This window comes from Hoplias malabaricus, chromosome Y, assembly GCF_029633855.1.
Source record: "Hoplias malabaricus isolate fHopMal1 chromosome Y, fHopMal1.hap1, whole genome shotgun sequence".
Lineage (NCBI taxonomy): Eukaryota > Metazoa > Chordata > Actinopteri > Characiformes > Erythrinidae > Hoplias > Hoplias malabaricus.
In genome coordinates, this window is record NC_089820.1 from 55900038 (window position 1) to 56007995 (window position 107958).

At 41.7% G+C, this 107958-nt stretch overlaps 3 protein-coding genes across 3 annotated transcripts; 1 reads left to right on the forward strand and 2 right to left on the reverse strand.

The window, feature by feature from the left end:
- Positions 1-23659: 23659 nt before the first annotated feature.
- Positions 23660-63825, reverse strand: LOC136677673 (cadherin-16-like). The gene is made up of 17 exons (XM_066655267.1): positions 63790-63825; positions 63497-63595; positions 58514-58648; positions 57912-58041; positions 54488-54646; positions 52874-53070; positions 47536-47661; positions 46811-46961; positions 46325-46537; positions 45739-45815; positions 40845-41036; positions 38942-39183; positions 36695-36825; positions 33881-34120; positions 27500-27616; positions 24841-24957; positions 23660-23798 (listed from the first exon to the last, which is right to left on the reverse strand). The coding sequence occupies exons 1-17, from the start codon at positions 63823-63825 to the stop codon at positions 23698-23700; spliced, it is 2463 nt and encodes an 820-aa protein (XP_066511364.1). The 3' UTR covers positions 23660-23697.
- Positions 63826-67141: 3316 nt separating this feature from the next.
- On the reverse strand, positions 67142-71036 carry LOC136679195 (GTP-binding protein RAD-like). Its single transcript, XM_066657582.1, has 5 exons — positions 70940-71036; positions 69635-69979; positions 68732-68805; positions 68420-68624; positions 67142-68046 (listed from the first exon to the last, which is right to left on the reverse strand). Exons 2-5 carry the CDS (start codon positions 69966-69968, stop codon positions 67769-67771), a joined length of 891 nt encoding a protein of 296 aa, XP_066513679.1. The 5' UTR covers positions 69969-69979; positions 70940-71036; the 3' UTR covers positions 67142-67768.
- A 15037-nt stretch (positions 71037-86073) lies between these two features.
- LOC136677945 (B-cadherin-like) lies at positions 86074-97388 on the forward strand. The gene is made up of 16 exons (XM_066655667.1): positions 86074-86298; positions 86702-86816; positions 89154-89410; positions 90262-90402; positions 90795-90950; positions 91077-91218; positions 91309-91481; positions 91592-91720; positions 91848-92033; positions 92126-92370; positions 93028-93170; positions 93254-93478; positions 93739-93957; positions 94263-94393; positions 94487-94630; positions 95319-97388. The coding sequence occupies exons 1-16, from the start codon at positions 86248-86250 to the stop codon at positions 95520-95522; spliced, it is 2661 nt and encodes an 886-aa protein (XP_066511764.1). The 5' UTR covers positions 86074-86247; the 3' UTR covers positions 95523-97388.
- Positions 97389-107958: the final 10570 nt, after the last annotated feature.

The window sequence follows — 107958 nt, forward strand, 5'->3', positions numbered from 1 at the left end:
CACATACACACACATTCACGGACACTTTTGAGTCGCAAATCCACCTACCAACGTGTGTTTTTGGGAGGAAACCAGAGCACCTGGAGGAAACCCACGCAGACACAGAGATCACACCACACTCCTCACAGACAGTCACCCGGAGGAAACCCACGCAGACACAGAGAGATTACACCACACTCCTCACAGACAGTCACCCGGAGGAAACCCACACAGACACAGAGAGAACACATCACACTTCTCACAGACAGTCACCCGGAGCAGGAATCGAACCCACAGGCCCCTGGAGCTGTGTGATTGCGACACTACCTGCTGCGCCACCGTGCTGCATTCAATAATATTGCATCCTTCTAAAGTTGGAGATCTAAAGCTTCATCCTGGAGCAAATTAAACCCAATTTTCTAAAAATATTGTAATTTTGTGATCATTTGGTTTTTATTTATTTTGTGAGATGAGAAAGTGAATACTCTTCTGCTTATGAAGCCCACTGTGTGGAGGCCAGGCTCTTAACTGTTGCTTCATGCAAATCTAGCATTTGCTGCCACCTTGTGGTAAAGTGAGAATTTACGGAAAGTCCACAACTTGTAGCCTCCACAGACTCGTGCAACAATTTTAATAACCAGTTTCAAACTGCATGTTTGTCTAAGTGAAGTAATTCAACAGGTCTTGTAGTGGGAATTGATTGAAATTGATTCCAAGAAACTGAAACTCAAGTGAGGAGGGTGTTTGAATTTCAGAACTCAATGTAGTGTGTGAATAATGCTTTTTGAAAAAGCACTGAGGTGACATGGGTGACCCAAAATATGTGCTACAGCGGCATTAATATTACAATTTTAAAAAAGCCTATGTGTAATATTGATTAAAATTAATAAAACACACCTGTGGACTGACAGAAGCAGCAGTAAATGTCAGTGCTGTTACTCTGTAAACGCTCAGTGTCTTACTTGGTCAGAACAAATAGTTGTACGAACATTCCTTAAACATATTTTTCCCTACACTTCATGGCTCTGGGAAACACAAAAAGGTCATTTTCCCTAATCAAGCTCCTAGTTAAACTCATCAAGTAATTAACAAGCTCTTCACCTGCTGAATCAGACGTGTTTGAGTGCAGGGGAAAAAAGAAAAAATGATCACGACTCTGGAAACCTCCGCTCTTGATTAATTAATGTCCAGCTTTAGAGTTTTGTGACTATAACACCACTGTCTGAGGCCTTTTTATTTAGTCATGGCCTGTTTAAAGCATCATGGCAGTACATGGCTGAGCAAACAGTGACATCCCCTCACTTCCCCCCCATCTCAGATTCCTCATTAGCCCCAGTCCCAGTCAAATGAGCCTTGTCCTGATTATGCCATGGAACAAATCGCAGCCTGGGAATATTCCACTCGCTTAACTGCACTGCCTGAGGCGCTTGACTGCTCCGAGCAGGAAGATATGAATCAGGCTCTGACGAGGTTAAACATTCAGCCAGGGCCACTGGACGGTGAGCTCTCTAACCAGTGGCTAAACTCCAGTGCCTGTCACTTTCAAAGCGAGGCCCACAGGTATCACAGGGATAATTTCCACTCAAATGTAAATCAAAGTGTAATCAAACAGTTCTGACAGGTTAAACACTACCAGGTAAACATCATGTGATGTTGTGTAAATTGCATGCTCAAATCTAATGTGGTTTCGGGCCGCATGTGACATTTCCCCAGATGATTATTATTACCCTAAATTTTGTTTGTTTAATGTCAGTTTAGCAGCAGCAGGGTCCTCTAAGTTGGTGCAGATAATTGTACATGAGACAAATTAGCTCCCTGTGCTAACGTAGACCTACACAAAGTAGCAAGCTAGGGCGCAAGATGATATTTGTGTGTTGCTTGGCAAAATCCAGTCCCAGTCCTGTCATTAAACTTTGGGTGTGGGTGGGACAAGTTATTTATTAAATAAACAAAACGATCACAATAGATTGTGGCTTATTACTGTTCACAAATAAATAAATGAATGTAGAACTGTTGTTTAAAAGCAAAATCAAACTCAAGGCCGTACTGTTACTGAATATTACTCGTACTGTGCTGGTATTTTATAAACCAGCCCTCCATCTTGTGTGGTATTGCTTTATAATGATTCGATTTCAGGAATTGAAATTGTACTTTCAAGAAAGGTCATAAGGTCATTAAACAGTCTGACTGTCTGACCAAAAAGGAAAATTCATATATTTAATGTAAAGATGCCTGCTAGTACAGCAATGAAGCAAACATCACGTCTGAGTTTCTGAGTTTCAGTGATGATGCTAGCAGTCAGTGTGGTGTGGGATTCAGAAACACATTACCAGCAAATTCTGTGAAAGATGATGCACACACTGTTGAATATATACATTAGCAGGACGTCAAATATACAGAACTATTTCTTACATAATCTTAATTTCAGCCCAATGTCCTTTTAAAAATGTCAACAAAGGAGCTAATAATTATAAATTAGCAGCACAATTATCACAGGATAAACAGATTGCGTTTATTTTCTGTACTTCATTTTAATTTAGTTATTTAATGCTCTAAATGTCCACAAGGTGGCAGGATTGTCCACAGTGTAACTAATGTGAGGTCTGCGGCTTTATTTATTTATATGTTTATTTAAAATAGAAAACCTACCCCGATCTGAAAATTAATTTGAATAAATCACTGGAAAAATTATAAATCATTTTTAAAAATGTGCAAATAAATGACAATTTATGCATTTCTTTACGCAGCATGTCGTGTCATTGCTGAATTCAATGGCAGTGATTGATCTGAACTGACTGTTCCACTTATGTCTGAAACAGAGCAAAGATCAAGAAGAGTGTTCACTACATGAGAAATTTCTCCTCTTTTAGAGGATGGTGTTGGATTTAAAAAGATGCTGAATGTCCAGAGCTCATCGTCCAAGGTCGTGTGAGCTGACGGTGACGTGTGGGTGTTCGATTCTCCATCAGAAGTGATGAGGTCATGCTTTTTGAATATCCCCAAGGGGAACAGTATCAGGATTTCAGCTGTCTCCTTGCTGTCATCTGAGCTGGGTCTGATTCACATATATTTTCTGTTTGCAGCTTCATTAATTATGAATGAGCCTTGGTGGTTGGTGTATATTTAACATATTTGCAGAAGAGAGTTGCCAGGAATAGCCTCTCTGGCTCTGGATTGAGTCTGGAGGATACCTGAGCAAGCGGGAAAAATAGACTCATGGGCGCGATCAATGTGGCGTGTAATGTAAACTGCATTTGGGTCTCGTATAAATAGCCGCCGTCTGATATTTTTGGCATCAGTGTGGGGGGTGGTGGGGGGGATATATCGGTTATATCTCCTGACGTCTCACTCAGAGCGGCACTGGATGGAGCCTGGAGGGAAATGACCGAGCGCAGATCCAATTCCATAGTCAGCCTGCTTCACTTTCCCGTCCCCTTGAATAAATGACACATGACAAAAATGTAATAAAGTGCTGTGATTGAATGTGTGACTGACGTGGCTGTGTTATGTCTGCTCTTACTTCTTTTTAATTGAACCACGGCCTCCAGGCGTGCTCAAACCACCCAGAAATGGATCTCAGACAGGATCGGTCCCCGTGCTTTGTTTCTCTCTTTTATATCGGTCACTCGTTCTCCTTCCTTTTAGAAAAGTCTTACATTAAGAATGGGGTCAACTCACTTTTACAGGGCAGGTGTGTTATGTCTTTGACACAGTTATTATATCTGTGCAGGCCTACTTCTCCATTATGTGTCCCAAAATCTATAGACATGTAGTGTTCCTTCAATAATCGAAGACAGGGAGCTTGTCCCCCTTTGATGCAGCCTGTATTCTTGTAGGAAGGCTCTCTAAGTGCTTTGCATTCAGCCGCAAGAGCATTAATGAGGTCAGGTATTGATGTTGGAGGATTGGTTCTGATTCACAAACCCCACTCCAACTCTTTCCAAAGGTATTAGTGGAGCTCCATCACTACAGAGAACACAGATGCTTTGTTCCACAGACCAATAGTGCAGCGGTACACCCCTCTAGTTAACGTACCCTAAAGTGTAGCTGCTCCTGTTTTATTGATCAGTGCGTTTCTATGGAGGTTATACAAGCTGTGTGTGTACAACTGAAAGCCTGTGTCAGTGATGAATGCTATTCTTACTCAGTAAACCTTGTTCTTTAAGAAAATATGGGTCCCTTAAATAACCATCTCTGTAAGTATTAGTATTTTTACATTACATTTAATTAATTCATTGTAACTTTACAAACACTTTTTTTTCAGTGTAACAGGGTCACAGAGGAATCACTGGCCTCAAGGTAGGGACGCACCCTGAATGTGGCACCAGTCCATCACAGGACGACACATGTTCACTCGCTCATGCACACTTTAGAGTAGCCAATGGACTGTGGGAAGAAACCGAAGCATCCCACGAAGAAGATCACACCTGTTGTGTCACCATGCCGCTTTTACTTTAAAGTTACAGCTTCAAAATCATTGTGATCCTTCACTGAGCAAGAACAAAGGTAGATTAGAGCCTCTGCTCTTGTTATTCTTAGTTCAGCACTGCAGAAATTGTACTCTGTAACTTCAGGAGGAGGGTAGGAAGCCACCCTTTTCCTCTCTCTTGCTCTTGATTTCAGGACAGTGCTGTAAAAGTGAATTAGACTCTGCAACCCAAGGGGGAGCCCAAGAGCAAGAAAACCAAATCTGACGTAGTGTTTCTTTAAACATTAAAAAATCCTCAACAATGCAAAGGCTCTACATCAAAAGCTTATCCCAGGACCATACATCCAGCCAAGACTCGTTCAGGAGCCTTAGGTTTAATGAGACTATTATTTTGTGCATTATTTGAGCTTCCCATTTTTATTTCAGACGATAAATCAGTGCGTTCTGTAATAGTTTATTATTTATTATATTTGAGAGTAATAACTTGGCTGTTTTGACACCGGGCTCTCTCTAAGTGTTGTCGTCGTCCCTCACACTGACCGTGAGAAGCACAGGGCATACATGTTTTGCTGGAGAGAGCACTTGTCTGATTAAGTGCTCTTCTAATTTTATAAACACTGCATTGTTCTTGTGAGCGTCAGGCGGCTGTTCGGCTGCGTTTACGACTGTAGAGGGCAGGCAGAGAAGGCTGGGTCACTCACACACAATCTCTGCCTCATCATTTGCCGCCTGATGTTGCCATGGTTTCAAACAAACAGGCTGACTCCTCCATCCTATCTCTCCCTCTCTCTCTCTCCCTCTTCTTTGCTCTGAACAAGCGTTCTGTCGCTGTCACCCGTCAAAAGAAATCTAACAGATTGCAGTCCTAAAATATCCCTGTAATCCCCCCTTCCCTACATGCCTCCACTTACTGCCATTTACACTGCTTTAATGGTGCTTTAATACACGAGGCCTCATTTCATGTTCAAGGAGACTCTGTATGAAGCTCCGTCTCGACCTTCAGCTTCAGACATATAGGTGTCCTGTCAAAGCACAGCAACGTAATGAGGCACAGAGCACTGGCTATCACAGCTGGCAGCCTGTCAGCCCCCTCACGTCCCCCACTCAGAGCACCTCTGACTGACCCCTCACCTCAAGGCTAAACATCTGCGGTCTTACAATGGACTGATTTTGGGATCAATGTGATTCTTTAAGAAAATGGACTAGATTTATACTGAAGCCTGTAATTGTAACATTTATTTTAAACCCATGCTAAAGTATTTTAAAATTGCAACTGGAGGAACTGTTTACAAAGGTTGAATCTGTGTTGAGCTGCTAGAGAGAAATTAGGTGTGAATGCAACAGGAAAGTCTCCTTTGTTCTTAAGCTGTTCACACATCTCCACAAAGGTGAACCAGGAATCAGGCATCAATAAGTGAGTAGAGCCAAGCGGAGTAAGTACCATGCTGTGGAAAAGTGCCAACAGACTCAAAGGTTCAGATTCAAAGGTTTTCTGACATATGCACTGTACAAAGGTAGGAGATAGAGTTCAGTAAGGATGTTAAACGATGACCAGAGCTGTTACACCACTTGTTTATTTGGATCAATATATCATGACTCCTTTCAATGTATTTTAACACCCCTACCACACCAGGTCAAGGCTGGGTGTATTGACCACTCATAGAGGGTGATGGAGCGTGACTGACCATTTAGTATCCAAGATACTAAATGGGCTTCTATGGTCCCGTGTTGTTCTGCTATGTTGGCTGCATGTTGTGAAACCCCCACACACTTCCCTGTGATGTGAAGACCTCTCTATTTAAGTCACTCACTCTCAGGCCAGTCAGTATTTTGGCAGAGTTGGGTTACGTTATGGAGAGCTGAGAGCAGTGTGGCATGGCGGAGAGCTGCTAGCAGTCACTCGGGCGCTTCGCGACTGATTCAGTGATTCATTATGGCACGATTTTTGATTCATCCTCTTCATGGCAACCCTGCAGATCATAGCCAGTGACACATTATGACAGTAAGGGCAGTTGCTGGGGAGCCACTCAAACATCTCTGACAACGTCTGTGCTGGAAACAGGGGGTTAGCTATTACAGGCCATACAGGAATCCTTATGACATAGCACATATTGTATGGGATATGATGCACCTTGGGCTTTCCCCACCCGTAGGAAATTTAAAAACAGAAAAGATCTCCTTAGCATTTCTGTAGCTTCTATAGTATCTCTTGCATGTGCACATTCATTTGAGTACATGGAGTCTCTATCAACCCGCAAATCCTGGAACAAGACGACCAAGTCAGTTTTTTTGTGGGCTGCCTCAGTCAGAACATGGTGTAAAATGAGCCATCCTGATTTTGTGCTGCATCTTACATTGCGTGCCGCCTCCTCACGCGAGTCTCTCTGATCACACACTGCACCCTCATATATGGGAAAGCACAAAGATGACGTTAAATGGAATTAAACAAAAACATTGAACACAGAGAAACAAAAACATTCAATAAAAACGGAGAAAACAAGAACAGTAAAAAAGAGTACTGAGCAAAAACGGCTAAAAACCAAAGCTTCTGCTCCTCGCTCCTCACTGCTTTTCTGCTATTACTTAAAGGAAATGAGGCTGAAACAGGACTGTTTAGAAGGGGAGAACACTGCTGTGGTGTTTGATCCTTGTGGTATTTTGACCAAAGCAGATCACAGACCTACATTAAAACGTGTGGAATAATGATGAATTTGTAGCTTTAAATCTCCAAACGCTCAAACAAACTAATTAATGCTCCAAAGGCCATTAATTAAAAAGACTGGATTAGAACTTTTTCTTTACTCAAAGTGCAGCATCTCTGTCTTAAAGTCTTGTCTCCGGATTGTTGCAGTTATTCTGTAAACATAAACACTGGAAAAGGCTGACCTTTGGTGGACGGTCTGGCACACTGTCCTTTTTCTGCTCTCTGTCACAAGACAAAGCAATGCTCTTGAACATGCCATCCCTTTACCCTTTGACCCCGAGAGCAACACTCTTCCAATCGCCAGTTTCTAATTGGGAAAGTCACAAGTCTGTGCCAAGCCACATAGCAATCTGTTACACTGTGTTTCAGGAGGAGAAGTCACTCCCACTCAGCACTTCACATGGCGTGGATCCTGATGCTGATTCCCACACTTTGGGCTCAGTGTTTAGATGATAAATTACCAGTAAAGTGCTGGAAGACTTTTTACAGGTCACACCAGAGTTGCTGTGCTGGAGTAGTATTGCCTGTCGAATCAAAGCACACACTGTTTTGGCCTTGAGTATCACTCAGGCAATACAAAAACACTTTCCCAAAACTCCCATCACACTCAGGTCAGTATTTATACGGGAAGTAATTTGACCTGGGCTTTTCCCCACTCTTGCTTACTGTGATAGTAACATACAGTCCTCTTATTAACTACAGTACATAATATTCACATACAGAACTAACACTCACATATTTATACTTACAGTGTAGAGTTGTACAACTTTGATTTATTGCTAAGTAAAAGAAGAAAAATTCTCTTTTTTTAAGTTTAAATGGCCCATGTCATGCAAAATAGCCTTTGCTCTGATCTTGTCTTTGATATTATACTTCAAGAGTTGTGTTTGTTAGATCGAAGCACACACTCCTATAGCCTTGAGTGTTATTCCCAAAACACCAACCTACACATGAGCCAGAGGGGTCAGTCATGCACCTACTAGAAGTTTCCATCAGAAGACTGGTGTGGTCAAAACATAGCTCTTCATTGCCTGTAATGAAGCAAAGAAGTCCCATATATTGTTATTGTCTCCATAAGAAGTTAATTTATAGTTAAAGAAATACAGCAGAGCATTAAATATAGGTTATTTTAATATACGTTTATTCTCAGTAATTATCTGCCAGTTCCACCAGCCCATTCATTTAAAATGGTCAGGTTTTGTTCAGCATCTATGTGTGAGTGTTAAAGGCATGATTTAACTGGCTGTAATACATAATATCACCCACGTAACAAAACATGATCATCTGCCATAAACATAGATTTACTGTATACTTCAGTGGCAGCATTAGTTCTTAGCAGATCGTTACCAAAGGAGCATTCTGTTCACACGAAAAACTGAAGCACTACCTTGGCCTTGCACCACTCATGCTATACATTCCCCTACTGAGACCCCCTCATTACACTCAGACCAAAGGGGTCAGTCATGCAGTCGTTAGAAGTTTCCATCAGAAGACCAGCCTGGTCAAAAAATAGCCCCGCAATGCCTGTTATAAACCGAAGAGGTGCTATTAAAAGAGGACTAGTCAGTGGAGTTGTTGGTGTGACCCTATCTTTAGCTTTATTCAAGTCTCAGTGTTGACAGCAGCCCTCGCATGCTTTCCAGTCAGTGTCCAGCGAGGCCACGTGTCCCATGGTGCACTGTTGCTGGAAAGCTCTGCTTTGGAGAAAAGCCCAGACCACGTGTGTCCAGCGCTAATAACGCTAACAGCACTGCTATTACTCTAATGACAAAAAGTGGCTTCAATTCTCTCTGCTCAGTTGTTGTTTACATTAAAATACCTGTAATAAACAGCGGTGATTGCTGTAATCATCTGGGTCTTCTATTTATAACGTGGAGTTCAGGATTAAAATGTTCCTTTCACAAAGAGCCTTTAGCATTCCAAAATGAAAATGTGTACTTTGTTTTGTTCTGAAAACTTTGAAACAGTCTGCTCTGCTCTAAATAATACACTTAGACTTTCAGCCAAGATGCTGTGTGAAGAACAGAACTAGTTCAGAACGCAAATATAAACAGATCTATGAAACATTTGCCACTGTTAAGAATAAAATTTTGCAGTTTTGATTTTTAATCCTAGGAAAAATTCTTAATTGGTTTAGTACTTTAATGTCCTGTGGATCACAAAGCTCCAGGGGCCTGGAGGTTGTGGGTTCGATTCCCGCTCCGGGTGACTGTCTGTGAGGAGTGTGGTGTGTTCTCCCTGTGTCTGTGTGGGTTTCCTCCGGGTGACTGTCTGTGAGGAGTGTTCTCCTTGTGTCTGCGTGGGTTTCCTCCGGGTGCTCCGGTTTCCTCCCACAGTCCAAAAACACACGTTGGTAGGTGGATTGGCGACTCAAAAGTGTCCTTAGGTGCGAGTGTGTGAGTGAATGTGTTGCCCTGTGAAGGACTGGCGCCCCCTCCAGGGTGTATTCCTGCCTTGCGCCGAATGATTCCAGGTAGGCTCTGGACCCACCGTGACCCTGAATTGGATAAGCGGTTACAGATAATGAATGAATGAATGAATGAATGAATGAATGTCCTGTGGATCTTTTATTTTATTTATTTCTATTTATTTTTTTATGCAGGGTGTTGTTTGTATGCTACAAGATGTATCTTGAGTGTAATAAGCAGTCAACACCATGGCCAAACATTTCTAAAAACTACAGCATTCTAAAGACACAGATTCATGCAGTCAATGTTTCTTACATAATAAACCCTGTCAACTTGCAGAGCAGGGCTTTCAGGCTTCATAAAAGCCACAGAAAGGGACAAAGTGGATTAATGGCATATTCATAGATTTCTGAACAAAGCTGAATGCGTGGAGTTACATCTAAACCAACTTTAGGCAATAGGGGATTTGTTTTCATGGAAATAACTTCTAAATATGTCATAGTTAAATAAAGAGATGAGGTTTCAGTGGTTAAATCAATGAAAAGAGGGCAACTTCAAAACCCTTTATATAGAAACATCCACAGAAACAGGCATTGGTCAGTCAGGGGAATTACTACAAAAGATACAAGTCAAAGGTTTGGGCAGCTTCTTATTCAATGTTTTTTCTTTTTTTATTATTATTATTTTCTACACTGTAAATGAATACGGAAGACATTAAAACTATGAAGGAACACATATGGAATTATGTAGTAAACAAAAAAGTGTTAAACACACCAGAATATATTTTATATTTTAATTCTTACAATAAGCTATGGAATCACTTGCCGTAACATGCTGTTGATTCAATTAAGAAAGCTTTATGTATATATAATTATTTAGATGTCTATCAGTTTGCCCTGTGAAGGACTGGCGCCCCCTCCAGGGTGTGTTCCCACCTTGCGCCCAGTGATTCCGGGTAGGCTCCGGACCCACCGCGACCCTGAATTGGATAAGTGGATACAGACAATGAATGAATGAATGAATGTCTGTCAGTCATAATGAATGCTTTATGTAACTTTTTGTAGCAGCCCTTCATTAAATTATTAGCAAAAAACAAACAAGGAAACTCAATGATCTCCTTGCTTGGTAGATGAAGTATGTTAGGTAGGTGAAGTATTCTCAGAATCCACCCAGGCCCAGACTAAACGTTTGAAGGGCAAAGGGACCGAGGTACAGGTTTCTGTAAAAAGCTCCAGCTCAGCTCTCAGTGGACTTGTTATTGGAAATGTGAGCTGAATTCAAACGCGTGGCTTTTGGAAGGCACGGAGGGTTCACTGGAAACAGAAGCGCCCTCTTTCCATTTTCCTCTGCAGAAAAAAGCAGAGCTCACCAGCAAGCCCTGTCCTTCTCTCTCTCACCACTGTGTAATCCCTGTGTACATTTCCAGCAAAGAGCTTCAATAAAAAGCCCAGCTTATCCTGATCCAGTCGTTGGCAGTTCCACTGATGTGATAGAACAATACCTGCCAGCTCAGGACCGGCTATAACAGGGAAGGGGGTCAAATGGACAGTGATATTTCTGTTGATTTAAGAGACATGTGTGAGTTCACATAGGCCGGGTGGGCTAATGTAGATCAGCTAAAGCTAATCTGAGCTCCGCCTGGATGCGGGAGGCTGGTCAGGTGTAGAAACAGAAGTGGGACATTTGATAGTGATGAACTAATCACACAGTGGACAGACACAGTCCACATGCTAACTCAGGGATTTGCATCGGCCTAAGGACAGTTGCTTTAGTCGTACATTACATGGCATGAACTACATTTGTCACCGGTACAGAGTCTTAGTGGTGCCAATCCAGGGCATTGTCCTTGCTTTTCCACATTTTGGGGCCCTCCTGACTGTCATAAATGAAATACTGTGATTTATAGCTGTGAGTACAATCACAAGACCATCACAGACCAGGTACCATGTGGGTGCTTGGTCATTGTCAGCGCTGTGGTGACACATGACATGGTGGGAGTGTTTGTGGATCAGACACAGCACTGCTGCTGGATTCAAATAGTCCACCAACCAAGAATATCCATTCAACAGTGTCCTGTGGGTCTCTGATGAAGGACTAGTGGATGAATATACACAGTATGGACCAACAAGTAGGCATGCCTAATATAGTGGCCAGAGAGTGGGCTGTGTTTAAAAACTCCAGCAGCACTACTGTGTCTGATCCACTTGTACCAGCACAACACACACTAACACACTACCACTACATCAGAGTCACTGGTGCTCTCTTGTGGCCCTAATGGTTGAGTCCTGACCATTGAAAATCAGGGTGGTTAGAGGCAAACAAAGGACACAGAGCAACGTGGACTACAGTGTGTAATTTTAGAACTACAAGCTGATCCTGTATGGTCAGTAGAGCTGATAAATGGTCATTGAGTGAGTTTAGAAACAAGGAAGTCTTTTTTGTATGTCATGTTACGGTTGATGAGTATATATGCCCACTTATGCATAGTTATACTTGTGAATGTAAAATACCAGTCTAGTGGCTGATGCTGTGGAGGGCAATGACAACATTATAAATTTAATGCGGTCATATCAGGGCTGGCCGGCCTTCCTGAAAGAGCAGAGGGAGATAAAAACCCCTGATAGACCCCTCACAGTGGGAGGTCTAGTGGATAGCTGTATTAGAGATGCATTCTCTACTGTATTTCCCCTCTGCGAGAGTGGTCAGGAGTCAAACATTTAAAGTGAAGAGCCTTTGAAAGAGTAGTTCTTACTCCGCTATCAAAACACGTCAAATCCATTGAGGGACGAAGCAAATGGCAAATAAATGAGATGTGTAAAAATGTAGAAATCACATCACCTTTTTTAGGGTTAATGAAAGCATAAAATGACAGCGGTACGTTGAGTGAAGGCCCCATGGCACTAACGTTGTTGGTTCGAGGCCCATATGGAGCAATGACAAATGTTGACATTGGACAGAACGCTGGAGGACGTCTAGTTCTGATGCGTCCATAGTTTCTATTTCTTGCCACTGCTGTTGTGCAATTTCATGTCATAGCTTTATTATAACTGCCCTGTCTGACCCATATCATAGCGGATGTTAACCCTTGAATGCGAAGCAAGAGGTAAATAAATATGCTCTTAATTCTACTTTATTCCATGGATCAAACCCAGTTGAATTTAGCATATTTTTCCTCTGTGATATTTTTCTTGGTACAAAAGAGTGGTTAATGTAATATGAGGTGAAATATGATATTATTGGTAAATATATATATTTCTCCCCACACACCAGTCTAATGTGATGTGCTAAAAATCAAGGGACGATACAGTGGTGAGGCCAATGCCTCTACGTTTCTGTAGAAGGTTATGGGAAAGTTATACATCATTATGTTAGCACATATAAAGCTCCAACTGAATTGTTACTGTGGCCATAATAGGCATTCAGATAAACTCTGGGGACTGATTTTAATGAGCTGAAGTGGACAAAGGCAAAACTCCTTAATGGTTTGCCTAGGACACGTTAAGTAAAATAGGGTTAAAAAGAGCAGTGACAGCTCAAAAGGCCACAGTGAAAGGCTGAAGAATGGATTTCTGTCATCCTCCCACATCATTACTACAGCTTTAGTCACACAGACGGCACCTACATTATAGTAAAGGCTGAATCAATAGACTGCTGACATACAAAAAATATCAGAGATGTTGCATTTGGCCCACACACATTCAGAGCGGTGGATGGGGGCCCACTCTTCTGTGTGTGCTCGTGATCCTCAGTGTTCACACCACCCAGAACGAGGACTCAGACAGTGGGCAGAGTGAGGGGGTGGCTGGGCGAGTGTCAGAAGAGAGTCCTGAGAGAGAGAGAGAGAGAGGCTGGACATGGGGGAGGACCATTATGCTAGATGATGGTAAGAGCCTATTACTCTTCTGAAATCCAAACAAGAGAAAACTGTTATTAGACAAAGTTAATGGACACTACCTGGCCATTTTATCAGAAACACCTATCATATAGATGTACTGTATTTTGTAACTTTACAATTACTAACCATTCTGATCTTTACTGAACATTGTGCACATCAGACCCAGACGTATTTGTTGGGATGTTTAAAAAATGCTACTAGCCACAAAATTAGACACTGCTTGCTTTCTGGTAAACAATGACATACTGGGGATTTTTTAAACTGCATCCAACACATGAAATGATGAACAATGTATGACCTCAAACCTCTTTCATCTCAATACAAATGCATATCCACAATGTTGGAATGAACCTGCTCATCTGTAAATGTACAGATTGTAAAGACAAGGCCCAGCCAATGACACTCTGGTGCTCTGACATGTTATGTCTGCTAACCCTGAGCTCAGGTTCATGTTCGGTGTGAACTTCTGTGTTCAGAGAGCAGTGTGTGGACAGTTCTTACTGACAGCTGGACATTCCTGGAAGATTCTGGCTACTGTACACTGCACATTATAAATCTGACTAACTCAACACAAGAGAAAGCACTTTATGCACCTAGCTTTTTAAGTAAAAATCTTGAATGTGATTATTATAGTTTCAAATACAGGAAGCTAAGAGAGAAAGATGGGCTTGAGGATACCACACTAATGGAGCTATTATTGCTGAATGTCACACCTATTTTAAACCTATTTTTACACGTCTAAGGCACATGATGCGAGACTAAATAGAAGGACACTGGTGCACTATACATTAGAATATGAATCACCTTTAAGATTGTATCTAAGAGCCTCATGGGCTGCTGTGCTCCCTGCTGCCTTCACTGGCACTGTGTAAGTGATCATATTTATCAACATCAAAGTTTACAAAACAGCTTATTGAGTCACTCTAGATAATGATTAAATCAGTAATCTCACCTCCTGCTAGTGTTATTCAAGTCAAAATGGCAGGGAAGTGGAGTTTTTAAACAAGCAGAAGCTGAGAATTTAGCTAGCAAAACGGCTAGTTCAAACAAAAGCCTGCAAGCAGATTAGCAGGCTAATCTACAAATGAACTTGATCTAACAAAAGTACTACGTTCTTGACCCTGCCTTAAATCACCATGTTACAGGAGCAGGGCATATTAACTACTGTGTGTGCGTGAAGTTGAAGGACTGATGGAGCTGTTACTAAATTAGTGCCACATTTCGGAGAATTTTAAGCTAATTGCCTGAGTGTGTATTTGGAAGTGAGTCACAAGGTTGGTTCACATTTTAAAAAGTGTAAATTGATGTTGCCATTTGATGTAGACAGCCCACTATTGAGAGAGTGATGTTAGAGTGGTTTATTCATCATATATCCGCTACAGCATTCACTGTAATGATGAATAAGGCCATTGTTTATCTTTTTCTGGTGCTTCCTTCATTCAGTTTGGAAGTCAGTGAGTGCCACCATTTCGTCCAGGCCTGTAATTCATGTCTCGCTATGAGAACAAAGCCCATCCTAATGGCCACGCCGACAGTGGGAGCTTATGTCAGCAGCGCTGGAAGAAAAGAGGATGAATCATGTGCGCTTGGCATCAGAGTCGAACGTCACTCTAGGAAATTGAATATATAGAGACATATTGCAGAGGAATTGATTACGGTATTGGTTTCGTCACCCTCTGATGACCCGGTGAAGTGCAGCCCACCCAGTTATAGCCCCATAGTGGAAGTTGTGAGATGAGGTCATGGACACACACACACATATGCGGTAAATGAACCCTCACCTTTAAAAGACATTAGAATTGATCTTCTTCACTGTGTGATTTTAATCTGTCCTCCCAGCTGATTATGTACAGTGATTCACCCCTTCTTCCTCGTTCATTGTATCACTTCAGGACAATGGGTAGCCTCAGGGTATTCTACCTCCCACTCTCTTCACTATGTCACCATACTGCTGTCCTAAGCAGTTGTTAAGTGGTAATAGCTGTACATAAAAATAACTGCTGGAGGCATGACTGAATTTATTTGCATGTCATTGAAACATGCATCATTCATTCATTCATTATCTGTAACCCCTTATCCAGTTCAGGGTCGCGGTGGTTTCAGAGCCTACCTGGAATCATTGGGCGCAAGGCGGGAATACAGCCTGGAGGGGGCACCAGTCCTTCACAGGGCAACACAGACACATTCACACCTACAGACACTTTTGAGTCACCAATCCACCTACCAACGTGTGTTTTTGGACTGTGGGAGGAAACTACAGCGCCCGGAGGAAACCCACCGGACACAGGGAGAACACACCACACTCCTCACATACAGTCACCCGGAGTGGGAATCGAACCCTCAACCTCCAGGAACTGTTTGACTGCGACACTACCTGCTGCCGCCAACATGCATCATCTCAATTATTAATTCAAATAATTAACTCAGAAACCACTCATTTATTTGTATTTCAATTAAAGCAGTTGTTATATTAATGTTCATAATGAAAAAGCAAATAAATAATAATATAATATCATTTTTGTTTTGTAATTTCTGTAATGAATGTAAATTCATTTCTCTTCAGAGTCACCGTGTGTCCGAAGCCAACTCAGAATCATTGTGCACATGAAAAATCCACAAATCCACAAAACACAGGGCACAAATCTGTCACAGGGCATCACACAATCACACTTTCTTTTACACATTTGCTTAATTACACTATCCAATTTTTTGTTGTTTTTTCCAGTGCTGATATAATTCTGATATAATGTCATCTAATGTGTCCCTAATTAGTAATTACTACATACACATTTGTTATCACACACCAAATTCAGCTATAACCTGCCCCTCGGTTGTGTGATAACATTATATATTCATCGTCCTCGTTACTGTCCAGTTTGCGTAGCCAGACCCCATTCTCACTCAGATATGACTAACCCCTGTCTGAATACAATAACAGAAATCTCTATTGCATTAACCCTGGCTCCTTTCTTTCTTCCTTTCTTTTATTCAGACTGTGTCATTAGCTACAGGGGCCATTTTAAACAATTGGACATCTTTCTGAAAATAGATCACATCTCACGTGGTTATAGAGCTCGAAGGTAATCATTGTCATCACTGCCATTATCTTCATCATCCTCCTCCTATTTAGTAGTCTATTCTTTAGACTACTTATACAGTGGGAAGATATTCTTATATTCATATATATATAGGAGAGGGAGAGAAAATGCTCACAATAAAGCTCTCACAGTTACAGCTCTACTCTCTGGAGGGTTCTTAAGTATGAATTCAGGAATGGACTTCTCTTGGTGTTCAAGGACTGAGGCTGTTGCTTAGCAAATAATGCGTGAAGTGGGTCTGGAGAAGAGGCTGTAATGCAATAACAGCACTAACCCACATCTCACGTGTAGACCAGAACTAAAACAGTGATTTCGGCCTGTGGTAAGTGGCCAAAAAAGTTTCCTTCTGTGTCTGTGCCCCTTGTAAATGGCTGTATGCTCTCTCTCTCTCTCTCTCTCTCTCTCTCTCTCTCTCTCTCTCTCTCTCTCTCTCTCTCTCTCTCTCTCCCTCTCCTAACATGCACGTACAAAACGTTCCAGGGTGTTCCACAAGGCAATAAATTGCGTTAAAGCCATGTAGGCAATAACACTGCAGTACGCACCACTATTTCTCTTTAATGCCATTACTAGTGGCCACCCGCCAACAGAGTCTCACTGTCTTCGCTGCCCTGATTTTACACTGCACCTGGCATAGGGCTTGTGTAAACAGTAGGTCAGCACTCTTATATTCAGATTAGCATCACAGTTTTCTGGAAAAGCGTCTCGCCCCCATACTGACTGCTGTTACACTGGAACTGTTTGATTTTCTGACCGCCCCCATTTCTCCTGTCTTTTATACCACCCGTGTTCGACTTTCTGGAAGCCGCCTGATAGTGAACTGTTACCTACTGGGAATACATCACTCAAACAGTTGCTGAGCCTGAGGAGTCCATATGGCAACAGTTGCCATAGAAAAGGTGACAGTAATGTAGTGACAAAGTTTAAGGATCTTTCACTGTTTTATGTTAATACTTAATAATTATTGATGGATTAATTGGTGTGTGTGTGTGTGTGTATTAGTAAAATATTTTGCATCAACACAATTTTGTCTTTCAGCTTATTTGCTTCACACCTGTGGGCAAGTCCACATATTCACTCATACACTCACACATATCACACACTCACCAAGTCACTCACAAATTCACACCTAACCTCCTTGTGGGAGGAAGAGGAGCATCAACTGAATAAACAAAGAATAAACACCACTTCCACCTCCAAAACGTCTGCACACGACTATATTCCCATTCATGTGGAAATTGAGTCTATTCAGTGCATGCCTATTTTCAGAGTGGAAAGCTGAGCAACGGTTGAATACATTGATAAAATTAGCATAGTGTCTATTTTTATGAATCTGAACAGAGTTATAAATATGACCCAGATTTCTCTGGTGGATTCCCTGCATGTCTCTGAGCGTGTCTACCTCTGTGATGGCGAACCCCTGCCAGAAATCTCAGGCTGGATTATCAGCAGTGCTCAGGCAGGTGGGTAAATTTAGAACATGGCCTTGACATAGGTGCACAGGCCAAGAGTACGGAAACACTCAACACACCTCCAGTAATATGTCTCACAACAGCATGGCACATTATAGATGTGATAAATGTCGATCTGTAGACTCTTAATTACTGACTGGCTGAGAAATGGACACCGTGCTTTATTCCACCAATCTCTAAGCTCTGCTGTGACTGATTTTGCGTAACTGTGCTTGTAACGTTTGGACTGTTGCATAAATGTTCGGTTCTAGAATGGAAGTGATATTCCTGGGTGGATATTTCACACTGAATATTACATTTAATTTGCAAACACTACCTTAAAAGGCCCATGAGAGTGTCTGTTATGTCCGTATCCGGTTTACAAATGTGTGACAATAGTAGCCAGCTCTGGTGGAGTCACTTTCTCTTCCCTGCCAAGATTTATTTGCACCACATTTGGTTCCAGAATGAAGATTCCTTAGGGAACCCTTTCTGTAAAAGATGTCTGAGAATGACTGTATTAAGAATGTACACACTGTGAAGAGTTTTAGCTGAAGGAAATAAGATTAATATAAATATGGATGGCATGGTGTTGCAGCAGGTAATGTCAGTTTCCCACAGCTCCAGGGGTTGTGGATTAAAGCCCACCTGTGACGAGTCTGTGAGGAGTGTTCTCCACAGGTGTGTGCTCCTTGTGTCTTTGTGGATTTCATCTGGGTGCTGGGTTTCCTCCCACTACGGATACTGCAAGCCTGTGCTAGCAGGCTGAAGAGTGGGAGAAGAGGGTTGCATTGACAATCCAACACAATGGGCAGCGCTTTGAACACATTTTATAAATGGTCAGAAACTTGTAAATAACTCATGAAAGAATAAAGTTACGTTAAAACCAAGCACACCATTGTTTTTGTTGTGAAATTCCCAATAAGTTTGATGTGTCACATGACCCTCTTCCCATTGAAAAAACAGGTTGGAAAGGTTGGATCCAAAATGGCCGTCTTCAAAATGGCCACCATGGTCACCACCCATCTTGAAAAGTTTCCCCCCTCCAATATACTAATGTGCCACAAACAGGAAGTTAATATCACCAACCATTCCCACTTTATTAAGGTGTATCCATATAAATGGCCCACCCTGTATATAAATGTAATTCAGTAATAGACAACAGTCACAAATATAACAGGTTCGGTTACAGGAAGCCAAAAGATTGATGTGTATATGTGTGCAGGGTCTGAGCAGCGTGTCTACACTATTATTATTTAGAGTATATCACAGTACGGAAAAGAAAAGTGCTTAAACATAAATGCAGGTTCTGTTTGTAGAAACTGTACGAAGAACAGCAATTTATTTAAAGGAACATAGACCACCATCTAAAACTAGGTGCCTGATGGATTCAGGTTGCATGATTAAATTGAATTTCATGCTTGATCCTCTTCACAAGGAGCAGCTTGAGATTGCAGCCACCGATTTGAGGAGCGTGAATTTGCATTAGCGTACAGGTAATTGCAGGTTTCCTGGTAGAAGTAGGCTTCTGTGGCTAACCTTCACTCGACTCTTGCAGCTCTAAACGGACCCGCAGTGTGGAGGCGGGGAAGTGGCCCAGGCCCTATTAAATTAATCAGCCACTGAACGGTTGGCTCGTTTCGGACAGATTAAATGCTGCTATAAATAGAAGGCAACAGACTGGTGCTGATGTTAAATGATGTCCAAGTGAATGTGAGTGTGTTTGTGTGTATGTGTGTTTACATGTGTATGTGAGTAAAGCTGATGCTAAATATGGCCTCACCGAGGGCAGTTGCTCTTTCTGCTGGCCAGTTACGCTTTCTTGGCCCGAGCACACTTTCCTGCCACCGGCCTTTGCCCGGAGGCCGCAGGGGTAAATAACACTTGATAAGAAATGCTGGTGCGCTGTGAGCCTCTCCAATCTCATGCCACTTCAGAGCACTTAAGATCACAGCAGTGATGGTAAATGGGGAAAAGCCTGGGCTTCACGCTGGTGTAGCACAGAACTGTACAGACACCGTATGAACTGATAACGTACCTGGAAATTCAGGGTGAACAACTGACATGTGGCGTATATCTTAGAAATAAAGGAATATACAGTATGAGCTTATCTTTATCCTTCATTTCAGTGCCTCACATACCTTCACTGTCCAAAGAAAGGCATGTAACTCCAAAACGACGAAATGTTTTTAACCTTAAATGAAAGTCAATGTGAAAAAAAAGTATTCCAAGGAGTTTTGAACCACCAAAAATGGAGATACATGTTTTTCTATGGAAAGATACCATATGTTGCCTGTGGCTGGCATGTTGGTGCTACATCCTCACTGCCTGTGAGGATTTTGGTGTGTTCTCTCTGTGTCTGCATGGGTTTCTTCCAGGTGCTCCAGTTTTCTCTCACAGTTCACAACACATGGTGGTAGGTGTGTGAAGCTTTCTACAGATGTGAATGTGTATGTGAGTATGTGATGCCTTGTGATGGAAACAGTGCAATGACGAACAAAATGTAATGGTTACAGAAAAAGAATAAACAACTGACTGTACTACTACATCCAATGGTTTGACATAGTGTGTAGTGTGTGTTGTATATTTTGTAAATGTCAAATCCTGTGCAAATATTGTAGATATAAACTTGCGGAGACTTTCCTGAATGTTTGCTGTGATAAGAAATGTTCCCCTCTTCTCCGAAATGAACTCTGCACTGGATGTAAATGTTGTTACGTAAGGCTGCAGTTGAGGCAAAAAAGAAACTTGACTCCAAAGGCAGGACATTTGATGGCGGGGGACTGAATGGAAGGAAGTGACACATATTTTCCACAAACTTCTGAAAGTTAAAGAGGCTGCGTCACCAGCCGTTGGGTCAGCCTGAAGAATGTTTACAGACTGTAGGAGAGTGCACAGCTGTTCTCTCCTCTCCCGTCCATCCGGAAAAATCTACACCTACACGGGAGCGAGAACTTCCATAATCACTACCTTATACGCCGGGAGTCTGCTAGGAATACACTCCCACTCCGGAGAAACATCTGCCATTAATAATTTACAAGACAGCAGCTAGTGTCGCAGTCACACAGACAGTCCTCCGGGTGACTGTCTGTGAGGAGTGTGGTGTGTTCTCCCTGTGTCTGCGTGGGTTCCCTCCGGGTGACTGTGAGGAGTGTGGTGTGTTCTCCCTGTGTCACTGTCTGCGTGGGTTTCCTCCGGGTGACTGTCTGTGAGGAGTGTGGTGTGTTCTTCCTGTGTCTGCGTGGGTTCCCTCCGGGTGACTGTGAGGAGTGTGGTGTGTTCTCCCTGTGTCAGTGTGGGTTTCCTCCAGGTGACTGTCTGTGAGGAGTGTGGTTTTCCTCCGGGTGCTCCAGTTTACTCCCACGGTCCAAAAACACACATTGGTAGGTGGATTGGCGACTCAAAAGTGTCCGTAGGTGTGAGTGTGTGAGTGAATGTGTGAGTGTGTGTTGCCCTGTAAAGGACTGGCACCCCCTTCAGGGTGTATTCCTGCCTTGCGCCCAGTGATTCCTGGTAGGCTCCGGACCCACCGCGACCCGACAATAGATTTTGCCTGCATCAGGACTTGATTTAAACAAGATGTTGATTGTAGAAGTTCAGTGTTAATGAATATATAGTTCGGTTTATCCATCTGAGGAATCAGATTTTGAGTTTACCTGCAATCAGATTGGTTTTACATTCTCAAGAACTTAAGCCAATAGTAAGTTAAAATGTTGTTAGCACTTACTGCTGTTCATTTAAAGGAATCGTCCTAATTTTAAAGACAATGAGAATTAAATTCATAGCCTTGGTCCATAGTATACTTCACTATACTTTTGGATGAACTGAGATTAGGTGACATTAGCAGAAGTTAAAATAGGGCAGAACTGATTTGGGACTAACAGGAACAGGTCAGAGGGTACATGTGCGGTAAATCTCCTCTCTGCCCCTAGTGACCAAAGGTACGGTTAGGAACCTCTGTGTTGTCCAAGGCCTGTCCGCTAGCCAGCTGGACCATTTTGATCCTGAGAAGAAAAAAAAAAAAAAAACAAGGGCAGGGAGTTAAAAATAGCCTCTGCCTGCGTCTCAGTGGCACTAAGGCCTGACCCTGGGGCGGCTGGGGCCAGTTTGGAATATTCTAATGGGCTTTTTTTGCCTTTCAAAATTCACACACATACACAAACATTACAGGGCCTTGTGCTCTGTGCCCTGAGGCGGAGTCATATTGAGAGTGATGTGCCTGTGTGTGTATTTTGAGATCATGTTAGAGACAAATTTGTGCATTTCTATGTTGGGAAGTGCGCATGAACATAAATAATCAGCGTGTTATTTTTGGATGCCACACTCCTGTTTTTTCCACTCTGCACAGATGAAACATTTGAACGGATGACTTGGTTCGGATGTCCGATTCTTTTCTGCTTTGCCAGTCCACTGCTCGTGAATTCGATCCTCAGAGATTAAATGGGTGATCTACTAACTGGCACATGGACGATTACGAGGGATATGGCCTTTTCAAACCTCTGTCAAGCTGCGCTGATAAAGCTCAAGCATGACAAGTGAGTGAAAGAGAGGCCGCCAGGGCTGGGATAAGCTTCCCTAGGGGTGTGTGTGTGTATGTGTGTGTGTGAGAGAGAGCCTGATATGATAATTCATACCATATACCTGGAAGCAGACCCGCTTTATTTGAAATCAAAAGCCGCTGAGAGGCATCACGGCAGGGCTATTTATAGCGCAGGTTTATATATAGCTGCTTGTAAGGTCATTTAGGTCACGGGTTGCTGTTGTCATCCTATCGTAACTGGGGAATGCATGGCTAAAAGGAATCATGGGTAATCCTCCCAGCGCATTATCTGAAACTGTTTCAGAACTATTTCAATTTAGCTGTGTTTTTATCCTCTAAAACAAGGATGATTAATCTCTTTATTCAGGTTTATACAGGAACATGAATGTCTTTAAACATAAACCTGAATGAGGTTAATCTCTCTCTCTCTCTCTCTCTCTCTCTCTCTCTCTCTCTCTCTCTCTCAACTACAAACAAACAATAAAAAACACACCTCTCTATGTTTTTCAGGTTTTATTTCATACCAGCACCCAAGAGTTTAAGAAAGGGTTAAATTACATGTGAATATTAAAGAATGAATAATGAAGTAATTAGTCACAATTAACAAAATACACTCACCCCATCCTAAATGCAGTGAACCTACCCCTACTGCTCTACACTCCGAATTTAGAATTCTCTATATGATTTATATGAGTTTCTATATAATTTAAACTATTTAAAAAAGGGTTTAAAAGGTCACTACACAATGTATTATAATCCTAGAGCCTACAGCAGTGTGTCCCAACTCCGGTCAGGTATTCAATAAAAAATATCTGGGCTGTTAAGTTTAATGTGAATAAAAAATCATCTTATTTTCCTGACAGACCCTGAAGTTTTTCTAAGTAAACACAGTATCAGGAGTCTCTGGGCTGGCTGAGTTAAAGTCTGTGGGATGTGGAGGAGAAACATGGTTAACAAAGCATTGGCTTGTTTCTTTGTCCCCTCCCCCTGGCACAGGATGATGTAATACAATATCAGAAGATAGAGGCAGGAAGAATTTTCCCTTTTAAAATATGATACAAATCATTATAAAACAGGCTTAACATGAGCAGAGACATGAACTCACGTGATAAAAAAGGGCAGTTTGACTTTAAAACAACTTTTACTGAGTCAGTAGTACATAGTAAAAATGAGAAGAGCACAGAGTGACTCAGAGGCTACAGTGACATTTTGAGAGGTACTCTCTCCTGGTTGGTTTTCCCAGGTGGTGGAGGGTTCTGGTAGGAAAGTTTTACAAACACCACTATCAGAATGATCCCTGTGAAAAATAAGTGGACAATAAATGATAATAATTAAACAATTATAGTATTATTATTCTTATTATAGTAATTATACTAATATTATCAGAATTCTGATGGATAAAGAAAGAGTGAATGTACTGAATGTATTTACAGTAATCCCTCGCTACTTCGCGGTTCATCTTTCGCGGATTCGCTACTTTTATCGCGGATATTGAGGGAAAATCTAGGAAAACCGTGAAAGGTGAATAGCCAAAATATTTAATTAAATCCAGTAAAATTTTATAAAATTCTTTAATGTATCATTTAATGTATCATTTACAAGTATTTCTTACGTACAGTACATGTGTTGTTCATGTCCACATCCGAGTGAAATTTACTGACGCTAAATCACAGCTTAGGAATTACTCTATTAAAGAAACTGGTGGGATATCACATGTAGTTCCAGCTGAAAAACATTATAGAATCACCGTTTAATGCAAAGGGTGGGTTGTTAACAGCACAGCGAGGGTTTTAAAAGTCCAAATACTCGTTAAATACATTAAAAAATATATATCTTTCCTCTACTTTGTCGAAATTCGTTTTTCGCAGGAAGTCTTGGAACGCATCCCCTGCGAAAAACGAGGGATCACTATATTTGAAAGCTACTGTATGTTTCACAACACATTTAGGAATTACACTTTACCTTACACCTTATGTTTATGTTACATATCATCGCTGTCCAATGAAAAACATGTTTTTAATTTAATTGATTTTTAATCTCAATTTTCTCATTTAATCTCAATCTCAATTTACTACATCATTTACGACACAGCAGCTGTCCGTCGAATTGTATAAAAATTCATGACAAATGGACCAATAGGAATGCTGCATTATGTGAAATATATATATATATATATTACATTGGCTTCCACTGAAAGTTAAGGTTTTTTCTTTCTCCTGTAAAGTTACTACTATTTTGAAAATACATGTTTTTCTTTGGAGAGCAATGATATCGTACGCAAACCTGTGACATAGTGCCCTACGTAGCAAGCTATTTTGGACTCAGCTTGATAAACTTACCTATAAATCCCAGAGTCCCCAGTAGGACGCCGAGAGTGGACTGGATGGTGGGCATCCCCGCCAGCTGTTTAGCAGCTGTTCTGCAGTTCCCCCTCACATTACACGTGCACACCGTCACTAAAGAGAGAGAGAGCGACAGAGAGAGGAAGCATCAATGAGGTGGAAATTGGTGGGCAAGTGACATTTCGTGCTCATCAAGCTTCTGTACCTTCAGCCTAAAAGAGAGAGAACATCTGGGAAAACAGTCAATAGACTCACTATCCACACCTGTGGCTGAGAGAACACCACTATCAGCAAATATTCAACACACACACACACACACACACACACGGGCACTGTGTATTAAATTTACAGTTTGAAATTACAAAATATAATATCTCCAAAAAGAAGTAGGAAAAACCCTGTTATACTTTAAAAGAAGAGATTTGGAGTGTTCATATTGGTCTCTTCACCATGCAAATGAGCAGCTGGCATTTTGGCATTTTGGCAGAAGCTGACCATTAAATCAATAAATTAAAAATGATAGTGTGTTCCATGTGTATTTTCATGCAGAAAAATTAGTCACAAGATTAAACCCACTGAGAGGTGAAGGGAATAACAATGGTTATCTCAGTACAGAGGCACCTGTCAAGAGGTGGGAAATATTAGGCAGCGAGTGAACAGTCAGTTCTTGAAAGTAATATTGGAAGCAGGAAAAAGGGGCAAGCATATAGAGCTAAAATGTTTTGGCCTGTGCTAAATTGTGATGGTTATGTTAGTTTGCTCAGAGCATCACCAACATGGCAGGTCTGTGTGGGGTGTCACTGGTACGCAGTGTTTAGTGTCTATTAAAAGTGGTCAGAGAATCTGACACATCACACCTTGTTAACGTTCACCGGCTGCCTGATTTCTCCCACTGGAATGAAGGTAATCAATGATTTTCACGTCACCAGTCAGTGGTTGTAATCTTGTGGCTGATTGATGTACATGCAGGAAATGGTTTTGCTCTTTTAGTTGAAAAGTACAGACCATTTTCTTAGTCTAGACACAGACAGACAGACATATGCATGGACACACACACAAACTCTAATTGAGCAAGCAATTGCACGCACTACGATTATGCGATGTGATTATCATCAATTATTTCTGCTAATGTCTTTGTCCCCAACGGCCTCACTGCCTGAAGACTGAACCGATAAATATTAGCATTACATGAGTTTGAACCTGAGGCTCTGCTCCCAGAGTAAAGCTGACTGAGCTCTGAGGACATCAGGCTTAATGTGAGCCGAATGAGGTGAGAAGAGAACACCTGGTGCACCAAGCCACACGAGGCGTGCACATGATGTGCTTAAACTCTGAACATTTATAGAAGTATCTCAGTCAGGAACGCCAACGCTGAGCAAATATCCACTGGTGGTGGCTGCCTTGTGTTCATTTTGTTTCCAATAATCTTTGCTGAAGCTATTCCTTTTAAATATCATGTCTATATACAGCACCCTTCATAATTATTAGCACCCTCAGTTAAAATGTGTTAAAAGCCTTAAAATAGAGTATTTTAAGGGCATAAAGAGGCATAGTTTCACTCTGAAAGAATTTAGAACAAAGCAACTTACAACTCAAGTGGAAAAAACCGGACTAAGAAATAATTATTTCCCATAAAATGACCTGTTCCACAATTATTGGCACCCTTAACAATTTCTTGGAAATAAATGTATTTGAACTATTCATGTCATTTCTACTGTAGTGTATAAAGTGGATCAAAATATCTAGGAACCTCCCAGTAAACAATTAGCCATTGATTCAACGTTGAAATAATGTAATGACTGCCGTCCAATCAACGTTCTCTTAAGGTTGAAAATGAAAGTTGAAAAGACGTCCAAACACAGACATTGAAAAGACGACTATTAGACGTATTTTGGACGTCCATTGACGTTATTAATTGGTCCTGAAATAAATTACTTGTATAAAACACGTTTTGGACGTCCACTGACGTTATCGATTGGTCACCACTTAACTAACTTATTAAGATGGATTTTGCACGTCCATTGACGTTTAAAATATGTCCTTGACGGACAGACTACTTTTAGACCTATTTTGAACGTCCAGGGACGCTCCTTGTTTACTGGGCTTTAATTAGTAATTAATCACTTCCTGTTTCCCTGGGGTATAAATATGGCGTTACACAGAGGCCTATTTCTCTTACTCACTCTTAAACATGGGACAGACAAGAGAACACACTATTCAAGTAAAGCAGATGTGTGTCGACCTTCATAAATCAGTCAATGGCTACAAGAAAATAGCCACTCACCTGCAGATGCCCAGACTCCAGAAAATAAATGGAAGTTTATGTTATATCCTCTGAAACCAGGGAGACCAGACTCTCTCTCTCTCTCTCTCTCTCTCTCTCTCTCTCTCTCTCTCTCTCTTTCTCTGTGTGTGTGTGTAATATATCAAAAGGATGAAGCTGAGTGTTTAAAATAACATCACAAATGTTAAATAGGTGTGAATCATCCCCCACACATTAAGTAACCTGTGCAGAGAATGTCACAGCCTCCAATTACACTGCTACATTTACGTCATTCAGAGGAACAAACCTGCAGAAATTAACCCTTTATATATCTCCCACCGACTCCCTCCTTCCGCAGCAGAAGGTGCAGTGGTGCTCCTGGGAGTGTTTTACCTGGCAGGTTAATGAAGGTGCTTCTTGGTGGAGAGCTGCTGTCTGAGATGGTGAAGGGGACAGTGTAAACATCAGGGGCTAGATATGCGATATTCAAGGAGAGGTTGGTGTGAGTGTCTGTGGAGAGAAAGACCTTTTAAGTTATATAGAAACATTTTCAGACCACTGAAATAAGAAGTGAATCTAAATGTCGCCTATGGTTAACATTTGAAGAGATTAAACAACAGAGAAATTAGCTGTAAAACCGCTTATGTCTAATTGCCTATGACTAATGCAATGATTAACAAGTACTACACAGAAATTAGTCGTCGTATACAATCAAAGACTGTACATGACAGAAATAATCAATGAAAATGCCAGTTGTTAACAAGCTAATACCTTACAGACATCAACACTGAAAAAAGCATTGCATATTCAATAGCTATTGCTAATACCTCACAGAAATAAACAGTGAAAATTCATGTTGCCAATGGTTTAGAAGAGAAGACTTGTTAGTATCACACAGAAATTAGCAGAGAAACCACTGCCTATGTTTCCACTGGAGAAATCTAACTAGTACCATTTGGAAATAATGAAAATGCATTAAATGAAACTACATGTTTATTTAGACCAGGCTATTGAGTACCATACAGAAATTAGCAGTAAATGTAGCCTACATGCTGCTTACGGTTAACAGGCGACAAGCTAGTACCCCACATACAACAGTGAAACCATATGTTGCCTATGGTTAACAAAAGTATAACAAATAGTATCTCACATACATAAGAAGCTAAAATACATGTTGTCTCTTGGTGACAAGAGAGGTTTAGCTAGTACCTCACAGGAATAAGCATTGAATGTGTGTTGCATATTATTAACAAGACAAGCTTTTACCTCACATGAATACATGTTGCCTACAGTTAACAAGAGAGGCCTGTACCTTGCAGTTTTGCTAAAATAGCATACACTTACCCAGCTAAAGCTAAAATATGACTGTTTAGTAAGTAAGCTAGTTATTTTGTTTTGTGAAAAAAAAAAATTATACACGTTTTCTGTTGCTCAGCTGTGTGATGAGGAGGGTTTATGTCTAAAGTTTGTGGTGCTCCATCTGAAGGAGAAAACCCACAGCGAGAGAAGACCACAAGCTGTATCTAATCAGGCCTAAGCCCAGTGACGTTGAAGCAGGAGCTTGGTGCAGTAAAGAGGGGATGTTATCAGCCTCAGTTTACTCTTATCACTTCTCCTAAAAGCCCCCTACTGTCTTTTGACACCAGCGCTCTTTAATGTTCCACTGGGTTCGAGGGCTGAAGAGGCTGTGATGCCGCTGGAGAATCTCCTGCTCGTATCTCCGCTGTCAGAGGTGAGGTGTATGTTCCACATGGGCTGCACTTCAAAAGGTGGCCCGTGGTCTTAAAAATAAAGGCGACAAACAGGGTGCTTTGGATTGATGTCATGTAAGAACCTTTAAATGGGTGGTTCTTTAAAGAAGTATTTTTGTTGAATACGATTATCCACATAATGTAAAGGTTCAATAGCAGTTATGGCACGTTTCCACTGCATGATAACTATAATGATAATGTGCAATAATTTGTACAATGTACAACGAAATGTGTCTTCCACACAAACACACACTAGTGCACTTGGGTGTTTGGGTGTTCGGTGCCTTGCTGAAGAGCCGTGAATGTTTCTGCTGGTCCTGGGGGAACGAACCGGCAACCTTTGGTTTACACGTCATGTTTTAATCCCTGCTTGCAACCTTGAGGGGGCAGGTAGTAAAAAAGCACCCGTTCCATGGACCAGGTGCCAAATTTGCCAAAAAGAAAAGTAAAGACGTTGAGTAGAGTCAAGTGAAGCAGCGTAGGTACCATGCAGTGTAAAAGCACTATTAGAAGAACTGTACACCGAGACCCAATGAGGATATTTCGGGTGACAAACCTTCATTGCTTGATGGCTACATTAGGCTTGTAGCTCCATTTCTAAAGAAGATGCTGTAGTTATGATAATCTGGTGAAAGTTTTTTTCAGGATTATCCATTAGCTAGGGTTCCCCCAACATACTCAGTACCACAGGAGGGGAACTCTAGCTGTGCAGCTATGGTTCATCAGCTAATAAACACCCACACTGTCTAGCACTGGGCTTGTGTCATGGACAGAGAAAGCAGCCATCTTACCCATCCAAAGAGAGTGAGGGCAACTGAGCTCACTTGGATTCCTGACCTTGGACGGCTGAGGCATAACTCGAGAGTGAACTGATGAACTCCCAGTGATGGAGCCAGCAATAGAAACATGCTAAAATGAGTTAACCTCCATTCAAGGTCAGGGCTGTCTTTGTCTGCTCCTGTGTAGTTACCATTCTGAACATGAGGTTTTTGTCACAACAGAGACAACTTAGAAAATCTCGTTAAACTACACTGTTGTGGCTTCAGGTCTGATAACTAAACAACCTTGTGGACCCATCTTGCTGCCTTTATTTCTGAGAGGAATGAAGAGTTCTAGGTGAAAAGAACAGAGTCTTTTCTTTCACTTTCACACATGGACCCATTCATAATGTCCTCCGAGCACTGTGTGGCAGTTCTGCAGTGCAAAGACTTTGTAAAGCTTTGATACAAAGCACCATTGATTTCTTCTGGGATTCGAGGTCTGATATTGGTGATGGAGACAGAATATAATGGATAATATGCAATACATTAAATATTATAATACTGGATATTTATTTGGTGACACAGTAGCGCAGCAGGTAGTGTCACTGTCACACAGCTCCAGGGTCCTGGGGTTGTGGGTTCAACCCCAGCTCTTCTGAAGAGTTTGGTGTGTTCTCTCTGTTTCTGCGTGGGTTTCCTCCGGGTGACTGTCTGTGAGGAGTGTGGTGTGTTCTCTCTGTGTCCACGTGGGTTTCCTCCGGGTGACTGTCTGTGAGGAGTGTGGTGTGTTCTCTCTGTGTCCACATGGGTTTCCTCCGGGTGACTGTCTGTGAGGAGTGTGGTGTGTTCTCCCTGTGTCTGCGTGGGTTTCCTCCGGGTGCTCCGGTTTCCTCCCACGGGCCAAAAGTACACGTTGGTAGGTGGATTGGAGACTCAAAAGTGTCCATAGGTGTGAGTGTGTGAGTGAATGTGTGAGTGTGTGTCGCACTGAGAGACTGGTGCCCTCTCCAGGGCGTGTTCCTCCTTGCTCCATTCCAGGTAGGCTCCGGACCCACCATGATCTTGAATTGGATAAGCGGTTGCACACAATGAATGAATGAATGGATATTTATTTCAGTTTTAAAACATCAGAGAAATGAAGAGGGATATGTTGACTTTCTAGTTAATTCCTATTATAAAAATTTTATTGTTTGCATTATATGTAACCTCGTTAAGGGTTTTGTAAATCAGTTCTCCAATGTCTTGCTGATTTCAGAAATGACAAAGGTCATAAAACCCTCTCCCTCTTTATAACAAGCACATTCTCATACTTTTAAAGGAATCAATCCTCTTTTAACTTGCACTTTACTGTGGTTATAGCTGCCATTTGTGTGATGGCAGCTATTTTTTATATGTGCTATAGATTTATGTGTGTCAAAGACACACACTCTACAGGAAAGAGACACAGCGAAACATACATTCCCTTTTCAGAAGAGAGAGGGTATGAGAAGATGAGAGACACACTGTGGGAGTGAGACAGAGTGAGAACTCAGGGATGAAAGACAAACATGCTATAGGATATGAACAGCGAGAGAGCTTGGGGATGAGAGACGATCTACGAGAGTGAGAGCAAAAGCTCAGGGACAAGAGAGGAACACTCTACAGAAGGAACCAGAGACACACACACACCATGCAGGAGTGAGGAACAACGTCACACACCTGCCACAATGTAAGAGTGCCAGAGCGCTGGAGGCTGCAGGTTGTTTGTGGGAGGAATTATGCAAACAGAAATGGCAACAGCGCATAAAGCCTTTCAGCCAATAGAGTATCAGCTGTGACATCACAACCATTAAAGACAATACAGCCACTGCATGCCAAGACAAGAGGCCTGTCAGTCACTGAGGGCTAATGAGATAAAAACAGGGAAAGAACTGAAGGAAGGAAAGAAAGTATCAAGGAAGGACACAAAGATAAATGTTAAAATCAGAGAGAAAGAAAGAAAGAAAGGAGAGGGACACAGAGAAAAAGAAAGAAACAGAAATTGAAGGAAGGAATATAAAAGGAAGAAGGCAGGAGAAAAGAACCAAAGAAAGAAAAAAAACCCAAACAAAAACAAAAAAAAGAAAGAAGCAAATAAAAAATGAAGGAAGGGGGAAATAAATAGAGGAACGCAGAAAAGAAGAATGAAAAAGGGAGAAGAAAAAGCAAAAGAGAGAAACAGAAAAAAAAGATGGAGAAAGGGCTCGGAGACACAGACGTGAGTTTGACTCAGGGAATCGATATGAACGTCGTCATCTCGGCAGAGTCAACATGTTCTCCAGCATCAGCATCGTCACACTAGAGGAACAGGAACACAGCCACTGCACTTATTACCGCTCTGAGCAGTCTGAGGAACCGGGGGAGGGGAGGGCCAGGCAATTTCCTCCAGCCCACTGTCTTTCAACACTGTGCTGCCTGCACACGGCCAAGCCGGCAGGTGTCTGCATTAGACCTAATTCAGATGACGTCTTTCACTTACTGGATCGGCGCTTTGCCACTGAAAATGTTATTTTCTGAATCTCCATTTTTATCCGAGCCGACGTCAACAAAGCAAAGGGGTCGCTGTAACCTAGCGAGCGTCAGCAGAGCCGAGACGGCCTTCGGGTTTGAGAGCATGGTGGTAATTTCACTGATGGTCTATACACGTGCTCCAAAACACTTGAGTCTGTGAATTAGTTTCAGTCGCAGGTCAATGAGAGCAAAGTCACTGTGGTACAGCCACAATGTGCCACCTCCCGCTTCATAGAGACTAAACGGATAACGAGCAAATAGTCACCATTACACTACAGCCACAAGGTCAAGAATGAGGGAAGAATCCTTTAATCTGACATGCAAAACAACCAGAGAGGAGCCTTCAGGACTTTCTAACCCTGCAAAGACGGCCTAATGGTTTCTAGGAGGTCGACATCAGAGATCAGATTAGGTGATTTGTTTCTGGAATCTAGGTAGATACAGCCAAATGTGCTCAGCGTTTTTCAGACAAAAATAAATGAGGTCCAGTTGGTAAATTCCCTCCAAGTCCACTGATTAAAATCAATAATATTTCAATTATTTTTAAGAAGGTGTAGAGTCCGTTTTCAATGTTGGAGACTTGTAACATATACAGACTTATATTGGTAACATTTTTCTTTAGATTTTCTTACATTTTTACATATTTTAACTTACTTAAGAGCTTGTAACTTGTAAGTGCTTATCCTGTTCAGGGTCGCGGTGGGTCTGGAGCCTACATGCAATCACTGGGCGCAAGGCAGGAACACACCCCAGGAGGGTGCCAGTCTTTCAAAGGACAACACACACTCACACGTTCACTCACACACTCACTCAAACCCATGGACACGTTTTGAGTCGCCAATCCACCCACAAAAGTGTGTTTTTGGACTGTGGGAGGAAACCGGAGCACCCGGAGGAAACCCACGCAGGCACAGGGAGAACACACCATACTCATCACAGACAGTCACACGGAGGAAACCCACGCAGACACAGGGAGAACACACCACACTCCTCACAGACAGTCACCCGGAGGAAACCCACGCAGACACAGGGAGAACACACCACACTCGTCATAGACAGTCACTCGGAGGAAACCCACGCAGACACAGGGAGAACACACCACACTCCTCACAGACAGTCACCCGGAGCAAGACTCGCACTCACAACCCCAGGACCCTGTAGCTGTGTGACTGTGACACTACCTGCTGCACCACCATGATTTTAGAGCCAGTCATGTTTTAATCACTCTCAAATTCAAGAAGTTCTCTCTAGCAAATTGGCCACATGGTGTGTACAAGCTATTTGATTGGCTTAATTCAGTGAATCGATTGCTGTATTAACGGGATTAACTGGACACACTGTCTATTACGCAACCATGTGGAAACAAATAGTACTCCATGAACATTTGTTTATTATTTAATCTCATTCATTTATCAAAAATTGGTCATGGATCTGGATGGACTCTTCACTCTGTCCGCCATTTGGTGACGCGTGCCTTAGAGCCTCAGGACAGGGACTGAAGGCCTTACACCAAAAATGACAATGGAATCAACCCGTTCCAATCAAATATATCCCTCTGTGATTCTGGAAACAGACTCATGGAAATACTGAGAAATCCTTAAAAGGAAAATGACCAGGAAAAATTTGCAAGGAAACGTACTGAGGACTTTTGTCATGGTATACAGAGCAACTGGTAATTTGCTTTGACTCTGTGTGACGTATCAGAAGCAGAAAATAAGAGCTGGGTCACCCACCGTTGATGGGTGTGAGTCTCCAGTTGCGACGCACTATGGGGTCACTGCGGAGAGAGAAGTTGAGTCGACCACCATGCTGTGGGCCGTCACTGTCCCGGGAAGCCAGCACCAGTGCCTGGTCCTCCCAGCGAGGAGTACACAGGTACTTCCAGGAGTAATCACCCACCAGAACTGGACTGTTATCATTCACATCCAATATATGCACAGTGACCAGTGTGGAGGCAGACAGAGATGAGTTACCTAAAGAAAAAAACAACATTATACTGCTGACCACTATAAAATTATCCTTCTTCTATTTTGCTGATTTCATTTTCTTTACATGTATATGTATGTACTATGTAGACAAACACATATTTGAGGGTCAGATATGTCCATCAGTCACATGACTTACATGTCTCACAGACTCGTTCTGTATAAACAGGTACTTTACAGATTTACTGTTCTATGTCACTAGTCTGCAGGACAAAGCCCGTTTAAAAAGTGTCCCTCTATCAGCTTGAGCCCATTCTCAACTGCACTGGGTGGCCTTAAAGCAGGCATTAACCTCTGGCCTCTGATTGGCCACAGTGTGCATCAGCAGCTGTGTGGACTGGACTGAGATCTACAGCATGTACGGTTGGCCTCCAGCTGACCAGGACAGAAAGCATGGCATTATAGAGAATGGCTTAAAAGCAGATTTCCAATCCGTCTAAATTTATACACAGAGTAAACTCAATAAAGCTTCAGAGCCACCACTTAGCGTCTACTGCCTGTCAGGATCATTCAGGGTGAGTCTGTCTGAATCCCCTTTATAAAACACACAGCCACAGGGCACATATTTTATTATTTTATCTCTTTGTTTATGTAATTATTAACTATGGGGTGGTCAGTACAAGGTTCTTTGGTTTGTCTGTTTCTCAGTAAGGTCTTCTTCACAACTCCACATGTTTTCAGCACTGAGTCGTGCTCTCATAGCAGAACACTGATGGACACAAAAACTGCGGACGTGAAGGGAGAGTGCAGATTAATTTCCTCTCAAAACTTTACGTACTAGTGACCTGATAGGGACAGGTTTGGTGTGACAGCTCGGATATAGGTCCAACAGAAGAACATTAAGAAGAAACTAACTCATGACAGAGAGGATGATGGGAATTGTAGTTTGTTCTCGTTAGCAAGTCAAACCACCAATACGTTCTCAGTATTGTGGAGGATCAAGGGCAGAATCCAGGTACTTAAACTGTTCTTTGTTTGTATTCTTGAAGTGTAGCTTTGGCATTGGCAGATTACATCAAGCAACAAACACGAGAACCTAAGAAAACCCCAAAAGAGTGTTTTATTGTATCTTTCACATACTTCTGTTTATAATTTGTTGAACTCCAGTTTTGAAAACAAGTTATTAATATTCTTTAAGCATGTGTGCCATTTTACAACTTTACAACTCTCCAGAAAATTCCCCAAAATGAAGTCCATGTTCCTAATGGGCATTTTGACAGTAAAGTGGTCTCTGACTATCGCACAGTTCTCCTCCAAAGATCCAAAGCCGACCCAGTCTTGTGTTCCATAAGCACAAGGGAGCAATTCATGCTGGGATTACTGTTAAGTGCAGCTCTTGATTATATATTATTTTGATGGTGAATGCATGTCGTGAGCATAGTTGTACATACATACATACACACACACACACACATACACACACACACACGTCACCTCCTCTCTCCACTTTAGGTGGTGACTCATGTGTTTCTTGCTCCACTCTGGGAGATTTCTTCAGTATGTGAGGATGTGGACCTGAATTTGAATCGAGGGCTTGCATTGACTTTCTCTATCATTGCTGTCACAGTTGCTGCGAGCTGAAATGTCAAGTGTCTCAGCTGCGCTGTACACTCTTTCGAAATCTGTGTGTCTTTGTATTCATACGTTACATACATCAAAATATCCTGGGGTTTTTTTTTCTTCACCTTACAGACAGGAAAATTTTGATCTACTTGAAAAGACAAACTCATTCATTCCCAGACGACTTGCATTTAAAAACATTAGACTGAATTTCCTTTAGCCAGATTAGATACTCATGAAATAAAATTTGAACGCAGCTGAAGTGTGTGAGGGTAGTTTCCTGTACCTACAAACATTCTTTAAAATTACAAGGATATAATTTTGTAGGGTCTCAGTAACAAGACCATGTATGCTCATAGTTCTATGTCCCCTGAATGTAACATCTGTTCTCTTAACGTCGTGCAAATAACATTATACAACATGCCAAACCACAAAGTCAGGGAACATTAACGGAGCATCGTTTATTAGCTGGTAGCATCACTCTTATGTCTAGCATATTATCAGTGACATCTTTGGGAAATGATTTTGTCTTGATTCTGATTTGTTTTTCAAATGAATTAAAGTGGAGACTAAACACTGACCCATTTTTTATGCAGTAACTCTGTTGACATTTTTTCTTTTAAATTGATATAAGGAGTCACTTTTCTTTCTATGTGATTTAACTCATTAATTTTAACTTAATCTTCAAAATGATTGATTTTCTAGAGCTCTTTCCATTATCAGGCCGTTTTCCACTATCACTCACAGTGACAGAAATGTAGCACAAAAAAATACTGGGCGAATAGCAACAATTAAGAGTCCGTCTGAGGGTAGCAAGGCATTACGTGGCTCAGAGTGTGCTCAGTAATCCTTAAAAACAAAACATAATAAATCACTACATAACACCTTATGTAATTAGTTACCTATAGTGGTATTTCACATTCACAGGTTATAAATGTACGTAAAAGAGGTTAATGTATATATTTAGCTTAATTTTGAATCATGTATATATTTGTTTCTTACGTCCATCTTCAGCCACCACCTCCATGGTGTAGGTGCTGTTCTCCTCCCTGTCCAGAGCCTGTACAGTCTTCAGCTCTCCAGAGTACTTACCAATAGAGAAATAATTCTTAGTGTCCCCTCTCAGAGAGTACCTACAAAACAGCACAAAAGAGTCAAGTGCAGAAAGTCCTGCGCTGTTCAGAACTGGCTGCTGCTGTAATAATGTACTGTATTGTGGATGGCGGAGGGTCCTGCGGGGCTAAACGCTGTACTGCAGAGAAACATGATTTTCCAGACATAAATAAGAGCCCACCTTTATTCAGACTGAGGTCACACAGAGACGCAGACAATGGGAGGATTTCATAAAAAGGGAGGTGTCCTTTTATTCTTATTATTTACACCTACAGCACAAACTGTTCAGTAAGAGCAACACTGGCCTCTTTTGCTGCTGGAGAAGCTTTAACATGGATGTAAAGCATGTTTTCTATGACGTTCCTACTTTTTACATTTGCAATTATTCTTACCACTTATGATCATTTATGTTACTGACTTGTGCTACACACCTGTGACATCTTGAGGGATGATCTCATGTGATCTCAGCTTGTTTACACAATCTCTGCCCCTATGCTGTGGCTTTCTAATGGACACAAAATATGTTAAACTAGTGATAATGTTAAAAAAAAAACACATCGTTTTTGAGCTCCTCCCTGTAGGATGGCACAGGTCAAAAAACGTCCCTCAAGTTGTGTAGGAGACAAGCATCAAGATTCTTCTCTGTCCTGGCTTCCAGATGGTGGACCTTTCACTGTCCTTTAGTCTGAATAGCAGCTTGTATGCAAAACTATTCAAAATGGTTCTGAAGGCAGAAGGAGGAAGAAAGAATGTAACTGGTTACCTACCAACAGGTGAGGAATATTATGATTGATAAGCACGCATTAGTGGGCGGCACAGTGGCGCAGCAGGTAGGTGTCGCAGTCACACAGCTCCAGGGACCTTGAGGTTGTGGGTTCGATTCCCGCTCCGGGTGACTGTCTGTGAGGAGTTGGTGTGTTCTCCCTGTGTCTGCGTGGGTTTCCTCCGGGTGACTGCCTGTGTGGTGTGTTCTCCCAGTGTCTGCGTGGGTTTCCTCCGGGTGACTGCCTGTGTGGTGTGTTCGTCCAGTGTCTGCGTGGGTTTCCTCCGGGTGACTGCCTGTGAGGAGTGTGGTGTGTTCTCCCAGTGTCTGCGTGGGTTTCCTCCGGGTGCTCCAGTTTCCTCCCACAGTCCAAAAACTCACGATGGTAGGTGGATTGGCAACTCAAAAGTGTCCGTAGGTGTAAGTGTGTGTGTGTGTGTGTGTGTGTGTGTGTGTGTGTGTTGCCCTGTGAAGGACTGGCGCCCCCTCCAGGGTGTATTCCCGCCTTGCGCCCAATGATTCCAGGTAGGCTCTGGACCCACCGTGACCCTGAACTGGATAAGCTGGATAAGGTTACAGATAATGAATGAAAGAACACATTAGGCAAGATTTTCACATAACGTGCCATAAACTGATAAAAAAGCTCTACCTAGATGCCTGTGCATGGCCTGTTGTGAGAAATGTCTTCAGAAAATGTAAGTGTGCAATATAATTGCCTTCAGAACCGTAATGAGTTTGCACGAGCTGAACAGTAGAGTCATCACTGTCATCAAACACAGACTGAAGACTCTCTGTGTGGCTATCAATCCTGTGCTTATTGAAATGCTTTGAATTGCACTGGCTCTCTTTCCCAGGTTCCAGTAATTATTGTTGTATGGTATTGCATCTATTTTGTATTTCTCTTTCTTTAGGGTTCAGCATTGAGTCCTAAATCTAGTGCTATCCTAATTCAAAGGTGATTGTAATGGTGATGTTATTTTCTCTGATTAGATGAAGAAGCACTTTTGCCAGTTCACTCTGGTTAAGATGGCCATGGAATAAACAATCATGTCCATATCATCACTGTCCTATTAAAAACATAAATCTCCCAGAATCTCCCAAAAAATAATTTTGCATTTCTATTTGTTCATTCATCATGAAATCGTGAAGGACAGCTGCTGTTTTCAAATGATGTAGTAAATGCTCAACCTCCTAAAACCCATCTATGGGATTTTCAGTGTTGTATTAGCATATCATTATGGTTTTGCCCTGCTCTTTTCCCTTTAACATGGTCCAACGTGTCATATCCATTTTTTAAGCATATTTCAAAGCTGAACTCCGAAGTTACATTAACATGAATGAGGCCAGTGGTCTGCAAGCTATTACAGACTAACCTGATTGGATGAGAGTCAGGGTCGTAACCCCTGATGGTGGCGATGACCCGTCCTGGCTCCTCCCCCTCTCTGACCGTGACCTCGTAGTGACTCTGGGACAGAACGGGACCCTCGTTTATGTCATCAATGAAGATGGAGACTGTGGCGGTAGAAGCAGGGCCATATCTTCCCCTCACCAGTGCCACGGGGTTCTGAGCACTCAGTACCAGGATATACTCGTTCTCCCGTTCAAAATCCAAAACCTGATTCAAAACACGCACTAAATTACGGCTGGGAAGACAAACCAGATTCAATTTCACCTACGGGTCTTTAATAATAAAGATAGCCATCAGGCAACCTCTGCAGGCATAGCTTAATTATATGACATAGATGGATTAGAGAATTAAAGCCACAGTTTGTTGTGAGATTTACTTTATACTTAAATATAAATGGTCAGTAATAGTATGCCTCAGTCTTGGTCAGGTTGTTAAAACAAACACTATTCCTGAAAGTTTGTAAACATCCCTTAGAATCAGCGAATTCACTGACTTTGAGGTGCCCTCATTGTGGACAGAATCTCAGGTCTGCGTACACAACTTGCATCTCCAAAGGAAAGCATGACATAAAATGGGGTGCTCTGAAGCAGACACACCAGATTAAGATCACCATGTCCAATGCCAAGTGTGGGCTAGAGCAGTATAAAGCCTCTACATTGACTCAACATTGATATTTATATCCAATATCTTAAGATTTTGAAATTGATGTAAGTATGATTTGGAATTAATCTATTTTGGGGTTGGATGGCGTATGAGAAAAGACAAGAACAGGACCCGGGGGCCATTCCAGAAGGCTGTCACTGCTCAGGACTGTAAAGGCCGTCCAGCTGTTTTTCCACATTCGGTTTGTGAGTATGAGCAGCTAGAGAGCTGAGTGATACACTGCTTCCAGTCCACCTCTGACCATGTGTCCAGTCTAACGAAGGCCAGATGAATCTCCAGAAGTGAAGCACACACAACCTACTGACAATATTCCAAACACTGAGCTGTGTGTGCAGCTTTCTGGGAAACGGGAGAAATCTCCTGTATAAAGTTTATAAATTGCATAAGCAAAGTTACAGAAAGTGCATGCTGGAGGGAACGAGCTCTGTGCAAAACCTTTGCATAATGCTGTTGTGGCTGAATGCAAATAAAGGACCACTACGTAACATGTTTATCCTTAAAATTACAAGTTCAAAATTGTTGTGATGTTACACTGAGCCTCTGCCATTGCTAATGTGGGCTACGCAGTGCAGAAACTGCACTGTGTAACCTTTGGAGGACATGAAGGTTTAGTGGCCATATGGATAAACGATAAATGTAAAAGAGGCCAGAGGTGATGGGTAAGATTAAGACTGGGTTACACACCATTTTAATACAGAGGAATATACTACAAAGACAAGAATACAGATCTTAGCTTATGTGTGTGTGTGTGTGTGACTATGTAATCCCCTGTCTGTTTTGTTCAGAATGATTGCATGCGCTCTCCACACCTGCCGCCCTCCACCAGATCTGCACTCCTCTCAAATCCACTCAATCCTCTCATAAGATTCAAAAAACAAAAACAAAAACACTGGTTTTCTGTCCCAACAACTGCTCTCCATCACAGCTCTGTTCCAACATGCTTGGAGGCAGTGGCAGAATCCATTTGTCACTCTTGTTTATACAAAGCAGCCTTTTTGTTTTTTTGTTTTTTTTGACCGTGGAGCTGAGAATTGCTGAACACAGTCCCCACAGTTTCCAGTCCTTCACACAGCCACAACACCAAACACTGCAATTAGTTTCTCTCCGTTTACAGCACAGTGCAATTACTCCATTTGGCCGCTCTACAGAGCAGCAGCGGGAAACAAAATAACCTCAACATGATTGGTGTGGAAGAGAGCGGGTACCTTATCGAGGACGAGAGACACTTCATTGCTCTGTCTGTCTGTCACCAAAGTGAAGACTTCCTCCTCGTTACCAGACTCCAGCCTGTAGTCCACTACCCAGCTGTCTCCACCCCTTTCGTCAGCATCCCATGCTGCTACCGCCATCACTGTGGAACCCACAGGAGCATCCTCCACCAGGTGAAACGGCCCATACTGGCAGAGAAAGAGAGCGAGAGGGAATGAAAGACATCAAGAAATCAAGCTTAATTATGACATATGGAGTGTTTGAGTACATCATTTGCATTTACTTGCAGGACTGAACATATTGTGATGCAATAAATCATAAAGAACCTCCTGAAATGTATGTCATAACAGATTGTATCTTCTATAATTTACCTCTATTAATATTAAGCTTTTTTAATTGCTTTGGCAGCAGATGTTGAGAGAGAGTGAGAGATTGGGGGGTGGGGATTTTTAAAAGGCACAATAAATGCAGAAGAGCTGAATGATAATACATAGGAGGAGGAAGGCTAAGAAGAAGACAACAGGCCAGAGATGAAGGAGTAAAAAATAATGGGAGGCAAAGAAACAAAGGAAGAGTGGCGGTAAAGGAGCACGAGACTGATAAAGGAGGAAAATGATGTGGTTAATGTAAAAAATATCAGTGTAAATCAAGGCAAAGCGCTTCTGTCGCTCACAGCTGTATCCTCAGAGACAGCCACAATGTTAATTACTTTTTCTACCTGGGGCTAAAAAAACATTTTCACAAAAACCTAAATATAGAAACTCTTATGCATTGAAAATGAGCATTAATATATTTCTGCTGTACGGTTTGCTGCACACTATGGTATATGATTTATGCAGATGTCTATCGCTCACATAATTCAGTTCAGCTCCACTTAAAAATATGGATCCTGGATCAGGAGGAACTACACTGTATCTACACTCACTGTCCATTTTATCAGCTCCACTGAGCAAACAGGAGCGCTTTGTATTTCTACAATTACAGCCTGCCCTTCACCTGTTACTCTGCATACTTTCTTATCCCTATTTCATCCTGCTCTTTAATGGTTAGGACACCCACAGGACCCCAACAGAGCAGGTATGATTTGGAGCGGTGGATCATTCTCAGCGCTGATGTGGTAGTGTGTTAGTGTGTGTGTTGGTACAAGTGGATTAGACACAGCAGTGCTTCAGGAGTGTTTAAGCCACCGACCAAAAATATCCAGCCAACAGCGTTCAGTGGGTGGTGTCCTGCGTCCACTGATGAAGGATGAGCTACTGTCTCTGACTCTATGTCTACAAGGTGGACCACTGGGGCAGGTGTGTGTAATGGAGTGGACAGGGAGTGTATACATTTCTTTTTCCAAAAGGTAATGCATGGTAGTGTAAAAATATGAGTATAAACCCAGGCTTTAGACATTTCTAAAGGCACTGTATGCATTTATAAGCTGATGTGCTCCAGTAGTGTTGGTCTGTTTCTGGTCCTATCAGCATGTTTGGGAGAGCTGCAATCAGTCGTTTGTACAGAGCCTCTGATCTGCCCGGCCAGGCGCTGTCAACACTCACACACCACTCCTCCAGCACAAACTCACATGGCCACACCATCACAACCTGCTTGAAAGCTTTTTCCACCTTATGATGTGTGTGTTTGTGTGTGTGAGTCTGAGAGAGAGAAAGAGAGAGAGAGAGAGAGAGAGAGAGAGAGTGCAATTGATTTGCAGCAAACAATTTCAACAAACACCTCAAAATAACAGCTGTATGAGATTGAGCTCACATTTTTTGCCCAAAGCTACTTAGAATTGTCAATTATTGTTACAGTCACCTCCAGAAAAAGCTGAGCTTAAGTGCACCGTTTGAGGGCACAGTGACGTAGACAGGATGTTTTGCACTCAAAAACATGGTTCATGACCAAGTTCCATGGCCTTGGGTGTTTCCACCTCCCGAGAGTTAAGGTAGACTAGCCGCATATGTCCATAATTCAATGCTAGCAGCTGTTTTTGGGTGCCCTAAGTGCATTAGCTCATACTGTATCCATCTTCTAAGACTTGGACGGTTTCTGGGACAGTTGGGGTAGAAAGACTCCCCACTAAGTGATTTGCTTGAGGGCACCGACTGCAGTAGGAGCAGGATGTTTTCAGATTGGATCAAGACACTGCTCTGCAGTTCATGGTCTTGTGGTGCAACTATAACTTGTAGTTCTTCACTTCAAAGTGTTAAACATTTGCATCGGTCTTCTGCTTTAATTCAAACACAGTTAAGTTGCTTCTTGAATTTTTCACTGGGTCAGTGTTTCAAATTGCATACAGTTTGCAGCAAGAACAAAAATAAATAGATTCAAAGCTTTAAGTGTGTTACAATGGGGTGTCCATCTTTGTTTAAATGGCATTTTGGTGGCATTCCCAAATTTGCAGCACCCCAGAGGGTCATGACCTACAGTCTGAAAACCAATTTTATGAAGTGAAGCATGTCAAGATTCGGAAATCACATAAATCTATCAGAGATGACTTAAAGGAACACTATGTAAGATTTGGTATTTTAGCTCCTGTCTCCCAGATAATGAATAATTGAATGAATGAATTGACTAAGGGCAAATGTGTGACGATTAAGGCATAATGATTGCACAGTTCTAATTGTGATGGTGTATGTGAACATCACTGGTTAACGACTTCTTGTGCAGAACTGAAACATCAAACCCCCAGACACCAACCCTACCTCGATTAAATGAGCTGAAATATTACTTTCAGGTGGATAGATATTTGCATGTGTCTATGACTCAGTGCTGGCACCTGTTTCGGAGTGTCTTAGTGCATTAGCTCAGACTCCGAGTCCATCCATCTTACAGCTCCAGGCTTGTTCTCAGAGTAATGCAGCAGCAAGGGGGAATGCACAGTGACAGGACCTATGCATCTTCCCACTGGCTTGCATCCAGCGTTCAGCGTTTTCTGGGTGTTTTCTGAATGCCGAGTAGTGCACGTCTCCCTGTCTCAGCCTTCATCATCCTTCAAACAGCTTCTAAATATACCACACTGAGGCAAACTGACATAGTGGGCCTCTTTGCTTCTTTATTGTTTCTGTGTTTTTTTGTTTTTTTTATTTTTTTTGTTGCCTCCCTTCATCTTAAAGCTTAAAAGACAGCTTTCCGTGCCCACGTACAACTCCCAGCTCCTGTATTATTCACTCAGCGTGGGTGTGCTCAAGCAGAGGGATTTTCCAGAAAGCTCTCAAAAAAAAGAAAGAACAAAGCACCAGGGAGTTGCTTGACTCCCAATCTGAAAATATCCTTCCTTGTCATCACCTGCAATTTCAGGCAACAGTTTGACTGCTTTGTTTGATGGCTTTGATAGAATGAAATCATCCATTCCTCGTCCCATTTGTTTGTTCGTTAACTCTGCCTCGTGTGACCTCAGCCAGGGACACATCCATCGGTATATGACCAGAAACACTGCATCTTCATATTGGGTCAGTGACATCAGAAGGGTGCCTGAAGCTGCTTTATATAATCGTGGCCCAAATAGTGCGCACGACTTAACAGGCTGCTGAGGGAAAGTGGCCATTTTTAGAAGATTATCTCAGGTCAAGAGCTCTTCCCTCATGTCATAACAACAGCAGTGCACAGAGAGGATTCCCCTCACACGGTTATGTAAAAAGAAAATCCAGACATGGACATCCTAGGTGAAGGCATATTTTTTATTAGTGTCATTGCTATTGTCTCCGTAGCTCTCCCAGATTCACACAAGTCTATCAAACCAAATGAGTGTACACACAGGCATTAGGCTCTGGACCCACCACAATGGCTTCAGGCAAGTGTGTGATGATTTGGCATGACGTTCTTTCATATATAGTTTTGTATTAACTATTCGACTAGCTGTAGTTCTTTGTACCAACTGAAAACACTCAGACACAACCCTATCAATAAAATATATATGTAATGTATAAAATATAATATATAAAAAATATAATGTCAAATTTATGAAATTGTAATTCATGAATTTGCAAACTATGTAATTAAACACTTTGTTAATCAGATTTATTTGCGTAACATAACAGTCTGACATTGACTTCTCTAGACTTTTAAGGGTTAAAAGCAGTAATTGCTCATAAGACTGGCTTACGCTACAGTCAACGTCAACGACAGTAATTGTGCAGCTGTGTCATTCTGTGTCATGAACACGATTACACTCCACACAGCATCATTTCCTTGTAGCCAGGGCTTTGACATTTCAGTGAAAAAAATGACAAACTGGAATCAGCTGAGTGAATATTTTATAATATATTTACATTAGGAAATAGGAGGCTGTTAGCTCATGGTACAGAGGGCAGAGGACGTGTCGAAGGCATTCTGAATCTCTTGTTATATATCTGAAATTTATCTTAATATCATTTTAAAAACTGTCCATTTGAAGCACAATGAATAAATAACACCTCAGAATAGTGTTTCATTCGTATAAACCTGAGATTAAAACAAGGATTTCACTGAAAGCTCTTTACCTCAACAAATCAAATCAGGTGGCGTACCCCACAGACATGCCCTCCCAACTCACACACATACACACACACACACACACACACACAGATTTCACAATAACCAAGCCAATGATACACAGTCAAACACACACACACACACACACACACACACACATATACACAGACACAAAAGTTTGTTTTCATGTATTGTGGGGTCAGTTTATGGGCTTCCTTTCATTTTGTCGAATCTTTCACTTACAACATCCAAAATGACTATTAGCATAACTTTAGCACTCAGGACTTCATCTTAAAACATAATTATTTTCATTGTGGTCCCCACAAGGAAGGGAAGTGCGTAAACATTTTTCGGTCCCTACACAGTGATATATTAATGTTATACACTTCTGGTACACACACACACACACACACACACACACAGGAATCTTACCTCATGCTGGGAGAAGATCGGTGGATTGTTGTTTTCATCCAGGACTTTGACTATGACCGTACATGAGCTATTCAGACCTGCAGAGGGGACCAGAGAGGAGAACCCATTACTTCTTCACAAACCATCACTGTCCATATGCATCCCTCATTACAATGCAACCCCTAATAACATACAACAGGGCAGAAGCAGTGATTAATGATGTGTCATATTATATCACCTCCTGACCGTCCTGACCACACTTCTGATGACACATTTGAAATGACACACATCAAACATATCACTCACTAGCTGCAAAATGGCAATCGTCTCAACATCAAGCTTCTGACTCAAAGATGGATTTGAAAAAAAAACACATTAGCATCAACAGTACGGTATATATCTCAGCCCAGACATTTGGACACTGGGAAACGTTTTCTTATAAACACCATGTCATTTCCTGTGTGTGATAAATCACATGATCAGAGGTGGAGGTCAAAGCACAGGGTCAGATTCAGTTCATGGGAAAATATGAAGATGATGGAAAATTGTGTTTAAAAAAAGAGTGGAGTGTTAGGTGATGTTAAGTGTGTGTGTGTGTGTGTGTAACCTTTGGCATCTTCTGCAGTGATGGTGAGGGTGTATTGTGGAGCTGTGCCCTCCATGCTGTCTGCCTGCACGGTGATGACCCCTGAGTCTCGATCCACGCGGAAGAGGTTTCGGGGGCTCTCAGGCATCTGTCCCACCAGACGGTAGAAAATACGCACATTATCTGTTTTGGGGTCGTCGTTATCAGCCGCCTGGACAGTGAGAATTTCAGTTCCTGCATATGATAAATGTAAACCCAGTGTGAAAAAATCTAAAGCACTACAGCCATGTGAGAGAGAGAGAGAGAGAGAGAGAGAGAGAGAGAGAGAGAGAGAGAGAGAGAGAGAGAGAGAGAGAGAGAGAGAGAGAGAGAGAGAGAGAGAGAGAGAGAGAGAGAGAGAGAGAGAGACGGAGAGAGAGAGAGAGAGAGAGAGAGAGAGAGAGAGAGAGGAGAGAGAGAGAGAGAGAGAGAGAGAGAGAGAGAGAGAGAGAGAGAAGAATATGGGACCTTTGGTAGCAAGCTCCTTGACTACAGTGTGGTACTGCATCTGAGGAAAGGTGGGTCTGTTGTCATTGGCATCTCCCACCATGACCCTCAGCTCCACAGGTTTGGCAATCTCCCGACCATCTGGACGCTCTGCCACAATACTGATGTGGAACTGAGAGAGGGAGAGAGAGAGAGAGAGAGAGAGAGAGAGAGAGAGAGAGAGAGAGAGACTCTTACCAATACAAGTTCACTAAACAGTGAACAAGTCAGCATGCTTAAAGGAGAACAGTGTTCTGGCCCATGGCCACATATCATTATCTTCACTATGATTTAAACATAATAACCTGAGCATTAATAATTGCAATAGTTGGCCTAATGTTTAGAAAAGTGGGCTTGGGCCTTGGGTTGCTGGCTCAAACCCATCTTTACCTCCAAACTGCTCCCCAGGCATTGGGAATGTTTGCCTGCTTCTTTATGTGCATGTGTACTCACTACTCTCTGTGTGTGTGTGTGTGTGTGTGTGTTTTCTCTGTCATGCACAGGTTAAATACGGAGGAATTTTGTTGTACAATGTACAATTATCAGATTTATACCACTAGCACATTCCATTTTACCTAGGGCCAGCAAAGGGCACACTAGTTAGTCATCTAAAAGCTGATTATATGTGGAAAAGTATGTCTTCCACCTGCACAAGGGCCTTTATGTGCGTGTATGTGTGTGTGTGTGTGCGTGTGTGTGTGTTTAACCTGGTCCTGTGTTTCTCTGTCCAGTGGAGCGTTGAGGTAGATGACTCCTTCTCTGCTAATCGTGAAGAGCATCTCTGGAAACTCTCCCTCCAGACTGTACTCCACTGGACTACCACTCCACTTCACCTGCAGCCAAGCGTGTAAACATATATACTGCTATTATAAAAACACATTTGTTATTACGATATATTTCAGAAATGCTGACTTTACAGAAGACAATGTCAGCTGTAACCAGCTTCTAAGACTGAACAGGCCACCTGAAATAACAGCAGCTGTAAAAAAAAAGTGAAGGGTGGAAAAGGAAAAGTTCAAAAAAATAAAGTTTAGTCATCGATTCTCTTAAAATATTTTTGGGACTTTGGTACTACATGATTGGCTGCTCTCAACTGTGCATCTCCTTAAACAAAACAGCTTGGCGCAGAGCACATATAACAAGTTTTAGAAAACATTAGGACCACATCAGCTTAGCGGACCTCATAACACAACGTGACAACATACAAAAACACCATAGATCACAGAGACCTGCACATAAAAGATGAAGCGGTGCTATAGGGACCTGAGGCTGATGTTTACAATTAAGTTTAAGTGTAAGTTTAGCAGAGCACTCAAGTGATGAGCAGACAGTGACTGGAGAGTGTACAGAGGTCAGCAGCTGCCAAAACAAAGCAGCTGCCCCCACAGCTGAAGGATTTTCCACTCTGCTGGAAAAAGAGCAGCAGCTAGTGATGGAAGAGGTGTGAAAAAGCACCGAAGAAGGAGAGGACCCTGGAGGTGAGAGATGGACCACGTGCTCCTCTGGACTGTCCCCCAATACCTTCTGCGTTTGTTATGAAGATGGCTTGCCAGAGTTCGAGCCTGTGTACACACAAGCACAGACACACACGCACACACACCAAAGCCACTATACACTTTCCACAGGCCTGCATACACTTTCAGAGACGTTCAGGAGGGCAGCGCTTTGAAGAGATTAATGACCTCAGCTCGTGGTCTAAAAATGGTTTGCTCCAACCAAGGTGATGTCATCTGTTGAGTTTCCAGCCTTTTGCTGCTCCTCTACACAAATGATTAAGTTGTATGTTGAGATTGAGGCTGATAACGCGAGTCTTTGAAGTGCACTCCTGTTGAAAACAAAAGAGCTAATGCAGAGGCATCCAATCTACGAAACTGATCTCAGTTTATTCGCACACAGCTTGCAGCAAGTCGTTGGTCAATGGATGAAGCTTGAGAGAAGGGTTAGGCGAAAGGAAAATAAGCAACTGGAAACTGGGACTAAGACCAAGAGACTAAAGGTGCACTACATGTCCCCTTGTAATAAGTGAATTCAGTAAATTTAAAGTGCGTACACTGTGAACACTGACGTCAACTCTGCACACACAGCTCATAATCTTGCATGAATTGAAATGGGACACTCTGGTGCAGCTGGTCCAAGCATGGGCTAAAGGGTTACATAAAAATGTGGCCTGAGCCAAAGGTAAAAGGAGATGAGACAAATTTGCAATTTCTCTGTTGTGAGACTAGCATTTGAGCTTTTGATAAAACAATTCAATAAATGTAATATAAATATTTAATACATTCATTCATTCATTGTCTGTAACCACTTATCCAGTTCAGGGTCGCAGTGTGTCCAGAGCCTACCTGGAGTCATTGGGCGCAAGGCAGGAATACACCCTGGAGGGGGCGCCAGTCCTTCACAGGGCAACACAGACACACACATTCACACCTACGGACACTTTTGAGTCACCAATCCACCTACCAACATGTGTTTTTGGACTGTGGGAGGAAACCGAAGCACCTAGAGAAAACCCACGTGGACACGGGGAAAACACACCAACTCCTCACAGACAGTCACCCGGAGCAAACCCACGCAGACACAGGGAGAACACACCACACTCCTCACAGACAGTCACCCGGAGCGGGAATCGAACCCACAACCTCCAGGCCCCTGGAGCTGTGTGACTGCAACACTACCTGCTGCGCCACCGTGTCACCATTTAATACAATATAAAATTTAAGGGAAAACACCAAAAAGTTTAAAAGCAACACTAAATTGGGGTCCTAATGAATATATACTGGATTTTTGTTTCTTTCTTAAGCACGCTGAGCTTTACAGTAACAGAACTGCATTTCTGCTGTGGTTTTGCTCTGTGTGTGTGTGTGTGTGTGTGTGTGTGTGAGAGAGAGAGAGAGAGAGAGAGAGAGAGAGAGAGAGAGAGAGAGAGAGAGAGAGAGAGAGAGAACGAGAACGTCCTTGTTTCATAACAGCTGTGACTCCCACCACCCACATGTGCACTCAGCACCCAAGTGAGTGGGCAGAACAAGGCTTTCCCGGTACCAGAAAAAAAAAAAAACTCAAGGATTATAGACACACGTTCACATGCGCACAGACATTTTTATGCACACTACCACAAATGTGTGCACTTCATCATGCACATACACACACACACACACACACACACAGTCATACATATGCTTTCAAGAGCATGTCGTGACTATAAATCTCTCTCGAAATGTGACATAACCTTATCTACATATTTCCCTTATTCTGCTACAGTATCAGTGAATCAGGCATTCAGCCATTTTACAGTGGCATTAATATTTATTTTTGATTGAAAGCACAGTATTTGGAGAGGAGAAAACATAAATAAATGGCATAAATATGCTGCTATCCCATGCAAAGTCTATTATATTAAATCTAAAAAGAAAGTAAATAAAGTTTTCACCTGAGGTTTTCCAGCCATGTCACATCTGTATACTTCATGTGCACAGCTAAGAGCATTCGGCACATTTGCCTGCTCAACAAACACGGCGTTGCTAAAGGCGCTAAACATGAGAGCTGCTGTAAACATAGAGATAGCAGAATAATCTCAGTCTTCATCTGTTCATTCACCTGTTGTCAAACCAGAGAAATGGAAAATTAGAGCCAAAACAGAGTCCAAGATTAATATTTTCTTGGCTCCTGAAAGTTGAGGGCTCCATTCAACTGTACAACAAATTAGCAGGTTAGCTTGCTAGCTATATAACTCGCTCATATCATCTAAAGACATTACTGAGCTCTCTCTTTGACTACTCTGAGACTGCAGAACAACTCATAAGCTCGGTGATTCTGTACAGTAGTTTAATTATACAAAAATAATCCAGTATTAACCAGAAGTATATTCTGTATATTTTGTATATTCTGTATATTCTGTATATTCTGTTGGTAATAAATGTGGAGCCACTGTATTCCAGTATGAGTTTGCAGTTTATGTAGTTTTTATTTCCTGATACTGATTATTTTGCAGTGTCTGAATTAATATTTTTTGAGGAACGCAGATACACAGATCCCAAACAAATCAGCAAACTCAGTGCCACACAGAACATCACAGAACCTCTTCTATTAAATCTAGTTCTTTTCAAACAGGTCTATATACAGTGACCATATACAGTACACAGTGATTCTGTTTTTCAGGTACCAGCCCAATCTGTCTTATCAAATGCAATTTAATTAGAGTATTTATATCCATATTTATGGTGTTTAAATATAGATGACCATTGTTGGACTATGAGCCGGTATTTCTACGCCATGCTTCAGCAGAGGGAGGAAAAGTGTAGGAGTGTGTGGGACGAGGACAGCGTGAAGAAGAGAAAGAGTAGTAGGAGGAGGAGGAGGAGGTGGAATAAGACGAGTGGGGGATACATTAGAGGTGAGTGTTTTCACACACCATAGGCAAACTGTGACAGTGATACAAAATAATATATTCACACTTAAATGAAGAAAAAGTGATGCTGTGGATTGATTCAGAATTGTACATCATTTCTCTAAAGAATAAAATACATCAACACTTTTGTGCTTCTCTTCAATTGTGAAATAGTATTGTTGATTTTTGTTTAAATGATTAAATCAATTTAAATTGTATAAATTAAATCCCTCAGCGTTCACAAAAGCTATAGAAACTTATCATGACCCCTGACATAAACCATCATTTATCAAGTCTTATTCCAAAGAAGGTTTCCTAACTCCCAGTGAGTATCCCTCAGAAGGAAAACGGTATGGAACTTTTTTCCTGACTAGTTTATGTACAATAATTTCCAGCTCAGCAAAATACACTGATCAGCCATAACATTACTACCACCTCCTTGTTTCTCCACTCGTTGTTCATTTTATTATCTCCACAGACCCTGTAGTTGCACTTTGTAAGTCTACAGCTACAGACTGCAGTCCATCTGTTGATCTGCACTCTTTGTACACCTCCTGTTCTTCAATGGTCAGGACCTCCACAGAACAGGTCATCCTCAGTACTGCAGTGAAACTGAGAGGATGGTGATAAGGTTGTTTGTGTTGTAGGGGTATAACTTGATCAGACACTCTGACACAGCAGTGCTGCTGGAGTTTGCAAACCCGTTAGTGTCACACTGGTCTGAGAATAGTCCTCCAAACAAAACACTCATTAGCCAAATAATGCTTGCTCTGTGGAGATCCTGTGGGGGTCCTGACAATTGAAGAACAGGAGGTGGAACAGCAGATGGGCTACAGTCTTTAATTTTAGAACTAGAGTAGACAGTGAGTGGAGAAATAAAGGTGGTAGTAATGTTGTGGCTGATCGCTGTAAACTATGTCATATTACCAGAGATGCCCGAAATTCATGAGGCTAGGGTTGGTATAGCCTCATAAACACTGCCCTGCTGTCAAATGTTCTTTGAAGAGTGTTTCCTTTACAATAACCCCTATAAAAATCCCCTCTAGCTGAGCTTCTCTCATCCTTTCCGCTGCAGCTGAGTCTGCAAAGCGCTGCTTATGTTTTCCAGCCAATTAAAATTTAATGGAAACAAAAGATAAGATCTATAGTGCTGAGGAGAACAAGCTGGCTGTCTCCTTCCCTCCTCGCTCCGAGGGTCAGGTGTCTGGTGTTATTTATGTTCCAGCAGGAGCTACGTGCTGCGCTGGACACTGGACTGTGACCAATATAAAATCTGAATAATCAGCTAAAGGTCAGGTCACTGTGAAGGCCAGGTGTCAATTATATAAGACAGGGAGGAGCAGGGGGATATCGACACGCTTGAGGATAGAATGACAATCAAAGTCAAAGACACACACACCTACACACATGTTTTCATACATTGTGGGGCCATTAAAAATGACTTGCATTCCTTTTTGGAAGACTTAGCCTTACCTTCATGGAGGACATAAATATTAATAAATAAATGCCAAATTAAATCTCACTTAAAATATAATAATTTGCATTGTGGATAAAAACGATTTTGTCCCCACATAGTGATATATTCCTGGTCTTTAGGGTAGCATCCGTATAGAACATGATCAACTGATCAGCAGTGGATCATCGTAAGACTGTGGTCTAACCTGAGAGATGGGAATGGGGTAAGGTCCAGGCAGGTTCTCCTGCAGTCTGACCGGGTCGGGTGAGGCCCAGGTGTTTCCTGTCACTTCCACCAGCACAGTTCCAGTGGAGAAGAAAGCATTAGCCTTTCCGCCCATGTCCTGCACCATCACCGAGAGCTTGTAGCGGCCACACATCTCCGGGTCCAGCGTGGAGGCTCCTACATTTGAAATTATCATTAATCACATCCAGATTTAGACACAGTGAATTACTATTTAGTTGCACTTTCCTTATATCTATGTTGGCGGGTCAATTCATCAGTGATATATCACTGTTTTAAAGTTATGATGCTGCTGTGTAAGTATCACTGCTGTGTTAAAGAAATTGTCCAACCATATTATATATGGTCAGAATGGACTATCACATGAGATATGTATGTTTTAAGCCTTTACACTGTTGGTGTGTACAACCATCCACGGGTGTGATTGGTTGAGTGACTTGGTGAGTGTTTGATTGCCCACAGGTGTGTGTGTGTGTGTGTGAATGAATGGGTAATGCCCTGCAGTGGACTGGCTCTGGACCCATCTAGACCCTGATCATGATAATGATAATCATACTGTGCATCAGTCTGAGACTGATGTTTGATTGGAAATTCAATATTTGAAGGGTGGTGTCTTTTGCATGATACTGTAAGTCTATTATGAAAGATTAATTGAATTAATTAAAAGTGTAAATGGACAGAAAGGACCTGGGCTCAGTGTTTAATGTAATTCAAGTTGCCACATTTGTATGGGTTTGGGACATGCAGAAAGAACAATCCAGCCTCTAAAACAAATGTCTGTGTTGCCCTGAGAGCTGTTTAAAAGCCTTGGTAAAGGCCAGCACGTGTCCCCCTTCCCCCTTCTGCTCTGGCGTGGGGCAAAGCCTTAAACAAACAGAGCATAAAAACATTCTGCGATGTGCTGTGCGACTGTAATGGCGTATTAAGCCTCTGAATCTGCCCCGGTGCTTTTGCCAGGCTGCTCTGATTGCGTTTGGCACTGGACCGGCTGATATGACCTGTGTTCGGGCTCTTGATGAGTCACTCAAATTAAACGGTGTTCTGCTCCAGCCTGCTGAGCCCTGGCATGGCTACAAAGCCTGCTCTAGTACATAGTAAAGTTTATTAAAAAAAAAAAAGGAAGACGCAGAAGGACAACCTTGTTAATATCCTCATTAATGAGGCAATCAGTGGCCCTTGTTGGCGTCTGGCTGAATGATTGGGAAGGGTCTGAAGGGGGTTATTCACTGATTTCACGGAGGTGATGTGGAAGGTTCAGTGCAAGAGACTGCTGTCCAGTTAAAAACAGGCAGCCAATAGGTAAACGGTGTCCAGGAATAGCATCAGGTCTGATTCTCACTGCTATCAGGATTTGACTGGTTAGAGCCAGAACGGTTATGTTTGAGTGCTCAGGTGTGTTTGTGTGTGTGAGCAAAAGAGAAAGGGAAAAGGAGTAAAATATATACAGTAGGATTTAGATCTATGTAACTAACTATCTCTCTTAAAGGACACAGTGTTTTAACAGTGAAATAATAAATCGTACATAATGCAGCTTTATGGGTCCAGAAAAGACCATTTCAGTCTCTGTGCTGATTACCGTCCTCAGTGAGAGACACCTCTCCTGTGGTGGTGTCGATATGGAACATGTGGCTGACTGGGATGCGAGGCGTTTGGTCCAGGAGTCTGAAGCGGAGGTCAGCATGGGCAGTGTTGCGGTCATCACGGTCCAGAGCCTCCACCTGCATGAACGGGATCCCTTTGGCACCGGATATAAGACAAGGGACAGAATTACTAACATACTGTTCGACACTGTTAGCAGTTACACAGCTCCAGGGACCTGGATGTTGTGGGTTCGATTCCCACTCCGGGTGACTGTCTGTGAGGAGTGTGGTGTATTCTCCCTGTGTCTGTGTGGGTTTCCTCCGGGTGACTGTCTGTGAGGAGTGTGGTGTGTTCTCCCTGTGTCTGTGTGGGTTTCCTCCGGGTGACTGTCTGTGAGGAGTGTGGTGTGTTCTCCCTGTGTCTGCGTGGGTTTCCTCCGGGTGACTGTCTGTGAGGAGTGTGGTGTGTTCTCCCTGTGTCTGTGTGGGTTTCCCCCGGGTGACTGTCTGTGAGGAGTGTGGTGTGTTCTCCCTGTGTCTGTGTGGGTTTCCTCCGGGTGACTGTCTGTGAGGAGTGTGGTGTGTTCTCCCTGTGTCTGCATGGGTTTCCTCCGGGTGACTGTCTGTGAGGAGTGTGGTGTGTTCTCTCTGTCTCTGTGTGGGTTTCCTCCGGGTGACTGTCTGTGAGGAGTGTGGTGTGTTCTCTCTGTCTCTGTGTGGGTTTCCTCCGGGTGACTGTCTGTGAGGAGTGTGGTGTGTTCTCCCTGTGTCTGTGTGGGTTTCCTCCGGGTGACTGTCTGTGAGGAGTGTGGTGTGTTCTCTCTGTGTCTGCGTGGGTTTCCTCCGGGTGACTGTCTATGAGGAGTGTGGTGTGTTCTCCCTGTGTCTGTGTGGGTTTCCTCCAGGTGACTGTCTGTGAGGAGTGTGGTGTGTTCTCCCTGTGTCTGTGTGGGTTTCCTCCGGGTGACTGTCTGTGAGGAGTGTGGTGTGTTCTCCCTGTGTCTGTGTGGGTTTCCTCCGGGTGACTGTCTGTGAGGAGTGTGGTGTGTTCTCTCTGTGTCTGCATGGGTTTCCTCCGGGTGACTGTCTGTGAGGAGTGTGGTGTGTTCTCTCTGTCTCTGTGTGGGTTTCCTCCGGGTGACTGTCTGTGAGGAGTGTGGTGTGTTCTCCCTGTGTCTGTGTGGGTTTCCTCCGGGTGACTGTCTGTGAGGAGTGTGGTGTGTTCTCTCTGTGACTGTGTGGGTTTCCTCCGGGTGACTGTCTGTGAGGAGTGTGTTGTGTTCTCTCTGTGTCCGTGTGGGTTTCCTCCGGGTGATTGTCTGTGAGGAGTGTGGTGTGTTCTCCCTGTGTCTGTGTGGGTTTCCTCCGGGTGACTGTCTGTGAGAAGTGTGTTGTGTTCTCTCTGTGTCTGTGTGGGTTTCCTCCGGGTGACTGTCTTTGAGGAGTGTGTTGTGTTCTCTCTGTGTCTGTGTGGGTTTCCTCCGGGTGACTGTCTGTGAGGAGTGTGATGTGTTCTCTCCGTGTCTGCGTGGGTTTCCTCCGGTGCTCTGATTTCCTCCCACAGTCCAAAAACACACGTTGGTAGGTGGATTGGCAACTTAAAAGTGTCTGTGTGTGTGAGTGAATGTATGAGTGTGTGTGTGTTGCCCTGCGAAGGACTGGCGCCCCCTCCCGTGTATATATATATATATATATATATATATATATATATATATATATATATATATCCCACCTTGCGCCTAATGGTTCCAGGTATGCTCCGACCCTGAACTGGATACGCACTTACAGATAATGATAATGATACCAGGAAGGAATATACATCAAATTTGAATCATTTCCCTCATGTTATTGATCATCTGTTATTATGTGTAAATATGCATTTCTTCCCTTCACTGATAGAGACCAAATTAATGAATCTCAATGAAAGCAGTCAACTATTTATACGACTGTCTGTCTTCCTGTATTGTCTGCCTTTTATGACCACAATGATACATTACCAGATTGCCAGATAAAAATATTAGGAGCAGATGCAGTGTAAAACGGTCATTGTATAAAAAGTGCAGAGATCTGTTACTATAGCAACAGTAATCACCAGCATAAGAGCCTTGCTTTGGCTGCTTTCATAAAGGGGGAGGAGACATAATAAAGTCTCCAGCTTGAGTGTGCGGATGCATCTTGCGCTGGCGGACCTCCCAGTTACATCCAATTTTGTACTGCGGATGAAATCAATGTAGTATTCAATTGCATCTGATTCCATATAGTGCCTATATGCGTATTATATATTATAATAAAATAATATTATGTTATATATTCATATATTTTTACTCCTGTTTGTCCAGTATTTCTGATGGAAGAAAGGATATTAATAGTGAGTTTGTTCTCTTTTTCTGCAGTGACAGGTGTAGACTTCTTGGAAGGCTGTAGACTAAATGCTGTAATGCAGGGTGGCTTTATTGTTCAGCCAAAAATAATAATAATAAAAAAAAAACATCAGTGAGCTCTGGTCCTGATTTTTGATGAATAATGAATCATTTTGCATAAGAATCTGTCCCTGAAACCTGTGTGAAAGCGTTTGTCAGAAGAAGGAGAGAAAGATCCATCATCATCAAGGAGAGCTTTTCTTCGCTGAATGAATCTGAAGGTTATGATACAAAAGCACGACTGAGTTTGTCACGTCAGTGGATGGATGAAACATCTATGGATCACCGTCAAAAACTGACAAATGAGATGAAGAGAAGCCCTTGATGTGAATCACTGATGTCGTCAATTCATAGTGTCAGTAACTTGTCAACATTGCACATTATACATTCATTCAGGCATTTTTCTCTAACCACTTAATCCTGACATTATTGAGCACAAGGCAGAAAAACTACAGACAGGGTGGCAGTCCATTCATTCATTCATTCATTCGTTCATTCATGGTCTGTAACTGTTTATCCAGTTCAGGGTGGTGTCATTCCATTCATTGTAAATTTGTAAGGTTTCCTAAGATACAGGGAAAATGTTTTGTTTTCGTATATTTGCACTTTATATACTATTTATACCAGGAAATATTTAAAGGAGCACTCAGTCATTTTCTCCAGTGATTCTTGTTCATGTTATGAATCTTTCACCTAGTGTCCTGGAGGTAACTTGGAGTACTAAACATGTTCAAACATGGCTACCACCATATGGGGGACCCATTCTATGGAGCATGAACAGATTCATTCAGGGAGTAAAAATAATTAGATTCTTCATCTCGTGTGTTAACAAATTATTAAAATATGGTTTGCTACGCTTTGATGGGAAAAATCACTTATTGCTACTTTGATTTTTATGCTCTGTGTATCTTTATAGCTGCAGTACCAAAGACGGATATAAAAGCCTGGGTATAAAACAACATAGGACCGAGTTCACAGTCCTGATGGACTCCTCTCCCACCTTTAAGCAGTCCCAGCTGCACAGAGCCCCGCATGCTCTCTTCCAGGAACACAGGCACGTTGTCATTCTTGTCAATGACGCACACTTCCACAGTGAAGCTCTGAGGGTGCATGGACGCTGTGAAGGACACCTGGAGAATTGGAGATACAGGTTTAGCCGTCACGCGGCAGGGTCTTTTCACTGCTCACAGCACATAGCCCTTCATCATGCCTTATGACCTGTAATTTTCTGCAGCGTTCTCCCGGTATTTTTGATGCTGCCTTGAAGCCGAATAGCTGGGCACCTGCTGTCAGCTCAGTCTCTTATTTTATGTGACAAAATTGTGCTACGAATATTCACAGGCCAAAGCTTAGGAATATTTATCTTGATCATGATGCAGGATGAAGAGTTGAATACTTATTATTTTCATGGCTGTTGCTGACAAAGGAAATCTTGAAGCAGAGCAATAACCTCTTTAAATTGTTGTTGTTGGTCCGATGAAAAAGCCACTCTGGCTTCAAATTGTTTCTAGTTTATAGGTTTCTTGGGTTTTAGACTTTTATTTACTATTAGAAAAGCTCTACAGGTTTTATAAAGAACTCAAGCAGGTAAGGACCACTCACCTGCAGAGAGTATGACGGCTGCTTTTCTCTGTCCAGGGGTTTTAAGGCGTACAGGAATCCCGCCTCCACTCCAAAAATACCCTCGTCGTCTCCACTCACTGTCAGATCGGTGTATGTTAAAGGGAGGTCTGGCAGCTGTAAGGGGATAAAAATGCCAGTTTAAGTCCAGTTCTGTGCAAAATCATTAAAAAGACCTACAGCTATTAATTTTCCAATCCAATCAGTTAGTGGTGGGATTTACCATCCACTGTGTGTTTTTGTGTTTGTATAAATTTCTTCTCATTTTCTCTTATGTTACTCATGTTCTCTTACTTAGGGTGACCAGATCTGAGATGGTGAAAAAGAGGAGACGTCTCCGCGGGGGGAGGTGGACGACTACTACGACGGAGTTTTAGGGCCACAGCGTTGAAAAAAAATAATAAAACAAGATTCTGAGATTAAAGTCAGAATTCCGAGAAAAAAGTCGGAATAATTCTGAGAAAAAAAGTCGGAATAATTCTGAGTATAAAAGTCGGAATAATTCTGAGAAAAAAGTCGGAATAATTCTGAGAATAAAAGTCGGATTAATTCTGAGAAAAAAAGTCGGATTAATTCTGAGAAAAAAAGTCGGAATAATTCTGAGAAAAAATCTCGGAATTATTCGCTGCATGTAATGGAGCAGACACAGTGTAACTGTGGAATGCAAAGTGTTGCTTAAGTTATGCTATGGTATAGATTTCAGGAATAAACACTCTTCCCTTCCACATCAGGGCCACAGTGTGATTAGTGTTTAAACCCTGAATCGGTGCACGAACACAGGGCATGTAGTTTCACGATACAATTAATGATCACGAAAATGATGGATACAGAACGAGTAGAACTCCGGCGCCCACGAAGCTCCATCGCGTTACGGCTCGGACTCGTACAAAAAACTAAAGCCTTATGCATGAATTATTTATTAAACGCATTCACACGGCATGACGCAGCCCCTGACTGAGATGCATAAAGGCTTTAGTTTTTTTTAGTCCGAGCCGTAACACGATGGAGCCTCGTGGGCGCCGGAGTTCTACACTTTTACACTGTGTCTGCTCCATTATACGCAGCGAATTATTCTGAGATTTTTTCTCAGAATTATTCTGACTTTTTTTCTCAGAATTATTCTGACTTTTTTTCTCAGAATTATTCCGACTTTTTTTCTCAGAATTCTGACTTTAATCTCGGAATCTTTTTTTTTTACCGCTGTGGCCCTAAACCTCCGTCATACGACTACTGACGTGCAGACTGACCAATTAAATGTTTACAGAGAAGGTTATCAACCAATAATGGTAGCTCTGCAGTCAGACCGTCCAATCAGGCTTTTAGGCTACTTCACCACGCCCCCTTCTCACTCAAGCGAACCAATCCTAGTAGGGGAGGGCGGGACTAGTTTGTGAACAAAACGCTTCTCGAAATTCTATGTAAGCTCTAGAAAAACAAAATCCTGGACGTTTGTGAAATTCCACCCGGACATTTTGTCAAGTCTAAAAAAGAGGACATGTCCGGGTAAAAGAGGACGTCTGGTCACCCTTCCTTACTTAATCTCTTCTTCTGAACAATTAATGACTTGTATTTAATGTCTGTTTGACAGAGTGTGTTCTTTTACTTTTCAGATGTGCACTTTAACAAAAAGCTTTGTTTAATTTGAGGTAAGAATATTCAGATCAGATTTCAGTTGTATTTCTCTTTACTCCAGATGTGCGGCTTTAAAAACGAAACACCACATCTGTCAGCTGTGGTTAAGTAAACCGGCGGGATATGTGACTGTAGCTGACAGGCCTTCGCCTATTCTCTGCTGCTTTGAAGTCAAGGCGCTTGAATTGATTCTTGTTCACAGTTTGCTTTGACAGTTAACATTGTGAGCGGAGGCTAAGGGCTTTTCTGTCAGAGTTCATTTAACATCGTGGACGTAGGGACGCCATGTCTTTAGCAGCCCCCTCTCACCGTCCGTCCCTCACACACACATACATGGCTAAAGGGCCAGCTGCTGCTGACAGCATTAAGTCCTTTTCATGGTTGGCACATGCTATTGCTGAGTTAAAGCTGGCATGGGGTGGCATCTGCTTGGTGCCAGTTTTCAATAAAGGCACGTCCATACTGCGCAAGGCTCCTGACATCTCTGGGGCCCACACATACCAATCATCAGGCCAGGCTTGGTGACCAAAAGCACGCCAGCGATTCTCAGCTTCCAATAATGTTTTCAGGATGTGGATTTGCATTGGCTTTGCAATGGCCTTCGAAGAATAGCATGCCAGACAATGCTCATTTAAAGGGCCCATATGGAAAACTTTTCATGCAAATGGATACCAGCATGCCCTGCAGTCATGGGGATGTTGTTAAGTTCCTTGTTTGCAATTGGTCGTAGTTCATGTTTGTGTGGTTGTTTTGTGCATTTGTTATGTGTTAGTACATCGTCTCCTTGTATGTCTCACCCATGTGTGTCATCAGGTTCTGGTTTGTACGTAAGCGCTGGGGTGGGGCTTTTCTGAGCCTGTTTTTAAGGGTTGTCTGGAATGGTATTTTCAGAAACAAAAAGTTACTAAGAAAATGCTAAGCGCTGCTATTTAAATAAAATGTTTTCATCTGTTTAATAAAACTAGTAACAGATTATATCTGAGGATTATTAAATGGTACAGAGTTCTACATTTTTGATGCTTTTTTTTTCTTTGCTTCATACAGGGAATATTCAATAATGCAGCACTGGAGCACAATTTCCTGTCAGACGTTCTGGGATGGTTTCCCAGACAGGGATTAAGCTTAGTTCAGGAATACACAGCATTTTATACTGTGATTTTTCCATTGAAATGAGGATTTAGTCCAGAACTAGCTTTAATCCCTGTCTGGGAAACCACCCTCGGAGATGTAGGTAGGTGCTAATCCAGTAGCAGATTTCTAAACAATTAATATCATTTTCATTTCAGTTCTGAAAGCGATTGGCAGCCAATGATATTAATCTAAAACCGGTGTTAATCTCTCTTTTTTTGTGTGTGTTGGTGCTTTCGAAACATTGGGTAGATCTATCTATCTATCTATCTATCATTACACTTATATTGTGCCTTTCTCGATACGCAAGGACGCTTTACAATCCACACTGCTCAGAACGCTTAGAACACTCAATCCAGACACACACTGGCGAGAAGCGGCAGCCAAACCCACACAGGAACGACCGTCCACCTGGAGGACTGCATCGGGCACTAGGGTTTCACCCAGGACAGAGCGCCAATCCATATCTGGGCACACACACATTCACTCACACATACAGACATTCATTCACATACACACTCATTTACTCACACACCAGGACAGTTATTAGAGAAGCCAATTCACCTACCCTCCATGTTTTTTGGAAATGTTTGGGAGGTGACCCCGGAGGAAACCCACGCAGACACAGGGAGAACATAAAAACTCCACCCAGCGCTGAGAGGCGAACGTGCTCACCACTAAGCCACCGTGCCGCCCAAATAGATATGGGCACTTTATCAGCAGTCTGGATTGATGGAAGGCCTAACTGATCACAGTAGAGGCCGGACAGCACAGTGCAGCTGTCAGTCAAACTCTGTCCAGGCTCTTATTAAGGAAATATTTCCTTTCCCCCACATTTGCTTGATTTTATTGACAGCTGTATACTTGAAATAGCGTATTAGTCCTCTGAGCAAAGATTCAAAAAACAGCCTTCGAGTGAAAGCCACAAAAGACCACCAGTGACTCACAGCCTGTTTTATTTTTTGTCAGTTATTTCTTTCTGAAAAGCTGAATAAACAGTGTATAGCCACCATTTTGTCCTTTCAGTGCAAACAGAGTGGGGGTAATTAACCACCCACCCTTGTGCATGTCATTAAAATCGACTTGAAGGGTGTTCTGATAGCTCCACATCCAGATGCAGATCAGGCCCCCCTTAGATAATAAAATGGGCCACCAATTACCGTGTCAGAGTGAAAAATCAGTGCAACCTGCCCATTATCAATTGGCATGTGGTAAGGGCGCCTGTCTCTTTGGACACTTTGGCGGCTGGCAGTTAGGCTTTTGTGCAGCAGCTCCATATTTAGTGTGGATGACGAGGGACTGGTGCGTGAGCAGCCAGCTCATAATTACACCTGGAGCTCTTAGAGCCGTGAAAAAGGGAAAAAGAACAACACGTACAAAAGCTCTCCACTTTTCAACTTTTATTCCCATTTCTACGTTTCTTTAGTCAATACTTGTGAGTGGTCTTTAATACCTGGCTCTCAGTCTGATTCACAGCACAAGGGCAGCCAATAATAGCTGTTCCATTTAGGACAAGAGAGCAACAGGTAGAGTGGCTCCTTCCACTATGATTTGTGACGTTTTAATGACGTCAGAGAACAAGCCGAAAATTCAAATGCAGTGGCATTTTTTGAACATTCTTTAAAGCTGAGATTGTAAAGCATTACGTTTCTGTTTTGCATCTGGCTTCTTTTTCAAAAAGGCATTTTACAGATTACAAAGTTAGATACCCCTTGAAGCGAGTGAGTTCGCTACTGCACTCACTGTGGCCACACGGCTTGTATAATCTCCATAGACAAGAATAAAATCAATAGAGACACCCCGGAGTAGCTGCAAATGAGAGGAAAGCCAAAGCCAAGTGTGAGCGGAATGAAGTCTGTCAGCACTCGGGTGTGATGCCGTGTAATGGCAGACTTTTGACAAAAGGAGACATTTGTTATATGAAATAATTAGCCAGGCTGAATGCAATCAAATCCTAACAACAAGTGTATTTACTTCAGCTGTTACTGCAGCAAACAGGCACAGACTCCCCATATTGGATGAGTTGGTGTCGACAGACATCTGGCTGTATCTTGTCTGTAGCATTTTGATATTTCCCTGTTCCTTTTCTCCTTTAGACACTGTAGAGGAACAGTGGTGCACCAGATGAAGGGCTAGTTTGCATTAATGGGTTCAGCAGAGGAACAGAGAAACAGTGTCACCTCGTCCTTTCAGAGAAGCACTCACCTTGGTGAGGTACCAGGGGAAAATGCCATCATAGTTTTCTGGAACACCAATCTTAAGGTTTGCTGCCTTGCCATGAAGAAGACTGAGAGACATTGCCAGCTAAAGCACAGGAAGAACAGGCTTTCATTCAAGTAAACAAAGGTTTATTTGTCGTATGAACTATTCTAGTTCAATTACAAATTAAGGATTACACTTTCGTTTGCTTTAATTGTAAAGAAATCATTTTGCAGCTACAAGGATCAGCTCACAACCATTTTAGAAATATATGAAAATGCAATAAAAAGATAACTTACGCTGAGTTTTATAATCCATGTAGATACCATACCCATCATCTGAATTGTGCCCAGTTGTCTGTTGAGAAACCATCATGTTTCATTATTTTGAACAGGTTTTGAAGCAATTTTATAATTTTACTAGCATTTTCAGCATTCATTAACTTACATACACAAGTCTGATATATGGTCAGTAAATACATGCATATGTGTAGTAAACATAAGTAAGTATCAGTTATAGCACATAAATGTAATATATGTTTCATACATTTGTTAATATTTACATTTATTCTCTTGAAACACTTGCTGTAACCTATCTCCAGAGCCATGGGGTCCTGGGTTCAATCCTCGGATCAATGTCTTTGAGAATTGTGGTATGTTCTGGGAAATCCTTTGTTGATTAAATATGCAAAATTGTCCACAACTGTGAGTGTGTACACAATTTAAGCAATTACAATGTTGCATCATTTAAGTTCTGAAACTTAACAGTAATAAAATGGCCAGTTGCATATATGTCACATAAATGTCCATTTGTGACAAATATAAGTTGGATATGATGGAAATCCATTTATTCAAATATATTTTGCATATTTAATATTCAGGGCGGCACGGTGGAGCAGCAGGTAGGTGTCGCAGTCACACAGCTCCAGGGGCCTGGAGGTTGTGGGTTTCGATTCCCGCTCCGGGTGACTGTCTGTGAGGAGTGTGGTGTGTTCTCTCTGTGTCTGTGTGGGTTTCCTCTGGATGACTGTCTGTGAGGAGTTGGTGTGTTCTCCCTGTGTCTGTGTGGGTTTCCTCCGGGTGACTGTCTGTGAGGAGTGTGGTGTGTTCTCCCTGTGTCTGCGTTGGTTTCCTCAGGGTGACTGTCTGTGAGGAGTGTGGTGTGTTCTCCCTGTGTCTGCGTTGGTTTCCTCTGGGTGACTGTCTGTGAGGAGTGTGGTGTGTTCTCCCTGTGTCTGCGTTGGTTTCCTCCGGGTGACTGTCTGTGAGGAGTGTGGTGTGTTCTCCCTGTGTCTGCGTTGGTTTCCTCTGGGTGCTCCGGTTTCCTCCCACAGTCCAAAAACACACATTGGTAGGTGGATGGGCGACTCGAATGTGTCCGTAGGTGTGAGTGTATGAGTGAATGTGTGTGTCTGTGTTGCCCTGTGAAGGACTGGCGCCCCCTCCAGGGTGTATTCCCGCCTTGCGCCCAATGATTTCAGGTAGGCTGTGGACCCACCGCGACCCTGAACTAGATAAGCGGTTACAGATAATGAATGCATGAATAAATGAATATTTAATATTCATACATCTCCATATATCTGATTTCTGTTTGGGAACAATAAAATACTTTCTTCATTAAAAATGATATGAGCCTATATTAATGTAGTGGTCATAACGCATACTAAAGTGAAGTAAGTGTACAACAAAACAACAACAACTGACACTTACAGATTTAAGTATTAAAATAGTTTACATAGATTTATTGTATATCGCACTGTACATTTTAATTCATTCATTATCTGTAACCGCTTGTCGAGGTCACGGTGGGTCCAGAGCCAGCAAGGCAGTAACACACCCTGGAGGGGGCGCCAGTCCTTGTGACAAACACATTCACTCACATACTCACACCTATGGACACTTTTGAGTCGCCAGTCCACCCACCAATGTGTGTTTTTGGACTGTCGGAGGAAACCAGAGCATCCGGAGGAAACCCACACGAACACTGGGAGAATACACCAAACTCGAATCAGGACTTAAACCCACAACCCCAGGTCCCTGGAGCTGCGTGACAACAACACTACCTGCTGCACCACTGTGACAAGCTTTGTTCTATACTTGTTATTAAAGACGTTAAAGATGTTCCTCTATTCGTAAAGAAGTAGAAACTTAATTGCAACATTAAATAACACAGTTTATAAACTCAACACCATAACATATCTTTTTGGATATAATTTCTTCCCAGATTTTGGAAAAAGTTTAAAGCTAAATCATTGTATGTAACTATCAAATGAGGCATTGGTACCAAAATACACCTCACGTAACATCAGTGCTTCCAATAATAAAGAGAACACTCCTCGGAGCCAAAGAAAACTTTAACCGCTGACGTAAGACAAACTGGACAAATTCTGGGCAAAGCATGTTCTCTCTTTCTTTCCCTTGGCAGAATAAAGCAGTTAAATATACAGCTCTGTGCCCACTGAAGACTCCTGTATTTACCAGAGACACAATCAGACACAATAAAATAACTTCAATGCAAAGATCAAAGAGGAAATCCAAAAAAATTTCCCCAATTTTCTGTTAAAGTCAATGTTTAAGTCTCTGAAAGTGGAAACCTCTGGACTGAAAAGTTCACAGTGGTGGCTGAAGAGTTTCAGACAAATTAAACTCTTCAGAGAAACCTGATACAGGACACTGTTTTAAATCCTCTTCCTGGTGGATGAGACATTGCCTTATGAACGTCTGAGACAACATTTTGGCTCATTTAACTTTAACAGTTTCATTTATAAAGCGGTGTTGTCAAAAAGCAGCTTTACAGCTCCTCGCTCCAAGTGAGCAACTGGATGCCAAGGAAAAACAAAGAGCAGTAGGAATGAAGAATTATATAGTTACAGAGTAACTTTAGAGTTTTGCTGAATCTAAAACTCATAAGACATGCCGGGTCACTGGTGGGATTGCATAGCAAATAATATAATTATATTTGAGCAAGAAAAAAAACACATTCTTATTCTCATCTTTTGCTATATAATAAGAGTCTTATCGGCTAATGGTTTATCGCTGGCAAAGCTTCTCCTCATTAGTGCACCCTCAGCGTTAGATTGCCGCAGCTGTCTATTTCAGTGATCTTTCTTACCTTGCAGTAGAAGTCCAGCCACCTCTGCTCTGCTCCTGACCCAAACACAAATGGCCAAAATGTGAGAGAACTGTGTCTACTTTCAAGAAGCTTAATGTTTAACTCCTTTAATTTGACATGAATCCCCTTAACTGCCTTGTTTCCTGTCATTACTTTGCTGCTCGACATGTCCCTGAACAGTTCCATGCCTGAATATTCATGAGGGAACCCATTAAACACCATTCCTCTCGTAATATCACACTATCAGCGAAGAGTGTTCATTATAGCACCGATAAGGGGTAACTGTAGTGGAAGACATTTTGATTCTGTGTAGAACAATATATTAAAAGCTCATTCAAATCTTTACATACCACTTAAGCCAAATAGAGATTCCCCATCTCAGAGAACCACCCGTGTTTTCTGTGTGTAGTGTGCAGTGTATGTATGAGCATAGATAAGCAAAGGACAGGAAGGCTACTTTTTTTGTATTGTTCTTTTATTATAAAATTAATGTAAACATGTAATAAAATTAACAATTGAATAATATTAAATGGAAGTGCAAATCAAACATTTTGAAAAAAAAAGCTCACAAACACATAATTTATTGCTTCTAGGCCATTCACTCACACCTCTTTAAATAATCAGGATCAAATGTGTGAAATGTCTCAGTCTGGAGGCCCCTGACCCTGCCACACACTCCAAACCCGGTCATGTGTGAGTGTGTGTGTGTTTTCAGCTGAAGTACGAACCTGCGCACTCAGATTCAAGTAAATATGATTCCATGTCTCATGTCAATACAGAAAATTAATTGTGCTCTATTCATGAACATGAGAAGAGTATCCCACTGATGAGGAGTGTAGTTCGTACAATACCCACTGCATTCACAAACATACTTTCCCACTTTCTTTTCTATTTCAAAGGCATGTCCACAGCCTTCCATCCAAACAGAGAAATAGCTTTGAGACTCTACATGGTAAGGCAGCAAAACAAAACCAAAAAAAGAAAATAAAACGAATTAGAAACTTTAAAAGCTTCATGCAGGTCTTTCAACATCGACGCTGTGTCGTCAGCTCTGTCTCCTATAATCTTGTCTATGTTACAATAGAAAATATGCAAATCTCTGTACAGCAGTCTAGTCCTTGGGTTTCACACACAGCTTCTGGTCTCAGGGGCGAGTGTCTGGCTCTCTCAGAGCACCGAGAGGTCATGGCAGGATTTGGACTTCTGTCTGAAGGCCATCTTCTTGTTCTTACGGGCCACCATGCGGCCCAGGAAGCGCTTGGCCTTTTTGCTGATGCTCTCGCGGCGTTTGCAGCTGGCCATTCGCCGCGCATTCTCTTCCTTGCTGTCCTTCCTCAGACGGATCTGCCGGACGATGCCCTCGAAGAGTGTGCGAACGTTGTGGTGCAGAGATGCGGACGTCTCGATGAACTTACAGTCGAACACCACTGCACAGGCACTGCCCTCTGGGGTGGACAAAGAGGGGGACACAGGTTAGACACTGTAGGTGGGTCCTTTTGCACGTGTTCCATGTGAGTATTCTGTGTTTTTCTGATAATAAAACCAGATATGAACTTTCTGAATCATTTCTGAACGAGAAATCAAGCAGAATCGAATCATGGTCATACGTTAGCTACCGATGGAAACATAGCTATTCCTTCAGGCTTCGCATGGAGCTGGGGTCTGATTTATTCAGTGAGATTTTCTTGGTATCACTCATCTAAGAATGGTGATGTAACCCCAGCAGCCTTCACTTCAGCTACCTGAACTATCGGGACAGAGTGAGTGGAGGCCAGGGGCAAACACTGAGGCTCTGCTGGCAGATGATGGGTGACTCACCTTCTAAAGAAACTTCTCTGGAGCGCACCAGGTCACTCTTGTTGCCGACCAGGATGATGGGGATGTTTTCGGACTGTCGAGCCCTGCGGAGCTGGATGCGGAGCTCCGAGGCTTTCTCAAAGCTGGACTTATCCGTCACCGAGTACACGATGATGTAAGCGTCACCCATTCGCATGCACTGGTCTTTCAGCCACTGACTGGTATCCTGTGAGATGACAGAACCAACCAGTTAATAGTGAATATGAGGTCCGAGCTTTTGGATAAGAATCAGAATCTTTATTCTCAAGTAAACAGGAGTTATTTTATGCTCACCTGTTCCCAGATGTCATACAACAGGATATTCGCCTCCTCCTCGTCAACCACGATTGATCTGTCGTATGTGTTTCCTAAGAAAAGCAAGCAGATGATATCTACATTAGCTAAACATAATATACACTGCATTTCAATATCACTGACCCCTGACCAGTGGGATTAACTTCACACATCTGTTAACCCCAGCACTTTCAGTCTTTCAGTCAATTTCAGTCTTTGAAATCTCATATTTCTCTAACTGAATCTCTCAGAGACTAATGGAGGCAATGGAGACTCAATGGAGATAGCAGTAATTAATTAACCTCAGTTTCGTGCCTAAATATAACAATCTCAGGGTGCAATTTTACAGGAAGTTAAGGAATAAAAGTTCTCTTCTGAGCAATATATTCCATTTAATTACACTATAATTGTGTTTAATATTCAAACTAGTCTGTATTAAAATGGGTTGTTTACACTTTGTTAATTGTGTTGTATTGGTGTTTCAGCACATCTTCCATTAAAGGTGTGGTAGGCAGCGTCAGTAGAGTTCCTGTCTGTGTTATTGTAGTTTACCTACATAGCCACCAGAGGTCGTGCATCCTAAATCCTGGCCAGTGCACAAGTACATTGGTCAAGGCAACCTACAGCGGCCAAGCAGGTGAATCACAACAGCAAAGACAGCTATTTTCCTCTGCACTGCCATTTACCACAGGTTTTGAGGCCCAGAATGCATTTGTGCTGATGCTAATGCTAAATTAATGCTCTTTTTTATTTCATTTTCTAACTAATATAAATGAACTGTGAAATATAATCTCAAATTTCAAATTTAAAGCTTTGAGTCTGCACCTGAATTTGACCCCTTTGACCCTGGGGTTTATGTTTTTTGTCGTTGTGTGTGTGTGTGTGTGTGTGTTGTGTTTTTACCTGCATCCTCATAGTCGTGGCTGTCCTCCACACCGCCGAATATGCATGCGAGGCTGGACTTGCCCACTCCATGTTCCCCAAGAAGCACAACCTTGTAGACCTGAGGTTCTGAGTCGCTGCCAGAAGAGATGACAGAGTCGGAAGAGTCGGACACGCAGCTGTGGCGGTGTTGCTCTCCAGGGCTGTACGAGGTGCAGCGCGTGAGAGCGGAAAGCTCTGCGTGGGGAGCCGAGGGCACGCTCCGCCGGTGAAGGTTGTGTGCGTGCACAGGGAACGGCACGCTCCCTCTCCTCTTCTCCATGTTCCTGAGCTGGTCGCCTTTGTTCAAAGTCATGCTATCCGCACCTGGACACAAGGGCACAGCGCAACTCAGCACACGAGCTACACACTGTACTTCCTGTGAAAAGGTTTTGGCACCCACTGGTCTAATGTTCCATGTGACGGAGAATCCTTAACAGAGGATTCACATCTGTCTGCAGGGTTAATACACTGGATGGTAATGAGCCCTGTGCAAACATTATATATGGCACACACTCCCATAAAAAAGGGTTCTTCCAAGGTTCTCTGATAAAGGCAATGGCTCTATTAAGTACCATGATTTCTGTGGAACCATGTGCATGGTCAAATGCTGCTTTAGACTGACGGCATTTCTGAAAATAATCCCGTGGAGCACCAAACCTGTTCTCCTTTTGTAACAAGCGGAACCATGTTACAGTAAAAGAACCCCTTTTCTGTGCTACGCAAAACCATTTTCAAAAAGCTGATATATGTAGAACCATGTTCAACACGTTCTCAGTGAGTCTGAAGAACCGTTTCATCCTGCAGATGTTTCCATACAGAATACATGTTGCCAAATAATTGCATTCACTAAAGAACACTCAAAGCACCCAGTATTTAGGAGTGCACTGTAGATTGTGATTATATCACAATACTTTACACACAAAGCACTACAATGTGACCAGGGATGCTCAGAACTGTCCATCACACCTTAAGCTTTCTAACATCTCATGAGGTGCTTAAGTTGTGGTTGAGATGTGTGTCCGCATCCGTCAGAATATCAGTATAATAAGAAGCGTAATGAATTGTAGATATGGTACTATGTTATAGTACAAACAGTGGTATTAGCAGCCCTGCAGCTCAGCAGTATGATACACATTAGACAGCAGATATAGAAGTAGCCAGGATAATGTTAATTGAAGATAAAACAGGAAACACTAATTGTATACCTTTCTAAAGACAAATCCACACGAGCATCTGTGTAAATGAACCATTGACAGAAGCCTAAATGGAAGAACTGGAGCCTACCTTCTCTGTAAATGTGTCCAAAGTCCTCGAGAAGAAGTGAAAAAGAAAGATCCCAAAAGTAAGGGCTAGAGATCCGAGTGATGTGCTGTGGCCCCGGAGAGCTTCTCTGATGAGTTGAGGAGCTCGCGGATCCCCTTATTTATAGCCGGACAGGGTCCGTGACGTCACGGCGAGGCTGGGCTCGCCTCCTTATAGTAGTGACGTTACTCCAAATAAAAAAAAAAAAAAAAGGAGGGGAGGGAGGGCAAAATGGAGAGTGGGAGTGCGATTAAAAGCTGGCAAAGGTAGTGGGGGAATCTCCCTCCGAAACCCCTCCCGTGAGGATGATGAGGATGATGATGAGGATGGTGATATCACCATTCATGATTTCAGCTCTGCTTCAAAAACCCCGTGAGTAATGTCTACAAAGAGGAACCCTGTTCTAGACCACTGCCCTCGCGCTGTAAGAGGGGATGAGAGAGTGAGAGAAAGGGAGAGGGTGAGAGAGAATGAGGGAATGACCAAATAAGAGGAAAATAAAATGAAAATGAATAAATGAAGAGAAAGAAAAAATGTCCCGTACGTACAGAACCATTTCATCTTTGTTTAATAAGAAATACACCAAATCGTGATCATACATTCATTCATTCATTCATTCACTCGTTCGTTTCTGGAGCTTCGTTCTCAGAGGTGACTTCACCTGGACACAGTTGTGAAGGTGAACGTATAAATAATGCGTTTCCGCCCTCTAGTGTCCAAACTCAGAACTGCACGTACCGTGGCCCAAAACTGCACAGCATTAAACAAGCAAACAAAGAATGAACATAAAGGGAGAACACAACGATATCAGTGGAAATGTCTCCGTTGTAGTGTTTGTGTTTTCGTTTTGTCTTTTTCTGCAGGTTCTCCCTTAAAGCGACACTAGGTAAGATTAATTCATTCATTGTCTGGAAGCACTTATCCAGTTCAGGGTCGCAGAGCATACCAGGAATCACTGGGCACAATGCAGGAGGGGGCACCAGTCCTTCACAGGGTGACGCACACTACACACTTGCACACTCACACCCTGGGACACTTTTGAGTCACCAATCCACCTACCAACGTGTGTTTTTGGAGCATGGGAGGAAACCGGAGCACACGGAGGAAACCCACGCAGACACAGGGAGAACACAAAACATTCCTCACAGACAGTCACCCAGAGGAAACCCACGCAGACACAGAGAGAACACACCACACTCCTCACAGACAGTCACCCGGAGGAAATCCACGCAGACACAGAGACAACACACCACACTCCTCACAGACAGTCACCCGGAGGAAACCCACGCAGACACAGAGAGAACACACCACACTCCTCACAGACAGTCACCCGGAGGAAATCCACGCAGACACAGAGACAACACACCACACTCCTCACAGACAGTCACCCGGAGGAAACCCACGCAGACACGGGGAGATCACACCACACTCCTCACAGACAGTCACCGAGAGCGGGACTCACACAACCTCCCGGACCCTGGAGCTGTGACAGAGACACTACTTGCTGAACCACCATACCGCCCTACTATGTAAGAATTGGTGCTTCCTACCCTCTTCCATTTGGTGCTTTTTGGCTGTCATCTCTACTCAGCTTTTTTACTTTTCCACTATGCAATTTTGGTACAAGGAACCGGGTACTTCTGTAATCCCTACACACTCATGGTTCCAAGTGAGCTTAGTAGGGACTAAACGTGTTGCGTGACTCTTGCAAAGCGCTGATGGGCTAAAGAGACGTGTCAAACATGATGAAATGCAGACATCCAGCACAAACTAGGCATTATTTAAAACTCCATGCTAAAGTAGTGATCACATTTGTTTCATCCGACTCCCAACAGTTCGCTCAAAATTACAAATGCTCCTTGGATTGGTAGACTATGAAAAACCCTAGTGAGAGCTGGACAGTGTAACAGCTGCAATGTTCTGTCTGTACTACTGCGTGGAGCCTCGTTCAGTCCCAAAGCATAACAACACCATGCAAATACACAACAAGTAAACAGCGCTTAACATTACTGTCTCCGCTGCAGTCGTTTCCAAAGCCCACAGAACCATGCTAGTGAACCAGGAACTTAAAAGTGAGTAGAACCAAGTAGAGTAGGTACCATGCAGTGGAAAAGTGCCAATAGTGCAGTTTCTGCAGTGCTGTGCCCTGAGTAGCAATAACGGCTCTGCTCTGTTCTCTCTAATACAGGTCAGTGAAGCACCACAATGATTTGGAAGCTGTAATTTGAATGTAAAAATACTACCTAGTGTTGCTTTAAAAATGTACATTTTTTTTCATGCTTCCTCTTTGATGCATTCTTCATTTCCTTCGTGAGCCTCACTTATAGACGTGACACCTGCATCCTGTTGTGTCCAGTGGGTTTGGTTAATGGACATAGGTTAGTGGGCTGAAGTAGGTTTTAAATGCCCAAAGTGGACTTTGAAGATCTTTATGTCTGACTCCCATTGTGTTGTTTTCTGTGACTTAATTGTTTTTTTTTTTAGAAATTGATACCTACATCCTGTTTGTGAAGTGTACTGATTCAGCCTCGAGAAACAATGAGGTAAGACCCCACACTGATGTTTATGAGGGTTTCTGTGTGTGTGTGTGTGTACTATGGACAAATACACAGTTAAGTGTGGAGGTGGTGGAGATGTTTATCTCTGATCTGGACGGATGAGGTGTCCAGCTCTGAGGTGACGCACTGCACAGCTCAGGCTCTGGCTCATTATCATAGCAAGCACACATGTTCTTCTGGTTATTAATAATGCTATGAAGAGGAAGGGGAGTGTGCTGTTTGTACTTCATTAACAAGAAGAGGGCATCCTTTCTCACATGCTGTTTATGGGGCGGGGGGGGGGGGACATAGGGGGGAAAAAAATAGGGAAAAACACGTCATTTAGATTGTAGTACCATGAGTATTTATTAATTAATTTATTTATTTATTTAAATCAAGACTTTAAAATTAAAATGTGTATATGAAAATTTTGTACGAATTAATTTATTATGCCCAATATCCCCAAAAGTGTGTATAGTGTACGTATAAAAGTGTGTAAAAAATATGTTTACCTTGTTTGTGTGCGTATGTGCGCACGTGTGTGTAAGGACTTGTATTTGTCAAGTTTAAATAAATAACTGGTCATTTACATACATTAAACTTGACTATAAATATGATTTTGTTTGTTTTATTTAGTGAAAGAAAAAGCAGAAGCGTTACACTGACCCCATGTGGACATTCTTAGGAATTACAACAGCGTCGAGCTTTATTTTTTATCATTTCATTCTTATTTTAATGGTGTTGTTGGTTGTATTCGTGTTTTCATGTTGTTCATAAATGTAATTTAACGTGATCGTTGGGTGGTAAATGTTATTATTGTGTACAGTGGCAAAATGGTAATAATGTTAGCAGAGGATGGTTTCGATCCATCGACCTCTGGGTTATGGGCCCAGCACGCTTCCGCTGCGCCACTCTGCTCAACGGGAATTGCATTTTACAACACGGTCTTTTGACATTACCAATCACAATATACCGTTTTAATATTTAATTATTTTAGTATGATTTAGACGTAATTCACATATATTTACCTTGTTTTACCTTAGATCCCCTATCGTTTTGTGTGAGAACGACTATTAAAAACCGTATAATAATTATTAAAATGTCCCTATGTGTTTAATATATTTGTTCCCACATTTGAATATGTAATTTTCACGCCATAATTGATTTTCTATTTTTTTGGATTTGACCATAAGGGCTCCGTAAATGTCGTCTTATAAATTAACGATTATCAAAGTTTAAACTTTGTAAATACCAACGCTTCATGTAATGCGAGTATCTAACCACTAGATGGCAGCACTCCTCTTTCTGAACCTAGGGAAGCGCGCAGTCACAACTTGAGGCCCTTATGCTGATTAAATGTAAACAACTGTATTTATACAATCTTTACCGGTTTTACCCATTTACATTTGACCTGAGTGAGCTTTAAATGAAACCAGAACCAATCGTGTATTAATACAGTTACTCATCTGATTCAAATGGTTTTAAAGGTTTGTTTAAAATGCATTGGGGCTGTTTTTGTTTCATAAACCCCTACTCAATAATTTAAACATGAATATTTAGAACATGGCGGCTAAACAAAATGGCGTCCAGCTGGAAGGAGTTGTCATAGCATGAGCAATGACTACATCTCCAACAAACACATAGACCCCATAGAAAATAAAAACATCTATGTAGTGTAATATTAGGTCAGGCTACTGAGCATTAGCGTGCCACAACTTGTGTGTTTTCACTTTTGACCTGTTATTCCTGTTAATCTATGAGGCAATGCATTTAAGCTGATAAGCTCACGGCTCATTTTTGAATTTGTTTCACCACAGCAGGTGTGTCTCTGTGGGGTTTTTTATAGGTGATCTGGTTTCCAGAAAGACAAAGTTGTCGAATTGTCAGTGTGTGAGTGTGTGAGTGACTGGGTGAGTGTGTTCCTGCCTATTGCCCAATGATTGCTGGTACCATGACCCTGATCCAGATGAGACAGATACAGGTGAATAATTCAACGCTCACACAAATTACAACTACAGTTAGTTAACTGTAAAATGTAGTTAAAATGATGTTTCACTGTATTTTATCTGAATTACAATATAAACAACTGAAATGAAACAAAAACCTATTGCTCCAAACAGTAGGCCCACCACATGGGGGCATCCACCCTTAAACAGGATTAATATCTAGAATCCCTGAGACATCCAAGCCACTAGGTGTGAGCATAATGAGATTTAATAAAAGCTACTGAAATAGTCCTGTGTGGAGACTGACCGGTGGTTTCCCAGCATGTGTAAAGAGTGCTCAAGCTTTAAATGTGTGACTTTTTTTCTCTCTCAGTCAAAAGCACAAAGCCATGCACTGAGACACTTCCTTAAACACTGTAACAGCCTGAAAGACCGGTTTATAAACTGTGACCACACCTTCTACATGCAATTTGCATTCCCTTCTCACAGCAGGACACAAACACTGCATTCACACACACAGTGTATTCATGGTTCTTGTTTTGGTTTGCAATAAACCTAAGATCTAAAACAGCACAATTTTATCTTAATTAAACTAAAAATGACCCAGTGGGAACAGTCTATTTATAGAGTACAGGAAGGGTGCAGTAATCACCTCTGGGACTGGAGAAGTCCCAAAAATATAGGGTTTTAAAAGGGTCAAAACCTCTTAAACTGGTATAACTCCTTAATAATATGATGAGGATCTTTCAGCTTTAACCTTGTGAAATCCCTGTCTTATTAAACTCTAAGGCTTTTAATTCAGGGGCTGAAGGGTCTTACAAAAGTGTGTAATATAGGTGTGGGCTTTCGGCCATTAAAATAAAAATAAATAAATAAATAAACACTTTATATAAGATTCAGAAGATGTTTCCTTGCCATTTGCTGCTCTCCAGTCAGTTTGCAAAATTAGCTTGATGTGTTTATGTGTTTCTCTCTCTTCCTCTCTCTCTCTCTCTCTCTCTCTCTCTCTCTCTCTCTCTTGACAGCTGAGGCATCTGGAGGTTTTTTAGACCACAGAGAGGACACTAAAATATGAAAAGCATATACCGAAATGAGGATATTTCTCATGACTGCTCCGTAGGAGGGAAATAATTAAGTGCCTTGGAGCTGCCCCTACACTGAAGTTTTCACAGACTCCTAACTTTTATCACCAGCAGATTGACCAGAGGAGGATAGGTCCCCCCCTGTGTGAGCCTTGGTTCCTCCCAAGGTCTCTTCCTCAGCTCTAAAGGGAGTTTTTCCTTCCCACTGTCGCCCTTGGCCTCACTCACCTGGGGATTTTTACATTTTTACATTCTTTACATTTCATGTCAATACTTTGTCTTTACCGGAGTTCTGTGAAGCTACTTTGTGACATCATCAGTTGTAAAAGCAGCTATACAAATAAATTTGATTTGAAATATATTTTGTTTTCAGATCACTTAAGGTGGAAATGTCTCTGAACTCAGGAGATGCCTAACTGCATTACGGACAAAAATAAACACCTCAGGTTTTTGTGGTAATTCAAACAGTGAATAAAAACTTACAATTTACGCTTCAGCAGCGTACAAACAACAGTCAGTTTTATTCCCCTTAAACACAGCTAAAAGACACATAGCTTTGGAATGTAAACAACGAGAGAGAACTGTGATTAACCACAATAGCAGACGTTCCCTTTAAGTGCTAAGTCTTGCCCTCCTCTTCTTTACCAACACGGTTTCCTCAGAAGTAGTAGAAGTAGTTCTCTTATAGCATTTCTCCAAAGAGCCCCTTTATTTTAGTGTTTCTAGCTCTGAATCTGAACCTGGATGTTAATGGATATTTTACTCCATTGTGTCTCTAAGCTGGTGGAATGCAGTTCCCACTGAACACTTACTTTGCGTGTTGACAATAAGAGTTAAACTCAGGGCAGGACAGGAGATTTTGGGTGTGGTGGATTTGTTGAGGGCTAAACTAAGGCCAGGCTTGAGGGGCTATTATCAGCAACCCCCCATTTTCCTTCTTTCAAAGCCTGAGCCGGTCACAAAAAGTCCTGTGGAACCCAGCTTCTCCCCAAAGACAAAAGAGTCCAAGTCCCAAAAGTCCAAGGAGGCTGTTTACTGTCAATAAAGCTCAGACTGAGGAGTACCTGTCATTGTTACAGCAAAGAGAGTGACGACAGGCCACAAGAGATGGGGCTCCTGTTCAAAGTGCTGATGAAAAACCACCTTAAATACACCTTGTTTGTGTTGGGAGTGCATACTGAAACCCAGTATGCCAGAAACACTGGTAACAAGCAGGGGCATCAGTAGACTCAATTTACTGAGGTATGTGCCTCGGGAAAATGTTGCTGTGCCCCACTAAGTTCATGGTAAAATGTTAATTTTGTTCACTACATTTCCCACAATGCCCCAGTGTCTTTCCAAAATGGTTGAGAAGATAATTCATTTCAAAATTTCAAAGTCAATCAGACAAGATAATGCCAGCTCATAGTTTTCATAGTTTTGGATGTGGTCATTTATAATTGTGAAACGTGACTTTAAATAACTACTACACCACTAAAGTATTCTGATGTTCCCTTCCCACAGAAAATAACTGTAAGAACATGTAATACCATCCAAAAACACTTCTCATGAGAATGTCATTTATGAATAGATCAATTCTACACAATATTATATTAAATTAAGTCCTGTAGAAGATAAGCAATTACAAAATGTACTCACATTTTCAAGGAATAGTGAACACAGATGTAAAATGGCTCCCTGTTCACTATTTTACTCACTATACAGTGCACTGTAATAAGAAACTGAAGTCAGGACGGTAGTGAACAATTTCGGACACTACTTCAATGCGGGTTTTTACCAAACAGTGCAGTGCATTATGGGTACCCACTAACCACTATTATTGGCTAGTGTACATGGGTTCTACACTACACTTTGCGGTGCACTGTGGGATTGTTTGAGTGCACTAAAAATGGTCCACTATGTTTTCTGACACTACTACAAAATGGCGGAACACCAAAATAGTGCTTATAGTGAATAGAGTTTTGGACACAGCGTCTGTTTCTGTTTGTGTTCAACAAGGTCACATCAACAAAATGGATTTAACGAATACAAAGTGTTTTAATGGTAATTTGTGCTTCATTTCTCATCCATGGCAATTTAGTGTTTAATCTGCTTTTAAATAGATGCACATTTGTGCCCCTACGACTGATTTACAAGCAGACAGCTACAGCTGTGCCCTTACAAATTGTATGTGTGTGTGGGCTAGGAAGGCCCCTGCTATCAGAATATCTTCAGTTTCAATAGTAAATGAGACTTTTAACACTAAACCACTATCTAGATGTTGTGTCTGATTGTGTGGTTTAGCAAAATCTCTTAGTACCTGGAACATCATGATTTTCACATGAGATATCACAGCAGTACAGGGTCAGGTGACTCGACTATCCTTCCTTTCATGTCTAAGCAGGTGTACATACAGGCTTCTCTGCACTTTCTGCTGTAAATATCACATCTTCTAATGGAATACAACCCTAGTGACGTAAGCAGTGCTGATACTGCCATGAGCAGGGGGACAGAAATCAATACGGATACCAAGCTTCACGAGAGACCCCAAGAGTGCCCAGAGCACTTTCATAGCGTGTCTCAGTGCCGACTGGCAACACCGAAGTGTTTCATCTACACAGGCACAGACAACCACATGCCTCCAGCAAGGGAGCTAGAGCTGGCTCAGCAGGAGAGGGGAGGCTTCACACATTCCAAGGTAACAAAAGCACATACAAAATAGGCCACAACAAGACAAGGCAGGTCCTCTGGCTGTGAAACCAGCACCACATCAGACTCTCTGAGTCCAGAGAGGCCAAGCATGCATCAGACTGCTTTTTCCTGCTGAATCTTAGAAGAGGAGCCACAGTGGCTTTCGGGAACATGACACCACAAGCTAATATGATTCTTAAAGTTGTGTGAGCATAAACATTTCATGCTTGCTAAAAGCAGCTATCGTCTGAGATGGGCTTTTAAAGGCCATTGGTAAAGAGGAGAGGTCAATCGCAGCTAGCAGAGGAGGAATATTGGCTGATGGCAGCATTTTAGCTCGTGTCCATATCATCAATGCTCATTAGGGTTTAAACCATTACATGCCACACATTAGCCTTTGGTAAAAGCCCACGTAATAGCACTCATGATTGCCCATGGAAGTCCAGCTCTGAGTGGGACCGTTCAGTCAAAGGAACAGTGTGTAGCTTTAAAGGAGATGAGTAACATGCTTTGATGCTGTTAGACAGAACTGGTTTGTCTGTGAAAAGATAAGATCCCTTCCCCCCGCCGCGAGTTTCATGGCCTCACCGAAGAGAACAGCACTCTCTCAACAACTTGTCCTCTGACCACAAAGCACCCTCATATTTATCATGCGCGGTCAAAACAAGTCTGTCCTCCATCTGTCTGTAGGTAAAAGCGCTTCACAGGAAGCTTGAGGCAAAGGTTTAAAAGAAAAGTGACAAGAATTTATTTATTAAAGTTCTGCCTCCTCAAATAAACTGATATCAGGCTGAACACGAGCTTTTACAGACTGTAGTCAATATGGAAAAGGCACAGACATTTTACAATCTTTAACTGATCTGTCTAACATGGCACATACACTATCCAGGGTTTACTTCCCGAATAACCTGTGAGTTAATCATTAATGGACCACCATCATAGCTGGCCACTAAAAGCAACAGCCTTCAAAGAAGCCAGAGTGTAAAGTCTGTCAGCTAAAAGGCCTCTGCGGCATTATCAAGTCCTTTTTCTGAGTGGGTGTGAACAAAATACTGTAAGGCCAACTGTGAACCCAACAAGTTCTGGATTTCCAATTGTTATGTGCATTAGATAGATTACATTAGCACTAGATTAGCACTAGATGCATTTTGGGAAGTCTAGTGAAAGAAGCTTAATATAAAAAAAATGTCACTCAATGGTAAAATCTTTTTATCTGCATAAAAACTGAGATGAAAAAGAGCTTTCTGCTTCTTCTCTCACCTTTACATAGACATTACTGCTTGGCTAAATATCAAGTAAAATACAGCACTGAGCAAATAACCGAGACAATGCTCTGTTTATTTTATTTTCAGGCAAAAGTAAAAGCAAAAGTACAGCCCATTGATTTTGCAAGTGATATTAGAAACAATAACATCCCCTGGTGTAAACAGAAGGAGAAAGTCAAATGAAAAATGAATACAATTTTCTAAACACTAGATTAACTGCTACAGCACAGAGAACATGGGCTCTGAACATTTGAGCATGACAGAGTGAAAAACCAAATTCCCTATCACTCCATTAGATAAACATCTCTTAAAGGTTCCTCTTTAAGACAGAAAAAACAGGTTTCAATCTCGCACCAGATCTGAACAAATCCACCACACTCCTCACAGACAGTCACCCGGAGGGAACCCACGCAGACACAGGGAGAACACATCACACTCCTCACAGACACTCACCCGGAGGAAACCCACTCAGACACAGGGAGAACACACCACACTCCTCACAGACAGTCACCCGGAGGAAACCCACGCAGACACAGGGAGAACACACCACACTCCTCACAGACAGTCACCCGGAGGAAACCCACGCAGACACAGGGAGAACACACCAAACTCCTCACAGACAGTCACTCGGAGGAAACCCACGCAGACATGGGGAGAACACACCACACTCCTCACAGACAGTCACCCGGAGGAAACCCACGCAGACACAGGGAGAACACACCACACTCCTCACAGACAGTCACCCGGAGGAAACCCACGCAGACACAGGGAGAACACACCACACTCCTCACAGACAGTCACCCGGAGGAAACCCACGCAGACACAGGGAGAACACACCACACTCCTCACAGACAGTCACCCGGAGGAAACCCACGCAGACACAGGGAGAACACACCACACTCCTCACAGACAGTCACCCGGAGGAAACCCACACAGACACAGGGAGAACACACCACACTCCTCACAGACAGTCACCCGGAGGAAACCCACGCAGACACTGGGAGAACACACCACACTTTTTTCTGTGAAATAAAGTGAGATCTTCAAACAGAAAATTGGAGCCTGTGAAAGAATGCATGTTCTTTTCCAAAGCAGCTGCTCCTGTGAACTTGTTCGATGCGGAATGGAGTTTACATGCTTTAAAATGATAAAGAGGCATCAGGATGATTAAGCCAAGGCCCTTTTTCCAACATTTCAGACACAACAACGAATGGAAGACTGAGGAGGAATGTGCTGTAACACCTGAACACAAGTTAATATGAAATTGTAATATTTCTGTGTTATATGCTGTTATTATGTCGCAAGAAGATAATAATAAATGAAAAATCTCTCTCTCTCTCTCTCTCTCTCTCTCTCTCTCTCTCTCTCTCTCTCTCTCTCTCTCTCTCTGTGGGAAAGCTGTGCCAGTCACAATCCCTCCCTTAAGTCAAATATTTCCATAAAGTTTACTATTCAACCCAGCGGCTATTTGTCCTCCGAGGCTAATCTACAACCCTAGATAGACAGACTCCAGACAAATGATTAACAACATCTCCTGTCTTCCCTCCCTGCTGCTCAAGTTCATCAGAGTCAAGTTTTCATTCCTTCATAAAACTTTGAGTTACCCAATAAAGATTTTTTTTTCACTTTCGGGCCATATTTTTTTCATTTTCAGAGTGTTTTTTCTCTGTGGGCATTGAGTAAAAAAGGAAGTAGCTTCCGTCGTGATTAGATTTCAGGAAACTCTCCATACTTTCTATATACAAATCACTGATCATAACGACATTAAAACCTTTGTTTTTACCCCGGAAATGATGAGGTAATCCTTGGCGGGTCTGAGGTGTATTGCGTCTTATGACAAAACCTAAGAATATCCTGATTTCACTGTACTCCGTGTAGCTAATGAATCATATGCTTTAGAATACAATTACAGTTCTGGGAACTGAAGGGGTTAATCATGTCTCCCACTACATGAATTATACTGTAGAGGGTGTGTAAAAGTCGAATGATGACTAATGATAATAATATTTATATTATTTCGAAAGTCACTTTAAAGTTAGTAGTTCTTGCATCATTGCCTTTTACATCTGTGTCGGGCCTCGTACTTGGTGTGGGACTATTTTACTTCTTTGTGCTACATGTACATCACGCTAAATGTTTTGCGCACCCCTCTTGTCAATCCGATGATCACAAGATAAAGACTACCACAGCTGTGCTGACAGTAGTGAGCAGGAGGGAGATATTTATTTAGTCATTGCTCAGCAGCAGAGATGCATAATAAATTGAGCTTCTTGTAAGACCTCCCGTTACCTGGAAGACTACAGCAGGACAATACATTTTCTTACTCAGTATTATTCAGGACACAGGAGTCTCAGGTGGGTAGCTATTCTTTGCATTTACTCAGAACTGTGAGCTCACCGAGTTCGTTAGAAATATAATTGTTTGTATTTTACTGGCTATTTTAAAGTGAATGTAGTTTACATGTGCCTCGGGTGAGTCAGGGAAGGAATTTATAGACTTTCACAGTGATTCTCTTTTTTTTTATTATTTAGCATCATTTTTGTTATTTTTTTGTTCCTTGTACAACAGTACAACAAAAGTTGACCTCTGTATTTAACCCATCCATGGCAATGAAAACACACACACATGCGCGCGCAAGTGACTGAGGATGTGAAAATACCCAGAGCATTGAGCAGCCATCCTCGGCACCTGGGAAGTGTTTTGGGAGTTTCACTCGTTAAAGTTCCTGACAGTGCTGGGGATAGAACTGGTGACCTTCCCTGTTCCTGGTCCCAAGCCCACTTCTGTAACCATTAGGACACAGCTGCCCCCAAAGCTTTTGCCGAAGATGGGTTCGATCCACAACCTCAGGTAATGGATGCAGCACGCTTCTGTTGCACCACTCTGCTCACTCTCAGTTGCTTATTTATGTAATTTAACTGCTAGAAACTAGCCAAGGTAGTCTTAGGTACTGCACTACCTGAGGAGTGGTCTATTCTAGTCAACCTTCATGTGTCTTAATAGTAGTAGGTTTAGTACAGTCCATTTAAACCTGCAAAATAAGCCAAAGTGTAGGTCTGCCATGTGAGAACTTAAATATGAGAAATAAATATGTGTATTACTATAATAAATATAGTAACTGTAATGAATGAGTCTCTGAAAAAAAATACCATCTAAGAATATTGACTACTATAAGGATTAACTGAACCATATTTAAATATATATAATTCTTCAATAAAGGTGTGAATTCAATTAAAACATTGACATACATCACAATTAAACTTGTGGTTAATTCTGCCATTTTGTGTTGAATTATTTCTCTTTGTCATGAGTTTAGAATGAGTCTGACACAGTGATACTGAATGTATGATCACACTGAAAACTCATGATCAGACCGGAGCGAAAAAAAAAACTGAGTTGAATAAATGTGTTTCAGTTCATCCCAGGCCCCAGGGCGCAGCTTCATCAGCTGCTGTAAACCATTCTCTCTATAACTGCAGATATATATCAGGCTAGAAACAACAAGTCTGCAGCTGGAACAAGCTTTAGAGTGGTGTTACCAGCCACAAGGTGAGGATGACACATGTAGAGTGTAGAAATTAAAAATGGATTAATTAAAAACTTAAGGCAGCACTGTAAACAAAAATCTATTTATTTTTTAACTGTCAATCAGCCCATACAACCACAATCATATATTTATCAAGACATAAACAGCCTTTAATCTGTATTAAAGTCTCTGAAACCTTGGCCAATTAACATCAATAATTCAGTTGTGTCTCTGCTTCTCTCTGGATGCCTTCTGTTGGGTTTGTTTGTGAGTTATTTTTAACTCTTTAACTGTTTAAGTGTCAGAGTAACAAATGTCTGATCAGGTCTGATGACTTTAACTTTATTATAAAAATGAATATTTACCCTGTCACTCACACACTCACTCTGGTGGAGAGTTTCACACACTCACTCAGTCACTCACACCCTCACAACTATGGAGTGATGTATTTTGGACTATGACATCGACACAGACATAATACTAATAGTAATATTGTGACGATACTTAGCTCCATCACAAAGCCCTCGGGAACTGGTCCTTTATTTTCCAAGATAACGTTTTTCTTAGTAATTTTACAACTGTACAATGATATTAGTGAGATTGTTACTGTAATACAAAGCTGGTATTTCCCAGATATTGTTTTGTTTCGTAGAAACTATATGCAGCACCTAAAAAACCACCTACTGCATTATTACTACTGTCATAATCAACCAATAACAATGGACGTCTGATGAGTAAGCAGGAAGCTTACTCAATCGTTCTGTGTCATGGCCCCCCTGCCCTCCCCCCACCCCTGTGATGCACAAACAGCATCCCAGGTCTGTTATGAATGCATCGTGTGCCACAATACTGGAGTTTTTAACCGTGTGTCCACTCACTGCCCGCTCTATTAAACACACCTCCCTTGTTGGTCCATCTTGTCGATGTAAAGACAGTAACTCATTTCTACTTCACACTTTGTGCTCATCATCCTCTAGTCCTTCATCAGTGCAAACAGGACGCTGCCTACAGCACACTGCTAGCTGGGTAATTTTGGTTGGTGGACCGCTCTCCGTCCAGCAGTGACACTGAGGGGTTTAAAAACTCCACCAACACTGCTGTGTCTGATCCACTTTTAAAAACACAACATACATTAAGAAGGATATCTCATCTATCTTATGAAGGCCCTGAAAAATATGCAGAACATCAGATGAACTGGTGTGTAATTGTAAAACAACAAGGGGCATCTACAGTACTCTGCATAAGTTTTAGGCACCTCAGAAAATGATAATTAAAAAGCTATTCATCCAAACAGAAAAAAAAAATCTGAAAAAAAAAAGGAATAATAACTGAGAACATTATTCCAATGAATTGTGACATTGTGTGTGTGTGAATATGTTGGGTTATCCCTTCCAAAATCTCCCCTCCTCATGGCAGTCCAGTATTATGGTCAATGGGACTGATAAAATGAACAATGAGTGTAGAAATAAGGTGGTCATCTAAAAGTTTTGTCTGGCTGCTGTATTTCCGTCTACTAATGCATGCTGAAGTCATTAAAAGTGTTTAGATAGATTCTAACTAATTTTCATGTGTGTCTTAATAGTGCTTAAAAGCTTAGGAAGTTATGATATGACGCATCTCTGTGCTGAATGTGTGTATCCATCACTGGGGGAGGGTACAATGTCTTTGCTTTGCTCAGTGCTGCTGAGCCCTTGGGAAAAGGCTGTGGGCTCTGTCCGAGTGCTGATGTGAATAGAGTCTTTCAGGTCTCTCTCCACAGCAAACAGGAGCTTAGAGCCTCTGAGTGAGCTGTGCTTCATGGAAAAGAAGGTTACTACTTAAACTACGTAAAGGACAGATTTAAGACGTTTGCAGCGCGCTCTGGGTTCAGGTTTTGGTGTCATGCAGAAACATTCCTTGGATGGTCTTTAGAGGTCTGTGGAGAAGAGTGGAGGGAGGGTGTGTATGTCGACACTGACTGAAGTTTGTCTGCTGTGTGCTTGCACTTTCTTCAGATTCACGCCTCACCTGGTGAGAGTATCGAGTATCCTGGAGATATTTACCTGAAGACTTCACCTGTTAGGGGGCGGAGACTGGAGACCCGAGTCCATATTTGGCCAACGTTAAAGCGGATGGGCGAGGTCACCTGTCTGCGTCACTTCTCGAAACTACCAAACGTTTACCTGTGGAGCTGCGCTTCCTCCATTTATCGCTGAGGAGAGTCAATCACAGGACATTCGCACTTGGGAGTAACTTTTAACCGGATTAGATTCGGGGTTTCTTTAATGGAGCCTTTCAGCATTGTACGGGTGGGAGTTCTTATCGTTTTACTGCAGGTAAGTTAGCTTTAACTTTTTAGATTTTTTTTGTTTGATCGCCTGCACGTCACTGGCCTGTTTTTTTTTTTAATGGCGACCTGAAGAGTTCATTTTATTTCTCTAATAACGCTAATATTAATACTGTTGTAGCGATGAAACAGGTAGTTCTCGAACGTGTAAATATCCACCAAAACTGCCTGTGTCAACGGGGTTAAACATAAAGGTCTTGAAAGTGCCTTTTGGAACGAAAAACTTCGACGTGTCGGCTGTATTTGTCCAAGGAAAATAAGAGAATAATTAACCCAAAACTTGCAAAGCTAATTTCACTCTAAAATATATTCCACACACTTTAAAACTCTGTATAATTAACATGTCCCTGTGCTTGAGAAAGTAACTGAAGGTGTTTCCCCCTCTCATCAAGGTACTGTCGTCTGCTGCGGATGAGTTTCCGCCATGTTCACCTGGCTTTGATTCAGAGCTGTACATTTTCACAGTGCACAGAAAACACCTTCACAGCGGGAGACGGCTCGGCAGAGGTACAATCACAACTCCCTCTCTCAATATCTCCCTTTAGGAATGTGGTGTGACCAAGATATCTCCACTTTTTAAAACACATCAGCTGATGAGTCTAAAACATTCATGTTCAAATAGAAAAATAAAATAAAAACTTCTCCAGATAAATAATCCGGATTGGTTTGGAGGGATGTGGTGTGTTGGACACTCTTTAAAACCTTTTTGTGCCTGAATGGGGGAGAGGTCTTGTTCTGTGGTGTCTGTTGTCGAATGCCGTTTATTTTTTAATTTATTAGACGCTTTAATCATACAAACTACATTCCACACCCACCTCAGCTGATGTTTTTGAGCTTGTGCTGTTGTTACTTTTCAAACATTAAGTGGAAATCTGTTTCAGCTTGGCTAATAATTTAAGCTTTTTCCGGTTAGCAAGGTCAGCATTAGAAGGCTTCTTGTTGCTACATACAATACACGAAGTGAGCTAGCATGTCTGCTACACCTGCTACAACAATACTGATGTTTATTTCAGCATTAAAAACACAAGTGAGCTTGGATGTGTCTTCTAAGGTCAAATGTAATGTTGATAATAGCTGAAAAGTATTAAATAAGAGAAATACTTGTCCAATTCTATGCTTAAGTTGACATTTTAACGATAGTTAAACGGTTTTTTTTTTCCTCCTCCCCAAAGTGGATTAAATTGTCATGAAAAATTAGCAGCCACAAAAGACAATATTCTACAATAAAATTAGAGTCTTGGACTGAACTGTTTGTCCAGACAAATTTGGTTTTGTACATTCAGGAAGCACAGCAGGCCACTTTCCAGTCAGAAGAATGTGTTTGAGTGTTTGTAATGTATTTGGGTTTTTGATAAGTGAATTTGTTTGATAAAGTGACTCATGCTCTTCCTGTTTTTTAAAAGTTTCATTTTGGATTTGATTTTGGCTTTCCATCAAGGCTTTGTTCTCAGCCAGCTTTTAACTTGCATATGAAGGGCGGTGCTCTTACCGAGCTCAACATGTAGAGGTTTGGTGTCTTAGTCGATTTGTGTTAGAATGAGTCAAGTTCTTCTGAACCCGAGTACGTCATTAGGCCTCTTCAGGTGTTTATGTTAATGTGGCTCCCTCAGGTGGATGGTTTCACCTTCTGTAGCTCTATCAGTGATTCTGGGTTTCAGTGGGTGTGGAAATACAGGTTTGAACATAAGCCGCTGTACAATGCGTTTCGTTTTACTTCTGCATTGGTACTTTCCACTGTCAAGGGTTAACATTTTTTAAAGTTTCCTTTTTTCTTTAACCTGCCTGCTTCTACAGGTTTTCACTGATACGTGTGCTCTGATCATAATTAAAGATATTATTTTTAAGAAGACAGATTAAACTGTTGATTGACCAGTGTTACCCTCTTAATTGTTGGTAGCTTTTCTGACACTGTTTGGTAAGATTAGCCTCTCATTGTCTCAGGAAACAAAATCAGATCTCAATGTTATATATAAAATAAAGTCAGTCCTTCGTCCTAACACCCACAATTAGGGATTTAACACAACGAGAATGAGCACTTAATTGTAAGAATATATACAAACAAATTATAGACGCAGACTGCTAAATAGTAAATTATAGATGAGAGAAATAAACATTTTATACTTTAAACAAAGAATTGACTGAGGCTGGGTTGGGCAGGGTTAAATGAGCTAGAAGACAAAATTGAGATCAAAGTCAGGTATCGCAGGTCTTTTTTGGGACAGCATTTTTAGCAGCAGGTAGGAAAAATGCTCACATCACTTTATCTACAGCAGAGTAAAAGGGATGAAGAGGACATTTATATTTAGACTACATTATGGCTATCCATGGGGTTGTCAAATAAGTGTTTCAGAAGTGTTTATATCATGATCCTAATAATTAATAGAACTCCTCTTATTGTGGAGGAATATCACTGATCTCTGGCTGCTTTCTAGAGGCTCCTCTCAGGTTCCTGCGTAATGGCAATTTGCTCATGATCTGCAAATGTTTTTGCTATCTGTTTCCTCATGAAAGCTCTGAAAGCACTTAAAGCTATCACTGTGGTGCACTGCTTATTTTGACTGTGTGGAGTTGCCATCAGATCAGACTGTGTGTTTATGCAAATCTGTGCTTTGTTACTGTGTAAGGTTGGGTTCAGTGTTGACTGTGTTACTGTCGTCTTGACAAAGTGTAATTTTAGGTGCAGGTTGCGGCAGCATATACAGTTTGATTCGGGCACTTCTCAGTTTTTAGCATTTGTCCATCTTTAACAAATGGAGTTTTAACATGATTTTGAAAAATAGTTTTAATGCAGTGATAAATGGTCTAGTCTCATATTTAACATTTATATATTTTATTTTCATTCAGTTGTATTCGATGACTGCACTGCTAGGGGGAGGACAGCCTTTGAATCTGCTGACAAGCGATTTCAAGTGGACACTGATGGCATGGTGAAACTGAAGAGACAGGTCACTCTTCATGATGGCCATAAGATGTTTACTGTCCATGCTTGGGACTCCAGTGGCAAGAGACACACGGCGTTTGTGCGAGTGGAACATGAGCAGAAGAAAATCCACCACCACCTTGAGCAGCAAGAAGAGACAGACTCATTTGGGCCTGCACAGGTATGCCATTGACGAGCCTGACCTCTACTGGACACATTAGGAATTGTAGAACTCCTTGATGTTTTTGCTAGAGTGGTTTCTCTTCAGAAACAGGGTCTCGGGGCCTTTCATCCATATTTGGCCTGTCATTTATTACCTTGTCTTGAATGTTATACTTGGTCTGGAATCTTGCCTGATTTTCATCTAACATGAAAGTAGTGTATGTAGTCCCTAAGGGTCAGTGTAATGTTCATTTTTCTGACTGTTTGAGGCTAAATACAAACAGATACTATACCATTAATTGGTAAAGTAAGATGTAGTCTCGAATTACCACTTAATGTGAGAAAGAACTGCCTATTAATGCAGGAAATTAAATTTTAAAATTCACAAAATGCAAAAAAATACACGTTGGAACACTACAGAGCCAGTAGAAGAATGATGCACATATAAACAGATGTACAAATAGCCAATCAGAATGCAGCGGGCAGAATCCTGACAGTGCGGAGAGGTTTGTGCACTGAAGACATCAGAGACTCTGTTTACTAGTGGGCTCAGAGTATGTGGCTGAAAATAAGTAAGACGTAACAGTTTCTCTAGAGACATGGTGCTGCATGCCTTCCACACAGACTCAGCAATGGCATCTGAATTAGTATCTACTTTGTGCATCAATCGGATGAGTTTTTTCTGTGGAGATCTTTAGCTTGTCACAGGAAAGGTAGGAGGATGTGCATATTTGTACATGATAGATATTTTGAGGGTTAGATAAGGTCACAAATTAACGTTATTCCTGTGACTTGCTAAAAGTGCAGTTAAAAAAAGAGAACCACACAAACCGGAATAATAATTGGAGACACATTTGGTTTCTTCCTCAGAGTGAATCTCCCTCAGCTCTGCCAGTTCTGGAGTTTCCAAAGTCTTCAGGGGGGTCGAAGAGGATAAAGAGAGAGTGGGTGATTCCACCAATCTTTTTTCCAGAAAATGACAGAGGACCGTTCCCCAAACAGATGGTGCAGGTGTGTATAGTTGCAGCTAAAATGTGTGTATGTGTGTGTTTATATTAAAGATGTGTAGTTAAATTATAAATACAGATAAGAACTATAGTGCAACATTCTTTTTCTTCCAGAGGTGGTGGCTTTATTTTTAAAATATTATGTAGATTTATAGGAGAAGGTTTCATAGGCTTGGCAAATTCATTTTTCAAATTCATTCCAGTTTTGTAGGTACACACAGCTGTTGTGGGCATTTCTTGGCAGTTTTTCTGTAGCTTTTATATTGATATTGGAATTTTATTTTATCAACTGAAATAAAACACACAGTGATATCAATTTTGGTCACATCACACCGCCCTAGCAGTAAAACATCCCTATAACTACTATGTTTTGTATTACACTGTCTGACTATTCAGATCAAATCCAGTAAGTCTAAGGAAGTACAAATCACATACAGCATCACTGGGGAAGGAGCGGACCTGCCTCCAGTGGGACTTTTCACCATAAACAGAAAAACTGGCTGGCTCTTTGTCACAGCGCCTCTAGACAGAGAGACCAAAGATAAATATTTGGTAAGTGATTTTGGTCCTGATGATGAGTTAAGTGGTATTTGTCCTTTTTATCTTGTTAGAACAATTTGAATTGAAGATGAGAAATCAGCAAATATATTTCACTTTTCTTTTTTTTGTCTACTCCAGCTTCAGGCCCACGCTGTTGCAGATGAAGGAGAAGGGGAAACTCCCATGGAGATTATTGTTAATGTTATTGATATGAATGACAATAAGCCTGTTTTCGCCCAAGACACTTTCATGGGCGAGGTTCCAGAAGCCTCAGCCATAGGTATCTTTTTAATGTGTACACAGCGCAACTGCTACTTAAGAATTGGAGAGAACATTCTCTTTTTAAACAACTAACCTCCCCACTTTGTAGGGTATGAGTTCATGAAGGTCACAGCCACTGATAAAGATGACCCTACCACTGACAATGCTGATATCAGATACTCCATCATGAGTCAGAATCCAGTAGAGCCGAATCCAAGCATGTTCGACATTAATCCAGTGACTGGTGCGATCAGGGTCAAAACTGATGGTCTGGACAGAGAGGTGAGAATTTAACAGATATTCCTCTCTTGCCAGACTTACCAAAGCAGTTGAGTTGATGGGGAATGCAATAATAAATGAACCTCCCCAATCGTGATTATTGAATTTTCCAGAACTATCCTCAATACACCTTGGAGATTCAAGCTGCAGATATGATGGGTGGTGGCCTCACAGCATTTGCAAAAGCTGTCATTACTGTAACTGACAGCAACGACAATGCTCCCAAGTTTGAGAAGACATCGGTAAGACATTTAACGACACATTCTGAAATATCTCAATACGCTTATCTGCTCAGGAATTGTGTGTGGGTATCATGGAGAGTGATTTATTTGTATTGTAGTGTTAATGCAAGCTTTTTTTTCCTTTCAGTACAACGCGTCTGTCCCGGAGAATAAAGTCGGAGCTGTGGTGGTGAAGATGGCGGTGACTGATGGAGATGAACCTCAGTCCGCTGCCTGGACAGCCAAGTTCAGGATCGTTCAAGGCAACCAGGGTGGAGTTTTTAACGTTAGCACAGGACCAAACAAACAGGAGGGCATCATTACCACTGTTAAGGTAGCACTGACACCACTTCAAACCGTCAGCTGAATAAACCCTGGGGCGTCTTAATTCTTGAGTTCACTGACTTTTCTTCTGTGTTCTTCCAGCCTCTGGACTTTGAGACAAACCCAAAGTACACTCTGTTGGTGGCTGTGGAGAACGATGTTCCTTTTGCTAAACCCATGCCCACGTCCACTGCCACAGTCACTGTGAACGTCCTGGATGTGAATGAAGCTCCAGTGTTTGATCCTCAGGTGAAAGAGATTTCTGTACCTGAAGATACAGCTGTTGGTTCTCAGCTGACTGTGTACACCGCCACTGATCCAGACACAGCGAGGACTCAGACCGTGAAGTAAGACAACTTTTGATTTAAGCCAGATTTGGTTGCAGCCAAAATCTTAAGGATCAAATTTAAAATTATTCGCAGGTCATTTGAGGTACAGTGTTGAAGGCATTTCAGTTTTTTGCTCAGGCAAATACCATATCAATAAGAGTTCTTGGGCTTGACTTACAAAATGTGAATAAGGCACATGATGAATAATGTCACTAATGCACTCTAACGTTCTAACAAACTGTCACTAAGATTTCTAACGTCACATTGGGTGTGTTTGTTTTAAAGTTTCTATCTTGATTCACTTTCTTACCGCATTTTTGCACTGCATTCAGATGCACTGCAGTGTTGTCATCATCTTTATGCCATAAGCACGACTCAGTGTTTTTTTTGTTTTTTTTTATATATATATACAATTTTATAGTTGTACAGTTTTAGCTTAAAAGATAACAAATATAGACATTAATACTAAACTAAAAATAATTTATTTTCCATTCGTTAACTAATATTTTTCTTAACGTGTGGACAATCATCAAAGCGTTTCACTGCAAGTTGTACCGTGTATGTGACAAAAACTTGGATTTGGTCAGTGCTCTCCAGACTGTGGTGGAGTTTTGGCCTTTTATTTTTACTGTACTATCTAGCTCTGACATAGTGAGTTGTTGCTGTACATTGCAGGTATCGTCTGTCCCCTGATTCTTCTGGTTGGTTGAGTGTTGAAGAAGACACTGGGGTGATCAAAGTGAAGAGCCCCATGGATAGAGAGTCTCCTTTTGTGAAAGATGGCAAATACAAAGCTCTGGTCCTTGCCATGGACAATGGTAACTCCTTTTCCTCATGCTACATTTTGAAGAAAATATCTGATGATGCAGCTTCTCCTAACAGGCTTTTTACTTGTTTGTAGATGCCGTTCCAGCCACTGGTACAGGAACCCTTGTGATTACTTTGGAGGATGTGAATGACAACTATCCCGTTATTGACGATAGAGTGATTCAATTGTGCAATAAAGACCCAGAGACAAAGGTGCTGTCTGTGAGTGATAACGATGGGCCTCGCTTTGCTGCCCCTTTCAAAGTGGAACTCCAGGACGATAGCAAGAACAACTGGACTGCTAAGATGGATCCAAATGGTATGTTCCTTCGTCCCATCCAATTTTACTTCTGTTTTACTGCTTGTGAATGGGGGGGGGGGTGGTGTTTGTACAATGACACTGAATATAGGTGTAAATGAGAAATTCAGTGTAACCTTTTCTCAGTGTTTTGGGTGTTGAGAAACATTCAACTGTTAAATGGAATGTCTATAGCCTGGATCAGTTAGAACCCTTTTTCTTAAAATTTAAATGAATTATGGCTGATTTGTGTGTGAATTTCATTTTCCCTTTTTGTGTAGGAACTGCAATTTTACTCACGCTCAAGACTGCACTGCAAAGCGGAATTTACAACGTTCATCTGAGGGTATATGACAACGCTCTCATGTATCAGGACAACACCGTTGAGGCCACGGTGTGTGATTGCACTGGCTCAGATGTGCGTTGCTCAGACAAGCTCGCAGCGGGTTTTGATCTGCCTGCCATTCTTGGAATTCTGGGGGCTATCTTGGCTCTGCTATGTAAGTTATTTTATATTTCACCATGTGCAATGTTATGCATAACACAGTCAAAGAATTATCACTGAGGTGGAACCCTCAAGACGCACTATAAATACCTTTTTAAATACAGAATATGTTTGTATAGTATTCTGATTAGTAGCATTTGATTTCCCCCCCCCCCTTCAGTTCCAGGGATTTTATTTTGGTTTTCTACTTAAAATGTTTTATGAAAACTTAAATATTCAAATATCCACCTTTTCATAATGAAGAGAGAAATTTAAGGTTCACGTTTGAAATTAAAAGCCAATGTTGTGCTCTCCACGCAGTGCTGGTCCTCCTGCTGCTTCTGTTCATAAGGAGGAGGACTGGAGTGAAGAGTGAGCCGCTGCTTGGTGAGGACGATACCAGGGACAACATCTACTGCTACGACGAGGAGGGTGGTGGAGAGGACGATCAGGTTGGTTCACTGAATGTTGTTTTTGCTGCTTTGTTTGTTTACTGGCTTCTTTCAGTGGTCTCATCCTGTTCTGGTGATGTTTCATGTGCACAGGACTATGACTTAAGTGTGCTGCACAGAGGCCTGGACAACCGTCCTGATGTGTTCCGTAACGATGTGGCTCCAACCTTTATGCCTGCGCCACAGTACCGGCCACGCCCTGCCAACCCTGACGAGATCGGTAACTTCATTGATGATGTAAGTCTGAGAGGGCCGTGAGGACTGAGACCTGCTTTAGGAAAACGTGTACCAGAATTAAAAGTAACACTCTAAATGGATTTTGTTTGTGTATGTTGTAGGCCACAATATAATCTTTACCTGTTAGCATAGTTAGCGTTATGTAGCCATTGGTGCATTTATTGAGCTTTATTAGACATTGAGCACAGATTTTTGGAAATAAATTAATTAGAATGCATCATTAATGTATGATTTTACACATGAAATGGCAGCAAAATTGTGGCATTTTTATTTTTTACTCCACTGTTTACCAGCAATTACAGCATTTTCTGACAAACCTCAGAAGTATTTTCTTTTTTATGTCACGTGGTGCTTGAATCTCCAAAAGCAGATACAAACAAAGGTGTTTCCTAAATTGTGGTCTGTTCTTTCCCCATTTGGTGAAGATCCTGTAATGTTTATCAGTCAAATGCATTTAGCTAGTGTTAAATCTTTTTTGTGAAATGAAGAAATCTATTTAACGTCTGACATTTATTCACGTTTCATTCAGTATGATTCAGTCTCTGGAGTTGGGAGAGACAACTATATTCTGTGGACTTTAGTTTACTTCAGCTCTGAGATTTGCCTGAGCAACTTAACAAATTACATTTGGTGAACTTGGAGAACTATGTGAATATATATCACTCACTGTTTCATACCTGTGCTGCAGAATCTGAAGGCAGCGGACAATGACCCCACGGCTCCCCCCTACGACTCGCTGCTGGTGTTTGACTACGAGGGAGGTGGATCAGAGGCCGGCAGTCTTAGCTCTCTCAACTCTTCCAGCTCCGGAGACCAGGACTACGACTGCATTAGCGAATGGGGTCCGCGCTTCAAGAAGCTTGCTGACATGTACGGAGGAGGAGAGGACTGAGCTGTAAATAAATGGGTGTGAACGAGTTAAATGGCTGAGTTGGCATCAGTTGTTTGTACTGATGGATAACTACAATATGGGACAGTTTTATGGACGTCATATGACTTTGGAGCAGCGTTATAGGCATTTATTTTTTTTTGTGACAGTCCTCTTGAATTTAATAATGGCTAATCTTATGTTTGCTTTTCAAAACACTGAGGTACAAATGAAAAAAATCAAAGCAATCAGTTAATGCTTCATGAGTTTTTGTCAGGCACATTTTTTATTTTATTTTTTTTGTAGCTGTTCTTGTACAAGTATTTCCTGTTCATTTTTCCTTGAACCTTTCTATGTAGACATTTGTAAGTTGTATATGCAGATTTTTTTTTTTTTATATGAAATAAATGCTTGCCATTTGTCTTTTTACATATTTTTTTTTTTTTTAGCCCCCCTCCACACCCCCCCCCCTTCCCAAAGCTGAATCCTTGTGCATTTACCAGGTATGGGTACATCCCATTGTATTTAAATGTGGCTGTGTGCATCTGAAAGTCTGCACGTCAAGCTTTAATCCACTGTGATGTATGGTGTGACTAATGTAGCTGTGTTTTGACTACCACACTTACTGTTTTGGCTTTGTGCTTTGAAGCTATTTAGACAGGTGTGTGTTCATTTGCAGGAGAAGGGTAGGTGCTATTTAAAGATCTATGTTGGAGTCTGATGTGAGGTTCAAAACAGTTGAAAAATGTCAGCAAGGCTGGGACAGTTAAACATCCCTTGATCATTTTTAAAAACAAGCAGTACACTTTTAAATGCGTTTTTGGACACAAGTAAATTAATGCAGAGATATTCAAAATGGAATGAATGTGTAGGCATTGCATTTCTTACCCGCTTATGTTCTCTAACACTGCCGTCTTGAAATCTCTACAGATGGTGACAGATAAAGAATGAGTAGTTATCCTCCTAACCTGACTGATTCCATACCTAAAACCTCTACTTGACAGACTTTACTTTTTATGTCAATTTCTAGAACCCAGAATGGCTCTAATGTGGCTTTTTTTTTTGGTAACGCAAAAGCTCCAGAGCCTCTGAGGTTGTGGGTTCAAGTCCTGCTCCGGGTGACTGTCTGTGAGGAGTGTGGTGTGTTCTCCCTGTATCTGCGTGGGTTTCCTCTGGGTGACTGTCTGTGAGGAGTGTGGTGTGTTCTCCCTGTGTCGGTGTAGGTTTCCTCCCACGGTCCAAAAACACGTTGGTAGGTGGAGCTATGACTCAAAAGGGTCCCTGTTTGTGTGTGTGTGTGTGTGTGTCGCCCTGTGAAGGACTGGCGCCCCTCCCAAGATGTGTTCCTGCCTTGTGCCTTGTGAATCAGGGTAGGCTCCGGACCCACCGTGACCCTGAACTGGATACAGTTAGACAGTGAATGAATATACAGTGTGTAAAGAGCATCAACATCAGAGGTTTTTTGCGGGGTTTTTTTTATGTGTTTTGATTTTCCAACGTGCTACCAAGCCCATTTGGCTATATTTATTGTGGTAGTATGACAGTTTCTCATGCCATGAACTTTAACAATGTTGCCTTTTAACAGTTCTATGGGCAGCAGATTGTGAAACATATTGAAATGTCGCATTGAACAGTTCAAATGTTTTTGATCTGCTTTCAAATTCCCTCCCAAAGTGGTGAGCCACAACATCTGCGTGCAAAGAGTGAACCTCTGAAGCTCATTTTGTACCCAGTCATGATCTTCTCATCTGTTCACCTGCTTATTATGGAACATTTTAAGACTAATATATATTTAGAATATGATATTATTAATTCGATTATCTTTTCACTATTATTTTTGGATTGAGTTGCAGGCATCCAGGTTTAAATGTTTTTTTATTTACAAAATAAATAAGTTGTTCAATGAAAACACGCTGGAAATCATTATTTATGCTCTTTGCGTTAGAAACAAACAAAGAAATGAATGAATAAAATCTCTCAACAGCACGACACAAGGCAAATCTGCTAGTGTTGTTATTACACAGCTCCAGGGTTCATTTTCAAGGGTTCAGACCCCACCTCAGGTCACTGTGAGGAGTCTGATTTGCTCTTCCTGAGACTGCACAGGATTCCTATGGGTGCTATGGTGCACTCTTGCATTCATTCATTCATTATCATGAGCCCAAGGCAGGAATACACCCTGGAGGGGACATCACAGGGCAACACACACACGGACACTTTTGAGTAGGGTGACCAGACGGCCTCTTTTCACCGGACATGTCCTCTTTTCGGGACCTAAAAAATGCGTCCGGCCGAGATTTCTAAATCTCCAAATCTGTCCGGGACTATAGCCTTTCCCTTCCCAATTTTTACAATAAGCCCTACTTCCTTTCTTGAAGTGTGCATTTTGATGACGTATGATGACGCTGTTGTAGGTGAGCAAAAGGGGTGGGCGGGGATCAAGTGTTCAAGGGGTCAGGGGTCAGAGCAGAAAAGGGACACACTCGGCCGCGCGCACCTTCTTGTGTTTACGTCATTTTCAGCTGAGCTCCGCCCAACATCACAGTGTTTTACTGGAGCCTCGAACAGAAATGTGTTGAAAGTTGTTAAGGTCATTTATCATAGTTTCTTCTTCGTATTTGTGAGCGTTTCTGTGTCACACGAGCCTTTCACTTTCTGCTCTATATTTTACAAAACTGAAAGACGACGTCACTTCCGTCCCTATAACGACACAAATACACGGACACACCTGACCGTTACTGACTTTCTGACGAGTTAATTGAGTTACATCTGCCCAGTTGTTCTGTTTAATATTAACTTTAGAAGAAAACAGGCCAAATCTCCGGATCATTAAAATCAGAACAGGGGGGAGACTGAGTTATAGCTCTCACATACAGCACGTTTATCAGATAGACCTTATAAAATATGAAATATAAGTATTTTTACATAATGTCTGGTTCGCATCTCTGATCATTTATCAAGTCTATATTACTTCTGGTTGATAAAATGTGGTGCTTGCTTTTAGTAACATTTAAAAAGCACAGTTAAAAGGTAAACTTGTCAGTTTCTCTCCTGGTCATGAGTTTTCTGGTGTAAACAAATCGCTTTAATACAGGGCTTCAGTTTTGAAGTTTGGTATGAACAGAAAATAACAGGTTTCAATGATAAAAACTGTCAAGAAATGGCAAAAAAATATAATTTTATTATATTTGCTTAGGGCCAAATGTTGAATGGAAACCCAGTAAACATTTAGCCGTTGATTCAACGTTGAAATAACGTAATGACTGCCGTCTAATCGACGTTCTCTTAAGGTTGAAAATGAAAGTTGAAAAGACGTCCAAACACAGACATTGACGTTATTAATTGGTCCTTGACGGACAGACTACTTTTAGACCTATTTTGAACGTCCAGGGACGTTCCTTGTTTACTGGGAAGGAATCTGTCCAAAAAGGCTTTTTTTTAATTATCTTGGTAATGAGTCTGTTTATGTATTACATTTATTAAATTTAATAAATTGCGTTCTATACAGGCCAACTCTCCGGATCATTAAAATCAGAACATGAGAGAGATTGAGTTATAGCTCTCACATACAGCACGTTTATCAGCCAGACCTTATAAAATATGAAATATAATTATTTTTACATAATGTCTGGTTCCCATTTTTGATCATTTATCAAGTCTATATTACTTCTGGTTGATAAAATGTGGTGCTTGCTTTTAGTAACATTTAAAAAGCACAGTTATAAAAGGTAAACTTGTCAGTTTCTGTCATGGTCATGAGTTTTCTGGTGTAAACAAGTTGCTTTATTAGAGGACTTAAGTTTGGAAGTTTGGTATGAACAGAAAATAACAGGTTTCAATGATAATAAACTGTCAAGAAATGACAAAAATATTATTTTATTATATTTCCTTAAGGCCAAATGTTGAATGGAAAGGAATCTGTCCAAAAAGGCATTTGTTAATTGTCAACTTGTCCCAGTCTTTAAACAGTTACAGGGTGTGCTCGAGCTTGGGCTGGAATGAAAACCTGCAGCAACGCCTGCCCTTTATGAATAAGATTGCTAGTGTCGCAGTCACACAGCTCCAGGGACCTGGAGGTTGTGGGTTCGATTCCCGCTCCGGGTGACTGTCTGTGAGGAGTTGGTGTGTTCTCCCCGTGTCTGTGTGGGTTTCCTCCGGGTGCTCCGGTTTCCTTCCCACAGTTCAAAAACACACGTTGGTAGGTGGATTGGTGACTCAAAAAGTGTCTGTAGGTGTGAGTGAATGTGTGTGTGTGTGTTGCCCTGTGAAGGACTGGCGCCCCCTCCAGGGTATATTCCTGCCTTGCGCCCAATGATTCCAGGTAGGCTCTGGACCCACCGCGACCCTGAACTGGATAAGGGTTACAGATAATGAATGAATGAATGAATGAAACTCACCTATCACATTATGTATCTCATTCAATTGCCTTGCCCACCACCCCCCAAACGTCCACTTCAGGACAAACTTATTAACTATTAGCTTTAGTTTTATATTATAGAACCCAACAAATATCATCATAAAACAATATACAAGTCAATAAGTGTTATTTTATAGTGAACATATGAATAGCTCATGGCTGTATTTATAGCTTATTGGTGTAAAAAAAACAGCAAAGATACCAAAGATTAATTTTAGTTTTATGTTAAAACATATAATGTTCTTTTATACCAATATGTGATATTCTGTGACATAGAAGCAAATATACAAAAATGAATAAATAAATGAACATTCATTCATTCATTCATTATCTGTAACCGCTTATCCAGTTCAGGGTCGCGGTGGGTCCAGAGCCTACCTGGAATCATTGGACGCAAGGCAGGGATACACCCTGGAGGGGGCGCCAGTCCTTCACAGGGCAACACAGACATTAACTCTCAGACCTTTTGAGTCACCAATCCACCTACCAACTTGTGTTTTTGGACTGTGGGAGGAAACCGGAGCACCCAGAGGAAACCCACGCAGACACGGGGAGAACACACCAACTCCTCACAGACAGTCACCTGGAGCGGGAATCAAACTCACAACCTCCAGGCCTCTGGAGCTGTGTGACTGCGACACTACCTGCTGCGCCACCGTGCCGCCCTATAAATGAACATATGAAAGAACAAATTAATTAATTAATTACTCACACTCACATTAATAATTTACAAAACAAAAAAAACTTTGAAAGAAAATATGTTTTTAGATAAAAAAAGCTTTTGTTTAAGTAAGTGCCAATACTGCTAAGATTATTGGCGCCCCCTAACGTCAGCCACCTCCCCACCACATTCAGTGGTTTTGAGAGGTTCACAATGAGATTACGTTTGTCCAGTGTTGGTATCCGTACTCTACATGTAAGGACTATAATGGCGGTAGATTTTCCCCTCAGAGAAAAGAAAGCTAACCAGTGAGCTAACTTTTACACTGAGGGAAATATCTGTCGCGAAATGGAAATGTGTTGTATCTTCATGCAAGACTGATGTTTAAATGCCCTACTAAGGCATGAACTTACGTTTTATTGTTTTACCCAATGTGATTGGCGATGAGAGAGCGGAATTGCACCATATACGGCACTGGCTGGAAATAGGGGACGGCCGGAGTTAGGGGAAAGACTGATAGCAACCTCAAAGTTATACTACAATTCTCTTAACAATTTACTGGTCATCCAGGAATTGTTTTAAAAAATACCTTGGTTTCTCTGTAACTGTATAATTTTACGATGCATACAAATGAAGATAAATACCTCAAAAAATGTAACAATAATTGTGGAGCTATATATGTTGGCTTTTTACATGGATTTGTTAAATCTGCACCCATAATTTAGTGAATGAAGTATTACAAGTGTGTTGTGCATAGTCACCATGGTAACAGAATGGTAAATTCTGGGCTTTCCTCAGTAGAGATTTGGAATTATTTAAATCCATATTTCCAATATAATTAGTCAGCAGTTGTTTTATATTTTTGACAATGGGGTTGGTCTAGGGCTTAATTTAAATTGAAAAACCATGTAACTTCTCTGAAAATACCAGAGCATGACACACGCAGTGAAATTCTGCCATTTCTATCACATGCATGCACCTGTTTTGTTGGGGTATGCAGCAAGCCACAGGGCCATGCCCCTTTCAGTGCTTCCTATCCTTCTGATTGGTTGAATGGGTTGTTTATGCTAATTTTCCTCCACCCCCCTGCACTCACCCTGACTCCCCTCTCCAGCAGCTTTCAAGCATCTCCTATTTATTACAGCGGCCAGATCTCCACATGAACGCAGTCTGGAAGCAGCAGAGCGGGGCACTGAGGCTGAAAACCACTCTGTTGACATTTAGAAAGTTTCTGAATCTTTTAAGATGCCACGGTCCTTCTTGGTGAAAAAACAGCTCAGTCACAAGAAACCCAACTATAGCATTCTGGACTCAAAGAAACAAGGTGAGTTCTTTCCAGACTCTGTTCAGAACTTCATAGAGAACCTTGACCCAAACAAATGTCTGAAATTTGTGTTTTAATTAGATGCAGCTTTTAAAGTGAGTTTCTGGAGTTCATCTTCAAACTTTGACAAACTTTTAGCCTTTACTCACTGTTCAGAGTAGAGCTCTTCTGTTAAAGTCAGTGAATCAAACAGAAGCTAAAGGATAATGTTCCAAAAGAAAAAAAAAAAACGCTTGAATAGAAGATCAGACTTATGACATTATTTACTGAGTAACTTCTAGAATCCAGTGTCTCAGACCTGAAGTTTATACAACTATATTCTTATTCTATTTTTGCTGAAGTTCTAGCACTAACCAACTGGCATAAATATTTGACTCTGAATTTTGAATATTTTTATTATATATATATATATATATATATATATTGTAGTGGAAATAGTAATGCATAAGTTGCGTTGGCATAAGCACTACATAGTGGAGTCAATGATAATTAATTATTATTTTATTAATAATTAATTATTTCATTTTGCTAAGCTCCATGTTTGGGAGCCATTAGATAATATGTAGTGTCCTTACCATCTTAATTTTAGCTTAGACAAGTAGGTCATCTTCATATATTATACAGCAGAATTAGCTAGAATTAATTATTATTAATGAATTATGAAATGGAATCTAAACTAGAAGTTATAATTCTATACAGGAAAGGTGCACACACAAACAAATAACCAAGGATTGGTTTTATCACACAACTGGTTTCTTAATTGTAATATCAAATAATGAATATTAATTAGACATTCATATAATGAAATGGATTACAGCGATATATGAGGGAACAGGGCGATTAATATATGAGGGAACTTCTCTATGATAATTATTACCCTAAGTTCTAAGAAAGGCTATTGTTTATCCCAGCAAACTTTCAGTACCAACCCACGAGCCATGAGAGACATGAGACCATGTGACCTTACGTAATCAGAGATGGACAGGAAGCATGTCACTGACGGTGCCTTCCGGTACAACTTCCTGGAGAATTGCAGACACGGGCCTTGTAGGTTGCAACCGCGGGTTTTCCTTTTCTCCCGAGGCTTTCAGACGCAGCCGTCGGAGCTGGTGGCGTTCTGAAGGTCTCTGTGGTGATTCTTCGTCGTCGCTGATCTGCCGCCTTGTGAGAGACAGTCCAAGCAGGTCTCTCCTGGGGCTTCATCTCAGAAGGTCATTCTGAGGGTGCGTGCGGCCGTCTTCTTTCGTCGTTGTTGGTCCAGAAGCGTTGTCGTACTTTTTAGGGTCAGAGGTCTAAGGTTTCCATGCTCTGGGTGTGGCGTTGAAATTTCGCTAGGGTTAAACTATAGCTTTTCTTAATCTATAGTTTCTATCTGGACAACATTAATATAGAAATATCGGTTCTCTCTGGACCACGAGGGGCCTAATACTGATAAAGAGAGCCATGAGAGATGGAGGAGCTCTCTGACTACCCTATCTGAGAAGCATTGTCTGCTGGAAGCAGGAGAGAGACGTTCTTCAGAAAAACGTCTTCCTCTCCAAAATTCTCTAAGAGTGTGTCTCAGAGGAGTTTTAAAAAGAGTGAGCTCAAAAACTCAGGTCATTTTACTCTTTAGCCTTGAAAAAGGCTAAAAGAAGAACCGCCCCAACTGTCTGGAGCCTTGAAGTGAAGAGTCGAACAGTGGAGAAAGGAAGAAAAAGGAGCCTGTGTCATTTGGCGCCACAGGTTTTTAACCAGAGTTTAGAAAAGCTGCCCCGAATACCTGATTCGTCCTCAATGAGGGAGAACTGGAGCATTTCTTGCTCCTGATTGGCTGTTTCCTGTACCTTGGTATTGGCATCACATAGAATTTATGACCCTTGACAAGACAAAGACTGACCATCCCAGAATTCTGAGTCATGCTTTTGCAATATAAAATATTACATGCTAACACAAAGTAATATAATTAAGACAACCATGTTCTACATAATTATTAACCAACTACACACACAGTATGTGGCTACCTTGGTTCTACATAAATTCATATAAACAAAAATATCTTTAAACACATGTAACTGAATCCCACCCATTTTGATTGTCTAAATGGAAATAATTTCAAACAGTTGTGCCCATATACACTTGTTTTCCATGTAAGAACTTTGGGATGCTTGAGTCTTTTAGAGTTAACAGTCTTTAAAAAGGTGTAAGAGGACATGGAATAAAGGTGGGTCTGTGTGTCTTTTTGTATCATGTGTCATTTTGCAAAGATTCTTTTCTTGACCCTAGGACCTTGGGTCATACACGTCCTGGAGTGAGGTTTTACGAGCCTGCTCTGGATGCTAATCTCAAATTCCGATCTTGGTTTGAAGATGTCTCTGAAAACTAGCGAAAGCTTGGGTATTTAAAATCACATCTTCAGAAAGTCAAAATTTCTTATTAGAAATTAATACACATTCATCATGTCCACTACATATCCCCCCCTTTCAGATCATGCTTTCTTTCTAGAAGCGTTGAGCTGATAATGCAGAGATGAATGTAAACATCAAGGGCAGTGGAATCATTCATTCATACACTCAAGGTTGATACCTTTCTGGGATCATTTAATATGGGAATAAACCTTTATTGGACTCATACCAGATCATATGCTGGTATGAGTGTTCACCTTATGTTAAAAGTGTCTGTTACCTAGGAAATATTTTTGTTATCAAAGGAAATTTTCAGGGGTAGTTATTCATGCAAATACTTAAAAACAAATCTTTGCCTTAGTGATAATTACTGGATAAGCAGGGTGTTCCTCTATAGTTAAGCCAACTACTAAGAACTCTGATTTAACATGACTAGTGGGCATAAGCCTGTTAGGCATTGAATGTTAGCGTTGTCACCTTAGATTGCTGAATAAACAAAGAAAAATAAGTTTTCCAGAGGAAAAAAAAAATTAAACAGTATTGTGTGCTGACTGCATCACCCCCCTTTTGAATAGTTCGTCATGGCTTAATGAATTAGCTGTGCATGGCAATGGACAGCGATACACAAGTTAGAATGGAAAACAATGTTTAAAGTAGAAATTTGAATTTTATTTCGATTGATATACCACATATTACTTTATCAGGCAGACGCAACGTAAGTACAGATGAAAGTTTTATTTATTTAATATATATATATATATATATATATATATATATATATATATATATATATATACGGTTGTGGAAGCTAATGATTAATACCATTAAAGGTATTCTGGGTGTCTGCTGCTCTTTTATGACTTAACAAGGGTGTTGTTGTTCCCTACAAGTCTCATGGTGATTTGGTGAGGCTCCATCTGGTTGTGAGGAACCCATTTGAAGTCAACGCTTTGCTGATCTTTATTCACATTCTTGAACAGAGGATGAATGGTGGGGGAATCATTTAGGACCTTGTGTGGGTCTGTCCCATGTGGCAGGAGCTTATGAGCTTGTTTCTCACTTTTCATGAACTTTTGGACCAGTTTAACTGATTTGTACTTTTCCCCCCTTTTCAGCCTTTTACGGAACACATTTTGGCGATAACCATTTTTGCATCCCTTTTTTGCTCTTTTCCAGTCTTTACTGGCAAAGTCTCTACTTTGCAAGCTGCCCTTATCCTGTTGTGTGTATTTTACTGGACTATGTGATGTTTCACTTTAATCCCTTTTTGTCCTGCACTTGAGAATTGAATGAAATCAAAATCACTTAGGAGGTTTTTGTGGTTACCCTGGTTTGTCAGGTCTTTTAATTGATCTCTTTCTGGAGGCCATTTGGGATCCAAATGGGTGTTAGCAAAAGGGACTGTTATTGTGTGGACAGTCATTTGTTCATCATGAGCTGAGATGCTCTGGCTCATGGCATCCTTTGTTAGTGTTGGAGTGTGAAAGGTGTTAGTAGTCTCTGTGGACCTGGTGTTTAGGTGACAGGACTGACCTTCACAGTGATGTGAGTGTGAGATGGGCAGGGGTTTGTGAACCTGGGCCCAGATTTTCAAACACTTGAAGTCAATCAGTGGCTCAAGCCTATTGAGCAGGTCCTTGCAAATAAGGAAGGGAATGTTTTCAATAGGAGACACAAATACAGGGGAACCAGACTTATGGGTCCTATCGTTATGAGCACTCTTGCCATGGACTGTATTTTGATACCAGTGTATGAATAAGGCACAATTTGGAGGGAATAATTTTGTAACTGTAATCTCCGTGGGGCGTGGTCTGCTGCAGCCCACACTTCATCAAAAGTGTGGATGACATCAGTGTGATGTCTGATGCAGTGTCCAAGACAGCTTCTTGTACAAGCTTCTTTTCCAGGACTGTAGTCAGGTTTAATCTATGAGCTCCCCCTTTTCTGTTAAATGGCCCAGGAACTGTGGTGCAGGTGCATCACCTTGAACAACCGTGACATTAAGAGGAGTCTGATTTTCACCCCCCTTATTAAATTGGTCAGACGTGCAAGTCTGAATTGCAGGGGTCATTGGGACATGCTCAGTTTCATCTGATGTGTCTGAGAAGAGGTCAGCTGTCTGACGCTCCTCTTTACACAGGTATGAAAGCACCTGTTCAGTGGTTACTGGAATTTCTGTGCTAATTCCAGATACTTCAGACTCATTCACATCTTCTGAGCTTTCGCACTGGTGCCAGTTCTCATCCCTGTTCTCGTTAGTCAAGTTAGGACAGGAGCTTTTGTCTAAGGTTTTGTCACGTGTGTGCGAGTTTTGGGGACATCCGTGGTCCAACACATTTCCCTTGAGTGCTGGATTCTCATGCCTACTGGCTGGGAATTTATTTTGAGGGTGCCCTGACATTAACTGATTAACATATGGGTTTGAGTGATTTTGGACTATGACATCCAGTGAGGACTGGAATGAGGAGAACTCCTATTGGAGTGTAAAGATTTATTATTCTCCTGATTTTCTGTAAGCCTGTGAGGTGGAGCAGGTTTTGGATACCATGATTCAGCCCTAGAGGCTTCCTCTAGCTCCATAGGGGAAGACAGAGTGTAATTGTTACAATTTTGTGGCATTTATGGCCGTTGATTTAAAGTTTGCTGGTCTTTTAAAAAGCCTTTGAGTGCTAAGTCACACAGCTGTTTGCTAGACAGGGTGCGTGGACATGTTGCAACCCCTAGATAACAACTACTGTTGGGATGGAGATTTAGGACAAAGAGTGTTTTGAAATCCAAGTCTTCTTCCATTCCCGGTTCATTTCGAGGCCCAAAATAAGCTTGTCTAAGGCGGTGATAGTACTGATGGGGTGACTCCTGCCTTTGTTGTTTAACTTGCAGTGCTGTCATCAGTCCTGCCTGTGACAGCTGATTGGAGAACTCCTTCTCCAAAGCGTCACAGAGCACATCATATTGTCTCCTGATATAGTTAGGTTGCCGTTCAATGAAACCGCTGAAATGTTCAGTTGTGTTTGGGAGGATTATGTTAGCTTCCAGTTGTGGAGCTGGTGTAGAGGCTGTTGGTGCTGGGAAAGGTGACTCAGGGATACCTTTGGATTCTGCAGCTCCCTGTGCGTGTGAGTAGTCCTCTGTTGGTTGCTAAGTAGCTGTGAGCCTACCTTCTCTAGCTCTGCTTTAACAATGTTTAGCTTGCTTTCTGTCTCTTACTGCAGGTGCTGAGACAATTTGAGTTCATCGTTGACTGTAGCAAGTTTTGCATGCAGTGCCACTAAATGATCAGGCTGTTTATGAGCATTTCTGATGTTCTCCATTTTTGGGCTCATCATTTGTATTCTCACTACTTCTAATTCTATATCCTGGAAAGTGTGTTTAAGTTTTTCTATTGCTAGTGTAGCCATTTGGCTGGCTACCTTTATTAAGGACTTGCCCTTAGGTTTCTCCATAAAATGGAGGGCCATTAATTGTGACATAAAATTTGCCATGTGAGAGGGCTCAGCGCTGTGGATCATGGCTGTATATTCTGACATTGTGGCTCCTGTTAAGCTTGCTAATTACAAATACACCTCAGTCAGGGAACTTACCACTGATGCTTGGTAACTGGGTTAGAAATTAATACACATTCATCATATCCACTACACACTCACTCTGTCACTCACAGACCCTCACAGCTATGG

Excerpts from the sequence above, each read along its gene's own strand:
- LOC136677945 (XM_066655667.1), top strand. The coding sequence starts at position 86,248 with ATGGAGCCTTTCAGCATTGTACGGGTGGGAGTTCTTATCGTTTTACTG. Across the intron at positions 91,482-91,591 it reads CTGATGGTCTGGACAGAGAG|AACTATCCTCAATACACCTT; the intron begins GTGAGAATTTAA and ends TGAATTTTCCAG. Across the intron at positions 91,721-91,847 it reads CCAAGTTTGAGAAGACATCG|TACAACGCGTCTGTCCCGGA; the intron begins GTAAGACATTTA and ends TTTTCCTTTCAG.
- LOC136679195 (XM_066657582.1), bottom strand. The coding sequence starts at position 69,968 with ATGACTTTGAACAAAGGCGACCAGCTCAGGAACATGGAGAAGAGGAGA. Across the intron at positions 68,806-69,634 it reads CCACGACTATGAGGATGCAG|GAAACACATACGACAGATCA; the intron begins GTAAAAACACAA and ends TGCTTTTCTTAG. Across the intron at positions 68,625-68,731 it reads TGTATGACATCTGGGAACAG|GATACCAGTCAGTGGCTGAA; the intron begins GTGAGCATAAAA and ends GTCATCTCACAG.
- LOC136677673 (XM_066655267.1), bottom strand. The coding sequence starts at position 63,825 with ATGGGTATGGTATCTACATGGATTATAAAACTCAGC. Across the intron at positions 53,071-54,487 it reads GGTGTCTCTCACTGAGGACG|GAGCCTCCACGCTGGACCCG; the intron begins GTAATCAGCACA and ends TTTCAAATGTAG. Across the intron at positions 46,538-46,810 it reads CAAGGAGCTTGCTACCAAAG|GAACTGAAATTCTCACTGTC; the intron begins GTCCCATATTCT and ends TATCATATGCAG.